At 42.7% G+C, this 144,179-nt stretch overlaps 1 protein-coding gene across 3 annotated transcripts; it reads right to left on the bottom strand.

Annotated features, from left to right (window-relative positions):
• Positions 1 to 30,611: 30,611 nt before the first annotated feature.
• Positions 30,612 to 88,651, bottom strand: epha4l (eph receptor A4, like). 3 transcript variants are annotated; one of them, XM_030743700.1, is made up of 17 exons: positions 88,340 to 88,651; positions 86,594 to 86,661; positions 83,304 to 83,967; positions 60,138 to 60,293; positions 51,864 to 52,199; positions 46,576 to 46,700; positions 46,314 to 46,473; positions 44,500 to 44,611; positions 42,060 to 42,115; positions 41,465 to 41,578; positions 40,738 to 40,923; positions 37,349 to 37,410; positions 36,386 to 36,595; positions 36,126 to 36,275; positions 35,550 to 35,746; positions 32,904 to 33,062; positions 30,612 to 31,613 (listed from the first exon to the last, which is right to left on the bottom strand). In XM_030743700.1, exons 1-17 carry the CDS (start codon positions 88,434 to 88,436, stop codon positions 31,499 to 31,501), a joined length of 2,967 nt encoding a protein of 988 aa, XP_030599560.1. In that variant the 5' UTR covers positions 88,437 to 88,651; the 3' UTR covers positions 30,612 to 31,498. The 3 variants fall into 3 exon arrangements, with proteins under 3 accessions (XP_030599560.1, XP_030599559.1, XP_030599561.1); XM_030743699.1 differs by having other exon boundaries at positions 42,060 to 42,118; XM_030743701.1 differs by lacking the exons at positions 86,594 to 86,661; positions 88,340 to 88,651 and adding an exon at positions 84,110 to 84,202 and having other exon boundaries at positions 42,060 to 42,118.
• Positions 88,652 to 144,179: the final 55,528 nt, after the last annotated feature.

The following is a 144,179-nucleotide window of genomic DNA, read 5'->3' on the forward strand; positions in this document are numbered from 1 at the left end:
ATTACTAACATAAATACACAAAATTTAATTTTAAGGTTTTAGAAAACTGATAAAAGATGGAAAGGTTAGACATTCTTGACTTAAAGAAATCCATATTTTACTCCGAAGAAAATGTTGGAAAAAAGAGACCATCTGTTTCTGTGTAAATAAGGAGAAATACAGGAGCTGAATCGGCAGATTTCTCTCTCAAAAAAAAATGAAGTGAAAGACCCACAAGGACCCAGCAAGGCTGAGACTAAAAAGGGAGTGAGAGTGGTGTATTTCACAGCACTAGGTGCAATGGAAATTTACAGCGTGTGGTCTCTTGCTCTAAATGCAGATATTAAAATCATTACTGCAGTGTGTTAGCATAAGCTTTCCTCTGGTAGAGCCAAAGGGCTGTATTTTATGGCTCTTTTATTTAGTAATCCACAGCGGTTTCGATGAGGCACAGTTTCCCCTCCCAGTCTCCTGCTCTGACTGTGTTTCCTTTATCAAAGACAGCCATTGTGTACTTAATATTGAGCCTATAATCCAGTTATCAATCCTGGCACTGGGAGAAAAGTACATACAGTTAGTTCTGAAGGTCGGCTCACAGACAAATAGATTTTGAGACAGTAAAGATAGAGGCTGAAAGAAATATTTCCACAGTAGGAACCAAATACAGAGGCAAATACAGTGCAAAAAGCACCCACATATGTAGACACACACACACACACACGCCCAGACACCTTGTCCTCATTTTAACAGCGCTGTAAAAATCACAAATAAAAATGTGATGAATTTAAAACTCTTATAGGTGTGCGTGCCGGTGTGAGATGGCGGTCAACCGATCCACGCGGCCTCGGGGAGAGAGCGGCTCTGTGTATCTGGCATTCCACTGCAGGGTAAACACGAAGTCAGCGCTATGTTTTATGTCAAGCCAGAGAAATTCATTACGTCTTATCACACATTCAGGTTTCGGGGTCAGCGGCAGAGCCCAAACCCACACATGTACTCACTGTTTATTATTACGCACTTACATATTATTACACTCCAACATTTTCATAACTCACATACAGGGCAAAAGGGCCGGCTTGAAATTCAGTGTTTATTAAATGGGTTGCTACGCAGGAGAATGAATGGAAAACTCATTGCCGCCATTCTCGGCGCATAAACAGAAGTAAAGGAACACGGCAGACGGAGAAAAGAAAGAAAAGTCGCGGTAAAAATCCAAAAGATCTCTGAAACCCAATGACCAAAATAAAGTGCATTTTGTCTTTCGGTAAGTGGGTATCCAGCCAAGCCGAGCTAGATATTTCTTAAGTGTTCCTGAACTACAGTAATACAAAAAAAAGCGAAAGAAAATAACTCCTATAAAAACAAAAAAATGGTGACAGATTATTCTGAGGATCATAATGACTGCCTCTGAAAATCTGAGTGGTTCTCATCCAAATTAAACAAAGAAGTATGCAGACATCCTTTGTCTGTGTGTTTCATTAAGTATAAAAAATTAACCGCTGAGGTTAAGGGTTTGTTTAGGCAAAAGGAAAGAAAAAGATTTTGGAAACGATCGTTGTTTGGGTGAAAATGACTGCTTGGCTAACACAGAACAACTGTTGATGTTCAAAGAGCTAAAAAAAAAAAAAATACCTGCCTTCCATGATTGTTCCCTGGTCTCTTATTCTAAACAGAGTGTGTTTACATACACACTGCTGTTCCTATTTGAATCCTGGTATTGATTATAACTGTTTATAATACGTGAGGAACCTGTGTGCAAACAGACCTTCATTTCTCACTGTCTCAGCCTCTTGAGTTTTCAGAGCCCTTGATGAGAGCTCACTGTTTCACAGGCTGGTTTGTACTTTTTAGTTACAGTCATCAAACCTGAGACTTGAGGAAGACTATTCTTCTTCATTGATGATGCCACAGTCAAAGGAAACCAACATCAACTGCGCACAGAAAGGAAGTGAACAATGGGAGTTACCACTGCAAGTTTGATATTTTGTTGACCCTTCAGCGACCCCAGCCTCCTACATTTCCTGACTTCCTGACTTGATAACAATTTTACAGTTTCCACTCTTGCTCATCGCTGACATGACTCATTATTCATGGCCGTTTGTCTCTTGAAAGTAAACATATGTTGTTGTAGGGCATTTGTTCAAATGACTGGTTACAACAATCTCCCTGTTCCTGCCAAATCTGAGAAAGAAACCCAGACCGAGACCGGAGGCCATGTTTTCGGTTTACTTCATCACGACTGACTGTTACCATGCCAGGCTCATGCAACACATTTGCCATGCTCTGTCCTGACTTCTTACTCCCCACTGGGCATTGTAGATCGACTTACAACACATGACAAACATGAAGGCAGAAAGGAGAAATATCTTAATAAATGACATATAAAGGAAAATAAGCAGAACCGTACCCGGCTGGAACCGAGAAGCTTTACGCAACAGAATGGCATGAAGCCAAGGTAAGGCTCAGTAGTTGGTCAGGACCTGTTGGATCTTTCAGTGCTTTGAGCACCACATATGAAATTCAGCATTATTGACTTCAGATGCATTGTGTTGAAGGCCACTTGTCTTAGAAACGAGATCTAAACCAGAGCAAATAATGCCAAAGATAAGCCTTAGGCGTGGATTGCATAAAGTGCTAGGTGAGAATTTGTTTTTTGTAATTTGTGTTCAGTAACCCCCTCAGAGAACCTAAAAGAGCAACTCTGAATGTGAGCTGTTGAGAATGAAGGACAACCAGTTGTTTTAAAGAGATTTGATTTAGATTCTGGCGTTCCTCACGTACCTGTCTGGTACCTTTCACTTTGCTTCAGTTTTCGCTGCCCACACGTTTTTGATAAAGAGCAGTTTAGGGGGGAAAAAATGCTTTTCTCCTTTCTTTTAAGCTATAGCATTGTATAATTTACCTTAACGATCAAAGGATGATTCAGCGCTCGTTGACCATTAGCTCTAGCACAGCTTGTCTTTTCTCAGCTGAGGTTTTCTGCATTGATGTATTATATCCAAGCCTTGGTGTTTGAAGGCCAAAGAGAAGTACTGCACATTCTTATATACATTATTTGTTTTGACTGGCTGTTGCATGAGCTAATTAGACCTAAAACCACACATTAAGCTCTTCCAGCCTTGCACAAACACGCACTTTATTGATTTAAAATCCTGTGTAACTCCTCATTACTGAATGGCTCCGTGCTTGCACGCTAAAGCTTTCTCCGTCTCAGTTTCCCTCACATACAACTTTCTTGGCCTAGAAATGAGCGCGCCCTTCTGTGGATAGAGGCTCCCTTGTGTACAGGATGGCTTTTCATCTGACTGTAGCAGATACCCTTGGCCCAGTTCATCCGCAGCTCATCACATGCACGTCAATATGGCAGCCGTGCAGGCCCGTTTCACGTGCTGTTGAGCATTAATGGCTGCATCATTCACCGGGTAGCGCGCAAAAAGCCCCACAAATCACACTGTGAAGTCACACTGTAGTAGTGTTCCAAACAAAGAGGATTAGAGCTTGTAACGTGTAGTGTGCACTGCAGGTGACTTCTTTGATGCATTTGGTTGCTACTAATTAAGCCGTGTGTGTTTCACTCTGCACTGCATCGGTTACTGGAAGAGCTGAGTGTTAGGGGGAGTAAAACTGGCAGAGATCTGACGCTACAAAGGAAGAAAGACGAATGGGAGTATTTGTGTTACCGTGCAGAACGGTGTGTTTGTGTGTTCAAGCTTCTCGATGTGTGTAACTTTGGAAGTGGTGCTCTGCATTCTGCGGTTTGCAGCTCCGGTGACTGATGTCCCGTCCTTCCTGTCTTGCCTGTGTGGATTGATGTGCTCGACTGCACTGCTCTCAAGGCCGACTCTGCCCCTCCCTGAACCTTCCTTAGCCCTGGCTCAGCTCCCATTAGCTCAACCTGACCCTCCCCAGGATTTGTTGACCCTCACCAGCCTGGCTCGGCTCTCCTCATTCAAACCGGGCCCAGCGTGCCTCAGCCCGGCAGCTCTTACCAAGGGGAGGATGGGAAGGCTGAACCTTGGGGCCAGCAGATATATGAGCTCTAACTGCTATTTCATTAAGCTGACTGTCATTATTAAAAAGCTCTTGCTTTTACCTTGTTTTCCTTCTCTGGCTTTCTCTCTCTCCTCCTCCTCCTCCTCTTCCTCCTCTGCCTCCTCCACCTTGTCTGTCTCTCTAATACTTTTACGTTCAAGGACGGAGCAGTCGTTCGATGCTTTACGGTGGAGAGGAGCTGAAACGATGGTTTGTTCTACTTTGTGTTTGTGGGGGGAAAAAAAAATGCACTCCAGGGGAGGGAACTGGGAGGTTATGAGGGGCTCACAAAGCCTGAGAAGATGGATGACGAGAGAGGGATGGCCATTGTAAGGTGATGACCTCAGTAGTGTGGAGATTTAGTGCAGGGCAGCGCGCTCTTTTGAGAAATGGACCAGTGTGTATATCAGGTGATTAGACAGCACTCGTTCCACTGCCACAGAGGCAAACAAAGTGTGTACTGTGTTGAAAAGGGGAGCTCTCATAGACCTACAAGTTGGGGAGGAGGAGGGGTGGATGGGTCATCTTACACCCCGATTTCTTGCGTCTCGCCCGGGGTAGGGGTCGGGTGGTTCCTTGGGGACCGGGCTGGTGGCGTCCTGGGGTCGCTGTTGGCCCTGGGGTGGTTTCCACTTGCCCCGCCTTCAGAGGGTGGGTAGCTATGGATGAATGTGTGTCTTTGTGTATTTGTCACCGTCTCCGTGAGTATGGGTGGGTGAGTGAATGTGTATGTATGGCATATCTGTGTGTGGGTAAGTATGTATGGGCATGTATGAGTATCTGTGTATAAATGTGTACACGGGTGTCTGGGTGTGTTTGTATGTATGGCTGGACCTGGGTCTGGGCCTTGTGCCTTGCCTCCTGGCCGCTCCTTGCTGGTTGCCTCCTCCCCCCTACCCCCCTGGGATGGGGGTGCCTCGGGGTTCCTGGGTGGGGCTGGGTGTTCTGGCGTGGGTACTGGCCTGCCCCCCTTGGGGGTGCGGTGCGGGGCTGCGTTGGCTTCTTCGGCGTGGGGGGGGGCTCTGTGGAGGGTCGGGCGGTCCTTGGGTGCCGTGGGCCCGGGAGCCCTGCCGCCGGCCAGTGCAGGGGGCTGGCCGCTGGGGGGGGGCTGGCTTCTCATCGCCTTGGGTTCCCTGGAGCCCTCGCTCCTCGACTGGGGGGGCTCCGTCTGAGACCACCCTCTCCCGTCTGCTGGGGTAGGTGTGCGGTTGTCTTTGGACTGAGTGGCCGGGGGTCTTCCTGGCCCTTGGTGGGCTGCTGGTGGCCTGGGGTTCTGGGGGCTTTCCGTACCTGCCTCTGGCTTCTGATGGGTGGAGCTGCAGCGTTTTGCCCTCATTGGTAAGTACGTTCCATGACACAGACACAAACATGACACAGACACAAACGCCCACTCAATCACAACTCAACAAAATTGTTGGTGTGCGTAACATGCTTTGTTAGTTTTGTTTTTCACACACAAATTTATTTTTGCAAGTATTGATAGTATTTTTTTTATATGTTAAAGTGATGAAGTATCTGATTAATAGACTTGTGCTCTTTCCCCTTTTTTTTTTTTTGCTCCCTTTCTCTCTCCCTTTTTCTTCTCTTTATTTTCCTCTTCTTCAGCCTGTCAGCTCTGGCTGTTACATAGTATGTGGAAAAATAACTCAGATAAATAAAATAAAGGGTTAAAACAACAACAAGAAGAGCCTATTGAGAACCTATAGAGCTCATCTTGAAATAGCAAATATGTTTGGCACAACAACGCATTCAGATCACAGTTCTGCTTGCAAGATCTACCAGACATGACAGGCTAAAAAAAAAAAAAAAAAAAAAAAAAAAAAAAAAAAAAAGAAAAGGGGAGCTCTAATTTGCCCCTTTTTCTTAGCCTCACTTCAGTTCCAGTAGCTTTGACTTTTGCAGTTACATCTCAAGTAAAACTGAATAACAAATATTATCTGAACTGTGTTGCATTCAGTTGATTTATTTGTCCATTTAATAGGACGTAAGGACAATTTGATGAAAACCACACAAGTGCAACAGCACCAGCAGCAAACATGCACAAGGAGTTATGTGCATGACCCCCCCCCCCCCCAAAAAAAAATTCCCCACACATGTGAAGCAGACAGTCCTCGTTGACATCTCTGACACAGCAGGGCTGTATAGCATTTTTATTTTTCTTCTGTCCCAAACAAAGCCCATAACTCAGCCACCCTTTCCCCTCCAGATTGTAAAGGCGGGGAGGAAGGAATGAAAGGCGAGCGGCTGGGTTTTTTTTTTACGACACAGAGAGGGATGTAAATCCTGCAGGTCGTCAAAGCAGAGGGGCTGAAGAAGGCCCCCCGTGACTCTGGGGTACAACTCCATTCCTCAGGAATCATCAAGGAACCCCCACAGGTACACCTTTGTTAGCAAGTGGCTCACACATGATTCTGCACTGAATGGGAATGTGTGAACGTACAGCAGGTAGCGAGGAGCGAGGACACTGTATCATTAAACCCTGCTTCAAGTACATCCTCTCCTCGTCTTCATCCCCAGCTCTCCCTGACTTCCTCTGCTAACTAGCCGGGTTTGGTGACCATAAGTGCTGAGAGGGGTGCTATGCTGACGAGCAGATCGACTGTATTTATGGCTCTTTCATAGGTCCCGCATGAATTATACATGAGTTCTCATTGTGGCGCATGGAGGAGCTCTGGATGTAAATCGATAGGTGTTCACTTCGACTGACACAAATGATATCTCCCCTAAGCAGCTCCCTCATCTCCCCCCTCTCTCTTTCTCTGAGTCTCGCTGTCATTTTACACCTCGTCCTGGGATAATAATGTTTACCAATCCGACATCACTCACGCTTACAAAAACACATGTGAGCAAAACACGGGATTAGGGTAGCTTTGATGAATGTATTCATGTGTCGCTCGAAACGGATAAACTGATGAATAAGTAAATGCTATTCACTGCCTGAAAGGAGACGGAGGGAACAAGCAGTGATTGGAGCTGCTTTTCCTTTCTTTCTCTCAGAGATTGTGTCTCTTCTGAAAGGGAAGAAACTGATGTAATGGAACGTAATAACAGTGTGATCTCTGGATTACAACACAGGCTAAAATGTGTCATTTAGCCACTAATTACTGTTATCACTCACGTCATTTCTAGAAATATTTCATTTTCTCATATTTGTCAAACTCAATTATTTTTGAGAGGCCCTGCCTTCATTCCCTTTGCATACCTTTATACTTGCTTGCTTCTTGTGTAACACCTAAAGCCTTTTGTCGACTTTAGGGTAGCATGAAAACACGTATAAAAATTATGCATTCTTTGAGGAAATCGTGGCAGTCAAGGTGAAGGAAGAGACAATTGCCGTGCATTGCCGTCTGCTTACACTTTTGTTCTCATCCATCAGTGCGAGTGCTGAGTTCAGTTCCTATAGACCAGTGGTCCCCAACCTTTTTTGAGCCGCGGACCGGTTTAGTGTTAGAAAATATTTCCACGGACCGGCTTTTAAAGTGTGGCGAATAAATACGTCAAAATAAATGATACGACCATAACCAAGTGTGATATTTTCTACGTATAATAATAAAAAACGGGAATCCACTTTGTATTCGTATGCAACTCTATCAGCAGCGTTCTCGTAACATCCCGCCTCAACATGAATAACAGGCTCTCTGCCCACAGCGCTCCCTGGTCAGCTGTTAGAGCCATGGTAAAACATGCCTTCAAAATAAGATACACCGCAAAAACAAATACAGTAGAAATCACCTCAGTCGGATTCAAATGGCCCAGTTTGGGGTCTATTATCGAATTTCGCTGCAATGGCTTCTGCTTCATCTATGAATTTGCTTCTGCAAATTTTATAATCTGAAATTTTACTCGTAAGTGCAAGTTTGTAGCTTACACTTGCCACGATTATCCCCGGTGAAATGAACTGATATAAACACTAAAACAATTTCCAGGCGTTGTTAGTGTGTGTAGTTGTGCACGAACGAGCCGATGCATGGAAGTGGGCGGACAGGAGCTGAGGAGGGTTTTAGCGCTAAACTCATCCAGTTTATGCGATCACATTTAACTGGAAATTTATTACAATGGGACCAGATTTTTCATCCGAGGTAGGTGAATATCCGACGGATTTATGTGATGATTTTATTGGAATTAATGTTAGGAAAAATCAGGACCTGCAGATGCCATCCAACTAGAGCGAAAACCCGATTTATGCGACTTCGACTTAGGTGATTTTTACTGTATAAAGCGCATGAAAAATACAACTCACCATAACACTGAATCAGTGTAAGCCCCCTGAGCTTGTTTCTCTGATACTCATTTTTGCTGGCTTCTGGTTTGACTGGGTTCGGCCGATTTCACATGGAGCGTGGCTGCAGAGCCGCGGTGTCAAGCGCTGGAGAGTCAGTTTGATGGCTGGGTCTACCTCACTGCTATCCCCGGTGTTGATAAATAAAAATGGTAAATGGACTAGTTCTTACATAGCGCTTTTCTACTCTTGTTGAGCACTCAAAAATTTAAAGAAGCGTTATGTAGGTCAACCAACCGATTTCGTTAGACAGGCCTGAAGCTTCTGGGTTTAATTTTAGCGGTGACGTATCATGTGAGCAGAAACGTCTTGACACGTCAAGAGGAAGTCATGGAGGGAAGTAACGGAGCGAATCCGCCCATTTTTCAAAATAAAATATAGTTTAGGCGCAGATAATAAGTAAAACGGAAATAATTTAAGTTATTTATTCTTTATGTGCGGCCCGGTACCAAATGTCCCACGGCCCGGTACCGGTCCACGGCCCGGGGGTTGGGGACCTCTGCTATAGAGGGTTTTTTGGCTTTAAACATTCCACTGAGCAATTGTATTATGGTAGATTTTGCCTAAAGATTATGTGTCTAATGTCAGTTCATATTTGTACAGCATCAGTGTTTTGCATGTAACTTTTTCACTGTTCGTGTGATATTTTATATAGCAGCAGAATTTCTATGCCATTGCTTCTCTCATTTTATATTTTTCCTAACTTTTTTTTTTTTTTCGGTGGAACTACTGCTATCCAGTTCAGTGGTCTGCAGATACAGGAGAGGTTGCAAATCTCTCAGAAGCAACTTTATGATTTAGGACCCAGTCACTCCAACTACATAAAACAGCTACATTTGGGGGGAATCTTTCTTTTCTTTTTTTTTTTTTCCAGTGGAATCTCTAAATCCACGATGAATTCAGCGACATTTGAATCCATTGTATTTAGTGTGCTGACCTTTTAGGGAACAGAGAGCCACAAACTCCAAATTAAAGGTCATTTTATCAGCTTTAACAGTTTGCATGTTGCTATTTAGTGGACAAATGTTGACTGTGAACATTGTTTTATGCACCGCTCTCTTCAGGTCCCACCACAGCATTTCAGTCAGGTTGAGGACTTTAAATAGTTTGACTATTGCAGCACCTTGAATTTTTTTCTTTTTCAACACTCTGTTGTAGATTTGCTGCTGTGCTTGGGATCATTGGTCTGTTGCATGAGCCAATTTGGGCTGAGCTTTAGCTGTCAGACAGATGGCCTCACATTTGACTCTAGAACAGGGATCCTCAAATCCAGGCCTCGAGGTCCGGTGTGTCCTGCAGGTTTTGGATGTGCCCCTGATCCAAAACACCTGAATCAAATCTCTGAATTACCTCCTCAGTATGCAGTCAAGTTCTCCAGAGTCCTGCTAATGACTTCTATATTTGACTCAGGTGTGTTGAAGCAGAGACACATCTAAAACCTGCAGGACCTCGAGGCCTGGATTTGAGAATCCCTGCTCTAGAATATTTGGCATACAGAGGAGTTCATGGTCAACTCGATGGCTGCAAAGTGTCCTGCGTCCTGTGGATGCAAAACAAGCCCATACCACCGTGCTGACAGTTGGCATGAGGTGCTTGTGCTGATATGCTGCATTTGGTTATCACCAAACATGGTGCTGTGCATTATGGCCAAAAATCCCCAGTCTTGTGGTTTGTTCAGATGCAACTTTGCAAACCAAAGCCATGCTGCCATGTTCTTTTGGAGAGAAGAGGCTTTCTACTGGCAACCTTTCCAAACAAGCCATACTTGCTATGTCTTTTTTTAACTGTACTGTCATGAGCTTTAACATTTAACATGCTAACTGAGGCCTGTAGAGTCTGCGATGTAGCTCTTGGGTTTTTTGCAGACTGACCTCAGGGGCAGTTTGCTGGGACATCCACTCCTGGAAAGAATGGCAGCTGTCTGGAATGTTTTCCACTTGTGAATAATATTTCTCATTGTAGAATGATGGACTTCAAATAGTCTGGAAATGACCTTCCCAGATTGATGGGCAGCAACAATTGCTTCTCTGAGATCGTTGCTGATGTCGTACCTCATTGGTAACACACCTGAATGCTCCAGACCTGCAAACTTCCAAAACCCCTGCACTTTGGGGTTTATCTATAACAGACAGAAACTGGTATAGGTAAATATAAATATTCTGAATAAACTGATTTAAGCTATAGTCCTGCTAGCAACCAAATCAGCTAGCCTGCTAGTACATTGCAACTTGGGTAGAAGGCTGTTATGTAAAATAAACAGCAAAACAAAAAAACAATTTTAAAAAAGGCTCTAACTTCTTAAAATTGAAGCCAACACGGATCACCAAGGGGGATATCATCTCAGGTTGTCTCGAGGAAGCGTGATTGTATTGAAGTTTATGAAAAGAATTATGCTAACATGGTCTCAATAACTTCAAGTTTCCTCCAATAAAAATGCTTATGATGATTTCTAGAGTAAATTAGTCTATAAAGCCTATGTAAGGTTGTATGTAGGCCGCGTGTGTTTTAGATTGTGGTTGTTATTGACATCTTGCTAGCTTGCGGGTGTACCGTGTCCTCAGAATCACTCCTAATTCGTGACATCTTAAAACATGATGACAATGGCCAAAAATATGAACTCATTGATGATGAATGAAAGCATCAGTAAATATATCCCTTAAAGACCACAGGAAGACTGATGTTTTGAGCCTTGACTCAATTAGCTTCATTGTTAAACTAATACACTTATTCCTGTTCTAAGCAGGGAAAACAGATGGTTGGTATGCATCAAACAAGTATTATGATCCAAATTACATTTTTTGTTTTTTTTTTACACCATGAAGCCAACAGGTAATGTATGCCACTGATTACAATGAAGTTAACATATTTCAAATACATTTTAATGTGAAAGTAATCCCCCTCGTTTTGTGTGTTTCTTCTTGAATGTTTTTGGGCCAATCCTTCTTCCTCTGAGTTTTGTTCCATTTCACTTCCATTAGTCTCTTGTTCCTGCTTTTGAGATTGAAGCAGTGTTTTTAACGATTGTTTCCAGCACACAAAGAGCCTCTGTGAGGACCCACTGACACACCTGTTTAGGAGGTCAGAAAGGTCATGGCCTACAAGTGAGGAAGTACATATCCCTGAATTCAGAGTCTCAAACCAACTCAGAGCCCACACGACCACATGTATGTTTTCTGGGGAGGTTTACAGTTCACACTTTATTTTTTAAATGTGTTTCATTTTTAATGTAGTGCTGGTGATTTGCCTTCTTTATTTTGCTCTCTTTTGTTTAGAGCGGCATTTTTTATGCCTCTGTTATGCATTTTATTTTCTCTCACACACACACACACACGGACACACACACACACACACACACACACACACACACACACACACACACGGACACACACTTTCAGCGTGCTCGTAGAGGCGAGTTGTCTTAATCCACCTGGCTTTGCCTCTCAACTTCCCAAATGCCGACATGAGAGCTGGTCATAACTCATCACACACATACACACTTTCTCACACACGCATACGCAGTCACACAACAGCCGTTACTCCAGAGCCTTTCTTTGGTGAGCCATCGGCGCCGTATTACATTAAAGGTCAGTTACTGAGTTTCCATTTTAGCTTTGCCTTCCTTCGGTAGCACGCTGTGAGCTAAATAAATTGGAGGATTGTCTGTCAGATCGCCTATTTGATTTTCTTGGATGGCTGAGATGGTTTGGCTTGAAGGTAACCATCTCTCCTTCACCCAATCCTCCCTGCCGCTTCATGCAACTTCATGCTTCACTACATCATAGAAGGAAAATGATTGTACATTAATTTGACAGTTTTAGTAACAAGTTATGCTGTAAATGTAAGATTTTTGAAAGAGAAATGTAAAGAAGCTGATATATATAAAAAGTCGGTATGTTAATAAGTGGTTTGTCATGAAATGAATGAGCAGCTATTATCATAATCATGCGTTATTTATTTATTGCCCCCCGCAAAAAAAATGGCCACAGATTTGATGAGTCCAGTTACTCAACTGTGAGAATTTATTACTTTTTTTAAAAAAATTTGAATTACTTGGAAAGTTTGAATTTATTGTCAAAATTTTGAGGTTTGGACTGTTGGTTTAACGTTACGAGCATAATCCCAGATTTCAAGATGCAGTTATGTTCATGTAAGACATGGATCTACTTATTTGTGTGAGCACATTGTGTTTCCACCCCTGTTTGTGGATTAGACCAACAGAAAGCTGTGAGTGTGTTTTCATTTATTTATTGGAGCTTTCAGCCATGTTGCACGGTCTTCAGTTTTTTCATTCGCCATAGAGACGGCTGTGCTGACATGTGCAAGCATCCAAAGTTTCATCTGTGAAAGTACAAAAGATATACTCAGGCTTTTGCAAACATTTACTTCAAAAACTATTTTAACATTAACATTTGACCAGTTCATTAACAGAAAAGACCTGTGGCACTGTCGTCTGTCATGTAAAAGTGCCAAACACTGCACTGATTTATGGTATTCCAACATTTTAAATATAAGGATGTTACCTTGGCTCGTGGGAATTTTTCACTGCATAATTAACTAATAATTTTTTTTAAATGACTGAATATTTTATGGCTACTTTCAGAAACATTGAGAGTTTCGTTGTTGATTAAGTCTCTGGGGTTAGAAGATTAAACCAGTACAGTTCCTCAAATAGCCACATCTGGCTGCCTCCAAAATGCATGTTAAAATCCCAGCCTTTAAAACAGAATTAAAGATGTTTGCAGCCTGATACAAAAAAAAAATGCTCTGGTCATTGCCTAATGTCCTTCAGAAGAACTATAATGGGAATGGATTTTCATATAATTCATCTGTTTAAAGTGTATGAAGGCTTGAAGTTATGCAGTATCAGGACCATTGTCGCTCGAGTGGGTGCCTTTCCTTAATGTTCAGTGTTAATAACAGAAACTCTACAGCTGGGATCCTCAAAGTGCAGCCCTCTGGAATTTATTTATGTGGCTTGTAAGAGCAACAAAGAAAGAATGCACTACTGTAGACTAAAGCTTCCTAACTGTGACAAGTACAACTGTCAAAAAATGTACTAGCCACCTACCTAATGAATTAAAATCATGTAAGCATCAACCACCATGCATCATCTTTCTTTATAGGCGCATCTTTCTAACCAAGTTCGACACAAGTTTGTGGGTGGAGTCAGGGTGGCTCTGTTAATCCTTTATGTACAGTCTATGGTTAAGATGCAGAACTGCTTCTTAAACCTGAAGCCTTTTTTACCCCTCAAATATAAACTGCAGAGAGAAAAGGCAGAGCTCTGTTTTTAAGCTGAATGCACACAGTGAGCACAGTTTCTGCTTCTTTTTCTTATTCACTATTTGTTCTCCATTAACTATTGTCTGCAGTGGATATGTTAATCTCCTCTGTTTCAGGGGTTGAGTTAGCCCAGCAGAAACTTCATTTAGACGAGCGAGAGAAAGGGAGAGCAAGCAGAGACAGCGGTGCTGAGGAGGAGACTGTTGACAGAAATTCACAGGGTGAAGCAAATCATAAAATTGGTCACATAGGCAGATTTCTGGTATGAGAAATGCTTAAACATCGCATTATTAATAAATTTAGAAAAACATGCTTTAGTTAATCAAATGTATCCAACACTGATTCTGAAAATGTTCAGCACTGTTTGTGACCTGCAGAAAGAAAACACCTACAAACCTGAAAATCAGCAGGATCTGTTACAAGGCTGAGCGCATTTGATCAGACATCAACCGTCGTACTTCGCTGGCGAGTCAGTTTTTAATTTGCCCATTCAGATAAGAGAGCAGCAGGTGGTCACACCAGCTGAACATACGCCTGATCATGATGCACAATAATCCCACGCACCTTTCTGACAAACGGAAGAGAAATACTACTGACTCATATTTAATACTGACTGAGAAATTAAGATCACTTAGGCTGCAATCACCTGGGCTCACAGACTGGTCACTGACCCCCAGCAACTTCTGCTCGCTAAGGAATAATAAATTGGTTACAAAGAGGGTGTTGGACCAAAAACCTCCTTATGATTGTGAATATTCACCGTAAAAGTAAAAGTTTCGCCTTACTGCTGAAACCAACACATTTCAAAAGGCACAACTTTTACCTTTAAGGTGAAAGGTCTTTGTTTCAGGTTTGCATCTCTAGCAACTGGTGGTTGCCTACTCTCTAGACCTGTGTGACTGGGGCCTTACAGCTGACAGTTATGCAAATGCCTTAAGAACACCAATTTTTGTTGTACCAAAGGAATAAACAGCTGCTGCACTGAAAACAAAAGGCTGGAAAGAAACTTGAATGACAATCAGAATGGAAGATAACAGGAGCATGGTTTACAGATGGTCTTAAAAATAATAATTGACATAATGTATGTCACAAAAATCTTTGAGATCAACAGGTAGCAACTGCCTAAAGCTAGCTGCTTTTGGCAGGAACTGACCTGATCTCATTCACCACACCCATGCAGTACATAATATATTCATAAAAATGGTAAATGGACTACTTCTTATATAGCACTTTTCTACTCCGTCTGAGCACTCAAAGTGCTTATACAACACGTTTACATTTACCCCATTCACACAAGCACTTCCATGATTAACCAAGTTAAGTGCTTTTTATTATCACACATTCACACTCCAACGCTTGCGTTGGAGAGCAACTTGGAGTTAAGTATCTTGCCCAAGGATACATTGGAATGCTATCTGGAGTAGCCAGGAATCGAACCGCTGACCTTCCAATCAGTAGGTGACCTGCTCTACCTCCTGAGCTTTCTTAAAATCTTTCAGTCTGTATCATATATAAATATGGTATTGGAGAGTAAAAACATTAAAAAAAGTCAGGGAAAAACTTCCATCTGGGGCACAAACAGACTCTTTTGTTATTCACCTCATATTTTACTGTCCTGCCCTCACAGGAGTTGTTCTCCTGTTGATGTGAGAAACAGTTAGTTAAATATAAGCCGTCCAGTCTGGAGCATTTTTCACTGTGAATTCTGAGAAAAAAACGGCTGAAGAAATTTAAAGTTATTTCATTTCCAGCTCCATATATTTATTCATTGGCTATACTAGAGTTGCTTAGCATGATTCACAATTCAAAACAGCCCTTACTTGTCTCCCTCTGGGCTTTAGTGCACCCCACAGTTAATCCTCTATCTGAAACAAGCCTTTTCTGCTCTCTTCTCCCTTGAAGTAACTTTCTCTGGACTGCCTGCCCCTGGCAAGGAAAATATTTGAATAGTAGGTGGGGTTTCTGTGCCCACAGCCAGAGCTGTGCACCTGAGACAACTATTAGGGATGTCCCCTCTTGCTGACGTCATTATAAACCCAAGAGGAGAAAAATCTGTAAATGTTTAAAGCAGTCTGCAGCCTGAGTTTGTGTCGCACAGGGATTGGCTGCACATATGCTGACCTCATTATTTGAAACTTTGGCCATGTGTAATATGACAGAAGTAAGAAAAGATTTTTTTTTTTAAAAAGTCCACGTTAATCATGCATCTACTTTCTGCTGTTTCCTTCCACCCTTGTACCCATTGAAACGCAAACCTTGGCTTCACGCTTCACTTCAGAGCTGCGGTTGACTGTTCCCCGTTCTTTTAGTAATATCACACGTACTCGTGAGACTGTGAGCCTCTTGGACGAGAAGGAAATTTAAGTCGTTGGACCTCTGTGATTTGTTAAGACAGGTTTCTTGACCCAGTTTAATTGCCAATTAATAAGAGGAAAGAGTTTGGTTTCCATGGTGATGGTCTAGCCATAAGTTCCCTTGATAGCTCCACTGACCTGCAGTAATGATGGTATAGATACGGCAATTATAGTTATTAATAGACACAGGATCCAGAGCTGAGCTGAAAATAAAGGTTACGTCCTGATAACCAAACCTGAACTCTCCAGGGAGCAGTGGCTCTCTTTGTGCTTCATATTGCCGTCACTTGTAATGATTTCTGCCCTCAAACTTCCAGGTAAAGCCCTTCTTCTCTCATCCAGACCATGTCACGTTTACCGTTGGCCCTTTATAGCTACTTAATGGACTGTACGATTAGTGTCATGGGTTCAAAAAAGAACTAGCAGGCTAACCGGTGAACCAAAGCACGAGCCACTTCATTCAATTAGCCTGGCTGTAATCTTATTATGACAAAGCCCTGTCTCCATCAGTACATGCTGTGTGGTCTCACTGAACTGAAGGCAACTCATCAGATTTACAGGCACAAAAAAAAAAGGTTCCACAACAAAGACTTCATGTAATATATGTATACCTTTAGGATTTCAGGGCAATCGCTGAAATATCACCGTTGTGCTAAGTTTTATACAAGTACACGCTCATTAGAAAATACACAAACACACACTCGTCCAATATACACATCTTAACTACCCAAAAGGCTTGCTATCTTAAAGTTTTATACCCACAAGCACATTTTCTCACAAACATACAGAAACACATTCTGGCTCATTGCTGCATATATATTTTTACTGGGTCTCCTGGGCTTATTATACATGCACACACACACACACACTCACACTCACACATGCTGCAACCCACTGGCCAGTCAGCCTTAGTTGTTTTTGGACTCAGGAGTCTAGTTAGCAAAGCCTAGTATCAATCATTTAGGCGGCGTAGAGCAGCTCAGTCGATGGGGTCGTGTATGGGTGAAGAACCCAGACCGGTCCCAGAATCCCTCACTCTGAGGGGGGTGCAGGAGCCAGGACAGCAGGGGCTGGAGATCACAAATTGAGTGATGTCTTCAGTAGGATGTAAGGACACAAGCTGAGTGAGGGTGGGTGAAAGAACTGTAAATAAATATGCCAGCACACTACCAGTGCTGCTTATTACACGACTTTATTAAGTACTCCATTTTCACTGTCCAGAGAACACATGCTGAGCTTTGTTATCTCTGAAAAGTTTACTCCTGCCTCACATCAGATTATATCACTCTGTCGGATCTTAGTTCAGCTGCTTTTGGTGATGTCTCATCATCAGAAAAAAACTTCAGTAAGTCATTAATTTTCAGTAATTTCTTATTCGGGATCACTGAGGGGCTGGAGCCAATCCCAGCATGCATCTGGATTTTTTCCATGTAGAAACATACTGTATCCTCAGGCTGCTAAGATTCTGCTGTTAATCTGACCTGCTAGTTCTGTGACTGGGAAATCCATTGAGCATCCAAACACCAGAAACATGAAGAAGTACCCACACTGTGAGCATCCCATTAAGAGATTTGGTTACAATGATTCAATCAAGACATCACAATCCCTGAGGTAAAACTTTCTGCTTAAGGCCCAATTGCTGTGCATAAGTGTTATTTCACACAGGGAGCCAAAAAAAAAAAAAAATCTATTTAATTGATTTGCCATTGCGCCCTAATTAAAAATGTGGAAAGACTCAACCTAGTATGGACAGGCAAGCTTTTCTTTGGATATAACTGTTTGTACACAATGGCAATAGAAGAGGCAGAGAGAGCCTAAGTTGTAGTCCCTGCTAGGGATCAAACATCACATCCTTTATTAGAACTCCCCAAGCGGGCTGTTAGCAGGCTGCAGTGGATGAGGGGGTAGTGTAATGAAGGAGAATCAGTAATGTGCTGTTGCTCCTAATCATCAGTGAGAAAACAGTTAGTTAGGCTGTCGCATTTTCATTACAACAATATAATTTTTTTTCACAATGTTTAACAAGTCCATTGTGGGGACAGACAGTGTTTTTGGAGTACATTGTTATCTATCTATCTATCTATCTATCTATCTATCTATCTATCTATCTATCTATCTATCTATCTATCTATCTATCTATCTATCTATCTATCTATCTATCTATCTATCTATCTATCTATCTATCTATCTATCTATCTATCTATCTATCTATCTATCTATCTATCTATCTATCTATCTATCTATCTATCTATCTATCTAAAACCATCAGCACGTACCATCAGCAGACAGAAGAAGGGGCTGATGTAAAAAACAATCCTACCAATGGCTGGGCTGAAAGACAGCACAGAGGCACTAATCATGGCGGCACAGGAACAAGCTGTAAACCCAAGATCCATAGAGGCTGAGGTCTACCACACCAGGCAAGACCCCAGGTGCAGGCTGTGTGGAGATTCCCCTGAAACAATCCACCACATATCAGCAGAGTGCAAGATGCTAGCAGGCAGGACATACACAGCCATAACCAAGTGGTTGGCATAGTATACAGGAACATTAGCGAAGAGTATGGCCTGGAAGTCCCGAGGTCAAAATGGGATGCACCCACATAGGAAGAAGGAACATGAGCTCAAGAAATACAGAGGGCTGAGAGAGTAGCCAGAGAGGACAAGGGATGTGAAAGTAACAGTGGTCCCCGTGGTAATCGGAACACTCAGAGCAGTGACCCCAAAACTGGGAGAATGGCTCATGCAGATTCCAGGAACGACATCCGAGATCTCTGTCCAGAAGAGCGCAGTCCTGGGAACAGCTAACATACTGTGCAGGACCCTCAGGCTCCCAGGCCTCTGGTAGAGGATCCAAGCTTGGAGAACAAAAACCGCCCACAGGGTGAGTTCGGAATCTATATTTAAAAAAAAAAAAAAATTATATATATATATATATATATATATATATATATATATATATATATATATATATATATATATATATATATATATATATATATATATATATGTGTGTGTATGTATGTGCGTGTGTGTGTGTTTGTTGTGAATCACACACAAGTCTTGCCCAGTGTTTTGCGTGAGACAATAATAAACTTGCCTTTATAGGTCCATCACTTTGAGACTGGGCCTGAACAAAACAAACATATTAAGGTGTAGCTGCATGTGTCTTTTCAGCTTCATCAAAATAACAACACAAATGATGGATAAACTTGCCTAAGTTTACACTCAGTATTCTACCTCAAATGAAAATATCTTGCTGGAGCTTTAGCTTTGCTTTTTGTTGCATTGTGTTAGCTAGCTTGTTAGGTTTCAGGTGCTCTCTGTTCAGTTTGGTGTGTGTATGTGTGCAGGCCACATCTATGACTGTGCGTGCCAAGAACTCTTGAATTTGACACATAACCTGCCTGTGGTAAAGGACCCAAGCTTGTGGAGTCTGCACATACTACCCCCGGGGGGTGAAAGTGAAATTTTAATGCGGAGATGATTCTTTTTTGCTATCAAAGCTATCTACTGATATAGGCTACCAATGTACATGACATTACTGGGCAGTAAATATTACAGATCTTTTGTTTATTTTTCCATGTCCCATAAAGTTTTTTTTTATTATTATTTTGTAAACACTTTAGCAAGGATGTAATGGGTATATTATTGTAAGCCAAACCATTCCCAGGTTGGCATTTAGCATGACTGCAGAAGTTGTAATACATTTTTAATGTGAAATACTAAACCACTTTATCTTTTATATCACAACACACACACACATATATCCCAAGTTAACAAAAAGCAGCCAGACATGAAAGAAATGCGTACACACAGATGAGCTAAGCTGTTACATACTATATTTCTCATGATCTTATCATAGATGTTGTATCACAATTCCCTGGCATGGGTGCTATTTTAATTCCCATCCCCAACCTGCTGAAAACTGAGGATTAAAATAGTGCAGATCATGTGTCCATATGCTTGTGTGTGTGTGCTGGACTGCATATGTTGTAGACCACATGTGAGCAGTGATAGGAATCTTATTGCTGTCAACAGTCCAAAGGCCAAAGCTGCGCTGAACAGAGAAATTCCCAGAGCCCGACTCTCAGCAGCATTACCGAACTCGCTGTCTCTTTTAATCTAGACTCCTTTTTCTCAGCATGGGGATCAAAACAGCAGATGATGGATGGCTGCTCTGTCACATGGTCCCTTTTCCCCTTCACTCTATCACTTTCTCTCCCTTTATACCTTTTTGTTCCAACTTTTTAAATAAAATAAGGTTAAAAAACTAGTTTGGGGGCAATTGTTGGGAGTTTGAATTGAATCACTCGGCTGTCTCCCAAGTTCTCCTTTCATCAACAGTTCTCTTTTCGCTCTTCTTTTCCAATTTTCCCCCTATGTCTTTCTATATATACATAGCTGTCTGTCCATCTCAGTCTATCAGACAGTTATCAAGGGGATTTTGAACATTGCTTTCACCGTGATAATCAGGTTTCTGCTTGAGCTGATAGCCTGCTGGACCTTCATCAGGCTTCCATCCAGACCCAAAGGGGGAGGATGAAGAGGAGTGCAAGGGGTGACTTGATTATCCACCATCCAGCTTGCATGCTGAGAAGCCCAACACAAGAGACTTGGTGTCTAGAGAAAGTATTTTGCTTTTGAGATTAACACATTTGCGCATTTGACTGTGTTGTGCATTTGTGTGTTCGGTGAGGTCAAAGGTTAACCTATCAGGTGGGGTCAATCTATCCGTGTGGCCAGTGGCTTTGGATAAGAAGCCATTCAATGGTCAAGTAGCTGACCTCGCTTTGGCTTCATTTGGGAACAGGCCAGCCTCCAGCACCCTTTGGCCTGGAGGTGAGATTAGTCTGGTGGGGCTGATAAAGCTTCACGTTCTCCCAAAAGACCAACAATCAGTGAGGATTACGCTCCTGGAGAGAAATGGGTTCCACAAAAAAGCAGGTGGGGAGAAATGAAAAGCCTTCGTACTTAATGGCTCTTCATGTTATTGCTTCACCAGCTGTAGGCTTGTAGGGTTTGCTTTCCCAGAAAAGAAGGTGCAGCTGTTGATTGGTCACCTTTTCAACTTGCAAGTAGTTTGGCTTTGATACAAATGTGTCTTTCAATGCTGACTTCCTCGCCTTTAGAGAGATGTTCAGGGCCGTGACATTTCTGAAAACAGCCATGCTTTATGAGGTGATAAATAGTGAGTTCATAAACCGTGGAGGCTTCTCAAACTCTTCATTCGGGCCTTCCCAAAATCTCCTTTTCATCCCTCCAAGGCCTGCAGGACTAAACTTGTAGTTTGGACTCTCACTACAAAAACAGACTAAAGGGACAGGGAGAGACTTGCAGCACTGAAAATGATGGACTGTCAATGACATTTGGTAACTATAATAATAATATAATAATCATTGCAATGCAGAGGGGGATGATTCCAAAATTAAGACAAGTTAAACTTGAGGTGAGTGACTGAATACAGGTGACTGACATCTGATCAGGTCAGACAGATAGAGCTGGACTACCTATTTACACTGAACAATTTTCTCCTAAAAACCTTCATATCTGTGTGTTCCAAATAGGAGAAAACTGTACAAAAAGGGGTGGACATCAGCCTAATCCTACCCCTAAACCTAAACACCAGTGCCTTGGTGGATGCTAAGAGGTAAAAAGTCTTCAGTTCTATGGTGTCTGTCAGTCTGCGCCAAAACACGGCTCTATTTTGAGTTATTTGGTCATAAACCAAAACACTAAGTAAATTAGATCTGACGATGGAAATAGACCTAGACAAAAGGTCAGGAAGTTTTCAAAGTTTTAAATCATTTCCAGGGACTTTTGATTTGAGTTAAAAAAAAAATCCACAATCCATTCTACAGTCATGATAATATTTCAGTTAAAGAAAAAAAAAAAAAAAAGATTATTGATGTCAAAAGGAAAGTCTGCATGAGTCCATGAAAATCCATTCCCATAACTGTCAAAACTCTACAAGCAAAGGTTCAAGCTTTTGATTTGAGTAGAACTATCAGGAGATCACTAAAGTCACCAGACCTCATCTGGGAAAAGGGAACACTGCCATCATATTTTGTGCCAATACATCTCAGATACATCTCTAGATAATAGATGTATTGGCAATTGCGCGTCTTCAATTGGCACTAAAAGTAAGCGTTGAACCTCTGTGGGATATTTCTCTGAACTAAAGTTGAGGACTGATCCAGCATCCACGACTCTGAAAACACCATCAGAAGAGCCCAGCTAGTTGCCAGTATGGCTAAATATGTAAAGAGAGGGAAGAAATGGAAAATTCTGAACATACAAGTGCCAAAAAATTTAGGGGTGGATTTTTGTTCCTGCCTTTTGTTTCTTTAAGTTTCTCCTACAAAAGAAAACTGAAGTTTCTTTTGTACTGGCCTTGAAAAATCTTCAATGAACATTTAACATCTGTTAGATATTTATTTTTATTGTCTTCAAGAATCCTTAAATCAGTGTTCTGAGATCTGCTGCCAATTATTTGTAAAGTTCTCAACTCAGTGTTTCAGCTTTGTCCTGAAGTTGTCACCAGTAAGTCATCACTCACGTTTCCCTCGCCTTCTTTTTTTTTTCTCCTTTTCTTTGTTACACAGACTCAAAGCTCTGTTTTTCTGTGTTTGTTTTGTTCTCTGATTCTCATTCGTCTCTCATTCATTTCCATTACTCACAGGAGGCTCTGCGGGAGGAAAAAAAAAAAAAACCCTGCCTTTAGGCGGGGTTGCAACGAAAAGATGGTGCTTCTCCCGTAAGTGCTTTTTCATGTTCTCGGGTGTTCGTCTGCGATAGTTTCTGTCTGCTGAACCAAAGCCACGTTTGACGGATACACAGACAACATTTGACTGTGAACTGAGTGATTTCAAACACAGCTAAATTAAGACACACTCTGTCATGCTGCCAGAATTTGCTCATGTTCTGTTCCAGCATAGACATTTTTTGGCCCTTCGCAGGTATTGCTATATATGTGTTGTCCATCAAAAGCCCTAAGATGTAATACCTCGCGGACCAGACACAAGGTCAACTCTGTGCCGGAAGCCTCTCAATCAATATGCTCAGACGTTTGAGAGGCTCTGCCTTGCTATTTTCCCACTGAGGCTTTCAGCTCTTGCTGTTTTCTTCACCCAGCTTTTCTGGGTTTTTTTCCCCTCTTAGATTTTTTCCTGTACGTCATAAAACCATTTGGTTTTCCTCTTCATTCGTCTCTCACCAAAACAAAAATGCCAAACAGTCACTTGGAAGATTAAGAAAAGAAAACTCTTGAGTCAGATGCAGCTGGGGATTAACATTGAAGCATTTGGATTATGGATTATAATATTGTTCAGACCTAAGGATGCACTTAAGAATGACAACACAAAGGACAGAGTAATATTGTCAGTGTGAGGGCTTGCGCCCCATTGTGAGTGGCTTAGAGGACGGGCCAGGAGGGGGTTTCATCTTTTAAATCGGAAAATTGAATTATGAAACAAAGTGACTAATGAAAAGGGTTGCAGTGACAGTGAGGGTTAAGCCTGTTTGAGGGCTGGCACTTTACCTGAGGCTTTCGTAAATAGATTGGCTGACAAAAGCACAGAGGCTTGTTGTATTTTGTGTGTGTGTGTGTCTAAAAGTAGACCTTAAGTGGTAGGCTTGTTGTGTCATGACTTGGTCATCATTTTAGACTCCTTTGTTCAGTTATACGTGTGAGAGGGTTTACTGAAGGGAGGCTTGATGGAGGTGTAGCTAGGGGTACTTAGGCAGGGGTGGAATGGGCGTGGTAAGTTAAAAAATATATATCATAAATAAATACCAAACTACCTGAAAATTTAGTGAGTTCTAATGATTCATATTGTGGACAGACCTCCCGATTCCATAAACATTAGGAGACATATCAAGTTCTTGACTCAGGGACAAGATTCAGCTGGAGCTTAAAGCAAAGAAGAAATAAAGAACAATATCTCCCATAAATTTTGGTTTAAGCACACCTTAAATCACTAAAATAAATAAAGGGGTTAGGGCAGGAATGGGCAACATTTTTTTCCAGGGGGCTGCATTACCTTGTTTCCACACACTGGGTCAGTGAGTTGAAACATTGAGATGGGGTACAATGAAAATGATACTACCATTTAAAAAAAGAAATGTCTAAATGGTGTGTCAAGTTGTCAGATGTACGCCAATGCTGGGGTCACACATAGCATTGGAATCATGTTAAACAATGAAATAACTTGATTTGACTCATTTGACCATTAAAGCTATAGCACAGTGTTGCCTCTTATTCATTTTTGGAGGGCAATTTTCCTTTTCTGATGGTTTCAGGGCTCAAGTGTTTTTGCATGCACAGTTTGGACGTTGCCACTGTCACATTAGGGCTCAGTCCCACAGGCCTAGATACCAGTCGGTGACCCCCTGGCAACCTCCAGTCATGAGGGAAAATAAAGTATTTAAAAGTATTCCACCAACTGGTTGGTGAGTGGTTGCTGGAGGTTGCCGATTGTCACTAGGTGAAATCAGTCTCTAAGAGAGTGCTGCACCAAAAACCTCCTTGTGATTGATTTGGTATTGAGCAGATTACCATGGTTCCTTGTAGTTTGCATGGTAGATGCCAACTTGCCTGCAAACACTTCCCATTTAGTCTTCAAGTTGTAGCATCAAACACAGAACGTTGTGATAGTGATAACCACTGCACCACCACACCAAGTATTTTCACCAGGGGACCTTCTTATGCCACGCCCCTGAATGTTACCCCTGAGACAGTATTAGATATTATCTTCTTAATTCTTTGGAATAATATTGGATGGATGGATGGATGGATGGATGGATATATTTTGAATTCTTGTTACCATTAAAAAAAAAAAACTCACACTGAAAGTAAAACATTAAAATTCAAACTATGCTAGCCCCATGTAACTCCCATTATAAGTCGTTTTTGGAGATTTGTTGGAAAGCTTCTCATAATTGGTAGAAAAAGTCAACAGTGACCCAAAAATTGTGTTGTCTTTTTTCCCCCCCAACATCTGTGTTTTATTTCTATCCATAAAAAGGGTTACAGGCTCGAGTACCTGGGAGACCTTTTTTCAGTATCTCCCTGAGAAACTGGCCCTAGAAGAGAATCTTTACTGACAGAGGTGTTGGATTGCACTGATTTTGTTAAGAGGAAGGCAGCAGTCCAGCTGAATAATGGCCACTACCTGAACTTTTAACAGACTTTGGTTAGCCAAGTCCAGCATTGAGCCAAGTATTTCTGCACTCTCAGTGTCTCAGTTACTTCTTCTTCTGCTCTGTTCTCCTTTTTCCTTTCAATCAGGGCTGCATTAAAAACTTTTCTTAGGTTTACTTCCTCCCTTTAGTTTTGTTGAGCTTCACACTTTCTTGATAGTTGATTCACCACTCCGGACTGAAATTTCCAAACACTCCCACTCCCACTCCCACCCACATACACACGCACACACACACACTGTGTAGTATCTGTTACAATGCTGGATACTAATATTAAATATGGCCAAAGTTTTGTACATAAAGACAATCTTTGTGGGGTAAAAGCGCAGGTAAAAAGTTTTGTTTTCTCTACTCGTCGATCTCACTGACGTCAACGAGAAGGAATATCCTAATATGGTCATCTCAGGCACATACCTCTGGCTTTGCGCTCAGAAGCCTGACAACTGTTTTATGGCTTGCCATGAAATTTGCTACAGATATTCAAGTTCCCTTGAGGATGACTCAAAATGACTTTCAGTGAAACAGTTTGACATCTCTATGGAGCCACTGGCCTAGAATTCTGTACAGGTCTCTGAGTTTCCCAGAAAAGAATATACTGTCAATTCCCATGATGTAGATAGACCTGCCATTCTCTTGACATGCACAAAATATTCCCAGTGCTTAAATGCATGCTTTACGCATACAAAATCAAAAAGAAAAAAAAAAAATCTGAGCTTAAGGCGAAATGTATCAACCTAAGTCTGACTAATCTTCTTTCGTGTTCCCCTTTAAGCTTGCCAACAATCTCCAAAGGACGCATACTTTCCCCTGTGAGGCCGATAACCATCTCCCACTGCAAACTTCAGAGCTTTAATGTACGCATGCCTTGTGCTGCTGATGGCTCAGGGAACGTGTAAAATGCCATTTGGCTCACACACAAGCTCCATTTCTAAAACTGCCCCAGCACCACCACCACCACCACCACCACCACCACCGCCTCCCTCAACCCCTCGGCCCTTATCAAAGACTGAGGACAATCAGTGGTTTATCGCTGCTGGAAATGAGTGCAGGAAGCAGATGTTGTTCTGATTAAACACACACTCACACACACACACACACATATATATTAACAGACACACTCTGCGCCAAGTGAGCGGCCCTCGCGGCTGCCTCCAGGCCTGAGAGGAGTTGTCCAGAGTCATATCTGCTGAGCATGTGCTGAAAAGCAGACAAACTGCCAACAGACGGGCCGTAGTTAAGAATCTGCTTGATGTGCTACCTTGGCCGGCTCCTTCTGTTACATAAGCCATCTATTACAGGCAATCATGTAATGTTGTGTTCAATGTGTGATAGCTAGGTTATCAACTCTCCTTTATGGGCATAATGGCTTTAACAACAGATCAAAGCACTTTCATGTACGCGCACGCATGAATGAGAGGCACAGAGATCATCATGTACTTTCTACTTTAATAAGAATGCACTTTGGCACCCCATTATTTTCTTCACTTTAGGCTATTATTTTACAAACTAGATATAAAAGGACATAAATAAATGACATAAGTTACATGTACCTAGAGCTCCTCGACCAAAACAAAAACAAGGCAAAAAAAAAAATTAAAATTAAAAAATCATGACCATACAACCCCCCCCCCCCCCTCCCCCCCCAAAAAAAGTACAAAAAAAGATTGAATGTTGAATGTTAGATCTACATGGCTAGATCATATGGCATCGGAAGGCATACAATGACAAACATTAATTCTTGTTTTTTGTTGTTGTTTTTTTTGTAATTTTTCAAATCATTTGACATTTAAGTAAAGGAAAAAAGTATTTTACAGTACATTCTAGTTTCCTTCTCTTTCCCAGCATGTCTTGCATATTTCCAAACAGGTCCTTTTGCCCACAGATAACCCCTCCCTCCAAAAAAAAAAAAAAAAAGAACGCATTGCCAAAAAAAGAGCAGTAGAGCTGTATTAAGGACGGAGGTGTTTTTGTATTATATGAAGCGTCACTTACGAGTCCAAAACATTCACATAAGTATAGTTTAAAGAGATAAATGAACAAAACATTGTCCCATTGAGTTAAACCTGTAGCTGTATGGTGCGTTCTGGGAAAAAAAAAAAAATTTATAAAAATAACCACCAATGGTTTTCCCTCCTTAGACACCATTTCTCACTTTTCAGATCCTTTGCTTCTTTAAAGGTGTGTCATTTCAATCTGCCCCCGCATCCACGTCGAGAAGACCGTGCCAACATTTTCTCCTTGACTTGTCACGGGAGTCGGAGAGTCCAAACTCCAGATTGATGCGTCTGTATGCACGGGAGACCGTTAGTCACAAGTAGCCGCGTCTCCGTGTGTCCATTTGCAAGCCGTTGTCACTGCCAGAGCAGAAATGGGTTGCATTCCAGAAAAGCTGTTTGATAAATGCTGTTGCTGAGTAGAGTTTGCACAACATGAGCAACACACCTTACAATGTTTTTCTGTTTTTTTTTTTTTTTTTAAGATGACACAAAAAAAGCAAAAAAAAAAAAAAAAAAAAAAGTCCATGATTTTTTTTTTTTTTAATATCAAAAACTATACAACTCTGTTATCTCCTCTTCCGCAGTGGCATGAAAACAGACACAATTACTGATAGTACTTCAAAGACACTGCCACTCATGGAGATGCACACACCCACGTGCACACTCATCATCGCATTCGCACGCTCAAATAAAACTCTTGTTACTTTACATGCAAACAGAACAAAGCAATAATTAAAAAAAAAAATCAAAATAAAACAAAACTTTCAGGAAAAAAAAAAAGTACATCGGCTGGAGCGGGGCGATTATTTTACATTCTTCCTCTGTTCTCTATTTGATGCTGCTAAATTCATTCATAGTAATTCCAGCGCATGGCTGGATGGCCACAACTTTGTCAAGTTGACGCATTGTGATGGGTGTCTCAGACGTTTGGCAGGGGGGGGGGGGGGATACATTTGTCATCTCAGTGTCGGTGAGGAGTGGAAGGGTAACCAGGAGGAGGAAGACAAAGAGGAATAGCGGGAAGAAATCCAGTCGCGGCGAGCGAGCAAGGCCGGGATCCTGTTTATGATGGACGGCAGCAGCTGGGGAGAAGAAAAAAAAAAAAAAAAGAGGAGGGGGAATGAGAGGCTGCATCAGTCATGGTGGTTTAGAACATAAACAATTTCTGCTTGGCATCCAGTTCTGACCAACAACGCTGCTCTCCGGCTCCGGCTCGATGGAACATTCGACTCATCTGCTAAACAAAACCGAGCGCCAAAGCCAGAGGGTCCGGGGTTTGCGAGCTGCTGGCCTGAGGGGGGCAAAATATGGATTTCGAGGCAAGACGTGTATAAACTTCTGTGTGCCACATGCTGTTCTCTGTACATAATATTTGAAACATGCTCTCGACCTATTGGCGCACATCAAAAGCTCAACAATAGCCGTACAGTGAATGCTAACACACCCGGACTGTTTGCAGGCTGGTATTAATCCTTGGTGAAGGTCTCAGCATTTGCTGGGCAACAAGTTATTTATCATTTAACAGGCTTTGTTACAGGGCCAAAAAGATTTCAAAAAAAAAGATTTTGTGTACATCTTTTTGTACGTGATTTAATAACAAAAAAAATACACATCGAGTAATAATTTGAAACAGCTCCCAGTGTAACAAAATACAGTTTAAGTGTAGAGCTAAACTAAACAGCTGATTATTCATCTGACCAATCAACTTCAAGCTAGTTCAAAATGTCATATATGATTTTTGTGTTCAGACTAAAGCATTGTAATTGCAGCCACTTTTCTAACAGAATTCATCACAACTGTAAAGACAAAAATTCAAAGATTAACTGCAGATGAAATTTGATGACAACCAAATATTCAAACCCTCTGCTTTTTATTGCAGAGTTGTTGGAAGGTTCCTGGTAACCATTGATAGTTGATTTAAAGCTTCTTTCAGCTACTCCCTTATTTGCAAGGGGTCGCCACAGCAGATGAATCAGATGGGGAGGGTTGCATTAGATTCCTGATGCAACCCTCCCTGGGATTCGTGTCTCCTCCCAGTCTCCAACCACGGATCTTTTCTGTGTCTAACTACTGAGACTACCCATTCTCTATTAATATATTGCATGCCCACTGAGTGGAAATAACACTTAAAACGTATTTTAAATGCCACAGGAAAGTGTAGCATTTGTCTTTTTTCCAGGTTAAGATCTTTTTCAGAAAGTGGGTACTCTTTACTCCACTATACTCCAGCTATATGCCACTTTATACTGACACACCCTACATGCAAACATTCAGAATCTAGATCCAGGCTGCACAGTTGTCATCTCTCTAACTTTCCACCTTCTTGTCTAAAACTTCCCATCACAGAACAACACAGCAGTTTAACATCTTTGTAATCACCACAACATCTTAGAACCAACAGTTAACTGTACATAAATAAATTATCAATAATTACATTTGACTAGTTTATCTGTTGCCGATGAGGATGAGCGACTTGATATCCATATGCTTTACACCGTATTAGTATGAGCTAGTTCCCCTGTACCTGACTGGTATCTGTGTCCAGTAAATCAGCATTGCACAAGTTAAACTTCTTATGTGAGGGGAGGAAAGGCTTGAATTTGCTGCGTAAGCTTAACCCTCGCTTTATGATCTTGTGGGCAAGTGTTCGTTTTTCTGCATAAATTACGATCTTCAAATTATTTGAAAAAAGTCAAATAAATCTGGCCAGGGGTTAGCCAACACGAGAGAACAGTATGTAGTATCTGATATGCCAAAATTAATTAAGACCCTGCGTTAAGACCCTCTGGTACCATGACAACGTGCTGGTGTGTGAGCTCAGAAGGAAGTTAACACCCATGAGCACCTTCTCTTCATTCTTGGAAAGTGCCTCGGAGCTCTGCTGGGCTCCGTTAGGCTCAGTGGGAGTCAGCCGCTGATAAATTTTTCTCATTAATATGCCAGAGGCATCAGGCCCGCAGACTGATCACAGACCAGTGGCTATTGATCTGCTCTGGCTGCCTGAGGTGGCGCAACCTGCTTGTTAATTAACACAGCTTTTAGAGCCGAGGGGCCAGTGATGGGGGGGGTTTAATGACTCTTATAGGCACTCTGTGTTTATATTAGAAGCACACTTCAATAATAAAGGGAGGTTCAATCCAATGTCTGTATATTTTTTCTGTCATAGAGTTGTTTCTTTGCTTAGTCTTGGTAACACTCACCTTGATGACGGTTTGAATAATCCTCCGCGTATTTTTAAATTTTTTTTTAATTTATTTTCTGACGCTGATGCTGATGGCTCCTTTTGCATCCCCGATGCAACGTGTCCAATTGCATCTTGGTAAATTCCTTCATCTTGCATTCTGTTTATAAAGCCAAATCATCTGGTCCAAACAGGTGTCCGTCAAATGTGGCGTGGAAGAGTTGGTTGGTCCTGCAGTAGTGATGGGGGGGTTGGAGCTTCGATTCACATAGGGAGATGGATGGGAGAATCCAAACTATGTGTTTATCGAAGGTGTAGGAGGGCTTTTTTTTTTTTTTTTGTTTGTTTTTTTTTTGTTGTTGTTTTTTTGGGAAGACAGGGGAGTGGGAAAGCTCCTCTGGAAGATCAAAGACATTCTCAGAAATGTCCTGAGGGCAACATATTACAGCGTTCTGGGAAAAAAAAACAAGGCCAGAACATAGCACAAAAAAAAAAAAAAACGCAAATAGCTTCTTAAGATAAGCGCCCCCCCTCCCCCCAAGAATCCAATCCCAAACCTGTCGGAGATTCCCTGTTTATATCTGACGGTCAGGACTGTCCATTTTGCCTGGAAGATATCAAACTGTTCCAGCTGAGAGAGAGAACAATGGTGGCCGGGGCAGCCTCTGAGTCCCACAGAAACAATTCATATACAATAAACACAGTCACAGAAAAGCAAAAAAAATCTGCTCTGCGGGTTATTCCAGAGAGAAAGTTCCAGAAACAACACTCTCTGCAAAAGGAGGACGAAAAGGTAGGATTCCAACCCCCCCCCCTCCGTCCCTCCCTCACTTTTCATTCCAGACCATTAAAGGCACTCCAGATTGGCCTCTCGGAAGCACTTTTCCAGCCGTCCCTCCACCTATCCATAAATGCTGCAGACAGAAGTGTCCCATTCTCCAAAACAACTAAAAGGGCAAGGTAAAGGTATGATTTTTGAAAAAAAAGGTGCCATTTTCAACACTTTTTTTCTTCTTCATCAATGTCTTCTTTTCTTTTAGATCCAATTTAAAGTGCATGGATGAGGTAAACTATTTCTTCATAGTTGATTTGTCTCTTTTTTTTTATATTTAATCTTTTTTGTTATTTATGATTTTTTTTTTTTTCATAAGAAACAAAAGTCACTTTGCTTCCTTTTTCTTTGTTTTAATCTCTCAGACGGGAACCATTCTGCCTTGAATCTGTTGCATTTGGGACAGCATTCCCTGGACGCTGGTCAGGATCTTGTTCTGGTGCGCTGCGGAGGAGATGCCTATGCGTGCCATGTCCCTGAAAAGGATGGGGAAAAGAGGCCTTTTAGGACCGAGGACAACAATAACAAACACACGGAGGCCTGATCCACATGATGAATTTTACAGCCTTCCAGTGGAAACTGGCCTGACCATTTAACGGCTGTATGAGGAATTTCACTCGCCAAGACGGCAACTCTAATCATGTAATCTTAGCAGAAGAAAAATGAGGATATTATGAAGAAGTGACAAATTTAACTCATGTATTCCTTGCTAAGTATGTCACAGAATACTAAGGGGATCAAATGAAGCAGTTTTCCTGCGTTTCCACATCTTATGCTCAGCTGGCTCATCTGCCAATAGAGTTTTATATTTATGAAAGTGGTACCAAAGTGGTAATTCATCTCTCTTTAAAAAGGTTTAACTCTGTTTCATCAGAAAATTATAGATTTCACATTAACGTGTTCAAAAATGATCTTTTTAAAGTATATAAAATATTAGGTAAACACAGGCGTTACTAATCCTGTCTGCTACTTAAAAACCCAGTCACACAGACCTGGAGACCAGTTGGCAACCACCGGTATTCCCTGTCCGGTTGTAAGTGGTTGCTGCAGGTTGCTGGCAGTCTGTGAAACTGATTGCTAAGCTCCGGTCACGCAGGTCCAGTGACCTGTCAGTGACCCCTGGTAACCACCTGTTGCTAAGGAAAAATGTGTTTGCCCTGACCGGCTGGCAAGTGGTTGCAGAAGGTTGTTGGTGTTGCTAGCTGATATTGGTCACAAATAGGTTCACGGTTCAGCCCCAAAAACCTCCTCGTGATTGCTTCGGTTGCAAACAGATTGCCACAGTCACTGATGGTTTGCATGGAAGATGCCGACTTGTCTGCAAACACTCACCAACTACTCGCTAAGCGCTTGTGAAACTCGGAACAGTCCAACGCAAACCGGAAAGAGACACTGTGTGCTTTCAAAGTAGCACTTTCTGGATCAACTTCCTGTGTTTCCGGTTTGCATCAGACTTTTTCAAGTTTCTCTACCGCTCTGTGGTTAGAGTCACCGCCTTCCATGCAAACTAAGAGCGACCAAAGCAATCACAAGGAGGTGTTTTGGTGCAGCACCCTCTTAGCAAACAGCTGTGTTTACCTATTATTAGATGTTTTGAAGTAGGCCTATTATAAACTGAATAGCATGAGTGTGAAGTTATCAATAAAGTAACAAAAGCATTCATGGATTGACCTACTTTAAAAAAAAAAGTTTCCTATTTCGCCATGATGCTAGGTACTTCTTTTAGTTTTTGATTTAAGTGTCCCCCTTCTCCCTTGCTCACTCACTCTTGTGTCATGTGGACCACTGCCTCTGGAGTTGTGTAGCCGGCAGCTGTGAAGTTGTCACAGTATCTCTCCATGCCGATGGCCTGCAGCCAGTCCTCCACTGTGCCCACAGCCGCGGACACCTCGGGGCTCCCTGGCTCAAGTAGGGTGGTGGCGGGCCTGAAATGGGTGGAGAAAGTGAAGAGTTTTATTTATTTTTTTCCATTAAATTAAACTTCTTGGTGTGTTTGAAGCTGCTGCACTTCAATCCAACTCATAGCCAAAGCCATGATGTATGCAACTGTTTGCACGTGGACAATAAAAGTCACATTTAGATGCTTTTGACCTGGAACATAATCATCTGCATCTTTGAATACCTCTGATTCACCTCAGCTGAAGCAGCGGCACGCACTGCGGGAATTAGTTCCCTCATTCTTAACTATGCTTCTGTGCCGTAGTGTCAAAAACGTGTGACAATTACACCTTGTGCGATGACAGAGAGCTACCCACAAGCTGTAAAAAGCACTAAGCTACATTTCTCTCTAGCTTGTCCTCCTTGATTGAATCAGCAAATGTGTCAGCTTCACAGGTTCTTTTTTTTTGTGTCCCTGTTGTGTTGGTTGCACCCAAAACTGAGCCAAGTCAAACACAGTTCCCCCTCGGTGTGACCGATACAGTTAGTTAATCCTTATTTCACGGAAAACACACAACCTGGGCACACGTCGGTGAATTTTACAGCGTGCTGGAGTCCCTCTTCACATTCAGATATTCATCAGCATTTTTCTCTCCCTCTTTTTTTCGCTGCCGTTTCTACTGCAGCAGCCGTGAAACATTTACACGGGGCCGGTGAGTCTGAGTCAGGCTCGTCCCGCTCTGGTGACTCTTCTGCTCTCAGTCGCTCTTTATCGGTCTCTCCTTTTTAAAAAGGATGTCGAGCTGAGCTGTGAGAACAGGATGTTAGACTCTTTATTAAGTCATCACTACTAAGTAGGTGGAAAAGATTATGTGCAAGGATACCTTCCCAAAAACACTTTCTCTCTCTCTCTGTCTCTCCTTTTTGCTACTGTGGAGTGCATTTAATTTATAGGATTCAGCTCTGCTAATTACTCTACACAGACTCCACTCTCGCTCTCGCTGTGTCCTGTAGGTGTGCGTCTGCGTAATCACACAACCCACTCGCGTGCGCTCACACACTCGTTAAACTCAAACAGACTCCCGCTGGCCTGCGTCGAGTCTGTAAACACACAAAGGTCATTCTTAACACATTTAGCCGCTCAAGAGTAATGGTGTCGGCGATGTAGGGTCGTGTTTGTTTTTAACTCGGTGTAACATTGTAATTCCTCCCCCCTCCCCGTTAGAGCGCCTACATTCCTGAGTGTGAAGCACCATTAAAGCTAGTTTGCAGAGAAATCCATTATGGAGGTTGTTTGTGTTGCGAAGAGCCGCACGGTGCTGGCAGATAATGTTTAATGGTGAATGTAAATACCGGTGAGAGAGTAGGATGCTCTGTGTGTGCATGTGTGTGTGTGTGTGTGTTGGTGTGACCAATCAAATACTATGTGTTATGGAAATTTTCATGCTCTCATACACAACTGTTGAGGAGATGCGGATGAAAAGTATAAAATATGAAAGGTGAACTTGATATGAAGGAGGAGGACAGGTGAACATTTATGTTTCATCTCATTCTCAGAGTCTGCTCTCACGCAGAGCTTCACATGTTGCCTCAGACCCACTCGCCAGATATCTCTCTGCATCTTCAACCGGCAGCTCGACCCGCGGCCCATCACACAGCCATAACAGAAGACGAGTCACCGTGCTGATTCAACCTCACCAAATACGGAGGTTAACTTCAAAATAATCCATTGCACTACCCAAATAATATTGATGTTATGCGCATAGTACACTTTGCTTTACTTTGCAAATGTAGCAGTTAATGTGAGTAACACATTTGCAGCTGTGATTAAATTTAATGGGACATCCCTGCAACACGTTTGCTAATTAGTTCTAAATTAAGTGTAATAAACTTATAATTGTCATATTCCCTGATAATATACATTACCTTATCCACAGCTGCCAAAGCGATCTTATCTTAACAGGCATGAAGCAGTGAACTGATTATTAATTATCTATTTCCATTATGCAATCAGAGGTCTTAGAAGTCTAAATAAGGAAACATAATTTTACTTCTCTTTTAATCACTTTGTGATGCCTCGTATTTCTGTTCATTTGGGGGGGGGGGGGGGGGGTGATTTCTAAAATGATTATTATTTTTGCTTATATGCACATGGACTGATACTGTTTACACCAGAGGCTCTGTGTGAGAACTATTAGAACTGCTCACTGCAAAGACTGAAATATCTTCTGGAAAGAACTGACACCTTTCTCTCTCTCACACACACACACACACACACACACACACACACACAGCCAGCACGAAAGACTGTGTGCCAAGTATTGATTTGATCTAGTGTAATTTAGGATGAGCACAGACACTATGAAACACAGACCTGCTAATCTGTTCTGTTTGCATATGTAAAGCGGCCCATCACATTATGATATTTCCTATCATAACTAATTTCCCAAAGGATAAAAGGCACTTATATGCCTTCCTCTTTTCAGCGTTGCACTTGATCCATAAACCACCTGTGTCTTTATCCTCCCTCTCACCTGACGGTGGTCTCTCCCCCAGTCCTCTTCAGGGTGTTGGGGTTGCGGATCAGTTTGTCCAGCATGTTGACTATCTGCCCAAACTTTGGCCGGTCGGCCCTCTCTCTCTGCCAGCAGTCCAGCATGAGTTGGTGGAGGGCCACGGGGCAGTCCATGGGCGGGGGCAGCCGATAGCCCTCATCGATGGCCTTGATCACCTGGATGGCAGATAAGTGCGGCTGTAAGATGCTTTGTGCCTGAGCTGAATTGTTCTAAAATCTGTAGTTTGATAACTTTGCCATTTTTATAACTTCGCTCTTAATTACTGTACTTTAGGCACCTACACAAGATACTGATTTTGCATATTTTTTTTCCATTTTCATAATTAGTGAAACTACAAATGTGAGCTCACTGTGCCATAAGGAAGAGGAGTACACTGCTGGTGTTTCATCACTGCTGCAGGTAATTTGATTGTATAACTAAGTTAAAATGATGAAGCATTCTTATAAAACTGTTTGACATTACACAGCCTCAATATCACACACTAATTCAGCCTGTGCATTATTCATGCATATGATTACATTAATTCAGACTTACGTCTTGGTTACTCATGTCCCAGTATGGCCGCTCGCCGTATGACATCACCTCCCACATGACGATGCCGTAGCTCCACACGTCGCTGGCCGAGGTGAACTTCCTATAAGCGATGGCCTCCGGGGCCGTCCAGCGGATGGGGATCTTCCCTCCCTGTAATTGAAAGTTGGGCTGATTAATGAAAGCCGACAAGCAAGGTGACAGACGGACCACTGACTCAGCTGGACACATGCTCACTAATACACAAGCACACTCACACTCACCCTGGTGGTGTACGCAGCCTCGGGGTCGTCCTCCAGAACTCGGGACATGCCGAAGTCGGACACCTTGCACACCAGGTTGCTGTTAACCAGGATGTTGCGTGCGGCCAGGTCACGGTGGACGTAGCTCATGTCTGACAGGTACTTCATGCCTGAAGCAATGCCGCGCAGGATGCCGACTAGCTGGATGACTGTGAAGCGGCCGTCATTCTTCTGCAGGGAAAAAGTGAAAAGTTCATCTTTACTGTATCTTTTTGGAATGCGTTCATTCGCTACACAGTGACAATAACTGCTGTTAGGTCAATACAGGAGCACTTGTAAACCTGACACTGTAAACCTAATTTAAGACACACAAGAACAATTAATAGGTTAAAGTTTGCAGAGTATAGTAATAATTTATAGAATACAGTAGTAGTTTGTAGGATATAGTAATTGCTCATAGCGTAGAGCAAGGTACAATATGGACTATGGTTCGAACCCTGGCTTTCTGTGTGATGTTTGCATGTTCTCCGTGTGTGTGCACCAATTTTAATTGGTGGTTCTAAAGTGGGCATTGATGTGATACGTGCTCAAGTGTTTTGAGCAGTCAGTAGGATTAGAAAAGTGCTTTAGAAATGCTAGTTCACCACATTCAATATCTGCCTTTAACTAGTATTGTGCAACTGGTTAATTTTTTATTTTTATTTTTTTTTGCAACACAGCAAGATTATGTACCGCATAAACTTGCTAAGCATCACTAAGATGTGTAGTGGACGTGTAGTGCTGGGAACCCGAGAAACACAAAGTTCCATCCTCCTTGTCAGAAGAAAAGCGAATCGATAAAGGGGAGGACAAAGATTAGTGCGAATGTTTGTGAATCCACGCTTGTAATTTTGGCGGATGACATTACAGAGATAAGATGGGATCAGAATTAGCGCGCAAACACACACATGCACACGTGTGCGCAGACAGAAACGCATGACTGACCCTCAGGAATGCATCCAGCGATCCATTTTCCATGTACTCTGTGATAATCATCACTGGTTTACCTAGAGAGAGAGAGAGAGAGTGGGAATAAGAGTGAGAGAATGAAAGGCAGATGATTATAGATGTAAACGATGCACATCACAGCTTAACGCAGCTGAGGGAGTTCTCGAGGGAAAATGCGTGTGTGTGTGTGTGTGTGTGAGTGAGTGTGTGAGGCCATCCATCTCCGTCCCGTAGTGATTTAATTAGCTGAGTGTTACGGTTGCCCTGACGTCCCCCTTCTTTCCCTGTACATGCAAAGGCATCTCCACTGAAACAAAACACCACACACACACACACACACACACACACACCATCTTGTGTTTATGCAAATATGATCTGACTCTGGGCGCATTATCCAAAGTCTCATCACAGTCACCCACCCAGAATCCCTCTAACTTGCTATTTCTGTCACTCACTGTCCCTTTGCCCTCTTTCTCCTCTGCCAACTTTCGACGCATCTGTCACTCTCCTGCTAGCTCATCTCTGTTGCTCTCTTTTCCCCCCCTCCCCTGCTCATTCTCTCTCTCTCGCTTTTCCTCCCCGAACCCCGCCACTCCTCTCTGGCCTTTTCCACCCCATCCCTCTGTCGTCCCCTCTCCGTCTCTCTTGGGGGAGCGTCTGTGTCTTTATCTGAGCCAGGGCAGGCGGCGGGGAGGGTGGACATTCCCTGGTGAGTCTCTGTCTGTCTTTGTCTCTTAGGATGGGATGGGGGGGGTAGCAGCAGAGGAGAAGAGAGATGAAAAAGGGAAAAGAAGGGCGGCCCACTTGTTTTTGTCCCAAAACGGCAGCAAGCCGGTGCCTAACCAGCCATGGCAACAACACATGCTGAAAAGTGCTGCCACACATTCCTCCTAGAACAGCGTTGTTCTTTGTTTTCCATCTCGAGTGGCACAGTTAACGTGGACTTAAAAGCTTATTGCTTTATAGAAAACTGCTGACTTAAAGCCTCTGCCTTGAGGGGAGGTTGTATGAAGCCTCTCGTGTGCTCCAGCAGAATGCCGAGAGCTGCAGACAGCCAGCTGAGAAGGTGAAGTTCCTCCACTCTACTGCAAGCCTCTGGTCGTGCCAAGAGGCCGTCAGTCACCGCCTTACCCGCCGCGTGATTGGCACGCCATTAATTACGGGGCACTCCGGCGATGCCCTAAAAAGAGGAAGTGCAGCTAAAGTTGGGGGAGAGCGGGGGCCTTCTTTTTTCAGCCATCTTTGTTCCCTTTGTTGCGTGCCTCTGCCCCAGGGCCGCCAGTGATTGACAGCTCTGCAATCAAGTCTGAGGAGCGTCTGACCTGCGACCTTAAACTCTCGCCTTCCCAGCCCCGCCCTCTTCCTTCCAGTCCATTTGCATGCTAATTCCTTGTTTACTGAATACGCCCTGCCGCCTTTGGCAATGAACTCTGGCCAAGGACCCCACCAGTGGGCCGATTATCACCTGCCAACAAAACGGGGAGATGGTGAGGGGGAAAAAAAACGCAACAGGGGGACAATATTGGGGGAACGTTGAGCAAATGTCCTCTGGAGGCCCGGGCGTTTGCAGCGAACAAAGATCTGGGTTTTTAAAAGGAGACCCTTTTTTTTTTTTTAAATTAGCATGCTCTTACTTTATGTAAATCACCCATTAAGCATATCACATCTGATTTCAAGCTTTAATGGATTCTGGATTTTAATTACACACTAACATGATAGAAACATTAAAATATAGCCTTCAAGATGGTGGACTGCAGCCAACAGTCTTCAGTGAGAGATTTTTGCACATTTATGTATTTTAGTGCCTATTTGGAGTTCCTCCATAATTAATAAGCCTTAATTGGCTCTGTTGGACATGCCAGCAAACTGAGGCCAGATTGAGAATTCCTTTTAACTTGATTGTAATGGAGAGTGGGGTGCAATTCAAATAATGGATTTTTAATAGATTCCACTGACACACTCAAGTGTGAAGGACTAATTTGCCCAAACCTTGTGTCAAGCTCTCAAAAGTAAGAGTGGAAGGAGGTGGAGTGGGAGTTATCGGACGCCCTTCTTGCTTTGGCTCACCATCCTTTCGTGCCAGCTCTCGTCGCTGCTGCGTCGCTCATCTGCTTCTCCCTCATCTCTCCCTGTCGCTTTTTTGTTTCCAGCCTCCGGTTCAGTAGTTCTAGCACCCTCTGCTTTCTCTCTCTGTCGTTCTGTCTTTCCTCTCATCCATCAGCTCCTAACTGTCTCCCTGTCTTTTCCTCTCCGGTATCTCTATTTGCACCTTTCCCTGGCAGCCACTTGTCTGTGGTTTCTCTTCCTTCCTCCATCTGTCCGCCTTTTTTCTCTGTCTTTCTCGCTCCGTCGCGGTGAGGTCTGAGAGGTCATTCCCCACGGTGTGAGGTGTGATAGGTGATAAGCAATTCTGCCTGTGCTGCTGTTCACTTTCAGCTCCGGCTGGGCCAAGTGTTTGTGTGTATAGATATATATATGAGTGAGTGTGTGTGTGTAAAAGCAGCGTATACAACAGTGAGAATGGCAGTTTTATCTAGCACAGATAGGGTTGAGCTGTATCACGACACATTAAGGCACTTCATTCATCCAAACCCAGCCAAGACTATATGGTAACACTCAGGCACACATGCATGCAATCAAAGGTACCGGATGTCAGCATGTGCTGACAAGACACCCACACACATACTTATAACCGAACAAATAACATCAGGGGAAGGTGTAAAAGAGGGGGAGAAACGGAGAGCGCCAAGGGCAGGAGAAGGGAGATTTGGCCGGTGTTTTCTGGCCATGCAGCAGCAGATAGAGGAGGGATAGGGTATCACTCCCTAACCCCAAACACATTTACAGCTGACACCATGATTAATGAGTCTGGTGCCGTGCTACAGGGCCTGTTCCTGGACCCATTAGACCCCCTCCCTCCCAACTGCCCAGCTACCTCTAAAACCGCCTCCCCCTCCCCAGCAGTGCTGGACCCCTTCCATCTGGACAGAAACCCACCTGGGGATAGCCAGGATGGGACGCCCGGGCAGTGCTCAAAAATGCAAGCGTTTATCCAAGAATATTGCAAATGTCTGGGTAATGTGTGTACAGAAGCATTAAGATGCACACTTGCACAGAGACGGAGATTTTTAGCGAGTAAAAACTGTTTTTTCCCCATGCTCACCTTTCTCCAAAGTCACCCTGAACTGCAGTTTGTAATGATTTATTGTTATATTTTTTGAGGGAGACAGCAGAAATGACTGCCCTTTAGAATATAATAGTAATTATGTATGTGAGCTGAGCATTATTGCAATTTCCTGGAGCAATTTCACCTCCTCAAAACACTTTCTGTCCCTCATTTGAAACACCTCTCTGTAAAATTAACCCAAATTCCATGCTTGACATACATTTGGTGACCACACCCTCCAGGTGAATGATATTGGGATGATCAAACTGGCCCATGATGCTAGCTTCAGACAGGAAGTCCCTCCTCTGTTTGTCAGTATAGCCAGCCTTCAGAGTCTTTATGGCCACGCAGATCTCCCTCTTGCCCGGCATCTTTAGGCGCCCACTGCAGACCTCTCCAAACTCCCCTGAAACAAACAAACAAAAGAACACACTGTTGAAAATGTGGAGCACTGATACACAAGCACTCTGAGCCACAGACTATAAATCAAATCAAAAAGAAGGAGTGTGTACCTGTGTTTGTGTGTGTTTGTGTGTGTGTGTAGGTTAGAAAGGCTCCACTTTAAACATTGATCAGGGTCTCTAATCCTTTACTCCCCCTCCTCCCTTCACCCACTGGAGCAGAGAGAGGGGGAAATGGATATTGATTCTTTCTCTTTATTATTTTGTCATTGGATGACTTTTCTCTGGCCCAAGGAATAGCATGGACAACATATTTAGCCGCTGTTGATTTTTTTTTTAACTTGTTGACCTCTCTAGAGCCAGACTACATGTTACTGTCTGGAAAAACAATGGGTTTTATTCTCAAAGAGGCCGCGAATGACAGAGAAAGGTATCCTGGCAGGCACAGCATTTGCATGAAACAAATGCAAAATATAATTTTATTCCACTAGGTACACTTTTAACAGAATGGATTGTGTGAGTGGAGAAAAAAAAAACACTTCTCACCAATACCAATCACTTTCTCAATCTTGATACAGGAGGCGTCGATCTCTTTGGCGAACTCACGGACTGCTTGGTTGGGGTCTTCATAGGTAAAGGGATCAACATATATTCTCACTCCTGGGAAACGAAGATTGCAAAAAAGGAAGAAAAGAAAGAAGGAAGGAAGTTAAAACAGCAAAAAAAAAGCAAAGGTTAATTCATTCCGGCTACTACTCTCCATCTGTTCTTTATTTCCATCGTGCTGCAGGCTACACTGCCTTCCTCTATGGATCCTGTCCTCCTCCTCCTCTCTTCTCTCCATACCTCACTTCACACACTGACTCCAGTGCTTTTCATGTCACTGTTGTTGACTCCGATGAAGATGGAGCTCATTAACTTGAAATTTTTGTGGTGCACAAATAACAATGCCGATGACTTGATAATGAGGCGTTTGGAGCATGTTGGGTTGCAAGTACATTAACTTCAAAACTGTTTGTTTTTCCTCCCATTTTATGGGCTTCATTTGTGGTTTAGAGTACACGATGCACACGAGCACACCTGACAGCGCTAATGTTTTACAATTATAGAGTCTGTAGGTGGAGTGTTAACTATGAGTTACCTTGATGTAAGTGCTTCTCTTCATCAGAGTCCTGCTTGGCCTTACTGTACTTACTCCTTCTGGGGGCAAAAAAAGGCAGGACAGTCAGTCACAGTATGTAATCACACATAGGCTTCAAACATACATATATACATATATATACATATATATATATATATATATATATATATATATATATATATATATATATATATATATATATATATATATATATATATATATATATATATATATATATATATATATACATATATATATATATATATATAAAGTTGATCTGTTTATGCTGCCTGCTCTTCTGTAATGCTTTTGAAAACTGCTCATTTGCTTGGGGGGGGGGACTAGCCTGCTAGCTAGGTGTTAGCCTGCCAGCCAGTATGTTCAGGTATTCCCAATGCTGAGCTATTAGCATGGCAGCTCCACATTTTTATCCTGAGACTCTACTAAAGTCCCTTTGTATGAATCACAGTTTTAAAACAATCCTTGTTACATAGTGGCTCTGCAGCCTATCAGTTTATTCTGAAAATATTCTACTTTAGTTTCTGTTTTTTTTCTTCTATTTCCTTTGATTGGCTGCTGCTCACCTGGCTTCCTCAAACAGGAAAAATAAATCTTATCTCTGCCTCCATGTTTCAGGCAAATCCAGATCCACAGCTCTCAGAATAAAACTATGGAGCTAACATGAGCATATGTTCCCATTAAAGAAACGGTTCAAGATGACTAAAGAAATCCTCGTGAGGTGACATGGTGACAACAGCTCGAAACAAGACTGGGGAAAATAAAAGCAAAAAAAAAAAAAAAAAGGAACCCACAGCTGAGCTTTTGGTTCACATTACACACATGCCTTAGATTTGCTGACCTTGTTATTTGAGATTTTGGCCACGTTTAAACATGATCATTCACAATTGTAATATTATATATAGCAAAAATACTGATACCCTTTAAGATTGTGTACACAGTTCTGAGGTGGTTTTACACAAAAACTATATTACTTTTTAAAATACAATGCATTTTTATGGATTAAATAAACAAACTGTATACCAGCTCCAATATGCTGTTGTTAATGCAACAGTAAAAATTTACAGAAATTATGTAATTATGTATTAGTTCAGAGTTTGTCGATAATAGTTTTACTTTTGTATCAAAGTCAATTGAGATATCGGCCAGTATTGAAGGTTTCTGAAGGGCACTGAGCATATAACAACAACATGGAGAAGAGAAGCTAGACGAGTATAAAAGCTATAAATCAATTCTGGAGAAGATGCACTTAAATCCCTGCGAATCCCTCTGGCTGCCTGACACCTGTGCTTATATTGACGTGTTGGGTCAGTGGTGGAAATGACCAGATGTGCGAGACATTGTCCTCTTCTACGGCTGTGTAATGATGGTAAACGGCTACGTGATTACAGTCCCTCCCCACAATCACAGGATGAACGCAGCAGCACAATGACAGTGGCCGTCACATGCATATAAAAAAGGCTGAGACAACCACCTGCTTGGCTGCAGAGAGAGGCAATCACATGGAAAAGAGAGCACACACACACACACACACACACACAGAAACGCACACACAATCAACAACCCCCCCCCCCCCCCCCCCCCCTCCTCACTCCCTATCATTCACAGCACCAATACACACATGCAAACAGTGATTTGGTTGATTCAGGAATCAACACAAGCCATTAACACCCCCCCTTCCCCCACTGCCACATCACACATACAAACCTTTTTTTTTTTTCCCCCCACAGGATATATGCACTTGCACCCCTAACACATACACACAGAAACACACAGTGTGTGTGTGTGTGTGTGTGGTTAACACCCTGAGGTGAGGCAGCCCCATCTGCATGTAATCCCATCTGTGTGACGGTGCTTTGTCCTGCTCGCTGGTTAACACCCTGAGATTGGGTCACTGCAAATCCACCTGATGCCTCTCTGTCTCACCCTCCCTGTATTCTATCTCCTACTTTTCCCGCTTATCTCATTGTCCACCCTCCTGTCGCTCTCCCTCTCTCTCATTCTCTTCGCGGCGGTCAGCAAGGTGCAGCAGGAGAAAATAACTAGCGGGCAGGATTACAGCCACTAGCTGAGAGATAGTGGGAGAGGGACGGGGGTGGGGTGGGGGAGTATGTGAGGAGCAGGATGGAGGCAGAGGACAGGGAGCGAGGGGTCGCTGATTGCATCTCTTCAGCTGTCGGAGCTGTCAATCACGTCTCCGGTGTGGCGAGTCATCACTCATCCGACGTGAGCGAGTTGCGCTAGCTGTCTGGCTGTGCGTGTGTGTTTGTGTGTGTTCTTTTGAGTGACTTCCATTTCCTGACAGCTACTTTTCCTGGCACTAAGTAAGACATCCCTCATCTATGTGCCAAGAGAGAGAGACAGAAAGCAGAAGGGACAGAGAGGTGGGAGGACGGGGTGGGGGGCTGGGGGTGAAGCTCACCGTCGACTGATGACGAAAGCACTGATGAGGATGAGGAGGAGGACCACGCTGCCCACCACTGACACCAGCAACACCGTGGAGTTGGCCCCGTCGCCGATAATGGGAGCTGGGACTATTGGACAGAAAAGAGAAAGGGTTGGAGAGAGAAAAAAAAGCAAAGTCAGAGTAACTGATATCCCTCCTGCCTCCCTTCCTTTGTTTGTTCCCTCTCCCTCCATTTTACAGTTCTGATCATCAAGTCCACTGTTTGGCATGCTTCATTGGGAGACAATGATAACCCATTAGGATGTGTGCTTGACCGTGTCATTATCATGCGCTGCTGTCTCTATCTGCATTACAAAAGGGACACCTGGGCTTCTAGTGGATCTCTGTAACCCTCTGTGTCATAGCTGACAGGAAACATTATGTGAAAATATATTTCCTGGACAAAAGCTGAACACTAAGAAAATGCAGACAGCTGAGATTAGATTCGATAGATTACATATTATTATTGGAGTGATGGCGAGTAAAGTCTATGAGTGTTTACCGCTCATAGACTTTACTTAGGGGCCACTCAGCTAATTTCCATTTTTCTTCTATGGACCACTCTTATTTTGAATGTTCAATCGAAAGCGCTGCCTTCCTTACTGGGTGGTCAGATTGCTGTTATAGGGGGTTGATGTCGTTCAGCTTCTCTCTAAGGAGTCGCTCACCCCCTGGGTGGACAGACCACCTTGCACTTGGAGGCCAAGTCAAAAATGGCCACCATAAACAGAAGCTGCAGCAGCTGGACAACCAGGACTACCGTCACCAGCTGCAGTTCAAGACAACGGAGGTAGTATCCGATCAATGAGGATCTGCCTGGAGAGGCAGCTTATTACAGAGTATGTATGATTAAGCTTTAATTTATTTAGGAAAGCCTGGATGCACCTCCTTTGTTGTGCAAGCATATACACATGCATGTACGTGGCCAAAATGCATCTAAAGCTCTAGGAATCACTGGATGGACTGAAGGGTTTATTGTTTTGTTTTGTTCTTCCTGAAAAAAACAGATTTCCATTTACATGACACACAGTTTTCCCCATTAATTTCCCCTCACAGGAGCTGTAAGATCATGTTATTCCACTCTGTCTTACAGCATTTGATTTATTTTGTAACAGCTTGTCCCAAGGCTTTTTTTTTTTTTTGCTACTCAGTATCAAATGGAAATCTTGGGAACCAGTGGGATCTCCACTAGAATTTCAAATAAACTTCTTGGGGTCTGAACAAGTTTTGGCTGCACTCTGTATCACTGTAGTAAGTGACCCACTAGTGGGTTAGTGGGGTTTGGGAGGCCAATCTGAAATTGTGATCAGAGTCCACCTACACAGTCGCTGTTGCTGCGGTGCAGGGTTTTTGTGCCTTAGACTCTGGCAGAGGAATGAATATATTTATTTTGGCTTTAAACTGATTTAATTAAAGAGTTCTGGCGAGCATCAAATTAGTATCTATCAGCAGCTTCTAACTAGAAACACCACAAATGGGCACATTCTTCAAAGTTTCATGCAGTTTAAACATCAGCTGGCACGCCTACTGAGACTGATACTCAGACTTAAATAATGGAAGCTACTTGAGTTGCCAGTCAGGTGCCAGAGGACAATATCTTTTATCCTTTATAGACGACAGCATATTTCGATTAATGACTCTCCAATGAGAGAGACAAACTCGCCGGAGATGCTATCGTTGCAGGATTTTTCGGAAGCAGCCGCGGCAGAGCTGGCATGGAGCCTCTTTGGCTCTGCGGTGCGCTCGCATCCCCAGGCTCAGCTGGGAAGAGGCGGCGTGACTTAACTCACCCGAGTTGGTCATGAACTCAAACGGGCCACTGAATTCTCCATATCCGGCTGCTGTGCGAGCCCGCACATGGAAAACATAGGAGGTGAGGGGGGTGAGGCCCTTGATGTCGGTGCTCCTTGATGAGGTTTTTATGATGCGATAGCTTCTTTCATTCTGGTCCTAAGCAGAGGACAGAAAAAAACAAAACAAATAGTACTTATTCAAAGGTTGCTTTTGCTTTTGCAGTTCAAGAGAAGCTAAATCTCCCACGGCACCGCTCACCTTCTCATAGTACTTGACCTCATACTCCAGGATGACTCCGTTGGCTTTTTCTGGTGGCTGCCAGGCCAGTGAGATGGTGTGTCTTGTGATATCCTTGGCCTGGATGGAAGTCACTGGAGAGGGAGCTGGTGAGATGATCAAAGAAAGAAGGAAAGAAGGGAAAAAAAGTTTAGTCGGCTCCTTTCTCCAAGTCGTCCATGTTGTTTTCACCCTTGGAGACAATGGGTCTGTTCTGTGCTGCTTTCCTAAATCCCACACTCTCTGCTCCTGCTGAGAAAGTCAAACAAGCCACAAGGCAATCACTTCCATTTGTCTTTGAACTCGGCTTACGTTCCAAATCAGGAGTGTTACGAAACTGTGCGGCCACACAGCTGATCTGACAGAACGAGCGCGAGCTAAATGTTGCCAACTGATACAAGCTCTCCCCTGGCACTAGCATCGCACACGTATATGAATAAAATGAAATGAGCCCAACACCTTTGCATTTTTTTTTTTTTTGTCTTTAAGAGAGTAAATCAATTGGTTTTCATTAAAGCTCCAGAGAGCGATCTTATCTCAAAGCCTTTTCTGCGGCGGCTGATAATGAGGCCATATTTCAAGCAGCCGCGCTATCTGTGTTCAGACGCCTTTAACACGTGAAGGTTAAAGCACAGATAATGGCTTACACTCGCCCCCTCCCACCAGTGTGTCGCCGCTGCACAAATCAAACCTCTATCTCCAGGGAGTGTGACAACACGTAAATTGGGTCATACACACTCTCGACTTTACAAAGAGAAATCCATAGGTGCAGGAGAGATAGAGTTGTAAACAGAGGAAAAACTCATGTAAGGACTGAGTTTTAGGAGATATGGCAGTGGAGTCATAAGCTGATAGAATAAAAGGTACATAGATAAACATACAAGCCCAGACAAAAAAAGAATGGCTGTACCATCAGTGAAGTTACTGTAAACTAGAGAGAAATAAACAATCAAGAAAAGTAGAGAGAAACAAAGAAATGTTATTTTCTGGTAAAATGCAAATACTTTTTGATATATGCCAGTTAAAATGTTTGATTTCTTTTTTTTTTTTCTTTGTCTCCTGATTGCTCAGATTTGAAATAACAAATTACAAAAGCCAAAAATCACATATTCTGATAGCACAGGGTTAGGGTTAGGATAAAGGGCACAGAGGGTTAAAAACACTGATACTCCCAACAACCTCACTCACAGAGCCAGAACGAAACACAACAGAGAAAAACACTCCCACTAACGCCCAGGTAACCGTTCTTTATGGCATCTGCTCTTACGACTCCGCGAGGAACCGATCTTTGACCTCTGCCCCTCGCTGATTACTGTAACCTTACTCGTTCCAGACCATCTGCCTTTTAAAAAATTACAGTGGGGATGATTAATGAGGGGTTCACAGTCCACCGATTATGATTGGATTATCTATGACATTATATACATTCTCATCACTTTGACTGGGGGCTCCAGGGAGCCTAGCCCTCAAGCTAATGCTAACAAAACCCTGCTTTTAGCTGGGGATTGAGTTCAAACGGGCCTGGAATTCAAGCACCAGCCAGGGATTGAGTTTCAACGGGGTGAAGAAGAGGCAGGAGGGGGGGGGGGGGGGGGGGGGGCTTGCGGCTGGTGGGGGTCAACTGAGATGGAGAGGGATGGGATTGCAGACATCTCTTAGTAAATAGATTAACCCAAGGTTGTGTCATCCTGTTGGCCTAATGTGTTGCGTCTCCGTTAAACAATTACATGGCGGCCATTTGTATCCTCCGATCAATCTTAGCCGGCAGCAAGAGCCAATTTGAAGGCCCTCCTGGGGCCGACTGAGGATGCTCCGACTCCGAAAGGAAAACCCCTGAAGGGTCACAGGCCTTCATTCCCCAGAGGTAATCCACATATCCATCTTCCCCTGCGAAGATGACAGATATGGCGATTTAATCGCGTTCTGCTGCTCCTGTTGCATTTTTATTTTTCCCTTGACTAATGTGAGGATAAAGATGACAGATACCTTCTAATGGACATGACCAGGCAGCTCAGACACAAAAGAAGTGATCCATTAAGGTCTTTTTTTTTTTTTAAATTGGTAAAATAAAAAAAAAATGTGAACAAATTGTGCACAGCTAAACTTGAGATCCTAAACTGAGAAACATTCACCCGAGACAGGCCACACTAGACTCGCTGCCACCTCTGTAGATGAATTTAAATATGTGGGGCAGATCTGTAATTTATTACCACCCCCCCTGAACGCGTGGGCTAAACATGCCGGTGGAATAATAAGTGTTAGACGCAATGAATATTCAGATCTTATTTCAGAATTGTGCTCTCTCAGAAAAAAAAAAAAACTCCTTTACAACCTGCAACACACACACACACACACACACACACACACACACACACACACACACACACACACACACACACACACATCCTGGCAACACAAAGGAACTCATTATACAAACAGAAAGATAGAAATTCACATAGAAAAACATACACCTAGCCCCATTATCTCACACAGCTCAGACAGCAAAAAACTCAATCACTGCACCCATGCATAAATTATAATAGGTAAAAACCTGGCAGAGGCACACAGAGTTCAGGGTTTGGTTTGAAAAATAACCTTCCCAGCACAACAGTGGAGGTGGTGCCGCATTTTTTTTTTTTTTTTTTTTTCAGCTCGTTGAGCGAGCGAATTTGTCTTTGCGAGCGTGTTCATCACAAAGCATTTGTGCAGCGAAGAGCATCTGTGGTGGAGCATTTGGGCGAATATGCGGCCGATTACAGTTTGACATTAAAACAGACAGGGGCCAGGGGGGGGGCTGCACATGTGGTTGCCAGATTGGAGCCTGGTTGCCAGATTTGAGTCACTCATTTTTTTTTTGCCGCCGCCAAGGAAAAATAGTCGAGGAGGGAGCCGTTTTTCAGGGTGTTCGAGAAAATGGCTCCTGCTTACAAGATTCCCCGCTCACCCCCTTCCACCTATCTAGAGTCTGCCTCCACCTCCGAGAACACATTTCCACATGGGCCCTTTTTAGCCAGAGTGATGGAAACACACACATGCGCTGATGGAAGTGCCCACACACACACACACAAAATCCTTATGCACAAATTCACTTTTAGCCACCTGAAGTATGAAGCCCCACCACCACCACCACCACCACCACCACCACACACACACACACACACACACACACACACACACACACACACACACACACACAGAGCTCATGAAAGGGGAAGAAAACATCCATTTACAGCCAGGGGTCATTTCAAAGCTTGGACCCCCCCACCCACACACACACACACACAGCCCTGTTTCCAGCTTCGTGCAGTCCGGGTGAAAGGGTTACACCCCGGCTGATTTACGACAGTGGAATTGTTCGTGGCGACACATGGAATCTGACCTTCTTGTACACACATAACTACATGCCTGGTCTCAGATGCATGCGCATGCATTCAACAGCACTGCTCATTTCTATCTGCTGGCATTAATTTTTCTCCACTGCCCCTTCCTACATTTTCCTGTCACGCCAAAAAAAAAAAAAAAAAAAAAAGAATCTCAATCCTTTCCAACCTGCCTACCTCACTTCTTCCTCCCTAGCCGAAATTTGAACTTTTATGGGACGGGAGGTGGCGGGGGTGTCTTTTCCACAGCACTTATAAATCCTAATAAATCTATCATAATAAATGTGTAATCCTCGGTGTCTGGATGAGGGGAGGCGATACAGAGAGAGGGACAGCCACAGATGACTGGCTGGATTACCAGCGGCTGAAACCAGAGCTTCTAAAGCCCCTACCGAGCATTAGCAGGAAGAAATCCAATCAGTCTGGAGCTATTCTCTTTAACACGCACACACACAAATTGTGAGAGACACACGCACGTGCACGCAGACACACAGAGGACATTGTTTGAGAGGCAAATGTAGATCATCTCCATGCATACAAGCATCTCTGCAACACGTTTTCTTGCTTCTGGCCACGCATGCAGTCAGTGCTGCACATGTGCAGATACACACGCGCGCTCGCTCTAATAGAGCTTCCAGCTGCAGCTTCATATAACTAATCCTGGCGAACATTTGTGAAACATGCACCAGTGACGAGCCAAAGGCAACATCATCTATATCTTACAACTTCAAGTCAGCAGATTAGCCTCGAGCAGCCTCAGGGGGCCTTTGCAGTATGTGCGCGTGTGTGTACATGTGCGTGTCTTATTGCATTTTTGTAAGAATCTGTGTCTGAAAAATATGCACTTTTTTTTTTTTTTTGCACAACTGTGCATCAGTATGGTCAGGCTGACATGCTATTATGAGCCTTCAGCCTGGACTCCGGGGTGTGCTGCATTACGGCCCCCACACAGGCCTTTCTGGCAGTACTCGCAGCTCTCCCACAGGCAGCACATCCATTCATCTCTATCTTCCTGACCCCGGCTGATAAATCAAGCCACTGTGTCCTTAAATTGCCAGTCCAAGCCCTATTCAAGATATTCGCTTTTCCCAGCGATGGAAATTAGGGATAAAAGAAGACACAAAAAGGCACTTAGCTTGCCACCCAAGAGTAGCGCAGTAAAGCAGACCAAGGTAATGATCGTCTATAAGTGGAGGATAGAAGGGAAGGATGAAGAGAAAGGACCAGGGTCATAAAATCCATTTGCGCAACAACTGGTCACAAAATGGCCAAATGACAAAACAACAGGAGGCTTTGAACGCAGCCTTTGGCTAGAGGGCTCTTCTGCTCTGAAGGGGAGGCTATGGTTGTATTCTGCGACAACAATTATACACACATGCACAGACACACATAATCTAGCAACATTTGAAATGAATCCTCCACAGATCAATACAACTCATCTAATTCATTAGCTTGGGTGCTAAATATAGCACGGTGCCCCCATCGTCAGCCTAGGCTTCTCGTGCCTAATTATGCAAAACTCCAGTGAAATATTGCAGAAAATTATTTTCCTCTACTGAGAATCCATCATCATCCTCCTCAGTAATCACCCAGCCTTCCCCCAAATTATTCACAACTTTAATAAACATGTTTTCACATGCAGATTGCCCCCCAAAAAAAGTACTTCAAGCATTCAGCCAGCACATACAATTACTCTTTGGTAACATACACGCTCACACAGTCAACAAACTAGTCTGGGTTTTGTGATCTGTGAGAAATTGGGAGAAAACCAAAGACCCCCCCTGAACTAAAGTAAGCCAACATGAGGAATATATGTTAATAAGTGATTAAGCAGTCCTTTAATGACTGCGTGGTTGTTAGAATCACTTGAATCATCTCCAGTCATCTTACCGGCCTGGTTGGTGGTGACTGTCACTGACGTGGCCTGCTCAGGTCCTGGGCTCTGAGGTGAGACTCCGTTCACCGCCCACACCTCGAAGGTGTAGTTGGTGTGGGCCTGCAGCTCGTTGATGGACACCCTGGTTCCTTTAAGGCTCAGCTGCTGGGGGCTGAAGTGGATTCCGTTACCGCACGGTTGACAGCGCCGCCCGTCAGAACCGCAGCGTTTACACACAACATTGTATGTCAAGTCCTGGCGACCCCCAGAGCTCCGGGGTGGGCTCCACTCCAGGTTTACAGAGGTCTCGTTCACATTGGAGATGAGATGCACAGGCGCCGATGGAGGGCCTGCAGAGGGACAGGAGAGAGCTGGTGTAAAAAAACAGCATGCCAAATGCTAAGAAAGTACAGAGTTACAGTAATGTTTACTTGTGGTTACTGCTGGATGTAATGTGCCTGAAACTGAGAGCAAATCCATAATAGAAGCAGCTACATTTTCATATCATGATTCCATCTTACAACTTTTAAGCTGTTAGCTACTCATATGTTAGCCTTGCTTCGTGGTGAAATACACAGTTTAATTAAACTTCTGTTTAGACAGTTTTTATTCAGAACATATTTTTGCAGTGATTTAAACAGCAATCTGTAGGTTCAGAAATAGCTTCAGTAATGTAATAAATTATAAGCTAATTAGCTGTGTGCTCATGTTGCTTATGCTAATAAGCCACGTGAAGCTGTGGTGATTGGTGGTTCACAATCCATCCATTTATGTTCACTACACTGAAAAAAGAAAAGTGTTGGAACAACTTGATTATATTATGCCAGCTGGTAACACGTGATTTAATTGGTTACATTAGGTTAACAAGTCAGATCAACTCAATAGATTTAAGTTACACACAATGCACAGTATGTGAAACTTAACCTGCGCGCTTTCACTTAAATAAGTATAGTCAGAGAACAGGCTGTAATTACAAGTTGATAGAAACTGAAAAAATATACCACTGTCAGTAAAGCAGAAAGATGAGTGGGAATCATTTAAAACATTGCATTTAATACATCAACTACAGCTCAAACACCCTTTTTACAGTGTAGTAGACTAAATCATTCATTTACAAGGTCATTTAGTCAAGAGGTTTGCTTTTCAGTGGGTGGGCAGCGATACATAAGTCGTGTAAGATGATTTCTTGGTGGAAACCCTTTAATAACGGCCATCCGGTAAAAGTTGACGTTAATGTTTAAAGATCCTTCGGGTAAAGAGTGGCCTATAAATATATCAGAATAAAAATAATGAGTATATTTTTAGTTCACGATACGATCATGATGAAAAGCAACATTTTCCAGATTTCGGAACCGAACTTCAGATTTGGAAAAACTGTCTCACCACTATTAACAATAGTGCCACCTTTTCATAACCACTTCAAAAGGCTGTGAGTCTTGGGTGGTTGTAGCAATTAATTCTTTCCATACATAAGATGTGAACATGTAATTGACTTGGCTCTCCCTTTATTGTGAGCTGAGGCTTCTCGAGTTTCCTTTTAATGTCCTGTCCATTACAGAAAGGGAGGATCCCGTTTCACCTCAGTTAATTCAGAATGCTAACAGAAATCCAATAGGCCAACAGACTTCGTTCTGATTCCTGTAGAATCAGCTGGAAGGTGGCGGGGTGCCTGAGCCCGCTGCTAAGAGTGGGACTTTATGGCAGCCACTGAATAACTTTAGACGAAGTTAGCTTTGGACCCTGTCATTTAGTCCCTGCTTTGATATAAAAGCCACACGCTATAGTTTTATACGGAGCAGCTCCGCAGCTATGTGACAAACTTCCCGGCACATCAATCCCAATTTACATGTCAGCTCCGTTGTAATTAATGTGTTTTTTTGCGTTGCTTTCAAACATAAGCGGCAGTAATTGACTTAACTCTCCCTTTCTCTCTCCCCGTGTCTCTCTCTCTCCCTCTCTCTCTCTCTGACTAATGAAGCGCACGCGAGCTGGCTGGGGGGATCGATGCAGGGTGAAATATGAAAGCTAGTCAGTCCGCAGACGAATCATTTCACAACGGAAATTAATTATCAGTGTTATTTTTGGAGGAGCACAATGGCAATGAGTGATTTCACAGAGACACGGAGAGCAGCAGAGGGGACCGTGTGCAGGACTGCGCACGCACGGTCGCCCGAGGAGGAAGAAGCGCGCTTCGAGTGTTGGCGTATTAATGGAGACGGGGAAGTGTGCGCTCAGAAGGCGCTCGGCCGCGTGTGTACGGACAGGACTCCAGCGTTAGTCTGGCAGATAGCGGTGAATTTGCAAATGCTGAGGGGAAGCAGAGGCTGAGAGGACGGAGATGGAGGACAGAAGGAGAAGGCAAACACCGTCTGTTCACCCAGAAAGCAAAAAAAAAGAAGAAAAAGAAAAACTGATTTGTATGAAAGGAGCAGGTTTGGATGGTTGGATACAAGGAGGGAGGGAGGGCAAATAATGAACGTGGCTGGTGAGGAGAGGTATCTGCTTAAACTGCACAGCACACGAGCTTTGAGATGAAAGGATGCAGAATGGACTGTGTTAATAGTACCAGCACTCAACCTCCCCTTACCAACTGTAGCCCTCCATGAAAATCTATTAATAAATTCCCATTAAAAATCATGATAAAGCACTTACGCACCCTCCTTCTCCTCTGCTTTTTCATCTCCTCACCCACTTTTCCTCGTTATGGTCTTTCACCTCATTCCCCACGTCTGCTTCTCAGACAATGGGAACAAGTTACAGATGGGATTTCTAATTTAAGGTGCCTACCCAAACCATCATTATAATAGTGCCTTTGTCAGTGAGCTAGGTTTAACTAAGCCCTACACCAATTCCTGACACGCTATTAGAGATACTGGGCTGTAATCTGGACTTTGTCCAGATAACATAAATTTAAGTTAAAGGTAACATATTTACATAGTAGGGCTGGGGGAATTAAACTAATTGAAATTCTGGGAAATATAGATGTAATTCTGTTATGTAAACACTAAAGAAAATGCATCTTTAGCTTAGCTTGGCTTAGCTTACCAGACTAAAAGCAGCAGAAGAAAAAAAAACCGTTTTTGCTTTTGTATGTATTAAAATATATATATATATATATCTAATCCAGCAAACATGACTGAAACGCTCATCTCCCTGGTTAAACCTGATTGTGGTACGGTTGCAAAAAGTAGGTGGATGAATGATGATGCTGTTCGCAGAATACAAGTCTAGCCAGACCGTCTCTTGCAAAGTGAGAAATATACATCATATTATTGCAATGAAGGAATTAATGCACAAGGAAAAAAAACATCACAGCTAATCTGGTTAGTATTTGGTTTTGAACAGAAGGTCCCAGAACCTGTTCTCCATGTATACAGACTTGTATTAGTGTTTTTAAACTATTTCCGTTTATTTGCATGTAGAATTCTGTCTTATTTGTTTGCATGGTGAACCTAACGTGTCAGACAGTTATAAATATCACTTCTCTGTCCCCGATGTCAGCATCATAAATCCGGGGCCGGGACGTGCTGAGTGTGAGACCAGTTAGCTCAGCAGGAAAAGAAAAGGGGCTTGAAAGTGTCCTATCTCCATTTGAGGTCCCCTTAAGCTTGAACTGTTTAAGGGGACTTTTTTCTTTGCATTCTTTCTGTCAAGTGTTTTGATTGCTAACGTGGTTCATTTTCATTTTGGAACTATTTTTCAACCATGACGGTTATTCAAAAGCAAAATGTTTGCTGGGAAGCGACCAGTTCCCTCTACTTTCAGTCTTTAGGCTTTGCTAAGCTAACCGTATCCTGGCTCAAGCTTCATACTTCATATACAGACAACAAAGTGGTATCAATTTTCTCATCTCGCTCTTGCTAACAAACAGATAGCAAGAGTTGGGCGGCAGCACGTCCAGTGACAGGTGTGTGTCTAATCACCCCACAAAGGATTTTTTTTTGTTTGTTTCCTGCTAATACAAACCTAGCAACTGCACTATATAACTTTATGGCTGTATAAAATCTACATCACCATGTCAGTATTCCTCCCTGCATTCCACACAAACTACATTTGCCTGTACCTGTCGCTCTCCCAGAAGGCACCGCTGGGAACAAGGGAGCGTGGGAGAGCCGTCGGCTGTGACTGACACCCGGTAATTAATCCTGGGAGAAAGAACGGCAGGGGGAGACGGAAGCGCAATGCTCGCACAACCTTCATACAACGTTAGCTCAACATGGCCTCAAAATTCACACTCCTTATGGGAGGAATCCAGGGGGACACTTGGAAAGTTTCTCCTGAAGAAAGTTGGTGATTTCTTTTCCCACCTCTTCTTTTCTCTTCGTTTATGGCCTAGCAATTTGCTCAGAGCCTTATTTCTTTCTTTCCCGCCGCTCCTTCACTTCCATACCCCACCACCACCACCACCACCCCCTCCCCGCCTTAATCTGTCTTTCTCATTTTTACTCCATTCCCATTCTCCATCTTTCCCCACAGCAAGCTCCCACCCTCCCCACCCCTATCTCTGTCTGTCTCTTTCTATCAGTAATTGTTAGCCTAGTGTTGCGCAGGGCCGAGTTAGAGAGCCGGCTAAATTGGCCAGAGCAACGACCCCACCATTACCATCCGGCTGGGATTCATTCAATGCCCCCCTCGAGTCCTCCACAGTCTGGGCTCATTCCTCGCTCCGTCCCTCCTTCTTCCTCCACAAAACCACCGCTAAGAAAACTGGGGGAAAAATCTGAAAAACACATCAAGGGCCAACAGAAACCCCAAAATAGAGAACAACCCCTCCTTATAACCTGAACACAAGCAGAGCAAGCAGCTCCCACGGGTGTCTGACGCTGGTCCTCATTACTGCTTTGTGTGTGGGTGTATTTATACCCACACACATGGGTATTTTACCTAGGTTTTAATATTGTACACTAAATTGTGTTTGTGTTCAGTGATATTTTCTACTTGATGACTTTATTAAAAAAATAATGAAGCGTCTGTGTAGATGGATCTCAGAGCTCCAGTTGCAGAGCAAGATAATTTCTATAGGGGAGGCCGAGCTGAGACTCTTAGACACCATTACTTAGATTGCGGTGGCGCAGAAACTGATGTCTCACTTTTATTTTTCTACCTTGCAATTCACATGTAGTCCACGTAGTCAATTTTTTGGTCGTACACTCTTATCATTTGTTTATGTAGGCATGACTGCCACAAAAATACACCATGAGGAGCAAATATGCATATATAAATTATATAATTTGTTGTTACATAATTATTCTTGTTTAATTACAATTAATTAATTATTAATTAATTACAACAGCTAAAATCTGTACTTCACAAACTAATATAAAAGCAAGCTAGAGCCTGAGTACAATGGAATACAAAAAAAAGAACATGAACATGAAACATTAATCCCCAAAATGCTCAAAAAAATTGCGAAACTCTCCAAAGATGAAAAGATGGGAGGTAAATCATTTGATTAGTAAGCAGCTTTCACATTCACCTGTGGCATGCCCGACCAAAAGAAGAGTCAGATGAAAAAGGTGCAGGCACCGAGAGCGCGAACACAGCAGGACTTGTACAATGATGAAACTACACAACATCCAGTTTTAATCATGCTGCATTGCTCGACTGCAAACTAAGAGAGAGGAAAAGTGTTTTCAATAACCCATACAGGCGCGCGCGCACACACACACACACACACACACACACAGACACAGACACAGACATGCTCCCCAATTACCAGCGATGCTGGCTCGTTCCTAGCCTGACCTTCAGCAAAGCAAACTGGGAAATGAATTTAAGAGGCTTTTTTTTTTTTTTCTTCATCTGCTCTGTTCGTGACTCTGAGTGGGTTTTGAGAGAAACAGAGAGAGGGAGAGAGTGAAAACAAAATGTGGATGAGTAGGGATGTATGAGTGACAGCTATAATTACAGAGCTCTAACATGTGGGTGAGATGTAAAAAAAAAAAAAAAAATGTACAGGGAAGGAAAACAGCAGTCGACAGACGGGGTGAGAGTTCAAAGATCAAATGTTGACCGGCTGACGAGGCGGGGCAAAGGTCGGTAAGAGAGTCGGGCTAATGTTCAGTTCCTAACCGCCAAGTTAGGAATGTAGCTGGAATGACAAAGCAGGGTCCTATAAAATCAGTCGAGTAATGAGCTTCGACAGCTGTTACTTGCAGCAGCCGCTGTGAAATGCCGTACTGACTAACAAGACAATGGGGATGACCTCCCAGCTCATCCATTAAAAGAGGGCTAGTAATGCAGTTTATATGAGATGTGGCCAAACAGTGAGAGGATGGTAGATTAGCAGTTAATTATTTTCATTTATGAATACTTGGGATTTATCAATATTCAGCACTGCAACTTAACAGCAATTAAAATCAGGTGTAATTGTATTAAAGAATAAACAATACTCAATCAGATTTTTTTTTTTTTTTACAAAATGTTTTCCAGCACAGATTCTTTGTTGTCGAGCCATATTGTTTTCTTCAGTAATTCATAATCAGCAGCGTTGCATTTTTTTTTTCTTCTTGTTTTCCACTTTAATTTCTATCACAGGAAGCTGGACGCCCAGGTGGAGCTCGTTTGCCAAAAACAATATTACATGTCCTCTCGCAGCATGAAAAACAGCTTCAGAATATGTTTGTAACTCAAATCCAAGCAGAAATCCTTTTCGAAAGGCTGGTCCCTTATTAAAAAGGGTTAATAAATCAAACAAAAATTAGCACAACATGTGGGCGGAGCTTCTGTGCTCACAACCAGAGCCGTGTGCCTGGATTGACCATATTAGGGATATCTGCTCTTCCTGACATCATACAGAGCCAAGAGTAGAAACAGACCATTTAGAGCAGTCTGAAACCCGAGCTTTTGGCTTGTGGGGTTTATGTGTTTATACTCTGGCCAGATTATTTAAAACCTTGGCCATGTTTAATATGAGCATCCATCATTGTAACAGTACACGCATTTCAGAAAAAGAGGAAAAGCATAATAGGTCCCCTTTAATGGAGTTTTTGTTACAGCTCTACATTGTTGTCTGTCCTTCAAACAAAATACCCATTTCACTCCTTTCTATCGCCACTTTAAATGACGCGTCCAGTGACTGCATAAAAGCTTTTGTGCTCGCTCGTCTGAGTAAATACTTTCAGTGTTTAATGACAGTTGGAAAATCTGTGTAAACTCCATAGCACTTTGCAGCAAAGATGCAGTCAAAGTTGAAAATTTCCCAATATTAAAAATTCCCCACAGCGGACTATCGCTTTGGATCCTGTATAGATACCATGCTAGAGGGAAATAATTAGTTTAGGCACAGGGGGACTTCATCTGCTCTGATTCAGTGTGCTGTTTTGCTGAGTGATGAATCTACGGGAACTTGACAGAAAGGCGAGCCAACTATGAGCTAAGCACCTTAACAGATGTTTTGGTTGTTAAAATTGCTTTATGACACATACTCATTCATATACAAACGTCTCTCATATGAAAGTATGAATCTTATTATTTTCCCGTGAAATGGGAGCATAGGGATTTGGGCGTTATGTGTCTCTTTCTGTTCACTCCCTGTTTGTGTGTATTTCTACTAGTTTGAACTCCCAGTTCCATGACTCAGAGAGGGAACAAGGTATCATTAGGCAGCAGGATTGCTGGCAATATTTGTTATCGCAGACGTGGTGAGTCAGGGGGGTAGGCTTGGAAGGACCAAATTCACCAGCAGTTAACTCATAGGAGGACGGAGGAAAGTGAATACACACACAGAGAAATCTAACACTGAACACCTTCCTCTAGCTTGAGATGCATTTTTGCCTTCTCTTTTTCTCCCTGGTCCCCTTCGCTTTATTTTGCGTACATCTGCCCTTGTTTTCCTTTTTCGTTAGCAGCTTCTCACTGTTCACAGTCTGGTAGACTGAATCTGGGATGCAGTGGTTTTTACCCTCATTAGTACTATGTCACTGTTACCGATGACTAAGTACCACCTGAATTCAAAAGATACTTACTAAACCGGCACACACCTTTTTGATGCTTGCACAGAATGATTGTCTGTGTGGGTGTGTGTGTATGTGTGTGTGCGTGTGTGTGTGTGTGTGTGTGCATGATGGTGAGGCCGTGGCAATGCAAGCCTTAGCGCGCAACAGACTCAATACCCGTGTTTTGGTGAAGGCAGTCGTTCTGTGTGTGTGTGTTGGGGTTCTTTTCCATAACAGTGTTCGGTTGCGGCTATCTTTGGCTGTTCAGAAAAATCACTGCAAACCACAGCTTGTCATGGCCTACTGGTAATATAACTGTGTGTCATGAAGGCTACATGCGGGTGTACTTACGGGTGCAGGGCATGGATGCCGGGTCCGTTTCAGAGCGGAAGTATCCCTTGTCACAGGCACAGGAGGTGGAGCCTTCCCTGACAGAGTAACTGTGGAGAGGACACTTGGAACAGGCGCCGTCGGTGGCCAGAGCACGGTAGTAACCAATCTTACAAGCTGAAAAGATAAAGACACAGAGGAAATGAGGTGTGGTTAGATGGGATATTGGTCACCATGCATGGTCAACATGAAATACACGTATATCACTTACTAGTTCTAGAAGTTAGACTTAGAACCTGGAAGGCTCTGTATAATAAAATGATTTTAGCTGTATGCCGCTGTCCTCATAGAAAAATTGCAGCTAAAACTCATTGAAAGGATTTTTGGATGGTTTTGCTCATAAATCAAAGTATGGAACAAAAAATTTTGATTTGATAACTGTGCTAGATTGAAAGTCAGAGGAACACCAAAGTTTTTACAGTTCACAACATCTCTACCCACAGTATGGACTGCAGTATATCAAATACATCCAGTTCCAGCTAAGACATTTCACTTATGCAAACTTCTTGGGATTACAGGAAAATATCAACATCAGCCAGGAACGTCTCTGGAGCTTGAAAAAGGCGACTGGACTTCTTTTTGTTTCTTGAAGACGTTTCACCTCTCATCCGAAAGGCTTCTTCAGTTCTCAACCAAACGGTGGAGAGACCCAGGTATTTAAACCCCTGTGGGCGTAGTCCCCTGGAGGTCTCTGCCTCTGCCTTACCACAACATATTTTAAATACAATGATGGATTCTACAGACAGAAGCATGGATGTGCCATGGGCTCCCCAGTGTCTCCCATTGTAGCCAACCTTTACATGGAGGAAGTGGAAAGTAAAGCTCTTGGTTCTTTCAAAGGGATGGCACCTAGCCACTGGTACAGATATGTAGATGACACCTGGGTCAAAATCAAAACCCAAGAAGTAGAAGCCTTCACTCGTCACATCAACTCAGTGGATAAATACATACGTTTTACCAGGGAGGACACCAGAGATAACAAGTTACCATTCCTGGACTGTGCGGTGCTTATCGAGGAAGATGGAAGCCTCAACATTGAAGTTTACCGGAAGCCCACACACACAGACCAGTATCTCCTCTTTGACTCCCACCACCCTCTGGAACACAAACTTGGGGTGATCAGGACCCTACAACACCGTGCGGAAAGTGTTCCCTCTAAGGCAGAAGGGAAGCATAAGGAACACACACACATTAAGAAAGCCCTCAAAACATGCGGTTACCCCAACTGGGCCTTCATCAAATCAGCTAAGATGCACAGGAATGAAGGCCAAACACAAACTACAGAGAATAGGAAGGACAAGAGGAACGACATTGTCATCCCATATGTGTCAGGCTTGTCAGAGAAACTCAGAAGAATTTTCTCCAAGCATGACATCTCAGTATACTTCAAACCAAGTCACACCCTAAGACAAAAACTGGTTCATCCCAAGGACAAACCCGCCAAACACAAGATCAGCGATGTAGTGTATGCTGTTCAGTGCAGTGAAGAGTGCTCGGACCTCTACATTGGTGAAACCAAACAGCCTCTTCACAAACGAATGGCACAACATAGAAGAGCCACCTCGACAGGACAAGATTCAGCAGTACATCTGCATCTGAAGGAAAAAGGGCACTCTTTTGAGGATGCCAATGTTCACATTTTGGACAGGGAAAACAGATGGTTTGAAAGAGGAGTGAAAGAAGCCATCTATGTCCACTGTGAACAACCATCATTGAACAGAGGAGGTGGATTACGTCACCAACTTTCCCCCGCTTACAGTGCTGTCCTGAGCTCCCTTCCCAGACGTCTCAACCCCCATTCACACCTTTGTTCCAGTGACCTCAATAGGCCACAGGAAACAATGGAGCGGAGTCCTAAATTGGTTTCAACTGAGGTGCCGTTTACACGAAGCCGTTTTCACTGGAAACGGTGTCGTTTGATGCGTTTCAGCCTTTCGTTTACACGATGGCGTTTCAGAAACGATCCGCGTTTACACGAGGACATGTGAAACGATGAAAACGATGTAGTTCCCATGCCAGGCCACAAGTTGGCGTTGGTTTTCTCTTTGCAAAGTTTGTTTACGCAAGACGCGCATGCGTGGAGTGACACAGTAGGTAGTGCGGCAAATTGGTCATTACTTACAAAACGGCCAATGTGAGAGGTTTTGTGTGGACCGATGATGAGGTTGGATCACTGCTGCACACAACGCTGAATTACAAAACGGTAAAAACACAGGAAAAGCATAAGAAGCACTCGTGAATCCGCGAGTACTGTTTATCAGTTTGCGCGTGCACGAAAAACTGGCCGTCGCAACCATAGTGCGCATGTGCGAGTCGAGCGTTTTCAAATCACCCCGGTTTCAAGTGTTTACACGAAAACGCAAGCCGGTGCGTTTCTGAAACGCTCCACTCTGGACCCCGTTTCTGAAACACATCGTTTTCACTCTGTTGTCGTGTAAACAGAAGGGCGAAACGCATCAAAACGACACCGTTGTCGTGTAAACGCAAGGCCGAAACGCATCAAAACGACACCGTTTCAAAATGAGAACGGTCTCGTGTAAACGGCACCTGAAACCACTGATTAAATATGACCCACGCCCCCTTCACACCTGGGCACATGTGTTTCACGCACATGATCAATAGAGGGTCATAACCACCTCCAGGGGACTACGCCCACAGGGGTTTAAATACCTGGGTCTCTCCACCATTTGGTTGAGAACTGAAGAAGCCTTTCGGATGAGAGGTGAAACGTCTTCAAGAAACAAAAAGAAGTCCAGTCGCCTTTTTCAAGCTCCAGAGACTACTATGACCTGGATGACTGAGTATCTACACAGACATCAGCCAGGAACTATGAATGAATGCGATATAAAAGATATTTCACTAGAGGAAAAGAAATGCCTGGAAAGGCTTCCAATAGTTACTGAGATATTTTAGCCCAAACCGAAGTGGTTGAATACAACAGAAACACCAACAGTTAACACATGCAGCTGCCTAGGGTTTTGTACTCTCTATACACAGCAAATAAATGCGGACAATCTGAAGCCAGTGATCGTGATTTTTACCACTGAAAGGCTTCTGATTTTGTAGTTATTGAGCAGAGAGAAGACTTTGGTTGCATGCAAGTAAATGGCCTGCGTGCCAAAGAGCGACTGAATTTGCTGAAATGCAGTCTTGAAACCGCGTCTCTCTCTATATAGACTTTTTTCATTTCCAATTTATCTGTATTCATAAACAATGACTGGCACACAGAACAGGAACTATCAGATATCCCTTAGCTACATACATCAAAAACCACTAAAAATTGTTTAGTTTTTTTGTCCCCAGAGGCTAAATCAGTAGACTTGGCAGTAGGTTCCTAGATAGAAGTTCTACACATTGAACTCAAAATTTATCTGTATTTTATCCAACTGAAGAGAAAAAGCAAATGCTGTGAGCTCGACCAATTCCCCCCAATTAGCAACAGAGAACAACATGTTGCCTAGAGGCCCCTACTCCTTTCACCAATCCCTCCTCCCTTTGTCTTCATCTATCTACTTCAGTGCTTTCTCGCTCTTCACCTTTCTCACAAGTCTGCGTTCCATTACCAGAAACAACAGAAGAGGAGGAAAGGGTGCTATTTCCTCTAACAAAAAAAAGAGAAGATCAAATAACCAGTCTCTCTCTCACAAATTTAGGCTATGCTCTACTGGCAAGACGGGGAGCTGCAATGAAACCAGAGCCGGTGGCATTTCAGACCATTTAACAAACAAATGCCACCACACTTGGCACACCAGGAGCTCTGTCACTCTCACAAGGCTGTTTTCACACTGCCCGGGCCTAACATAGACACACACACACACACACACACACACACACCTCGGCCTGAGATGGTAACCTAAGTGACACTTTTCCTACTTTTGGCGACAGTGTTCACCTTCCTCTTGAGTGACAGTTTGATTGGAGAGCTCGCCTTTCAAGGAGTTTCTCCTTCCTCTATCCGTTTCTGTAATGGTTGGGGAAACGTAGCAGGGTTATATTTCACCCCCTGAGCGCTGAACCAGAAAGACGAGGACAAAAGAACAATTCTCCAAGAGGCGCGGCGCAGACAGTCGCAACACCGATTGGACCAAATAACCTGTCAGTCAGCGAGGCAGCCGTGTGCTTGGCAGTGGGCAACGAATGGTATGGAGGCCAGAGGGTTGTGGTTTGGGTTTTGTTAGAATGGAATACGTGAGTGTCTGTCTATCTTGTTATGGTGTAAAAAATAACCCCAATGAAGACAGATGGGCAAACTCATACCCAATATAAGTCAGATAATTACACACTCACAGTCTGCAGGGGTAAAGCAATCTCCCCTCGTCTTCGCAAGCTCACGCACAGCCCAGATCTCAAAGTACATTTGAAAGGCATCTGGACTTTAACGCCACAGTCATAAATATATCGAGGAAACCTGCATATAGTCACATAAACAAACCTGAATGTTTTCACCACACCAGAAATCAAATCAGTATCTATCCACATACACCACAGCAAGAAGGAAGCTGGTCTTCCAACGAAAACACACATTCCACCACCGACAGCCGACATGCTCGCACATACAAACAGCAGAGGAAATCCACAAACCCCCTAAAATATTGGGAAATCCCTCTCTTGGAGGGGTAATAAAGTCAGGCTCTTGAGCCGGCAGACTCTCCTCCCTGGCTGCTGGATTAGCATAGCTTGGCGTTAACAGAGCCAGGCTAGCTGCTACCTGCTGAGCCATTCTTTGCCCAGTCCCATTCACTCAATCAGGCCTAAATCCCTGTCACTTTGCTTGCTAGCACTAAGCTAAGGACCTCATTGACTGTAGCCTGCAGGGGGTGCGTGAAGCCTCCGTTTCTTATCTTCACACTAGTAAAAAGAAATTGAGGAGATTAGTTGGGAGGTGCTTTGTCTTATCACTCTATCTCTAAAGAAATCCTTCAACACCGAGCCTCATCATTAGAAACAGGAGGACACTGGGATATGTGGGTTTTGTTCAAGAGGTTGTGACCGCTTCAGGTGACAAAACACAAAGTCAGGGTTTGTACATGTGCGCTGACCAGGAAAGTGTCCGGAGTTGAGAGCGGGGTCAAGCAGCTGTTTGAGATGGTGCCCCCATGCTAAAAGCTGGAGGGAGAGTTAATTGAGTCCCATGCTTCACAGCCTTTGGGTCTGAGCCTCTTTAAAAGTCTAAAGACACAGTCTAAGAGCAGCCTACCTCAAACTGTGCACGGTTGATGATTTTTTTTTTTTTTTGCCCGTCAATTATTAAGCTGTCCCAAGCTGACCCTCACAGGCTGTCCCAGAAGTCTTTGCACAACTCCAAATCCCTGTTTTGCCGTAGACGTGCTCTGGCATCTTCATCTGTGGTTTGAAAGTCGGGATTTCAGAACTTGTGTTTGAAAATGTGATGTCAACATATCAGGGCTTGTTTATAGCAGTAACTGCCCTGCAGAAGGAATGGCTGGAAGAAAAGAGAGGCTGATATCCAAGTAAAGCTGGGGAATTTGCTTCCTATTAGGAGTGCGAGTTTGTGTGTGTGTGTGTGTGTGTGAGGAAAGAGACCACAATAGTGGGTGGTCCAAGAGACCGTGGCTTCAGAGAGGAATCTCCCTTAAGACTTGCTGGATTTATCACTGTCCGGGCCAGCCGTGGCAAACTTATACAGACGCAAATAGAGGCGCGCACGAACACATGTGTATTTAGTTTTAATGGGATCTGAGCTGAGAAGCCCTCATCATATCCTCTCACACAGCCCTCGAAAGTCTAACCCAATTTTTCCACACTATCTTTTTTTTTTATACGTGTCCTTTATCGCTCCTGTTCCTCTCTAATTCTGCTTCTTTTTTTTTTTCTTTTAATTTTTACATATTTTTTTTTACTTTCTCTGCCCTCCTTCTCTCTCTCTCTCCCCTGCTCTCGGAGGCTTCCTCTCAGCAAGCCTCCTTTCAGACAGAGAGGGGTTTGTCAGGTGCCAAATCCCTGAGCTGAGAGATCAAAGGCAGACAAAGAGACTGGTGACTTACTGTTCTATTCTGGAAAGGCAAAAAATGGAATCCCTCATAGACCGGGACATCACATTCTTCCTCTTTTCTACCCCAGCAGCTCTTTCACTCATTCAATCCTCCTCTCTAGCTTAGTCTTTTTCCCTTTTGTCATTCTTTCCCCTGCCCCATCCCTGTTGTCTCTGAGCTAAAGCACGTTTGGAGGAAAGGGGACAAGAGGGTGGAGGGAGTGAGTTGTGAGAGTTAATGAGTAGTTTTGTCTGTGCAGTAGGGGATTCTACTGGCTGATTTAGTTTAGCGGAGGGGGAAAAGGGGACCATCGATGCGGCCATCTGTAAAAAATAGGAGTGTACAAAAGCTAACGATACAATGATAGCTACCCACAGGCGAGCCAACTAAAACCCAGCTAAGTTTTCCTCTGAGTGGCAGCAACCCACACACCAGGCTTTGAACAGCAATAGATGCCGCCAAATAAATCCACATCTACCCACACACCCACCTACTGCAGCCCACCTTGAGTGACCCGCATGCTAAGCCTGATAGGCAAGCTATTCTGCAGCCTACACAACAAAGTAACCAATACACTGGGGAATGAAAGCATGAGAGCAAACTTGCACTACAATAAGCATCCAAAACCCCGGGAATGTAACACCCAGCGCACGGCGCACAATAACCAGGCCTGCCCAGGCAGAACAATTGCCTCTCTTGTAATCAAAAAAAGGGAGAATTAAGTTCAAACTACTGCCTTTCCCCTGCTTTCAAAGCTGCGCTTTATCTTCTATGGGTGATGAAAACTCAGTCACTCTTTTTAGTCATAACAGACAGTGAGCGCTCTTCAGAGGAGCAGTCGGAGGCATCCTCACAAAGCCACTCTTTCAAAAAACGAAGCGATCAGCTTTCAGGACCTGAGGGCAAGGAGAGTCTCGCCTTCTCCTGCACCTTGAGGAGCCAACGATCTCTATTCAACCTGCCTTTTTGCCTTTTCCCCCTGCCTTTGTGTGTTTTCGATCTCTTTTTTTCCTCCCTGTGGAAGGCAAGTTGCTCAGGTGAGACTCCTGATAAAAAAGATTATGATTCCAGTAGTGCTTTTCTTTAGGCCCCCAGCTACGCTCACAAGCTGGACATATATATACTCCCCAAACTAACATGAAGGTATACAATAAAAGAGCCTCCATATCAGCACACCTGAGCCAGTGGCATATTAGCAGGGCTAACTAGCTGCTGATCGTTGGCATCTGTCGCTGGAACAGCAGGAGAGTGGAGCAGGTTAACTCATTAATTCCGTCACTCTGGGTTATTAATTACCTCCGGCCGTGACAGCGACGCAGAGTCACACGGCCAGCGAAACACATCAGCGTGATGGATGAGGGACACACGGCCACCGAAACTGATCACCATGATTGATGACATACACTCGACACACATCTTGACCTTGACCTGGCAGGGGGAAAAGGGGTCCTATATTAGCTGTACTATCCTTTAAAATGCACAACCGAAAAAGTCGGGGAGCGACATCTGGGTCGACATCCTCACTAGTGTTAATGAAGGCTTCAAACAAAAGCCATCAAGGCTAACAACGTTAATAAGACTCAAGCCAACCTTGCTGACAATCACTGCAGCTTTGCTAACGGTGGCCAGTGCCAGCGAGTGCGAGGGTTGCCAGCAGTTTGCCTGTCAAAGGCCAGATGATTTATAACTGTATTTTCAGCCGCACCAATCCATCACACGGGAGCCACCCAAGACGCTGCCCTAATTAAAATGTCTATACCTGACATATAGGAGCACCAGTCAAAGAACCAGATGAGCAAAACACGTTGTAAAACGGAGAACGATAGCAAAAGAAGACCACGAGCACAGCAGTTATACCTGTAGAACAAACTGTTCCCTCGTGCTGATTTCTTGGCCTTTTGTCCAAATTCAACACCAAACCAAATTTTTTTAATCTGCAGCATTTCCACAAATCAGTACTGATTTTTTTGCAGACACTGTGCAAGACCGCTGACAGGCCAGCTATGGACAATACCGCAGACTGCATATAAAATATGATCGCAGCCAAAGTGACGCCTCCCTTTGGTTTTGGAGTCCGTTGTGTTTTTGGAGGCAAAAGTTTTGAAATTTGGACAAGAGGATGGGGTGCTAGGTTATTGATTCCTCCTAGCAAGTTTGGTTAAGCTGCATCTATAAAGTGTATGGGTTCAACACACATATCTGCTAATTGGTGCCAAGTAACAGACTAGTAAAATACTAGAACTACACAAACTACTTGGATGGTCTGTACCGCAAAGCAAGTCATATCATTTGTTATTAAAAATGCTCCAAAAGACACGAACACCACAAACACAGTTGAGACGTCCAGTTAGTGAAGGTGAGGCCTAGCAACCAACAACAGCTCACCGTGTACACCTGTCAAACAGGGGCATGTGCCTTTAAGTCTTAACAGTATTCAAATGGATCAGTTATAAAAAAAAAGAAACTGAACCTGATTTTGAATGACGAAACTAAATCTGGCTGTAAATATGCTTTTTGAACATGGCTATCCGCTGGGACCGACTCACTTCTGGAACCAACCTCAAACGGTGACACGTTGGCTTCATTTTTCATCCCCAGAGGTTGCTGCTTGGATAATACAAAAGACTAATGGAACAAGTTCCTGCTTCATTATAGAGCAAAGAGTTCAATGTGGTGCCACCTATACTGTATTTAAAAAAAAAAAAGCAATATTGTTCTGAAGACTTCCTGTACACCAAAGGCTCAGCGTTCTTATTGACACGTAGGCCTCAACTTCCTCCCTAATTCCTGTAGGTTCGCCTTAAGAAGGAATATTAGTACAATGGTTATATCGCAAAAATCTAAAGTATTCCACCCAGTCACTTCAGAAGGCACAATACCCCCCTTTAAGAATGAGACACAAAGTCCTGAAGGTAAATGTAAGGAAAAGAATGAGGCACAAAAAAAAAACAAAACGTACAAGGGGAAAGGGTGCAAATCAAAATGTACATAAAGCAGAAATTGTTGGAACTTTGAAATGAATGGAGAAAAGCTACGAATGGACAGAAGAGGAAAAGAGGTGCAGGCAAACAGATCCATCTTGTCTGCTGAAACACTATTTGACTTGGCTGCATTGGGTGGGGGCCACTCAGATTCCACTTTTGCGCCCATGCCAGGTCCACAAGGATGGCACCACCCAAAGCCGGGCATCGTGCCAACTGACTAAGGACCTTTTGTGACCTAAGATTTACACAGCAGGTGGCCAATGGGCTATAATTCAAGGCAAACAAGACAAGTGGTACATGCACAAACTGAGGCGTGCAAACTTCTGCGCACCTGCAAACCCTCAGGTATGAACACAAAAGCCCTTCAAACGCCCTCTGGAGTATGCAGATTCACTTCGCAATGCCATGCACGCATGCAAATACACACAAAGATGCACATATCAACCCAACAGGCTTTGTGTAAGCAGGTTAAGCATGGGCACAGCAGCACAGCAGGGACCAGGGGAGGTAAACAAACACAGTCATGGCATTGTCTTGGTCCAATTCCTCAAGGTCTCCAGGGGGCTAGTGTCTCATGTTGGATGTGTGTGCCCGCATGTGTGTGTTTAGCATACTTTCCTGACATTGTTTACAATGAAAAGAGAGCCGCATTTCAATTCAGTTATGAAAAAAATAATAGGTAGATGGGTGGGAGGTGGGAGGAGTATGCTAATGTTGTTGATGTGTGAGGGGACACTCGCAGGGGCGCACACACCGCTAAACAATTGGGAGAGTTTAACTATTCTGCTCGCGGTGAGTCAAGGAGAATGAGGCAGGATGTGTGAGGAGAACACACACTAAGAATAGGTGAAGAGGAAGCGATAGGGAAGTGGTCTCAATGGGGCCTCACAGCCAATTCTGTAAACAAGCGTAAGCCACGTTGACACTGTCGTACAAACACACAACAAATCACCGCGCAGGCCGCACAGTGACACATGCTCAATGCGCAGTTTGTTCACTCGCATATTCCATTTTTCTTGCACAGTGCACAATACGTCATACACATTCTAAAGCCGGGAAATATATTAACATCACGAGCTTTCTGTGCAAAATGAGAAAAAATATCACGACAGCTAAACAAAGGACAATCTACTTATGTCAGCTAAAATACATCACACACCGAGAAGCTTGCAAAGACTTTTGAGCGGCCCGAATCAGTAGGAAGGAAAATGTAGGGATGGATAATAAATACTCAAGTCAGTAAGATTAATGCAATAACTAACCTAAAATGTGCCATTATCTTTAACTCATGTGTATGACGTTGATACGGGTTTAAAATCAGACAGGAGTTGTTGCTCTTGCATAGTAACACTTTGTTTGCGGCTGATTAACACTGAGTTTGGGACGCAAAGGGTATTTGGGAGAGCCTTAATAATTATTAACAGGTATCGCAAGACTGAGATACGAGTACTTTTGATTTACATAATAATGTCATAGCTATTGCTCACAGTGCAACTCTAAATGTTCCCTCTATGTGCTAACTCTGTTTGGAACCAGCTGCAACATCAGCTAAATCTCAGCAGCTGGTCTCACTTAATGAATTAAGGTGATTTGGATGTGGATGAAGTAACATCTGGCAGTAATGTTATGCCTTTATGGCTTCATTCTTTACTTTTGTGTATATGTGTAAGAATAATGTGTATATCTTCTTGTAGGTATTGTTCTGTAACCACGGCCATGGCACGTTTGCTAAGAAACTCAAGCATCTTATCTCCTGGTTAAATAAAGCTTAAATTAAATTTTTTAAAAAGCCCATCAGTCCACCCTCTCTGGCCTGCTTACCACAGGTGTGTAACCTCAGGTGCATACATTGCAACTGGAAAATAGAGTATGATGTAATTACCACATTTTGCAAATAGCTCAAAGGAAAAATAAACCTTAATCTTCATCATATGTATTCTGATATCCAGATAAATATGAAAGCAGAATGTCTTTTCACACAAAACAGATGCTTTGTTTAATCTTCAGTTACTGCAGAAGAAAAGAAAAAACTACACTTGGATCATTAAAATGGCTCCATAATGACAAATAATTAAAACAAATGGTTTACACCAAGCTTAAATGTAAGTTTAGATGACTCTACTGCAATCCTGTAGTAAATCAGATACACTCCACCACATACACATGTGACATACAGTTTGTCAAATGAAAGTGCGCACACATCTGTCAACGCTTAGCTTGCACATGCAAAACTTAAATTGCGTCGTTGTCTGCGGTCTCGGGGGCAAGTTTAACATCAACCTTGACGGTTTCTCAGAAGCAGCTCGGTGGAGAGGCTGGAAAGGGTCGACTTGCGGGTGAAAAAGGGAGGTATTTTTAGGTTGTTTGTTTAGGTAATCTACTTGTAGCTCCCAGACGACAGCCTGTCTGGGGCCTCAAAACACCTTCTATTGTGCATGTGTGTGCGCGTGAGGGTGTGTGTCCCTGGGAATGCTGCGCTGCCATTGTGTCTCTGCGCCGGGGGACACGTTGTAGGTGCAGTTTTATGCTCTAGGTGTGTGTGTATTTCTGAGCGTGCACGCGCACACAGGTTACATAAAAAACTTTCCTGGGTCACTAGCTCTTCAACAGCTCATGTCAGCCCAGTGACGGCCTGCTGGTCTCCACTGCGGCTGTCACTGCCCTTGCCCTTTGACCTCGCCTGGTGTCACTCAGGCCCTCACTCCCTCCAGACCACTTTCCCCTCTCTCTCGAAACAGATTCGAGGTCATTGCCATCATAGAAAAATACACCCCCTCATCCTCCACTCCCCCCCAAGTTTTGAAACTGTCCTGTTCAGGTAGTGTGTACATCCTAAGCTGGTAGTGTATGTGTGGTCAGTAGCTGGATGCATACATTGCCCTGCCTAACCCCAGGCTAGTTAAACCTCTCTGTCCTTGCGGGCAGAGTGGAACGGTGATGGGGGGCGGTAGGGTACAGGGTCTGTAACAGGAGCCTCTCGGTTAATTGGCTGCTGCTCAGACAAGGTTACTCTGCTAATGTGTTTTAGCCTTTAGCTTTGATGTGACAACAGACACGCAGGCCCAGTGACGATGTGGGAAAGGCAAACAAAGGGATGTGAGGGTGAAATGCACAGCGAGCTTTGAAGTAAGTGTGTGGGCACCGCTGGAAGAGGGCCACGGTCGAGCCTCTGAGTCATGTTTTGCATTCCTCTGACTCTTTGCCTTCTTTTACTGGAAGCGTATCTACAGCTTTTTCTACCTTTCCTTATCTCTTCTCATCGTTACGATTTGTCATCACTTAAGTTGATGTTCCACACTTGGCAGCTTTGCTGATTATGAAAGCAGCACCACTGCCTCACAAAGCTGCCAAAAATGTGTTCATAACCTCCTTTATTCTCTTGCTAATGCTGTCAATACTGTATCTCAACCAAGCTGCAACCTCCGGGGCTGAAGACTACAGCCAAGAAGTGAAGCGCCAAAACCTGCAATTCCTGATGTGGCCATTGAGGCTGGTTCCAAAACGGAGCCAATCCCCATAGACTCCATGCTAGAAAGCTCCAAAAAAATCCCAACATGATGGCAGCCAAAATGCTTAAGTTGAGGTTTGAAAATACAGAGTCCAGAAATGAATGGGTAATGCCATGGTGGCTGCATCGTCTGTTACTATATACAGTTTATGATCTCAACACACTAAAAACCAGTGCTAACATAACACACCAAATCAGGATGTGCGTGTGTGTGTGTGTGTGTGTGTGTGTTACCACAGTAGAAGCTAGTTTTCTTTGACAAGGAGAATAGCTCTGCTGTCTTGACCTCTATCTGCACTCTTTAAAGGGTCACTTCACTCATGCTCCCTGCAGTCCCAATGAAAACAGTTCAAAGTCAGGTGAGCCCAGCTCTGACACGCACAGGTGATAGTGACTGTAATATCTACCGCAGCTGCCAGAGGTCATGACACGACTACACCATGCTTGTTCAAAGAGCGATCACCGTCTGTACCCTTAACACCCCCCACCCCACCCCACCCATTTCCACCTTTCACATCTCCAGCCATTTATCAGGGCCACTAGACAGGAATCAATTCATCTTCCTTTCCCCTTTATTCTCTTACAACACACACTCCTTCTGTCAAACAATGCACTTTTCTGGTGCCCTTGTTTGATTTCAATCGCTTCCTTTCTCTTAATCTTGATCCTATCTGTCCGTCTCGATTTTCTCTCGCTCCTCTTTTTTTCTTCCCCACTCATACCTCCATGATATGAGTCTTCAAGGGACTGCGCTGCCCCCCCCTTTCCCTTCTAGCAACTTGCTGCATATCAGGAAGGATCAAGGCTTCTAATCCCAGAGATGTGCCCTGCCACGGACACACCTCTGCCTCTGGCTGGAGATCAGCAACTTTGGGTCCGCCAGCGCAGTGAGAGCTCTGCGTCCCCAAATTACATTTCAGCTCTCCCGCACGGAGGTTACACCTCAGAGGAAACCCAATGGTGTGTTTGATACACATGTAAGTTGACATTTTTGTGTGCATACACATAAACGCACCTGTTCTCAACCTTCTGGGGTGAGATGAAAAATATAGGTGCATGTATGCTATAGAGTTTTATGTAAAACGGCAATAGGTGTGTTACGAGTTACATGAGAGGGAAAGTGTCACACACCATCTATATGACTATAAAGCTGCAGCTAGCAGACAGTAAGCTTAGCAGAACCTGAGCATAGACTACATGTGTTATGTGGTGGGCTGTTTTTTTCATGAGCAGCATTGACTGTACAAAAATAGTGAACACAGACATGATCCACTGGGGGTGTGGACTACCAATCAGAAAGTTTGGTATTTTATCATTGCTTGAAGTGACCATATTTGGATGAAAGGGACGAATACTACCTTATTACATAATTGAATTACATTTTATTTACATAGTGGCAAATATAATGCCAATTCCCCCAAACAGTCACCTCAAGGCACTTTATACTGTAAGGTAAAGACCCTACAATAATACAGAGCAAACCCCAAAAATCAAATAATCCCCTATGAGCAAGCATTTGGTGATAGCAGGAAAGAAAAACTCCCTTTAACAGGAAGAAACCTCTGGCAACCAGACTCAGGGAGGGGACCTGTTGGGGGTGAGGGGGGAAAGAAGACAGCAATGATAGCTATCTCTGTGGGGGTGCACTGCTAACATAAAACTAAAAATTCCAGAATTTCTCACAAAAACAGATTTCTTGGACAGAAGACCAGGTTACTGGCCCCATAAATGTGACACACATGCACCAAAAGGCTCCAGCAGCACAAAAATGTTCAAAACATCCTGTTCAGTTATTCAGATTAGCAGAGGTGAAGGCTAGCAGAAAGCTCGCGGCTATAGCTGCCTGTGTCACCACCGTTAATCTGACATAACTTTAAGCATTAATACAATCTGAACAGACAAGTTTTAAAAATAAGTCAGGCTTAGTAAGGTTGTTATGAAGGGATAAATTAGCTATATAAACCTATAACCTGTTTTTTTTGTACAGACTTGGAAACATGCATATTTCTGTTGTAAAGCTGAGCATTCTCACATGGCAGTCTGGGGATTCAACAACGACTCACTTTTGGAGTCAGCCTCAAGTGACCTTTATAAGAACTGCAGCTTTTGGCACTTGTACAGCTACACAAGCTGCTACATTCATTTCTTTATCAAGAAACCAAACTATATTCTAATGCAGCAATTCATCTGTTGAGGTGCTGATTCAAACAGGCGAGTCTAATGTCAATTTAAGCTTTTTGGAGTCTCCAAACTCATCTTCCATTGTCTAAGATGAAGAGGGCTTTGGATGCCCAGAATACTTCCTCCCACTTCACATCTTTAATCTGTTTTCCTTGCAACAATCTGCATGTAGTCTTTTATTCAAATCACACATTCTAAGTGTGTGTGTGTGTGTGTGTGTGTGTGGTGTGTGTTGTGTGTGTGTGTGTGTGTGTGTTTTTCCAGGGAGAATGAAGCACTGTGCCACTTCCTCCTACACTGTGATTAGAAAAGGGGGATCTCAGCTCATTAGAATGGGCACTGCATCCAGTCTCAGGGCCCATCAGATTACACAGCGGTCCTTTATTGCAAGGCTTTTTGTCATAACCCCTAACTGATTGCTACGGAGCTGCCTTTGATTTGGCCACTGAACTCTGCACCCTCTGAGAAAAAAAGGATGATGACGAAAGAGAAGAAAAAGACCACCTAGATACTGCTGGCCGGCGCTGGATGAGAGGATCTTAAGATTGAAATCAGCAGGAGAAAGAGAGAGGGAGAGATAAAACATTTCAAGGTGTTTGCAATCAGCCTCCCATTGTCAGATGCTAAAGGAGAGCCGGCTGTCCATCTAAGGAGCTGCTGAGCTGCTTTGTCTGCAGGCAGAGATCGCGCACTGCGATTGGGACATTAATAGAAGTTTATGATACAGCATGTGATATGCCTGCTGAGACAGGTGCACTGAATAAATACAGGACTGATAATGGTTCAGATCCACACATATACTCTGCGTCTGTCTGCGCTGGTGATCAGTAACATATTGCCCCAGATCAAAGGGATTTCTGTGCAATGGTGAACCGACAGATGAAGTGCAAAAAAAGCAAGGTTGCCAGACTGGAACTAAATCTCTTTCCACTTCACTCCCTCCCATGCTTTTTGTCTCCTTTTCTCCCTCCCTGTCTCCTCATCTCGGATCTCCTCTGCTGTTCTTGGCGAGAGAGGTTCGTTCTGCCTCTCTTTCAGCACAAAGAAGGTGGCAGGGGCCCTCTTTCTCTTTCATAACCTCTCTCTCTCGCTCTCTCTCTCTCTCTCTCTCTCCAAAACAGTCCACCCATGCCCACTTGATGGCTGTCCACTTCTCCCTCTCCATCCGCCTTTCTCTGCCTATGCATCTGTCCATCTCCCTTTACAAACACTGCCTCTTCTCTCCATCCATCTGCCAGCTCGTGGAGAAAACAGGCGGTTTTGGGTGGAAGAGTGGGGAAGAAGAAAAATTTTAAAGTGAGCGAAGGAGAAAGAAAAGGCAAAGGAGCAAGAGGGAGAGTGTGCAGGAGAAAATGGAGGGAGAAGAAGGGAAACAGCCTGAGGAATGGGAATGGCAGAGATGCATAGAAGGGGGGAAGGAGGGGTGAAAGGACTGCACGGTTGTGTTGGTAGAGAGCTGGGGTATTGATTCAGGGCCTTTTGACATGCTAATTTGCTTGCTGACTGCTTTAATCGCTCCCTCTTCCCATCGCGGGCTTCAAAGAGAGGATGCTTTTCAAAGAGGAGAGGAGAGGAGTGGAGAGGGAAATGTTATCATCCTCATGGCCCATATGTTGCTAATGCCAGTGGACAACCATGTAAGCCGCACTGTAAAAACATAGTGTACGCAGTTAGGAAAGTACTGTGTTCTCACTATGTCCAATATATTTAAATTAAATTAAAGTGAGCTGAAAGTTTAAGGTCGAAAAAGCAGGCAGATCATCAAAAAATGCATCTTTACAAAGTTTAAACCAGGTCCATTAACAGCTGATGTACAGTATTAGAGATCCGTGGTGTTAATGGGACAGTGACGGTATTGGGAATGAATGTATTTTCTGTACTATCTAGATCATTCAATACTACTGTATCCAAAAACAATGAGAAGTCCCCAGATTTGCCAAACTAATTTACCAAAAACACCACCACTTGTCATTTTTCCAGTATGGCTCAACGACATGATGAAAAACCTAAATAAAGCACTGAATGGAACTCATATGACACTTGTTGCTACTGCAGTTAGACCACACTTTAGTCAAAAGAAGATTTCCATCTGTGGTAATTTATCTTTGGTGGCATTGCTCTGCCATTGTGGAGCAGCAGCAAGACAAAACACGGAGCAGAGCGGCAGGTAGCATCGGCGGTACGAGATCTGACACTGATTGAAGCAGCACGATAGGAGGACTTGGAGAGGAAGTGGAATGCAGATGTGCAGCAACAGGCTAAAAGGCCAAAGAAATGCACACAAGGGTGTGAACTGAGCCATCGGTTGATGTGGGCTGGCACTGAGATCAGCTGATGTGCCCCACTGGGGCTACTTGAACCAATGCTATGCCTGATTTAAGTCCATTCAACACAATTATATTGATCTGATTCCACTGACAGTTTTTCCACGCTGTATTTGCTCAACAAAACTTTCATGCACCTTGACATAACATTTAGTACCTCTTTAAATCTGATTTTCCAGAAAGCTGATTTTAAATGCAGTTTCTAGTTTTCTTCTTCTTCAGCCGCTGCTAGAAACAGAAACGGGGCACACCAGTAAATTCTGACAGAGGAACTCGATTTTCATCCTTAAAAAAAAAAAAAAAGAGGAAAAACTCACTCAGCAGGAGATAAATGACTTAAAGATGGATTGTTGTAGCAATATAGTCATACACCCTGAGGTGTAGCTGGCACTGTGGGAGTGCTGCGGCTATCAGTCTGGGTCATGCTCGATCACCGTGGCTTCCTGCCCTAAATAGGGCACCGCGAGAAGAAATAGAGAGGGGTGATGAGTGTCGAGCCGCGAAGGGAACAAACACAGAGGCAGGACAGCCCCTGAGCAGGAAAAGCATTTCAGCACCTCGGCTAATGATGGCTGAATTACCACCAGCGTCCCCCTCCCCCCACCAACCCACTCCCTCTTCTCCTTCCCATTCAGTCAAGGGAAGATGTATGTGTGCTGAGGGCACTTTTTTTTTTCCTATTATTTTAATCAGAGACAAACAAGACAGAATATTTAAGAATCCTTTAAGCAATTACTCAGCACAACGGGGAGGGAGGAGGTGGAGGATTCCTCGTGAGACATTTTGTCCTCTCTTTCTGTATCTGTTGTTCTTTCCTGCTCTCCGTTGGTAATAGATTCCTCGTCTCTATTCAGCGGCACAAAATGAGCCTCCTGGTGGCAGGCAGAGTGATGAGTACATTCACCTCCATTCTGCTGCACTCTGCTCAGAGTGTGGGTCTGTGTGTGCTAAAGCAAAACTAGTGTGCATGTAGACGTGTGTCACTGCTTCATCTTTTCCATGCATGTGCCTACATATATGAGTTTGTTGTATAATCACGTATGGCATATGTTTATACCAAGATATACATTACGGGTTTGTGCGCCCGCTCTCGTGTGTCACTTGTGCATGTGTGTTTGCTGGGAGAGTGACGGGCGATGATGTTTGGTGTGCTGCCTCCCTCCCCACAGTGAAGGTATCTCATTATTCAGCCCACTTCCTGCTGCTGCCACCAGAGACAGGCTGACAAACACTAACCGCCTCGACGGCCGGAGCAGAGAGAAGGAGGAAAAAAGACGGTGTGAATGGGTGAAATTGCTCACAGAAACTCGGCAGTAAAACGGAGGGCTATGAAAAGAGAAAAGACATATGAAAAGAAAAGGAACGCCTGTGAATAGCGTTGAAGCAACAGGAAATCTGAAGAGACAGAAGACATTGGACAAAAAAAGGCGGCCTAAAGGAAGATGCAATTCTTAATTGTGGTATATGCAGAAGAGGAGAAAGACGAGGAGCCAAGCGGGAGGGGGGGGGGGGGGGGGGGGGGGGGGGGGGGGGGGGGGGGGGGGGGGGGGGGGGGGGGGGACAAGGGACTGAGTTTGTGTATTTAAAGTCATCGGGGACCAGCGGCTAATAGAATTACTGGTGAATTTAGAATGATGCTCCCAAGCGCATATTTAACACTGTCACAGAGGGAGGCAGAGAATGGGAGACCTAGATACGCACACACAGAATGAATGGGGCACAGGAGAGAAACTTCATCCCGTAAAACCTCTTAATCCAATACCAATGAGAGTTTCCAGCTCAGCAAAGACTGCTGAGGCAAAAATGCTCTGATCACACACTGACATCACAATCGGGTCCTGAACACACACCCCACATTCAAACAGGATTTAAAGAGAACACACACACACACACACACACACACACACCACACACACACACACACACACACGCATACACACACAGATGATTGAAGTTAAAGGGGACCTTACTGTGCATTTCCTTATTTTCTGTCGTACATATATTGTTCCAGTGGTGGATGCTCATATTAAACATGGCCCAAGTTTCAAATAATGTCAGTGTGTACAAGTAATCCTCATGAGGAAAAAGCTCAGACTCCAGACTGCTTGATACTCTGTTTTGGTTTTTTTCTACTCTTGGCTCTGTATGATGTTACACAGAGTGGATATCCTAATATGTCACCTCAGGCACACGGGTCTGACTGTGAACAAGACACCCCCCCCCCCCCCCCCCTCCCCCCCCCCCCCCGAAGTTCAAACCTTCTGTTTTGCAGCCAATTAGGGGTTTGGGGCTGCACCAGGCCCAGTATGAGATAATTAAGGATTATTTTGAACTGTAAATCATGCAGAGTACAGGTAAAAAGATATGTATCTCAAAATGAGCATAATCAATACAACTAGAGAATATAAAGGCATGTGTTTACTGTCTGTGTGTGCGTCCTTGTATTACTCATGTTGTGGGATATATATATATATATATATATATATTATATATATAGGAAGATAATGTCCCAGTGGAAAGTAGGGGCATTAGGAGCTGCAACCCTGAAACTGGAAGAGTGGCTGCAGCAGATTCCAGGCACAACATCCGAGGTCTCTTTCCAGAAGAGAGCAGTCCTTGGAACAGCTAGATACTGTGCAGATTCCTCAAACTCCCAGGCCCTGGAAGAGGACCTGAGCTAAGGAACCACACATACCACCCCCAAGAGGTTGAGAGGGAGATTTGTTTTTTTTTAATATAATCTGTTTATATAGTCATCTTCTGGGCACCCACCTATCTGGGAACAACAAAATTATTAAATTATATATGCAAACCTGGTTTAAAATAAAGGCTTAGGTTCTTTGGCCAGTAAATGGTTATGGTTGGAGCAAGTCTCAGCTGATGTAATGTTGTCTTACATTATGGCATTTTAAACCATGCATGTGAGTGCATTCTGCCTGGTGTTTGGGACAGAACAAACAGCTGACTGATCGGGAATCATGTTAAAAGTGGTTTAGGGTAGAAATAGGCTAAGGGTTGGGCATTTCCTTTTGATAGTTAAGATTAGGATAAGGGTGCTAGAGAATGCATTAGTAGGGTGCTCAAACTTGTACAAACTTGTTTGCGTTTTGATTACAGGGGGTTATGGGGGACCGCTTCACAGCTCAACTATGTGCAGCATTCTGCGGTGTCAGAAGCATCTGTCAACTTCACACCTCAACCAAGCTATTTATCCCCAGCAAACACACACACGCCAACAATGCAATTTCAAGGGAAACAACTTACTATGTACGTCATCGCTCTAGGTATAGAAAACTGCTGCCACAGCATCATTGCAGTCAGAAAGTTTATTTTGGTCGAGTAATTAAAGCGGGAAATTATCATTTCCCCTCATTAATCTCTTCCTTGTATTACCTCAAGAGACACTCCTGCACCTCCAGCAGAAGGGACCCCCTCACCAGATGAGGAGCGAGACAACATCCTGACCCCCCCACCCTCCCCATAGAGTATGCGGGAGTGGGGTGGTTAACAGGGAAAGGGATCCCAAACACAAACAGACAGTCCCCTCTCCTTAGATCAGGGGGCCTTTGGCCCTCAGTGCCCTGGTTGTCCCTCTTGCCTTGGCCCTGGCTGTACACCCTAGCCACCCTAGTCCACCTCAAGCACAGACACCCCATGCACACTCCCCCCCACAGCTGTCAAAACCCTGGACATCTTAATCAATCCTGGATCCCCCAACCCTGTCAAACACTGCAGAAGATGGATGCAGAAGGGGATGACCCTGACCTCTGCCAGGGGTAGAGAATACAACTCCTACATCCCCTGTCAGCTCCCCCCCCTCTAAAATCCTTCTCCCCCTCAAACTCAACCAGTCTCAAACACCTCTGCTGCTGCCCCAACAATAATGGAGGGGAGGCCATTCATCCTGGGCTGGGAACCAGGGGCCAGGGTGCCCTTGTAACCTCTCACGTACACAGGACAAGCACATACACACAAGCATGCGAGCACACACACACAATCACACAAACTGCACCAAAGAAACCCTTTTAAATAAAAGGGTTTGAACTTCATTAAGCCACACAGGCTGATGCACTCATATACTTTTCAAATATGGTAAAAGAATACTGAAAACACACCAAAACTCACAACTTTTCCCTCATGTCCACTGTCCCCCAAAACATAAACTTCTGCCTGTTTGTCAACATGGGAATAGAAAAGTGGAGCCCCTCTCCCACAGAGCCTGTCACAGGGGGGAATATTAACCAGCTCATCAATGCACTTGAGGACCAGCACTGGCCAGCACCTTTTAACCCTCGAGTCACTGACCCACACTCAGAATAAACCCAATGTGTATCATCCAACTGAAAGTGAAATTTAGAAAGAGAGTAATTGCAGCTAAAAGTGAATGGAGTGGGTGTACTGGCACTGTAAACTTAAACAAACTCAAGCAGATGCAGCGATATGGGAACTAAATGGATATATTGGCTTGAGCAACAGTGCCAGTGCCAGGCTGGCAAACATTACAATCCTGCATTAGTCATATAAAATCAAAGCTTCCAAGTCCTTTATTGCCTTCTATGGTGAGTAACAGCTATTTATCTCAACGAAAATTAAAGGGCAGAGATAAGAAGTTACTGCCAATGATGCAAGCAAATAAAAATTATGGTATACAATATGAAATCAGCCTTCTCATATTGAAATATAAGAGGCTGTTGTAGTAAAATGCATGACGGAAATCCAGAGAAAATTTGTATAAAGTCTGTAACTGCCCCCCCACCCCACGCCTTTTTCTGCTTCTTCCAAACTGACTCCTGGTACAGAAACCTGGCCATTGAGCCCAGAGGAGACGGTCATACTCTTACTGGTCATACAATGCTTTAATTTTTGAACAAAAATAAACACTGAAACTACACACACACACAAACTCCATCTGTGACTACTTGAACCCCTTTGCCTTTCCCACCCCCAAGCAGCCAGTGGTAGCCCTAAATCACCAGACCTGTTTGTCATGCAATTAGTCCTCCGAGATAAAGGCTGCCTCGTAAATTAGGAGAGGTGTAGTAGTCCGTCCCCCTGTTAATCACCCGTGCCCAGCCTCTGACCCCTCACTGCTGCGGCCCACTGCTTTGTGTGTGATGTTAGTGGGTGGTGGTGACTGGGATTTACCAGTAAACCTTCATGGCAGAACTGGCACCCGCTCATCTGGCCAGCTTACAAGTGCGCCCCAGCTTGGCAAAAGGCTGATCAACAAAACAGCTGCTGAAGACTACTAGATGCTATTAGCATTACAGTGCCGTATACCACAAGCTACAGTCCACTGGGTGCAATGAAACAAGCGAGTTAAAGTGGGTCAGAGGCGATCAAATATGCCATTTATCAAGAGCTTGAAAATGGCAGAAATTTGGTGGGTTTTTGATAGGCATTCCTAGGAAATGTTTTGAATTCACCAACAGGCTTAAAGCTCTATCATGATTGTGATTTTAAAAAAATCTGAAGGGGGCACTCTGCACTGACCTTAAAACCTCATCAAACAGCCTGGTATAGGATCACAGCAAGCCAAGACTAGAATAATTGCTCACAAAGGGCTATTCCCCTCCTACCAAATAGCACTATTTCAGCCCCATCTTCCAGCTGTGTATTTTCAATCCTCTCATACCTGCTTGGAATTATAACCCTTCCTCTTTCTTTCTCGTCGTCTAAAGCTGTCTATCTCTTTTCCACAGCTTGTGGTTCTGTTGGGAATAGGGAAAGAACAGGTTGGGGGTGAAAGACACAGCGGTAGTGGAAACCAGTTGGGGTACTAGCCTCCTCTCTCCGTGTCACCAATTCTCCTGGGATGCATCCCATTGCAAAACACCTCCCAGCGGGTCCACTAATTACTCCATTTACAGTCATCTCTGCTTCTATCACCCAACCACACACTGGAAAGAAGGCTGCAGAGAGTGGGAGAGCAAGGAGATAAAACATCCAACAGAGTGCAAGGGGTGGGTGAACCAAGGGAGGGAGGAAAGGAAAGGACAAAGAGAACAAAACACGAGATAAAGACAAAGAAACAGAGACAGGATATTGTGGCCACGACTGAAGAACAGGGAAGACAGTGGTCTATAAATCAAGAAAGGAGCCAAAACAAAAGTCAGAGACAAATGTCAGTTGCTTACCTTGACATTCTGAACTGCGCTCCTCATATCCAGGGTTGCACAGACAGTTCCCAATGGGCACCAACCACTCACCGTCAGCCCCGCAATACATCTTAGGCACCTCCTTTTCCTCTGAATTATCCACGCATGAACCACGAACTTCCACAAGAGAAGAAGTATCGGCTCCAGTGATGGTATCTGGAAACTGAGCCAAATTGCGCACAGCTAAAGGACATTTCTTGTAGAAGACCCTGACAGAAACAAGCGCAATGCACGCCCCAACATCCTGGAAGGCCAAATAGAAACCCTTCCGGGTCAGGGCTCCCACATCCCGGACCTCTGTGTTCAGCTTCATGATACGATCGCCGATGTCCACCTGAGTGAAGCTCTCATCTGCAGCGATGGTATCTATCTTGCCGAACTGGTTCTCGCGGATGTAGCGCTCTTTGTCGTTGTTGGACTCGTAGTAGTAAAGATTGAAGGTTTCCTTGCAGGTTCCCATGACACCCGGGAGGCTGTTGCAGTCTCGGAGGGTGAACTTAATCTCAATGTAGACACGCTGGGCCCCTCCTCTGGGGATCCAGTCAGTGCGGAGCCAGTTGTTTTGATTGGGCTCCATGACATTGCACACCTGGTACGTCCGAATGGGGATGTTCTTTTCATCCATAATACTCACTTCCTCCCACTGGGGAAAAGAAACAAATAAAAAAAAAAAAAATGTTACAAAGACATTCTTAAACTTTATTAATCCCCACCAGGCCACCACTGGTTTTAAGATTAGGTTCACATCTACCCCTATATATGGAATCTTCGTCCGTATAGCTTACCCAAATGAAAAGCCTTCAACAGAAGGCCAAAAGCATCAAGGAGCTGATTTGAAAGGTTATGTCTTCCAGTTCATGAAACCATGCTTGTTTAGCAACCTAATGCTAAGTGGTTCCCTGGTGACGTAGTTCCCGGCGTTTTGTTAGTTTTGCCAGGCAGAGCAGTTCATTGACGGCTTAAGTTAATGCATATTTTATGAATGACACCTAATAGAATTGTCCAAAGATATTAATATTTATTGCTTCTCCTCAACTATGAAGGAAATGTGTGATTAAGTCTCTGGCTCAGTAATGCCTACAGTTCAATTATTTGATGAGCTGTACACAAAATCCTCATCTCTCTCTCTCTCACACACACACACACACACACACACACACACTTAGGCACTAGAAGATTGCTAATGATCTAATGTGCGCCTGCTTTATAAACGCATACATGATTGGAAGTGGAAGACGGAGGCACACACGCTCACTTGTGTTAGTATGAACTTGCACATGGGGTGCGTGGATTATCCAGCGCGGCTCGCCTTATTTTTGCAGAGGGAGAATGTTTGTTTAACTCATGCTAAAGTTCCTCTCTCGACAGAGCACCGTTGAGGAAACACGAGCATTTCTCGAGAGCTCAAAGCAGCGCGCTCCCTCCAGTTTTTTCACCGTGTGTTTTAAATAGAGCCTTTGACTGAGCTGGCCTGTAAACAAGAGCAGACAAGCCTTTGGCTGCTGTTGTTTCAACCATTTAGAAAACTGTGCAAAAAAAAAAAAAAAGACCAAAAAAAACCACCCAAACATAATGGTGAAAGATGCGAGATTTTACTAGGTGCCTTATCATAAACAATCAGGATTAAAGCCATATTCCCCGGAGTGGAGTGGTGGGATAATGCTAAACATAGCTGTGGCTGTAGGATTTAAGAAAATGTCTATCATTTCCCTGCTGCTCTCTTCCTTCAGCCCCCCTTTTGTTGTGGAAATCAAGCACCGCTGAGATAACGCCGCACCTTTCCCCGATAGCACGAAAGAGGGAGAATAAGGCCAATTGGTCATAATGAGAGGGTGAATGCAGGCTTTGCAGGGCTGCCGGGACCCTGTCAATCACTTGTTTGTGATAAAATGCTGAGGGGAGGACCTGAGCGCAGCGCCGATCAAGTTCATTTAGAAAGGCTGACAACAGAGCCTGCAACAGCTGCACAAGGTGAGATCCTGCTCCCCCGGGTTCACATTCATTAGCTGACATGGCGGTTGCTAATTTGTATTAATTTTCATAAAACATTAAAAGGCTTAATTGTGGTCTTCATCACATTTGTGCAAGAAGAACAAATGAAGGAGTCCCTTCTGACTGACGATCATTAACCCTGTAAGGTCTGAGGAATCCTGAGCTTTGATGATGTGATTTTTGGCCTTTGAAAATGGTTCTTCCAGGTCTGGATAATCAGAGGACAAAATACTGTACCAAACACATCAAAACCTATTTATTCATTTTGAAAGACCTTTTTGTTTTTCTCTAAAGTGTAGGGTGAGGGTGAGGGTTAGTTCTCAACATGCATCTAAATACACGTTTACCTATTTCTATTTGATCAAATTCAGACTTAGCTGAGGCATTTCACGTGCCTTACCTTTGACTTAAATCTAATGCTTGTGGCCACCTTGGGCCCACTGCAGCCCCTATTCTTTCTCTCACCAGAGCCACTGTAGCCCAATTAGAACGAGAGATCACACATTTTGTCGATCCTAGTCCCCGTTGCTTTGTAGCTGGTCATACTGCAGGCAAGAGCTGAACCCCACTGCACTTTCCCCCCTTATTCATCCATTCCAGAGGACCCTCTCTCAGCTGCCAAGTTCCTCTCTCGCTCCCTCTCTTTCTCTCGCTCTCTCTTCGACTCAATGGTGGAAAGGGATATAAAGTTTCTCCACAAAGGCCGATTCAATCCACCATCTATTCAGGAAACCCGACGCCCGCTGGAGTATCGGTCCCTGCATCTGACCATTACAGAGTGGTTCAAGAGAAGGGGAGCAGAGGAGAAAGAGGAACAGGGGTTGGGAGGTTATTGGGGTGCTTACACACCCATGGTTCTCAGTGTGGCTTCCTGGACCCAATGGGGTCTCAGCGGTGTCCCCAGATTTGCTCTATATAAGATCAAAATTTGAATGTATCCATATTTTTGTGTGCCATAAAAGAAATGATCTTATCCAGAGCCCAATAGCCGACCGCTGCATGCACGCACGCACACACACACACACACACACACACACACACACACACACACACACACACACACACACACAAAAAAAAAAAAAAAAACCCCCAAAAAAACACACCAACAAAGATATTCCCATAAAATGCTCTCCAGGACAGAATCTTATCAAAGAGGGCTGTGTATCTATTTGGCGGCTCACTCCACAGCTCTTGCCAACAATGGATATCATCTCTCTATTTTTGCTCAATAGGGGACCATGCGTTCTAACAAGGGGACACTTCTTTGCAGCACTTACCCCTCCTTCTGTCGGTTGGGAGACCCATCCCAACTCCCCCTGTACAGCTCTGGAGTCCAATAACGTGACTGGAAAACAAGAATGGGAAAAGTGAGCATGCAGTCTTAGACCGTCCACACAACATCAGCAATGGTATATAATCCAATTAGGCCTTACACTCTGAGGAAGAGAGATGGCTTCCTAATTTTTTTTTTAATGAATAGGAAAAAAAAAGGCTTTAAAGCGATTTATGCAGTGGAAGAAAAATATTCTCCTGATGCATATCAGGACAGGGAGAGAGTAAAAATTGTGGGCCAGCGAGTGTCACAAAAGATCATGTGAAGGTTTTACTCTGTGTGATTCCCTGCTGCGCCTTAGGGACGGTCGTTTGATTGATTTTCATTAAGAAAGCGGATTTCTATAAATGACAAACGCATTTCCGCAGAGCATTTAAGATACTGATTTTATCGCTTGCTCACCGTCGACTTTACGCGTGTTGATTGAATCCATGCGCGTAAACTTGGTCGTTGAAACAAAAGCGTTTAAAACCCGTGAGAACAGAAAATTAAGATATTTTCTCGAAAAAAAGTTAAACCTCACACACAAGAAGAATATTTATTTATTTATTTAAAGATATCAAAATAAAATTAAATTTATAGTTTTCAATTCGATGCCACTGAGGGGAAAATGTTAATCAGCTGCATCCACTATAAATAAATAAATAAATAAATAAACCCAACATGTAAGTACATAAATTTATTATTACCAACACTTATATTTGAATTACTTGTTTCCCACGTAACGAAACGGCGCCCGTGGTTTCTTATTGTGAACTTGTGTCAGACAGCTTTGCTCTGCCGAGCAGGACAGACACACAAAACACAGCCCTGCGGGGGACAGACATGCAACTAATGGGGTTGTCTTTAATAAAATAAAGTATTGATTTTATTGGTACTTGCAACAGAAAGTGGGTTAGAGCCTAATCTGTAGTGGACCTAACATACCGAAATTGGATACGCTGCGCTCCGGGACCCGAGCAGGCGACTCCAGCCCGGAAACCTTCCGAGCTCATGTTTTGCAGAAGATATACCATACTGCATTTAGACTTTTTTTTCTTTCATTTTTAAGTAAACGTATATCTAACACAACATCGGCATGATTCATGTATTTGTCGATGTTAAATGTTTTGTTAGTCGGTGTGTATCTGATGCGCCAGGCAGCAAAATTTAAGTTTTAGAATTTATTAGGATTTTCCACCTAATCGCAAAGTGACAGCAGGAGATATCACTGTGAATGCTTCTGAAATTGATGGATTAAGAGCTGCTTAGTCAGTCGGATGTGTGGCGGATTTGCGAGTCTCCAGCTGACTCCTATACTCATTTCTCTTCTTCAAGACGCGTCTGTTTAAAGTGCTTTTTTGTGCAGATATCGCCTTTACGCTTTCCTACAGAAAACAGCATGTATGGGGGGGAAAGTATTAGTATTCCCAGGCTTTCGGCAGCTGGCACGATCCAAGTCCGAGTCCAAAACAACCGATGCGCATTTGGTCAGCCACTTCTCATTCCAGTTTCGTTCAGATATAACCTCCGCAGAAGTCGCTGCATGCGTAAAGGTAACCAACAGTGCTTTCCTTTATTAAACTCATCGCGGCTCCACGGACTCGCAACTAAAGGGGGCCAACGAAGTGAGAATCCGCGGCGCAAAGCCGCACAGACGCGGAGCGGGGATGAAGTCCGCGGCAGGTCATTTTCCTCCCAGCAACCTTACCTTCATTTGGGGGATATATCCGTGTCGAAGAAACTGCTGTAGAAATCCCAGAAATAAGAAGGGTAGCCGTGAACAAAATCCCTGCCATGAGTGCCATTTGTGTCGTTGTTGCGTTTTTCCTCTCCTCTTTTTCTTTACGTGCTCTTCTCCCAGGTCCTGCTCTCTCTCTCTCTCTCTCTCACTCTCTCACACACACTCTCACTCACTCACCTCCCTCTCTCTTCTCTCTCTCTCTCTCCTTCCCAGTGGAATATGGGTCTGAAGCGGACAGAGGGGAAGAGAAACGCACGGAGCTCTCCACAGCGAGGAGGCGGGTCCACTCCGTGCGCTCTGACGCGGACTCCGTCAATCCATATAGGAAACGAAAGGGACTGGGGTGGAGAGAGAGGGGGCAAATAATCATTAACAACCCCCTACCCCCACCACCCACACAAACACATCTCTGCACACACCAAGCGACCCAGTCTTTCGGGGTCACTATAGTTAGGCGCACGACGAGATCCTGACTAGGTGCATTTTTTCCAAGACGTTTGCAGTGCAGCTATAAGCGAAAATTCACAATGATTGAGCCACAAGAAAAATCTGCCTGGGAGGGGGGGTCACTTTTGTCACTGGTGAAATCCAATTGAAAATATGTGTGCGCGCGGAAATTATTGCCGTATACATGCACACTGCTTAGAAAAACCACCACCTTAATTAACTGTAAAGGAGCAACAGAAAGTCCTCCTAAACTCTTCAGTGTATGAGTGAAATGCAATGCGTCAGTTTTCGTCCTCTGTGCTCCTCAGCAGTCACACACTGTACTGATCCTGCTTGTAGTCTGGCTACAGGCAAGCGCGGCGCTGTCCGAGGTGAGCCGCACCGGACCAAGGTCGCCACCTAGCGGACATCTCGACGCCTGTTCTGCTCCAAAAATTGGATTAAAGAACAAGCATGAGCATGACCTCCCCTAACATTACACGGAATTGCACTTTGAGAAATTGACAATGCCCGTTTCAGGATTGGTGGCGAGCTTGTATTGGATTATTGTCACTTGCTATTATTCTAATATTATCAAGGCTTTATGGGTATTTATGATGAAACCTAGGCACGGTGCAGCCTATGAGCTATACCTGGTGTTGGTTGAGCTGCTACAAAAGCAAAACGGTTGTTACCTTTGCAGCTTTTCTTCAAACAAAGGCTGCATTGCTCACATCTGAGAAAAGCCAGCTGTGTCCAGGTTTAAGATTTTGCCCAGGGTGCTCTCACTCATCTCTGTCCTCCTACACAGGTCTTCTATTGCTCCCGTGAGATGTGCCCATTGCTGTGGCTGACAGGCGGCCTCTCAATGATCTGCAGAGGAGACTGTCACTGTGTGGGCAGATTAGGGTTTTCTGCATCGCTGCACACTGCGGCCACTGACCACAGCCAGGCTTTCACAACCACAACTGGCACCCTTTGAATATTGTGTCTCCTTTGGAGTGAAATGTGGCCTTTCACAGATTATGGAGACAGTGATTCAGCTGGGAAACATGCCCTCTGCCTTAATTGTCCTTGGGCTTGTCATTGTATCCATATCAGCTGTACGGCTGCCTGTTCCTTCTGGGGGTGGAAAGTCAAAACAGAATTTTCACGCAGATCAGAAAAATATTCCAGCACTGTGTGTAATCTGCTGTTTTTACATTTTAAATGCAGCTGCATGCATTTTGGATTTAGGCAGCTTCATTTGGATTCACACCCCAGTTTTTGATGGCGAGCCGGCAACGACTAAAGCTATAAGAAGTTTTCCTTACTCTCAGCAGGTGTCTGAATGCATTTTTGCTCATGTCATACATATATGAATGTGTCTGTGTGTGGAAATGTTGTCATCACATGCCAAGCACAGCAGCTCTCATGTACGTTTGTAGCTGTCACACCAAACTCAAGCTTCCAAGCCTTGGCTATGATATGTTCATATCTGCCCATACAAGGAAACATCCAGGAGTTCTTTCGCAGTGGTGAGCTCACAGTGAATAGACTTGCCTTTGTCTCAAATGATTCAACAGACATAGCATGGCTTTGTTTTCCCCTCGCAGATGCCAATATAAAAAGGAGAGTAGAGTGTTTTTGCATCTCATGTGCTCTGAAAGGACAGCTCTTCAGTCCTGATCTTGGATTGCAAAAATGAGCCTGATTTAAGTAAAAGACAGAGAGGTGAGTGTGGGGCCTGAACATTGTCCCTTTGTGGTCTCTCTGGTGTGTCCATGATGCAGATAAAGTGTTTAGTGTTCTACCAAAATTGGCCAAACAACCTAAAATATAGATTGTCCGAAAAGCCACTTTTCCCTGCTGTTCCCCTGATAGCGCCCTTAAAAACATCAATTGGAAACTTGGAGCGATACTTTTGATCTTTTCAGACCAACGGTGGCAAAGTTTCAAGTGATGATGAAGGACCGCAGTGGTGGTCGGGACAGGCTGCCAGTGGGCGGGTGGTGTCTCTTGTCTCCCTTTATTTGAGTCGCTGTGTTTTTGATTGATTACACTCCCATCGTTTCCTTTATGCTCCTGTCAGACTGGCGGCTTTTCTTTTCTGGTGCTGGGGGATGGGGGGGGGGGTAACTCCCCACCACAACCCCACCCCCTCCGTTTCCTTCCCTCCACCAGCCCACTGTGCTTTCTCCAGATGGCATCTGCTGCCCACACATCTGTATTGTGTGCCAATCACGCAGACCGACTCCAAATCCTTTGCTTGAGTTTGCACGCACACATACGCACACACACACACACACACACACACACACACACACACACACACACACACGCTATCTAATCTATGTCACAGATTTGCTCATATACTATATGTCCAGCTTTAACATACATTCTAACATAGTGGACAATTAAACTTCTAAAGTCCAGGTGTACAGAATTCATAGCACAAATTGTGTTTGCTTGTATAATAGTAATTAAATAAATTGAAGATCATATGTTATGCAGTAACTACAAACCACCTGACCATATTTCATGATTTAAGTTGATGCATTTCCACAGGCTCACTGTGTTGTATTTAGGTCTGTTACAGCTGGAGGAAAATCTTCCAGTAGGAGCTATATCACTGCAGTCTCGTCCTGATGTGGCACGTACGGCAGCTTTGTCCGATGCCCTTCTGTTTATTCATTATACACAAGGCCTCGAGGCACCACCGTATTGGTCACATGTCAGTTAACAGTCCTAAAAGTCTGTGATAGGAGGTAAGAGGAGGGTGGCAGTAAAATGAGCCGCATGTTTTGAAGCCTCAAAGTTGAAGCTAATGCTAGCATGGCTGGTTAACAAGCTACACCCATAAACTGTACTGCAATCCACAGAGGCAGATAGCTGCTAATTACTAACAGACTAATAAAATACTGGAATTTCACTCAGCAAAATTGAATCACAAACGCAGCAGAGAGGTCCAATTCAGTCATTCCAATCAAAGGAGACGAAGCCTAGCAGAAGCTACAGCTGCCAGAACACCAGGTTTTGTCGCTTCGCTTTTAGCTTCATTTTTCAGCCTTTGATTGGTTGAAAAGATTACGAAACCACTGCATAACTGCAGTCCATTTGCCATTAACAATATACCCTGTTATTTCGGTTTTTCTGACATTGAAAGTGATATCAGGAGTGGCTGAAGTCAACAGAGCCCTGAAAAGCATATGGAGAAGAAAACAATCAGATGTGCATGTAGGAACAGTATGGAATTCAATAAAACATAATGCTGCTAAATTGCATCAAAGCTGAAGCAGAATTTAAAACTGAATTGACCTGTGCTGTAGATTACTGAATCTTCGTTTCCCCACTGTTGCTAGTAGCTTAGTGTTTGGATGCTTCTCGCAAAAGTGCACCTTCTAAGTCCTGGCCAACTTCTCCTTTCAAAATTGTATGTCCACCAGTTTGTACCTTCAACTTTATTTTCAGATTAGAGAAGCAGATATTTCATGACACAGCTCATGTTTTGGGCTGAGTCTTAAGACTTGAGTTCACTATATCAGGAAATAGTTCAATAAAAATTAACAAAGTTAGCCTTCAGAAAGTCCCCAAACAACCCTGTCGCACACTGAGCCAACAACTGCCCAATCTTCCATCTTTACAGGAGGTTCACCACATATTTATTGGCCCCCTTCCCTTTCCTTTTGTCATCTTCTCCCACTCTCCTTACTAGACTTTGGTTCATTGTTCCATCTAAAGTCCCTCCTGCTGGCCTGGGACACCCCCCCCCCCCCAGGCCACAGGCCCAGCCCACCACCTTCGGATACCCAGCTTCATGCCGTGTTCCTCAAGACCACAGTCAGAAAGACAGTCCCCAGAGGTCAGAGAGAGTGGGAGTCAGAGAAGTCAAGAAGAGAAAAAGGGGAGAGGAGATCAAAGCAGCAGCAGGAGAGAAGCTCTGAACCAGAATGTCAAAGACGAGATAAAATCCACTGGACTGGAAATATTGCTCACACAAACACAGGGATACACACTTACAAGCTATATACTCTCTAAGCACACTTGTTTTGGCTTCAGTTCAACACATCTTTGCCTGCGATCACCCAAATATCCTAAGGCAATTACTCTCAAAACTCCATTAATTGTAGGCTTATGTCTATATGATTTACTCTTCAAGACATTCCTTATATTAACCATTTTCACATCCAGCATTTCTTTTCGTTGAACACTCATAATGCCCATCAAACGCTTGCTCCGTATCTCCTCAGGACAACCTTTAGAAACACTGTCACATACTGTACGTCGCACTTTGTGTCCACAGGTGCTTAACCAGTCACTTTCCTGTTCATTTTACTTGCATTCAAATGTAATCTGGAGCTAGAATAAAACAGTAAGTTGAGTGTTTGGAACTGAATAATTTAAACCAGACTGCCTTAAATATGGAATCCAGCAACTAAATAAAAAAATATCACATAAAATAGCATTCACACCTCAAGAACTGAAAGATTAAGCCAGCATCAAAGGGCCACACATTGCAGTTCCTGTAATAGCCACCTATAGAGTCCATCCACAGAATTTTACACCAGATGCCCTTCCTGATGCAACCCCAGAAGAGATTTGTGTCTCCTCCTGGGATCAAACCGGGGCTCTTTCACTACACTGTGGAGCCAGAATAAGCAGAAATGTCAATATACAGATGAAATTATATGTTTCAAATGTCACCTGTAACCTGCAGCCTATCAGTTAATGGCAGGCCTTTGCCTTTGGAAAAACACTGCCTTACCACTGCAGGCAGCAGGATATGCTAACAGTTGCAGCATTAGCATTAAGAGAGATGGTTGGATGGTTGAAAGGTCAATGAGGGAGTTAAGCTTTTACAGGTAGAGTCCATACAGGTAACAGGTTCTGTTAGTGTCACAACTGAGTAAACAGCTCACAAAGAAAGGCGCTTTTCTGCCTTGCCACATTAATTCTGGAAATCTTCCACAAGCGCTCCACCATGCAGCATCCATCCGTGTGCTCCACAAAACATTGCTGGCTGTTCTCTGACCTATTCGTGCCCCTGCCACCCAGCTCTTTACCCCCTGACGGCAGTGTGTCAATCAATAAGCATCACGGCAGGTTTGGCAGTCGAGCCCAGCAGGCGTGAGCTCTCTCTGCTGTTGTGGAAAAGCAAGCGACCGGTTAGAGATCCTTTGTGTGGTTTTAGATTTACCTGGGGGTTTTCAGAGTTGGGCCGTTATTGTGTCTACCCTGTTGTTTACCACCCTTCATGTTGCAGTCCTGAGTTGTTGTTGTGGGAAATGCCACTGGTTTGAGACTTAACAGTAGGCGGTATGCACTCACACAGAGCGTTTCTCCACGCTGTAACATAACTTCTCTGATCAAGACATATCGAAGTTGCATGGCATTTTCTGGAAGGTCTGATATAAATAAATACAAAATATGACAGATTTTTTTTTTTATGGGAACCTTTATTCTGAAGCTGTGACTAAAACGTGTGATTTACAAGTTGCTGTGTCTTGTTTTATGAGGCGTAAAGCCAGTGAAGTCATGTCAAAGTCACAAATTATTCTTTGCAACCCCATGAAAACCTACTTATGCTACTTTTTTGTTGTACAGGCATCATTTTTGGTTGTTAGGGGGCTGGGTAACGATCCAGCAAACACTCCACTCCCCGCCAGATTAAAATGCTGCCGTTAGATACATTTAGATGTCTGCTGCAGTGCAATCGCTCAGTGCTTAAAGCGTCAACACAAACTACAAATCACCTCCGATTCTAGGCAGCTTTCGAATTTGTATGTGAAAGATTACACATGAAATACATTTGGCAGCAGCGAAGGGGAATAAGCACTGAAGGGGAGATGATTTAAGGTGTCTCCAAGTTATTTTATGGCATGGTGTCAGCTGCTTGGGAGCACCAAAGACAAGGAGGTGGATGGGTGATGGTGAGTTTATGTATGTGGAAGATATGGAGCCTCCGTTTGGAACTTCAGCTATTGCACAAATGCACACGCATCTTAACACGGATTTCTTTTCAGGCACACATTTCAGTCACATTGCATTAATAAAAGCCATGTACAGACTTTCCCTCAGTCTGATATATCGTTTTAATTGTGTGGTTAACAATTCACAGATGCGCAGATGTAGACACAAGCATCACAGTAACAAATGAAGTGACACTTGGCTGACCGTCGGAGCTGGTGGTGTGATTTGGTGACGGAGTTTGCGTTCCATCTCGTGTCGTCTCCCAACTTAGTGAGAATCAAGAGCAGGCACAGAAGGCGGTGGGAGTTTATGAGCACACAATGAGCATTTGGCCCTTCAGCTGTTACGCTCAGACAAACTGGGACAAATGAAAGGTGCTATGTGAAGAACTGTGTCTTCATAACAAGAACTGTAAACAAAGATACCCGTGGTCAGTTACCATCCTTTCAGGCGTGCCAGTGGTGGTACTGATGTTACAAGAAGTGGTTTACAAAATTAACACCATATTTTCCAGTGGTTCCCAGCCGCAGTGGTTGTTGCTAACCAAACAAAGCCTCAGATCCTTATGTGGTGCAATGACCGCCCCTTCTTCCTGTTTCCAGCCATAAAGCAATCACATTTTACTGCCAAATGCACCTCAGCCTCAAGACAAAGAAGCTGCAAAAGCAGCAAAACAGGCCAGTAAATGGAACCAGTGATTTACTAATGTTAATGGTGACACATACTCCACTGTATTTAACTGACCAAATTAATAATCTGCATATTCATTACATAGATTGGTACCACTGATGGTATTAAAAAATAAATCACATATTTACGATGAGCAGTGCTTTCATCAGTTACAGTAAATGCAATATACACATAGACTTTTAACAGGAAGTCCAACTGAGATCAAAACCTCTTTTAGAAGAGCCAAGGTTACAGAAATACAGACTCACAACATATTAAAATGTACAACATAAAGTGCAGCATATACAACACCGTATACACAATGTCCACAACAAAAACAGCAATGGCCTCTCAGGAAAAACAAATGCATGGCTTCTTCACTGCGTTCTTCCTGACTGCTTTAAATGCAACAACCGATAAAACCACTTCAAAGCAGTTTTATTTATATAGCATCAATTCAAAAGTCAGTCACCTAACGAAGCTTTATGTGGTAAATTAAAGGCCCTGCAATATTAGAGGGAAAACCCCAACGATACATTGAAAAGCAACCATATTATTTTGAATTGAATTTTCTAAACCCAGTAGTTTTTAATGCCAAACCTTAATCAAGCCATTGTTGATATGTTAAAAATAAATGATTAAATAACATATTTATATTTAATAAATATAATATTAATAAATAAATTAATAAATTTAATAATGCACATGGACACAAATCAGTACCTATGAGGGCAGCCTGATGGAAAGTGGTGTTTGGGGACACAAAAATAATGTTGGTAAATTACTGCAGAGGAAGACAGAAAACCTGTAAATTTCTTGTCCACAAACAGAAATCAATGGACTACAGGTCATGAGTATTTCACGATCTGCAGAGACTACATTAGATTTTGTATTTGGGAACTCTTCAAGTTTCTATCCTCTAAATGTCTTTATTGTACCTGGTAGTGTTTACGTTTCAGTTTTGTGTTAAAACAGGCCAGGTAATTCCTTTAAAATAAAACTGATTTTAATTCTCAACACAAATTTACAATGTTCACTTTTAGTTATATAGACTTCTTGATTTAATCATTTTGTTTCGAGGGCTCTATGACATGTTATTCCTCATCATTTTAGCAGCCTGGCATCAATATATAGTGCATGAATAACACAATAAGTCATTTGTGCATTACCAGTAAGCATTTTTTACTTTCCGTGTGTTATTTTATGCCATGCACAATAAATACAAAACCTTCAGTTCCTAAATCCTGACCAATCATTCCCATCTTCAGACCTTGAAACCTGTCATAACTGTAGTTCAGCCAAGACCAATATAGTCAAAAGAAGATTGATAATTCCATCTGTAGTAATTTATATTTGATGATGAGGCTCTGTTTTTGGAGGGCTGCAGCGAGGACCCAACATGGGACAGAGTAGGCATCACTACCAAAAGATATGGGGTTAAATTAACCAGTTAGGCTTGAGGTTAGTTGCAAAGCGGTTTGCAGATGTGCAGTAAGTGTGTGCAGGTTTAAACAGCTTAAACAGTGTGGCCTTCACAAGACAGCCAGTTACATGTCTAAACAGCTTGTAGCTAAGCCATTAGTTTACATTACATACATACAGTTTATATGCTGGGGCTGAGCTTGAGCTTGTTGCCCTGAGTCAACTAATACTATGTTTGATTTTTTTTTTTTTTTTATTACCAAAACTAAAAGTAGGTGTGAAAAAAAGCAAAAATAAAACTAACTGAAACCGTTTTGTCAAGTTGGAAAACCTACTAAACTATAATAAAAATATAAAGGGAATAGCTTTAGTTTTAGTTAATTTGGTAAAATCAGTTATCACAACTTGCCTGATGGACGTGTTTATTGATAATCTGGAGTCAGCTGCTTTCAAAAAGTTATGTTTTTATTAAATGTTATGCGTTTGATTTGCGTACCTGATTTCTCTAAATCTTGCCTCTGGCACATGTCCTCCATACAATAATACCAGAAAAACCTAACATAAACACTGAAACAAACAAACAAACAAAAAAAAAACTAAACTAAAATTAAACATTTTTGAACAATAAAATCTAAACACAAAAGAGCAAACCCACTCTGGAAACAAACTGAAATGACCTTGAGTTAAAAACAGAAAGTGAAAATAAAATAAAAAGAATTAGAAAACAGAAAACTATGATAACCATGGCCTGCCTCTATGTTTTAGCCCTGCAAAATCTGGCGAGCTTTTCAGTGTGTACCCCACTTCTGATCTTATGACAACTGGGACAGGCTCCAGCCTATGGATGGATGGATGGATGGCTTCAGTGTGCTGCTGAATAACCATGTAGGTGTTCATATACTCAATATACCTCAGATCCTTGCATACAAAGCCTTGTTAGTAGACTAATTATTGCCAGTTTTTGATCTTTTCACTGCAAATGCTGAGAACGACAAAAAACAAATATCTTAATATCTTGTACAGAGATGGGAAGCTGCTGAGGTAAAACATTTTGTTCAGACCAGCTATTCTTTTCCTTTCCTGCTATTCCCACCCCCCACCTCCTCCTCTTCCTTCTCCTCCTGGGGGTGGGATGTATTTGCACCATGGGTGTTGATGGAGGAGGTGGTTGAGGTTGGGTTGAGCATGGTAATCACCTAAAGGTGGGCTGGTTGCTATGGCGTCCCGCCACTGCTCAGTGACAGCAGTGAGAGCTTATTGAGTTGCACAGAGGAGGGAGAAGTGTCGAGAGCACCGAGGACTACACACAGCACAGTTTGGCTTGCTATACCTGTGAAGACCCTCTATTAGTATCATTAATTCTCCCACATAACTTTTACCTCTAAATCCAGCCTAAGACTAATCTTGCCTGAATACTGGATTAGCTCCCTGGAGAATAAAATGTGCATGTTTTCTTGAAATATACCTGTTAGTGTGCAAGTGAAGAGGGTACGGACCGAACACACATATGCACACACACACACACACACACACACACATGCGGCAAAACAGACACACGCAGCGCACAGTCCTATCTCAAAACCACATCCTAACACAAAAACAAACTCATTCAAAACACACAGAAACACGGTCGTCCAGAGCAACTGACAGCTGCCCACATATTTGCTTGAAAAAAAGCATATTCAGACACACACACACACACACACACACACAAAGAGAGGGAGGGAGGGAGGCAGTGAGATCCAGTCACACCAACCATCTAAAACACACAGCAGCACACTTGCAGAATGGGACAATATGTGCTGATAACACATACGCCAGCCCAACACTAAATATCAAGCGGAGGAGCTGTGTAGCTGTGGGCTACAGAGGCAGCCTGCTGTCTCCCACTGGACCCAAACTAACACAAACAGTCATCTAGACATGTGCTGCAAATAAAAAAAGAGGAGAAGAAGAGGAGCGCGTTTATTCTGTCAGAAGCCCAATATGCAAATATGCATACACACAAGTCCCTTACTCTTACTTTGATTCTTATTCAGATGCTGCACCTTACACACACACATACACACACACACACACACACACACACACAGTCTTGCTTAAGCGCACACACAGGTAGCACCTCCATGCCAAAATAGCAATTACCCATCCTGTGCTGTGAGATAGGAGCCTCTGGCCCCCGGAGCAGCCGCTGTTATTACTTATGTAAATATCGCATGGCTGTGTCTCTATCCAATTTGAAAAAGAATGACAGTGTGTGAATGTGTGTGTGTGTGCCAGGATGGTTTATCTGCATAGGGATGAGGGTAAGAGCGGAGTGTGTGCTTCGGCGTTCACTGCACGCAGTCGTGAAAACAGAGGAGATTTCGAGTCGTTTCAGTCTAGTAGAATTGGAAAAAGAGATCCATATATTTAGAATAGTGATGACTTTATTACTGAGTAAATAACACATTCTGAAAAAGTTCATCTTGCAATTTAAAGCTTAAAAAGAGAAAGTGAATGGAGATTTCATTTGAAGATATATAAACTAACCAAAAACACAAAAAATCTCAAACTAATCATTGCTTTATGGTTTTTTTCAAACCTCAGACCTTCAGTGGGTACACTGGAGAAACAACACAGGTAAAAAAGCTTTCTGTATATAAAAACAAGAGGCATCAAGTCATAAGCTCTTCAACAACAACAACTGTATATACACACTTGGTCATTATGTGTGCCATACTAGTACAGAGTTGGACTCCTGTCGCCTTCAGAACTGCCTTCATTCTTCAAGGTGCTGCATCGTGCATCTGCAGCAGATTTGTTGGCTGTGCATCCATGATGTGAAATCTCCTGTTCCACCACATCCCAAAGATGCTCTATTGGATTGAGATCTGGTGACTGTGGAGGTCATCTGAGTACAGCGAACTCGTTGTTGTGTTCAAGAAACCAGTTTGAGATTATCTGAGTTTTGTGACAGCGTATTATCCTGCTCAAAGCAGCCATTAGAAGATGAGTACACTATGGTCATAAAAGGATGATTATGGTCACCAACAGTACTCGTGCTGCTTTCATATTGTTTACACCACACTGTGACCCTACCATGTTGCAGACCCACCGAGCCAGGCAACATTTTTCCAGTCTTCTATTGTCCAGCTTTGGCGAGTCTGTGTGAATTGTAGCCTCAGTTTGCTGTTCTTAGCTGACAGGGGTGGCACCTGGTGTGGTCTTCTGCTGCTGTAGCCCATCTGCTTCAAGGTTAGATGATCTGTGCACTCAGAGATGCTCTTCTGCATACCTTGGTTGTAATGAGGAGTTATTTGAGTTACAGTTGCCTTCCTATCAGCTCAAAGCAGTCCAGCCATTCTCCTCTAACCTCTGGCATCAAGAAGACATTTTCACCCAGAGAACTGTCTCATTTTCTGACCATTCTCTGTAAATCCTAGAAATGGTTATGTGGGAAAATCCCAGTAGATCATCAGTTTCATCAGCAGATCATCTTGACCCTGTCCACATGCTTAAATGCATAAAGTTGCTGTCATGTGATTTACTGCTTAGATATTTCCATTAACAAGCAGTTGAACAATAACTGCTCTAATGAAGCTGTATGTTCCAAATAATATAAATAACTGAACACTGGACTTTCCAGTTTAAAGGTATTAAATGTAATAGAAATTCACGTAAGTTTTAAGGCAGGTGTTGTAATACACCACCAGTATTCTTTACCTACTGGGGACCTGTTAGCCTAGAGAGATACCTAATAAAAAATACTTTGCAATACTGTGCCCACTGATAGCAACATTTTAGGAAGATAAAGCAGGACTTCCATGTTTTAAGCTTGTTCTAAACGGGCACAGTTTCACAATCACAAAGCATTGTGAAGACATGTTTGAATTAACCATTGAAATGTATTTCCACATACTTTGCATCTACAGTGAACTCAATTTATCTGCTATTCCCTTTAGTTAAAACGTACCTGGATAACCTATCAACACATGTTGCTGTCACAATGGGTGTGCAGACCCAAATGCAGAATGCAAAAAAACAAGCCTTTTATTAGGCCCAAAGCAAGCTCAATAATTCAACCCCAAAAGGGAATAAACAGAAACCCTAACACAGCCAGGGACAACATAAGTACATAGAAGCTTTGACAAGTGGATGACAGGACTATATATACACTCAAGGCTAATTGGGAACTAGACACACATAGGGAACGAGACACAGGTGCACGTAATTAACAAAAGTGAGGACAATCAAGCCAGGAGGCTGCAAAACACAGGAGAACTATAAAATTAAAAAAGAACACGAATGACCAACCAATACTGCAACAAGAAGACACTGAAACATCCTAAAAAAATAAACATGAATTAGTTGATTCAGGGGGACGCAGAAGGGCATCATTATAGACAGAAAAAATAAAGGGGACAGAAATAACACTAACACAAGACATGAAAAAAAAAAACTAATCTTTAAAATAAAGCGGGAAGTAAAAGAAAACTGTCACTGGAGCCTAACATGAGCATGATAACATACCGTGAAACACAAAAGACACCAAAAACCTCTCTGTGATTGCTTTGCTGGCTTTGGTGGCTTTTTGGCTAGCATCTGCCTTGTCCATGAATACGCAACACACTAAACACACTACAATGCACACTAACTATACACTCGCTATCAATATAGCTGTCTTTCTTTTGCCACCGTCACTTCCACAACTTTTTTGTTTGCTCAAAAGAACTTTCTGCTACCGAATATCCTGTTTTTACTGTTTTCTTCCGGCATCAAATGCGCATCACACGTGAGGACAATATACAGAAAATACAGAAAAAAGCATGGCATCAATTATTTATGTGAACTATCAACACAATTTAAAAACTGGTACTGTACATAGTTTGACGTGCTCAGTTTTGACAGAAGTTGAAATGGGGACTCACTGAAGACGCGTACGCTGCTTCGTCATCTTAAATCAACGATGTCATTTGGCACATCCATCGAGTCCAGAGGGCTTTTATTCAATTTTTAAAAATTTCTGGATTTTTAAAACATATTTTACTTAAATTTAATCAGGTGATCTAGGGGTCACTGGCCATCTTTCATGCAAATTTGGTATGAATTGGACTGATAGATTTTCTGTGATATTGTTAAGAAATAGACAAAATAAACATACTGTACCAAAAACAATACCCTGGTCCCCCCTCCAGGGGCGAGGTAAAGATGCAGTTTTTACTTTGAAAGGTTTTGAAGGTAAATGGTCTCAGTTTCTGAGTAGGTGCAGTGGTTTGCAAACAAGTTGTCTTTTGTGTAAACTATGGCTGATCACGGCAATCTGCTAGCAATCGCGAGGTGGTTTTCAGTACAGTACCGTATACGTCTTTACGACCGATTTCATCTAGAGACTGCCAGCAACCATTTGCCAATCAGTCGGGGAATGCACATTTTTCCCTCCTAACCGGTGGTTGCCAGGGGGTCACTGAGGTCACTGGCAGGTCTCTTTGCCTGCATGAAAGGGCCTTACTGACCTAGCTCTGTCTCTGCTTCAACACACCTGAGTCAAATATAGAAGTCATTAGCAGGAATCTGGAGAACTTCACTGCATACTGAGGAGGTAATTCAGCCATTTGATTAAGGTGTGTTGGATCAGGGACACATCTAAAACCTGCAGGACACTGGCTCTCGAGGCCTGGATTTGAGGATCCTTGCTCTACAGCATCACATGTCCAAAATGGGGGATGTTAGTGTGACTGCAAAACCTGAACTGGCAGCACTGAACAACTGCTCTCACTTGGTGTGCTAACGAAAACTGTTGACTTTTAAAGGAATAAAAAAAATTTCACATTAGTAACATTCAGGTAGTATTTAAACTGACAATATTTTCTTACACTAGCTCATCTTGGGCATCTCTTTTGAGCAAGTCTCATTTCCAGCATTTTGCATACTTATTGTCAAATGATAACAAGTAAACAGTAGCTGGTTAATCACTGACCAACTCCTGTTTGTCTAAGACGGGGAGATGATAAAGTGTTATAACCCACCTCCTTTTTCCCCAGCCTTGACCCAGCAACAACCACAGTTGACATCACTGAGTAAGCTAACACACTTATAAAATGACATTTTATGCATCAATTAGCTGCTTTAATTCTTCAAGAAATGTAAATTTTACTCACTGAACAGTATCTGCGAGTGGTATAATTAAATCATATTCTAATGTCATAATTCTTCAAAAAACTGTATGTACAATGGTGACAGCTAGCCCAATAATTAACAGCTATATAAATCAGAAAGATTATAGTATGTGAAAATCATGACTCATGTCAACTTTCATGCAGAAACTACTATAAATTACACACAGAAATACAATTTGAAGTAGTGATATTGGTAGCACATTAAAAGGTAAACAAAGGTAACTCTCAAATGTTGGTGGCAAGTCTCAAGTCATAAGCAATTAGTGCAAGCAAAAATCATTATGTATCATTATGTAAATCATTAAATTTATAAATGTGTCTAGTAGATGGAATAGTTAATTTACAACAACGATGAGAGCAAAAACACTGACGTTTAAATACAATCAATGACATTAATGAAAAGATTAATTCTCAGTTGTCATCCTTCATCATATGAATAGTTAACACATCTGTTTTTGAGACTGATGTTTTTTCATGTTGCCATCGATTTCTTTTGTTGAACACAGAAGAGTTTTTACATCTGAAAGTTCAAATACGAGAGATCGCCTGGATCTGATGACTGGTCTGTCAGGGGAGCCCTCCAGTCTTCAGATCACGAGTCTCTGCTGGCAGATAAATGATCTATTGTAAAAAAATAAACAAATTCTCTGCACATGCTTCTATTACATAATCTTTATCACAAGTAAATTACAAGTCACTGGGAGTGGAGATATTTTTATTTTATTCATATTTCGTATGGTTAGTTTGGGGGCAGAACAGTGGCGTGGTTAGCACTGCTGACTCACAGTTAGAAGGACATCTAGAAGGTCTGGGTTTCGTCCTCCTTGGCCCGGACCTCTCTCTGTGTGGAGTTTGCATGTTCTTCCCGTGTCTGTGTGGGTTTCCTCCGGGTACTCCGGTTTCCTCCCACAGTCCAAAGACATGCAGTTAGTGGGGTTAGGTTAGTTGGTCACTCTAAATTGCCCATAGGTGTGAAAGGTTGTCTGTCTCTCTGTGTTAGCCCTGCGACAGGCTGGCGAACTGTACAGGGTGTACCCTGCCTCTCGCCCTGTGACAGCTGGGATAGGCTCCAGCCCCCCCGTGACCCTGAAAAGGATAAGCGGAAGAGGAGGGTGGAAGACTGGCAAATTAAATGTATTTTCATTGAATCATGGCTTTCAGTGTAAACTAAATCCTTTTCCAAAACAGATTTTTTTCTATTGTTATAAAAGCTTTCAGAAGACTTTATGCAGTCCTGTACAAAATTAATTTCTTTACTCACACTGAAGCAGGAAGGGTGTACTCACTGCTTCCACAGGAATTAAGAAGGTAAGCAGCAGCCAGGTGCTGCTAATGCGTGCTCTTGATTAACTGATCATCACCAAATGTGAGCCCCCCCGAAAATGATCAGCAATAATCTTGCTGCTCATCAGTCTGGGAAGGGCTATAACATCATTTCCAAACTATCTGAAGTCCATCATTCCACAGTGAGAAAGATTATTCACAAGTGGAAAACATTCAGGACGGTTATCAGTCTTCCCAGGAGTGAATGTCCCACAAATTCTCCCCGCGGTCAGACTGTGCAATGCTCAGAGAATCTGCAAAAAACCTACATTTATGGGCTGTTTGGAAGGGTTGCCAGGAAGAAGCCTCTTCTCTCTAAAAAAAAAAAGGAACATGGCAGCACAGGTTAGCTTTGCAAACTTGCATCTGAATAAACCACATAACTTGTGTAACAATGTCCTTTGGAGTGAAGATGCTTGGGCATAATACACAGCACCGCATTCAGAGAAAACCAAACACAGAATATCAGCACAAACACCTCATACCAACGATCAAGCACGGTGGTGGAGGGCTGATGATTTGGGCTTGTTTTACAGCTTTAGGACCCGGACACCTTGCAGTCATTGAGACAGCCACGAACTCCTCTGTATAACAAAGTATTCTAGAGTCAAATGTGAGGACATCTGTCCAACAGCTAAAGCTTGGCCATAAGAGAGTTGTGCATAAATGAACTGAAGAAACTTTGTATAGAAGAGTGGCCAAAATTCTTCTACAATGATGTGAGGGGCTGATAAAGTCACACCAAAAACAGTCATTTCAACTTATTGCTGCTAAAAGGGATTTTATAAGCTACTATAGGGTGAACTGATTACATATTTTTAGATATGTATGGTTTCAGAAAAGAAAGCACGAGCCCAAGGAGAGATTTACATATAAAAGAAGAATCTGAAGACACACAGGGGTTGACCGCTCACCGACAGCACACAGAGAACAGTCGTGCGCACTGGCGCAATATTCAAAAATCTAAAAGAGCAGCTCGCCACAGTCCAGTTTAAAAAGACATCAAGTGCTTCCTCAGCCAGAAGGGGCTTTTTGATCTTAGGAAGATTAGATATTAACTCCTTGCAATTTGAAAATAGCCTGGAATTTGTAACATTTGGAGCATTTGTAACATTATCCAGACGTAGCCAGGCACACATTATTTGGCACCTGACACATGACACTAGACAGTGTAGTCCATTCTGTACAAAGTATGACCTTTTTTTTCTTGCTCCGAGCATAAAGGAGAATCGGACCATCCATTTTTGCTTTTGTTGTTATTCTTCCAAGAAATCCACAATTCTTTGTAGTCAAACCTGCAATTTCCTCACCTCTGAGGCTGTTGTGATTAGTAGGTACACGATACATAAAATGTCCTACCTCAGTAAGTTGTAATTTTGTGCATTTCTGACCATCAGTCCCATTTCCCCTGTTCAGACTTGTTCTCAGTTGAAAGTGGAAATGTTATCGGTGACTTTTACGTAAAGGTGACCGGGGTGTTTATGCAAACATGAAACTCTGTTTTTAGCATCTTTGTGCACATATATCCTGCTGCACAGCCCCACAAGGTGCAACAGTAAGTAAGCCCTGCATTAAAACACTTCAGCTGCACTGAATCCACTTACAGCTAAAAGCAGGTGGGCTTCCATCCATCCCACCACTATATGTACGGATATACCTTTGGAGTGGAGTCCCCTGTGTCCCCCCTAGCAACCTAACCTCCGCAATAAAACTCAGTCCTCCTCTCCAGTTCCCTCTCATAGGTTGCAGGTAAATGGGGTAATCTCCTGCCCCATCGCCCCCTCTCTCTGGATGGATGAAACTCAAGCCCCCCTCCCATCACAGCATTTAGACCCCCACCCTGCCAGCTCCCAGCAAGGTCCACCTATTTCTCTCTTCTCTCTGTCCGTCCCTCTCTCTCTTTCCCTCTACTCCTATCTAATCACAGTCCATTAGCCGCCCCATTAAAATTCTTTTGTCCAATTTGGGAGGAATGCTACCCTCGTGGAAAAACAGAATGAAGCCACAATAGGGCCTTTTCAAATCGCGCTCGACTTTTATTACTGAGAGTCGCTGAGGAGTGCCACCCACCTCCAAGCACCACTATGTCTTCCAGTATACTGTTTGCACTGTGTGTGTGTGTGTGTGTGTGTGTCTAATGTAATACAATGTAATAACCCCGGGGTAAGGTTAGCGTGAGAGTTGTCTGGTTTGTCTGTTTAGCCACTGACCTAACTTGAAGCGCTTAAACACAGTATATTTCATACTGCATATTACAACATCTAATTCCCAGTTTAGTGTATGAAGATTTCTGTATAGACAACAGTTTGTTAAAAACTGCTGCTTGGGATGGACAATAGTAAGTGGAAGCCATATCATGCAGGAATGTGCAAGTCATCTTTGCAGCTGACCCCCCCCCATATGTGCAATTCATGTTTACACCACTGTTGCAAATACAAATCATGCTTTGACCACCACACCCGTCGTCCACGCGGACAGCTGAATACATGCATGTGTTGGCACTGTCAAAGATTTGCAACAGGCAAAGATGATGTTTGACTACCAGTAACAAAGTCCAAGGGTGTGATATTGTAAGGCTGCTAAAATCATCTCAAGACATAAGTAGCATGATTTAGTTTATGATCAAAAGATAGCAAGTTGACAATTTTGCAAGTTCAACAATGTTATTGCGTGTTAATAAAGCGCTCGCCAACAACTAAAGCCTGCCAGAGATTTAAAGAAACTAAGGTTTGTTCAGCCTTTCTTGATCCTACTGCTAAACCAGAGTCATAGTTGATGGTGTGTGACGTGCAGTGTTACAAACAGCTCTATGACATAGTTTGTGCTCGCTGAATGCATGTTATGTAACTAAGGGTTTTCAAATGTCACCTCCAGACAATGTCAGGAAAATCTGCCCTTTCTTAGATTTAGGAAACAGCTTCACTGGAAATACTTTGTGCTAGGGTGCTGCCTGGGTGGAATGTGTAAGGGGGCGGGACCCAGGACAGCCACTTGTTTGCTGCGAATTCTCTGGACCAGTCATACAGACTTTGTATTTAAGGTGCGGGCAAGTCAAACACCACTTAATGTCGAATCTGGTGTTTGCATTCTCACACAGAGCTTCACAAAGTTATGATTAAAAAAAAATTCTGAGCCGCAGTGCACGTGAAAATGTGAAAATATCTATTGTGCAAGAACAGGTGTTTGAGGAGGGGAGTGAAAAAGACAGGCCTGTTGCCTGCGAGGCCTCCATCAAATTTGCAGCTGTAAAATGTGCATAATGTTGCAATTTGTTCATTATTGACCTCCTAACATTCACCAGTTCACTGACGACCCATCTTGGGCTAGGCTTAGGTTAGGTTAGGATTAGTCCACCCTTTTTTATAGTTTGGGACACTCAAACATAAGCCTTTAATTGAAAAAACTTCTAGTTTCTGAAAACTGGCTTGTTTAGCTAAACTAATACCCAGCCCTGACCCTAGATGGGCCATCAGTGACCTAGTGGATGCTACAGCGCTAATGCAAAGAATATGAAGACTGCTTACTGGTCAAAGTACTACAGCCTTTTTTTCAGACTGTAAGCACTGACTGAATTTGGATTAGCCAAACAGCACCAGGCCGAAAAAGAGTAGCCCACTGAGAGACAAAACTAAAACAAAACGTTATTTGTTCTGATGTGATTTTAAATCACACTAAGACAAGAAAACTGGAGAAAAGAAAAGAAGAAAACTCCCCTTCTTATCTTCAGTCTCATGCTCCACCGCTGCCCTTTGTTTTTTCAGTGTATAAAGGCTCTGGAGTTGTGGCCTGTTGAGCTTGTGTGGTTGAAAAAGGCCATGTTCCCAGTGGGTATCAGCACATGGCTTGTTTTCTCTGTACAACTCGTGCCTTATAACAAGTATCTGTTTAAATTGCCGGGCTTTATTTCATGCTTAGTTATGCCATCAAACATAGCGCTAAACTGATGTCATGGTTTAGTGAGCGCCTTGTCTCGCTGCTACGACTGTGTCTGCAGTGCGACATGATACAGTGGGTCCACTGGTTTGTATTCATAAGAGTGTGGTTGCGTTCACATCCGTACAGTAGCGTGGATGTCTATGTGGGTTTAAAAACGTGTTATTTGTGTAAAGTTGGCCGTTTCAATCAGGCCTACAGGGACTAAGATTAACCCTGCAGGACGTGGGAAACTCTTAAAAGTAGACGAGTGTGGGACGCAAGACACTAGCACACACGCACACGCAAATGCAGGCTTATCTGTCAGCATTCTGAGACACAGGCTGCAGACGACAGGCAGGTATGACAGGCCAAGACATGCTGATAACAGATAAGACTGGCCATTTGACAGATGGCACATATGTGTGTGTGTATTTTTATGATAGGCAGACTGGCTAGAGGAAGAACTCATGCTGTGTGTGAGTAGCAGTGAGGATGAACCGGGGGAAAGTAGAGAACACACTTACATGTGGCTCTATACTCTGATAAGTGTTTGAATGTGTGCGCTTTTCTGCATTTGTGTGTTGCTTAAGGGGGTATAGGCTTCCATTACACCTTCCACACGGTAATTACTAAAATGAGGCCAGCATTTACAGAAGGGGCTTTCCATCAGGGTGCACGTGCTGTGTGTGTGCACGCGCGCGCATGTGTGTGTTTGTGCATGTGTGAAAACCGATCATGGCTGTTCTGAATGGTGTGTTTTATGTTGCTAATGCTCAGTGCTTTGGGTGTTTTGCTGGTTGTCCATTAACAACACTTACAAACAGATTATAACAAGTAGGTATTAAGTGGGATGGGAAATAGCTTGGATGTCATTGCTTATGTGAGCATGAGTAGGCGCAATCCAGTAGTTTCGGTAACCCCAGAATGAATGCGAGTGGGTGGGAAAGGTGGAGAAAAGAAAAAAAATCAGGGTAAAGAGAGGCCAACACTGAGACAAAGTCTCAGCATCTATGTGTGCGTGTCCTAAGCCTTGATGTAATCCAGAGCAGGAAGCAGTACAGGGCGTTACAGTAGGTGTTAAAGCTCCACTGCTTCCCTGAAACACTGCTGTTGACTGTTTCACTCAGTGCCTGCTAATATGGAGCCCCTATTGGGTTTCAGCACCGCAGCCCACAGAGCTCCTCCAACCATCATCACCGCTGCAGAAACCAACCAACCGTAAATTCAAGGTCGCTCTGCGCTGAGACACGGCGAATAAACGAGTCAGCTCATTTATAAAAATGTGAGATTGTGTGTAGCACTGCAGAAATGGCTAAACGGTAGGGTAATGTTTCTGCAAAGTGGCATAATTCTTGAAGAAATAATCTTATTAAAACGTATGTTAGGACATATGCACTTGAGGTTTTAGCATCTACACTAATTCTAATATTAAAACTTGTCACTTCACTGACTCGAGTTATTACAACATAAAAGGTCTTACAGCAGATGTTTGGAGCCTGCATCAGAGATCAGAGTTTGAGTTCCATATGGTAACATTTTCCTATGACATTTATCCCAGTTTCGTCCACTTTTGACAACTGGGAAATTACATGACATGCTATTTTCCCAACTCTGAGCCCAGTATTGCTGAGTCAGTCAAAAGAAGACAATGTTATACATCACAACATGTCAAGAACTTCCTGTAACACACTGTGGCAGCGGACGAGATGCTCATTTACTTCCTACACCAATGACCAGGACAGAGAGACACCCAGCTGTCTCTTCAAAGAACAGGACACGTCAACACTGCTTCTCTGGCAGGCCTGTCAGCCTCAGTCTGGCCCATGGAGCAGCTACCTGTCAACAAGACTTCAGTGCTTTATCACCTTCTCCTCCCTTTCCTAGACCACCCATCCTCTCTTCATTTGAAGATAACGACAGCAGGGCAGTATATTCGTGAAGTGGTGTGTAGGTGAGAGTGCGCCTGTTGGCCTGTTTCATTGTCTCCCTGTGCTACACGTGGGCTCCCATTAACATCTTCAAGGGTTGACTAATTGATGGATGCTTTCAGTGGAATCAGGTTATTAAACTGACCTGAGAGCAGCTTTTCCTTCTCAACTTTGCCAAAGCACTGAGTGATTCATCAGTTTGACAGTTAATTCTAATCTTTACTGGCTTTTGTTCATTCTGGCAGGATGGCATCATGGAAGAATTCACTGAATTTCCCTGAAAATTTGACTTTATTGATACCCTGAACATTTCTGCTGTGCCATCGCTAGACTTGCTGTTAAATGTCTCAACATTTACCTGCCGGCATAGATAATCAAACCTCACAGACACTGTTTTAATGACTCTGTGAAGGTGACATTTAGATCTGGATTTGATCAGCAATTGAATGCAGTTTAGTGCATATGTTGCCATTATTCTCAGGCTAATAACAATATCTTTGGCAGTCTCTTAATGTTTTATCTATCACTAGCATAGCCACAACCTCAGTTTTGTATAAGAGTCGATTAGCACATGCCAACATGCTAAACTGAGATGGCTGCATATGAGTATGCTAACATTAACATTCAGCTAATCTGCTGTAATATAGTGGCTGTATAATGTAGTGATTTACACTAACTTGCGAAAGATCTCTAGTTTGAGCCCAGGGGGGGACACAAATCCTTTGGGGGGGGGGGGTTCGGGAAGGGTATCTGTCAAATCAAATATCCAGAGCTATCTGCTGTGGTGACCACTTGTGATTAAAGGCATAACTGAAGCTTAATCTGCTCTAACGTGAGGATTTGTTGTGTGTAGTCTTAGATAACAGAAGCAGAAGGATGACATTCTTAAGCAGCACTTTCAATCTTACCACACTTCATCAGCTCTACCACACAGCTTCCTTCTTCAGACTCACATGTCAGCTAACTTAGCAGCTAGAAGGTCTTATAGGGGAAACGTGGTTTAGTGGTCCTACCCACAGACAGACTACAGACAACTTTGCAGTCTGAGTTGCAGCTGTTCACCATCACCAGGAGTCAGTGGCACAAACAATCGGTTTTGTGGGCCACGCTTCCTTGTGCTGTTGTTGGTCCTTTAGCCAGTGCAGTCAAGAGCAAAGTTCTGCAAAGAGTTGAAATGAAACACAAATGTCCTCTGCAGCCACTGTCTGCCTTTTCATTTTATTTTTCCATCTTTGATGTTTTTTGTACTGTTGTGATGAATTCTGCTCTGGCTCCTCTTCCTGCTCCGCCCCACTTTCTGAGGCACTGACCTACGCACAGCATCACCCACATCAAGCTGCACGGTTTTGGGTTTTTGAAGGACTGCACACAAGTAAGTTTACGTAGGTTGCAAACCCCTCTCCATAGGCTCTGTGTAGGCAAATCCCTTTGCAAACTGACACACAGTACAATAAATGAAGCATTAGCCTGAGGTAAAACCACAGAGGTCAGCGAATTATTATTACCACTATGAAAGGTGCATAGGTAAACATTTTAACCTACGAATATGTAAATAATAAATACAAATGTTTAGCTCTGTAAACACTGTCATTGTAAATAAACTCTAAAACAAATTCACTTCTAAACTTTACACTACCACAGAATAAGCTATGAATAAAATATTGATGATAAACCTTAATTGTTTCTAATGGCAAGCAGGGGGCAACTCCCTAAAAAACAACCTAAAAAAAAAATCACCTAAAAAGACAAACAGAAATTAAAGCATAGCTGAGCTGATCCTAGCTCAGACTGCCAGTAGCCATCACAAGATGTTTATTGGGAGTGGATGGAGTCAGGGGTTGGTTTACACAGAAGCTCCTGAAGATTAGCGAGGACTAACGACTTGATAACAAGTCAAGCAGTGGAGCTGGTGTGAAAGCAAAGGTAGGGAGCACTGAGTCATTTAGGGCCCAGCTGATGACAGGCTGTTTCTGGGGTAAGGCTGGCCTAATACCACTTACCCCAAGGCAGTCCACCATACACAATAGTAAGAACAGAATCAGCACTTCTCTGGAAACACAATAGTGTATGTACTCATCTTAGAATTTCATTTAATGACTGTTAAATCCAACCAAAGTGTTGTAGCAAGCATTTATTTGTTCTCCTTTCTCAGACAGTATAACCTTCTCTTTCTTCTGCAATGACCCAGTTTACCCAGAGGTATCATTAAAGTTTTATCTTATCTTAACTGTTAGAAAAGTTGCTTTAAAAGCATAATATATTGCTCATTAATTTTCAAAGAAAATCCATGATTTCTGTAGAGGCTAGTGTATGAAAGCCATTTTTATTCAGACTTTTGTGGAGCCAGCTGACTGTTAGAGGAGAGCATGTTGGTCATTTATGTTTCACTTTCCACCATGAAAATATTAAGCAGCATGACATCATAGGTATTTGTCGGTCCCCTGGAATGAGTACAGACAAATGGGGGGGAAATACTTAAAGCATAAGCTTTAAATTCTACTTGAGCACTACACTGAAAATCTCATTAACCCTTTGAGATCGAACCCATCACAGGGTTACAATTAAGTCCATAAGTATTTAGACAAAGACGATTTTTGCAGCATTGCTCTGCAAACCATCGCAGTGGATTTTAAATGAATAATGGCCTCCTTCACCTGCATCAACACCTCTTTGGACTCATTGACAGGTCTGGTGAATAGCTGGAAGTCTTTAATCACTGATTTAAAATACAGAGGTAACACTACAAAAATTATGTCAATGTCCAAAAACTTATGGACCTAAGTGTAGGTCTACCCTAACCCTAAACCTATAAGACAGGGAGTAAGAAAAATAATTGTGTTTTCATGTGTCAGTAAGAATGAATATTTTTAAGAACTGGGAGAACAATTAGACCTCACAGAGTTAATAATCACCTTTTGATTAAAGACTTAGAGACCTCCTGAGGGGCTCCCTCAAGAGCTGCCATATTTGAAACACCAACAGGAACCTTAATGCGACAAGCACCAGCTGGTTGGTTGGCACAGCCACAACAACAAAACGGAGGCCAGCGCGATTGGAGCTGTGGATTTTTTTGTATGTCATGGGTTTCGCAATGATTAAGGAGTTGGAAAGTGTATGAAAAGTGTATGAAAGCCATTCCAAAGAGCCAAAAAAAAAAAAAGTTTTCCAAAAGAAAAGCTGTTAAGCCCAGTGGCTGCAATTTCATGTGTGGTGCTGCCCACCCAGTCTAAAGATAATACACTATTTGTGGCACAGACGGACTGACGGAGCAGTGTGAGAGTAACTCACACACTCACGACGCGGCCTTTAATTTCCTCCTATTCTGTTTAATTCCCTTCATTGCTTTGCTGTGTGGTAGAAGCTGAATGTGATATGAAATCCAAGGGAATATTTTTAGATTTAGCTTTGACATGTCAAAATTGCATTTTATATAGCAGTTAAATGTAGGTTTAATATAAATCCTGGATGCCAGTATTAATTTATTCATTGCTGTTAATTTATTGTTTTTTTTTAATTTTTTTATTTTAGAGCTATTTTGTTTTTTGGGAGTTCCACAAATTACCTGTATTCTAAATTTTGTTAAATTTGTTGATTTTGTTTGGTCTCTCACTTCACTCGCTTCCTTTTTTGATTGGCCTTCCATTTACTCAAGCGTGTGTCAGGTCAGAGACGAGCATTTGAAAATAGTCTCCCCACTTTGGTGTCAATTCAACACATGTAGACTGGCTGGGAGGTTGTAGGAGGAGGTGGATCTCAGACACACGCAGAGAAAGCACATAGATGCTCATGAAGCGCTGTCTCTTGCCATCATCATTTGACTCTGTGGCCTCAGTGAAACAGCAGATGCAAATGCTGAAGATATGCATGAAACATGAGTTCCCTTTGTTTGGTCTGCGTCTGTGCATGACATCCTGCTTTAAATATGCAGAAATCTGTCGCAAAACAAACGAGACAGAGACAAAACCAGAATGTAGCCAATTATTGTTCACTTTATTCCTATTTAAAGACTCAAAGGACATTCCTTGGAATATGATAGCTTAAAGAGCGTGATTAGAATTTTTTTGACAGTGTATTTGTAGATGTATGGAAAGGTTATGGCTGCCACTTTCTTCCTCAACAGCTCCTACATGAACTGAAGTTGGAAAGCTTCTTTTCCAGCTCTCTTTGTTATAGTAATAATTACTACCAGGAAATGGATTTTTCAGGATTGTTTTGAAGTGCTGCACAAACAGTAAGAAATACCAGTTCAATAGTTCATTCTTTACTTTAGAAACAGCAGCTGATGAAACAATCGCCGCACCTCAAGGCACATTTAGTGGCTATCGAGGAGCTTTCAGTCATCTGAGAATCATCTTCATCAACTCACGGACATGAAATCCTTAAAGTGCGCAGAAAAAAGAAGTTCTGTAACTAAGTAAACTGAATGAAAGCTCCAGAGCGTCCTATCAAATGGACCTTGAAGTGAGTTTTGTTTTGTCAACTGACTCGAAAAAGAGTTTTACATTTTTTTTTTTTTTTCCCACAGCGACCTGTTACACAAATCTTTTAGATAAACACACACCAAAAAAGAAAAAAAAGAGCTGGAGCTGGGATTATTTTCTCAATGTAGCGTCTAGAAAGCTTAATTTCCCCACATTCGTCACTGACGTGTTGAAATTTTCAACAAGCACTTGAAGCATTTACAGGGTATAGGGCTCCGGCCCATATAGCTACATATGAAGCATGAACCGCAGCCTCAGGCGGAGGATTTTCAAATCAGGCTTTGTTATTGCAAGAGGCCAGGAAGGAGAGCAGATGCGTCGCTCATTCAATCATGCATGTCACGAGGCGGTCGCAGAGCTCAGCCTCTCTGTTGCCGCTGCTCTTTACTTAGTGTGTGTTGCAGAAAAGATACATCTGGCATAAGGTGCTAGTCTAAGCCAGGTGGCGGAAGACCCCATCACTGTTGTCATGAATGTGACAACAAACTGCCAGCAACCTCACACCCCACACTGACCTCACAATGAGGAGGAAATGTGTGTGTTATCTTTTCTTCTGTGCATGAACCTTAGTTTGCTTTCCTTTCTTTTCTTTTCTTAACAGAAGTACAAATAAAGAAAAATAGCATTGGTTATCCTTGTGTTTGAGTGTACAGTATGGGAGCGTGTGTGTGTGTCTGTGTCTGTGTGTCCTTCATTTAACTATCCACAGAAGCCCACCCGTGACTTGGCACATCGGGGCGATCGGGGTCCTGGTGAAGTGTCAGCGGGTGTCAGAGGGCTGTTTACTACCATGACGGATGGGAGTGGGGTCGCCAGAGAGGCAAGTATTCCATCTAACACCACCTTTGACCAGTACAGAGCGCACACACACACACACACACACACACACACATACATACACAGTGCTCCTGCTCGGTCTCCTTCTGTTCAGGTTTTACTCAAACCAAAGCCAACATAATTCATTTGTCCTTTTCTTCCCCACTCATTTACCCTATCTCTCTGTTTAACTCAGGCTTGAATGGGTTTATTATGAAGAAAATCGTGTTTACTTTTCTCATCGCTTACCTTAAAGTCATATCCAGTGATGGCTGGTGATTTTTCACCACATGGAGTTGGAATCAGATGGAGTAAGTGTGTGTGGAATGACTAGAGGGCATCCATTAGAAAAGAAAATACCAAATAAACTAATTTTGTGGTTCATTTCCTAATTAACTTTAATTAAAATACATAAAAAATACAAACTATTCACCCATTTAAAAAACTTTATTTTAACCATATAGTGAGTTTGCTGACTATAAATTACTCCTGGTAGCTAATTTGTGGCCCCATTAACCAACCACCCCTAATTATATTATTTCAAAAGTAATTATATTGCTCATTCCCGCCTGTTTTTGCATAAGATATTATTTTTTCTTGCAAATAAATGATCATTTCCTGTTGTTTTTTCTACATTTTTTATAGATTATAGAACATTTTCCAAGGGATGTTGATGTCTCATAAAGACCTTTTCACATGTCGTGTGGGACCACTGATGAGGAAAGCAATTTTAAGGTGTAATAGTTACATTACAGTCAATTTATTGTTTTCTAGAGATAATTTATTAGTTATTCTTATGCAGCATTTGTGTTACATCACTCACACTGAATGGAACAGAATGCCTAAAAGTACTTTTAAGGATGATAATGTCACCATTTCAATTTGCCTGCTAGGCAAAACTAAACAGTCCTCTTTACTTGGCACAGTTTTGAGGAGAGCAGTGAGACTCAGCAGTTAATAATTAACCCCTCAAAATTAGCTAGTCAACTTTAGAAACTGTGTATAGCTGTAGGGACTTGATTTAAAATGATCTGTGGGTTGTTACTCCAGTCAGGCCTTTTATAAAACAGGCAAATTTTATAGTTTTAATTGTGCAGGCTCCACTTGGCATTTTCACACAATCACATATGAGAAACCAGACCGGATGTGCTAATTTAACCAGAATTATTTTTCTTTAATCTTTTCAAGTCCTGTGTAGGTTTTTACAGTTCCACGTATCACACAGTGCTGACGGCTCTGATTTACTGTGTGCTCTGTGTTTTTAGTCTGCTCCAGTTTGTTTGGCAGAGGTGTGACAATTTGATATTTGAACAGGTATTTGCCTCAGTAACACGAAACACCAATCACTGATCACTGTGCTGGTTCACTCACAAGCAGTCGCAGTCATTAATTGCAGTCTTCGCCATCCCAGCTGGGTCCAGAGAAGTTATACTGGGAGATAAATTTGAGGCTATTTGAGCATCTGGCCTTTGTGAGAATAGAGTAATTAAAAGGGACCCTAAACCCCATCAGCTGCAGGGTTACAGTCACTTACAGCAGAACCAGCATTAGTTTTATTACCTGGTCAGTTTAATCATATATTGACTTCCTCTAAGCCACACGGGGACATGTAAAAAAGAAAATAGATTTACAAGACAAATTATAGTTTTGAAGTAACATATTGATGAAAACATAATGTAAAGGAAGTTCATTTTGTGGCAGAAATATAAAAAGTCTACTTTCCAACATTAAAAGAAACGAGAAGAGGAGAGAAACAACTTCTGCATATAACCTCAGGCTCAGAGCCATTAAAGCTACTTTTGTAGCAAATTAGGTGGATGTCTCTATGGATAGTTTATATATATAATACCTATAATCACTTCAGTGGCCTCATCAGTACTGAAAGAAAGTTCCCCAGCCTGTAGTGCTTAATCTTATTATTGAAAAAGAAACAGATTAGAGTAAAATTATACACTGTAGATTCTTTTATTTTCTCTGAGTGTGTTTTCTTCTGAACGCCTGTGTTTCACTTCCTCTGTGACTGTCAGATCTGGTTTATGATTCAGACCCACTGCGGCTAAACAAAAGGAAAATGATTCATAACTTTCTGCTGCTGATAATTGGTTAAGTGCTTATGATTTTAGGAAAGTGAATGAATGAATGAATGAATGAATGAGGGAGCAATTTGAGGCATAGTAAGAGCATTATTATATTATCATTAGGTTACATAAGTCACTCTTCCTGTTGGCTGAGGTTGTTCCTTTATCAGTGAACAAAACAGCTTCAATTCCATTTCTGTGGCACACACAGGTTTCTGTGCACCGGCGTCAGTAACAGTATCCAAGAAAAACAGTCCACTGTGAAACTCCCTGCAGCACAATGACTCCGTTTTGGTTGGCATGGTGGGCAGGGAAAGCACAAACAGTCCAGGCTCCCTGTCTGCAACATCCCAGCTAACAGGGCTGCTGCTGTGGCAGCTAGCCAGGCAGCAGCACACTGAGACCCTGCTTGTGTCTTAGTCTGTGTCACTTCAGCTCTGATAACAAGCTGTGGGTAAATATTGTGTGATTGCTGGCTTCTGTTTGACGGCTGGATGATAGAAATGCAGTTCGTAGCTTTTCTGAGTCTTTTGTGAACCTGAGGATGACAACTTTGCTTTTATGTCCCTTTATCATTTCTTGTTTTTAAAATGTTTATTCTTAGCTAAATAAAGTCCTTATCATTAAAAATGCCTTAGCCAGGCAAGACAAATGACATGAAGACTTTCATGCTTCCAAATATAAGCAATCTATTCAAACAGTGGAGTTAGAACAGTACCCACCAGAAGCTGATTCATAACGTTGTACAAGCACCTATTGTATGCTTCCATCTTATCCTTCAGCATTGAGCCTGTCCTGAGAGAACCTGGCGGTAACCAAACTTCCCCCTGAAAGGACAACAATCTGAGCCTACAGGTGGAAACCGATTTAAATGCCAAGTGAGGAGCAGCAAAGGTGGGTGTTAAGATGACTGAAGTGAACAAGAAGCAGCAGTAAGGTAGCAAAAATGACCACCTAATTGCAAAAAAGCATGTCAGAGCAAATCACTGTACCCTGTCCATAGTTGTTCTAGTTAGAGGTCACAGCAGTCTGACCAAAACCCAAAACCAACAGTCTGTGTTTGCATTATTTGCTGGCTAGAAGCCCTCATTTCCCAGAGAAAGTTTAAATGTGTCCTTTCTAATAGCCCAGGTGGAGTGACTGTTGACCCAAACCATCTATACTGCATACAGCAAAAAGCAAACGAAACACTACTTCACCATGAAAAATTTGAAGTTCAATATTCGACCCACCATCATGTAAACCTTTAGCTTTTTGTTGAAAGAAAGAAAGAAAGAAAGAAAGAAAGAAAGAAAGAAAGAAAGAAAGAAAGAAAGAAAGAAAGAAAGAAAGAAAGAAAGAAAGAAAGAAAGAAAGAAAGAAAGAAAGAAAGAAAGTGAACTCATCTTCGACAATTCTCTAATGTGTTCATTATAAAGAAATCATCACTTCATTTGCAGCAAGACTGTCAAATCTATCATCTGCTAATAAGAGCTTTGGAGCTGATGGCCAAACAGAGATGACAGCGTCTTTGTGTCTCTAAACTGCCTCCCAAACAAATCCGACCAACTCTCCATGAAATCTATTCATGGAGCCATTAACGCAATTGTGTCGTATGACATGTATGAAATCAACAACAATGCTGCACTGGCTCAGCCTATTTAGAAAGTGACGGACTGACAAACTGATTAGGCAACAGGACAGAGACATGGGGATGGGAGGAAAAGGAAGACAGCTGGGATGACAGAGGTTTGTGTGGAATAAAGACAGGTGGGTTAGACAAAGATAAAGGAAGGAGGGTTTTTAGTGCTTCTTTGATCAAGACAGAGGTTCTATAACAATGCAACACTGGAAAGCAATTTATTATTTTCAGCTAGACTAGCCTTAGTCTACAGTCTGATGAAGCTAAAATACTAATGTTTACAGAGAATCGTATCCATCTTAATTTTGTGTTAGCTAATCTGCACTAAATTTGATAATATTAGGCTCTATAAGAAAAGTAAAGCTGGTGCTGACTGTCATTGCCACATCAGGAAAAGTAAAGATCAGTAGCTGTGAAGGCATCTCATTGACCACAGATCTCAAATACAATACAGCCTCAAAGGTCAGGAGATCCTTCACAGTTTAACCCTGGTGAAGATCCAAACCATGGCTCACATATTTGAGCCCATTCTTGTTCTCAGGGCATCATATCCATTTATTAAAGCCAGTCAGAGATACTGTGAGGCCTTGTTTGGGGTGAGTGCCTTGATGCATTGGTCATGGTAATAGTGTTTACTCCAAGTACATCACTAAAGCATGCTTGCTCACGAACCTTTGATGTTACCTTTGAATGCACTGGGTACATCATTTTTTAGAGTGCAGGGTTAACTGCATTTTTTTTTTCTTATCAATGTGGTAAAAAGTTTGGTGCCAAAACGGAGCCAAAGAGCAGGAGAAGTGCAAAATGTAAAGCTCTTAAACAGGACACAAACTGCAGTCTGGTGTGTCAAAGGTCACCTTGTTCATGTCTGAGAATACAGCAGCTTTGAGACAACAACAGTATGTGATGACCCCGGAAGGAGTACAGGTTTCGGGAAATAATAATATAGTAGTATTAGACCTACAAGGAAACATTTTCCAATGGCTTTTCATGGCATCAGATAAAGTGTATGATTTGATGAATGTCTATAGACCGTTTCTTTTTTCCTTCTTTTTTTATCCATGCATTTGTTAAAGGATAGCTATCTAAAAATAGGGGTGGAATACAACCCGAGTCAACTCAAACTGACAAAGAGCCTTTGTGAAATCGTGTGTGTTTGCGTGCATGTGTGTCAGCATGTTTTCTTGGACTCACGGACATACTTGGTGCATAAATCTAAGCAGCACAAAAATAAGAAAACCAGCCAACCAAACAGCTGAGCTGCCAAACACAGCCTCACTAAAGTAACACAAGGTCAAATCTGTAGAGATGTGTCTCATGTCCTTGTCATGTCTATGTCACGGGTTAGAGCTCTGACAGCAGCGCTACGGAGTTGCGCCTCTGTTAATGATAACCTAACTCTCTCCCAGGGTTAAAGTCATTTACTAGGCCAGTTCTCCTGCCTCATTCCTCAGTAACAAAACACAGCCTCCATCCCTCAATGGCACATAACCCAGAGTAGCAGAGACAGGTCATATTTATCACACTAAGCCAATGGTAAATGACTCAGACCAGAACATACAGTACGGGCTCAGTTTTTCAGTAAATAATCAGTGCAGGAATAGTGCTTGTAAGATGTAAGGCAGGAAATGGCTCACAGTGTATGCTGCCTTTTTAACAGAGATTTTTTTTTCTCCAGAGCTGTTGCAATAAATTGGCCCCATTAAAGCTAATTTAGCTTTTGAAATACCAACCTGGACCAGAAGAATGTCAGTGCACTGCGACCAGATCTGAAAAATGTATCATCCCACTCAAGAAAAAAATAAAGGGTTTTTTTTTTTTGTCTTGTAACTGTTTAAATTACAACCATCAATATTAACCATAGTATCTCTTATCTCGGGCTTGTTGAGAACATGGAGCCTAATCTTTTGTTCACTTTTTCTTTGTTAATTTTACAGTCTCGTTTGCTGTCTTTCTCAGAGTCACATAAAATGGGTTTATTTGGATATATCTGTGCATGCAGTGTAGTGGCTGGTGTTTAGGTAAGGACAAAGACTGGAAGGGTGGGATGATTATTGTAGCTCAGTCAAAACTGAAACAACTCTGTAAAAATTTCTAACAATAATAGTAGCTCTGCTCCAATTCGGTGTGTCATTTACACATGTCAGTCAGCTATCACAATACTGGCACTGAGACACCTAAACTAAATATAGCCAATGCCAGCAAAATACAGTATTTGATATATGCTCATTTAGTTTTACAACTAATGCCACTCGGGTCGGTTGTACTCTTTGGCATGGTGAATGTTAGCATGCTAACACATTACAACTAAACTAATGAACATTGTTAATATGTTATGTATACATATGTTACATCAGCATGTTGCAATTAAAACTATGGCCTTGTTAACATGCTAACATTAGCATTTAGTGTAGCACTTCCTAAAATTCTTCAGCCATCTGAAGTCTACTTTGTGTAAGCTAACGGCTAATCTGTGCTGCCACATCTCACACAAAATATCAAGGCAACCTGATTCAGTGGCTTTCTGAGTTTTCTCAGCTTTTGACCGCTGTTGTTGATTCTAAGATTTTCGCATTTAGATAACAATTCTGGCAGTTTGAACTTTGTTGTTCTGCTAATTACCATATTCCTGTGAGTTTAACAATAAAATGTTTTCGTTTGACACAGATTTTTGGGCCAGACACCCTTCCTGACACAAATGCTAGTTTGAGACCACCCCGCACTAGGTTGGTGTTTCTTACCAGTTTCAAACTGTAAGCCTTTGGTGTGTTAGACAAACATGACAAACATGCTAACCCCTACACTATCGAAATACATCAAAGGTTCAAGGATATTTATGCTGCTATTATTGTATCTAATCAATCCGAAACCTGGGTTGCATGGTGTAAAAATATGTGTCAAATCAAATATGACAATCCATCTGTTTTTTTAAATAAATGCTACTATAGGTAGAATTTTCTTGTTCACTTCACAGGAATATTAGAATTAGGTGAAATTCATGTTGTCCTAACTCTTGTTTTTAGTACAGTCAACAGCAGCAGTCACAAGTTGAGAACATTTTAAAAACATGTATAGTCATATTTTTTTTTTGGGGGGGGGGGGGGGGGGGGGGTAATTTGTGTTTTCACTTATTAGACATATGTGACAGGGGGCATTTTAATTAATTTACTTCATTCAGGTTTCATCAATTTGCCATAATTATTAGAAGAGAGAGTATGATACCATGAACATTTTGTTTCCTGGTATCAGAGAATAATTACAGCTGTGTGTATTATGCCTCATTGAGGATTTTTAAATTTAAAAAAAATTTTTTTTTTGGTCTTTAATCAAAAATGGTTTGATTTTCCCGGTCCTTTCCTGTGCTCATCAACCACATCTGACCACACTCCAGTCTAATTTCAAATGTTTTATCAGAATATTTTAAATCCACACTGGCCTTATTCTAATTCACGAGGGTTTCATCTCGACAAATCAGAGCCACTCTTCTAATCATCTAATCTAATGCAGATAGTGATATCTCTCAAAGCCAATCTGCTGCTGTGTGTTTGCTCTTGCTCCCTTTCACACACAACAGACACATTACACCGTTTCCACACGAACTGTCACTGACTTCCCATGAGGCTGTGTTACAGTCCTATATGTCAGTGTTAACTGTGGCCATATGGCACTTCTTAGAGACTTGCCGTGGGTGTCGGATTCAAACCAGCCGTTGGGGACAGGGCCCACAGGCCACTGACAGATGACAATTACACGCCATTAAAAACCCATTGATAGAAGCAGAAAGAGAGAGACAGAGGCAGTAACAGAATGAATCTTTAATTTTCTTGTGAAAAATATGGAGAAATGTGTGCATTGTGTTTACTAGAAAAGTATGCAAGTGAGTTCAGTGGGAGTTCATACATAAAAAGGAGAGTACGTCTTTTATTTTTTCATAAGCGTGAAGAACTTGTATTAACAAAGAAGTATATGAGTGCATCTGTGTATTGATACCTCCCTGTGGTCCAGCCTTAGGATATCAGAGAAACAAAGCAGCATTCCTTATTGACAACTTCTGTGTCTTCCTCTGTACTGTCACCCCTCCCCTCCCTCCTACGCTGCATCTCCCAGCCTTATTTAACATCAGAAAGGACCCCGCGTCTTCAGTGCGTACCTTTAAATCTCGCGAGTCCTTCTCAGTCACTTACCAAACACTTAATCACGTTTTGGGATGTCGACCCTCTCCACCCGTATTACTAATCCTACCCAAGCCACCTAGCTTTTGTCTTCAGCTAAGACTGGGACTTAAAGGGGCTTAGAGTCATCCTGAGAGGCGGAGGTCTCGTCTCTTGGAGTCAGACTGAGCCCCTGTGAGGAGGAACGCTTTCCCAATTACTGCTCCCCTATTTACTGGAGCATGGAATTGGCTTTTTTAGGACAAAACCCAGCTGTGTGTGTGTATGTACTATATTGAGGGCTGTACATAAATATTCACATATCAGCACAATCCTATAAACAGGCGTATGTGTGTGTGTGAGAGAGAGAGAGAGCAGAGCAGTGTGTAGCACCCAACATCATGCAGAAGGTAATCAGTCTTAATTGGCTCGGTCTGATTATTATTTATTATTATTTCCTCTAAAGCCTTTATTCAGCAAGCCTCTGGATACACACTCAGGAAACAGCTCCTAATTACTAATGGATGATGATTAAACACCAGGGTCAGCCAGGCTGTGTGTGTGTGTGTGTGTGTGTGTGTGTGTGTGTGTGTGTGTGTGTGTGTGTGTGTGTGTGTGTGTGTGTGTGTGTGTGTGTGTGTGGGTGAGTGGGTTGGTGTATATATAAGTGTGATAGAGGGTAAAAAGAAAGTAAGAAAGAAGAAAGTGTCTCTTTTTCTATTTATCAACTAATTTCCTCCACGTTATAGTTTCTGCTCCATGTAAGAAAAAACAACAAATCTGAAATATGTTCTGTTCAAATGTCAGAGTTAAACAAGCCAGATCTAAGAAATGAGATGCTCTGCTGTACTTCTTACCACACTGCTCTGACTTCTGCTGACCTAATTCCAATAAATGTAATTTTCCAGCTCAGACATTTGTTTTGTAAAACCACAAAACCTTTTTTTTTTTTTTGATGAATAAAAGAACGTGATGCTCAAGAAATATTTGGACTTTGAAATCTGGCCTCTTAGATGCTGTAAACTAAAACATTAATGATCCTCAATAGGGAAGCTGGCTTTTTACAGCTTATAAAAAAGGAATAAGAAAGCAACAGTGAAAAACGACATTTGAAAACAAAAATGCAGTATACAGAAATACAAAAATGATGAAATACTAAATAAACAGTGTAACTGAATCTGCAGGTCTCTTTGCAGTGGTAAAAATACTGCAATTCAGTCAAGACCAAGAATTAATTGTAAAAATATTTTACTTATTTCAGCTCTCTATCTGTCTATGAGACTATTTAACTGGGCATTAAAGCAGTGACTCACTTATGCTTGAGGCTTATCTTAGCTTGTTTCATAAGTCTCTGTATGACATGCATCTCATGTCTGACTGAGCTCGTATGCCACTTTAATGCAATCTGCAAGGTCACATCAATTAACATTTTCATTTGCACTTTAAACACAGCTGTGTAAAGTGCAAACGTGGTCTTTTAAAGTTTAAAGGACCTTGTTTGCACCTTTCAAGAGTAGTGTAATAAAAAATGTCACTCAGTTATGCAAATATATATATATATGTTAAAAAATCCCCCACTCGCCCTGCGGGCAGTCTTAGTTTGTCGTTCAAGCTCAGATCCTAGAACTGTTCCTAGGACTGCGCCTTTCTGGACAGAGATCTCGGATGTCATTACTGGAATCTGCTGGAGCCATTCTCTCAGTTTGGGGGCACTGCCCCGAGTGTTTCGATTACCACAGGGTGCTTGTGCTTACAGCTTGTTCCTGTGCTGGCATGATTCGTGCCTCTGTGCTGTCTTTCAGTCCAACCATTAGTAGGATTTTTCCATATCAGCCACTTCTTCTATCTGCCGGTGGTACATGCCGTGCAGAGGATTGTCCTTTCATGATGGTTCCTGTTCTTGCTCCTCTTTTTTCTTGGGTTTCTGCTGTTTGAGGATTCACTAAGCATGTGATTATTTGTGGCCAGCTTCCTGATGTACTCATGGATTTTTGTTGTTTCATTCATTGTAGTGGTTCTGACACTCCTTTCTTCCACTGGTGGATTTGGGGTGAAACCCTCCATGCATGATAAGGTACTTTCTTGCCTTGATGTCAGTGGCTTCTATCTCCTCCTTTGGCCAGCTTATCATCCCAGCAGGGTATCTGCTGCCTGTAGGTGTTGATTGTTTGAATCTTGTTCTTCCCATTCAGCTGACTCTTCAGGACTTACTCTCAGCAGGTATTTGGTGGTTGCAGCTTTCCTAGCGGCCTCTTCATGGTTCCCATTTGCCTGTGGGATTCCAAGGTACTTGTAGCTGTCCTCAGTGTCTGCAATTTTGCCTTCTGGTAGTGCAATCCCCTAAGTTCTGTGTACCTTCCCTTTCTTGGTTACCATCCGACTACACTTCTTCAGTCCGAATGACATTCCGATTTTGTCGCTGTGGATCCTAGTGGTGTGGATCAGTAAATCGATGTCTCGTTCATTCCTGGCATACAGTTTGATGTTATCCATGAACAGGAGGTGGCTGATTTTTTTGCTTCATTCCATAGTCAGTATCTGTCAGTATCCAGTCTTTTTAATGATCTGGCTGAGGGGGTTCAGGCCTATGCAGAACAGCAGAGCATCTCCTCAGTAAATTGCACATTTGGCAACTTGGCCTCTAGTGTTGTTCTCCACATTCCTACTGAATTCCTGATGAAGGCTCTTAGGATCCTGTTTATCTTGTATAGTTCTAGACATTCCATATCAGGACTGTCCGGCCTTCAGTGCATCTCATCTATTAGCAGCTTGTTCATTTGTGCTGCCAGGCGCTCATGGAGTGCTGTTAGCTTTTTTAGCCAGTAAGTGTGGATTATGTCAGGGCCTGGTTGTGTCCAATTCTTCATATTTGATACTCTTTCTTGGATATCTGCCACTGAGATAGTTGCTGGCTCCTGTTCAGGGAGGTTCCTGTGCTCCACTCTTAGCTCCTCTAGCCACTGAGCATTGTTGTTATGTCTTGCGTCCTTCTCCCATCTGCTCTTCCAGTATTGCTCTATCTCCAGCCTCAGTGAAGGGGCTGTTCTGATATTGTTCCCCTGCCACTGAGTGTACACCTTGACTGTGGAGTTAAGACTGTTTAGTGGAGAACATCCAATTTATTCTCCTGGTTTCTATATTTCTGGTATTCCTCTTCATGTAGTTAGCCAAGGCTCTGAGTCTTTGTTCGGCAGTTTCTGAGACCTCAGGTACAGACAGTTTGTTGTACTTCTTAGGCACCTCTCTCTTCATCACACCTTTCTGCAGCTCTCATAGTTGGCTATCTTCCTTCCGTGCTGCCTCGATCTTGGCCTCAAGCCTTCTTCTCCATGGAGGATATTGCTCCTTGTGGCTGTCGTTCATCTTATAGCCAAGCATCTCAAGGTGATCCTTGAAAAAGGGTCTCCATTTAACACAATGAATAAATCAAATTTTCCTGACATAGGTCAAATATTTCTGTAACTAAAAAAAAATCGGTGTTCAGAATTATCTTAAATAAAGGCTTCAGAGGTAAAGTCTAACATCAGATCTTAACCTTACAACTCTAATACGATGATCAATATGGTGATATGGAGGGAAGAAAATTAAAGACCCACTATTTAACCAAAAACACCAACAGAGACATTTCATTTACACTCCAAAAATGTTGGCTCAACATGGCAGGAAACTAAAGTATTTGTGGTTCTCTGTTTATGGTCACAAAAGGTTAATGCATTATATTGCATTAAATGTTCAAACTCAAAAATATCATATAACAGAAGCAAGAGAACACACTTTATGAGGCAAAATACTTTGCAGCATGGGCTGCAGTAGACCCTTTATAATGTCACAGCAAGTTCAGTCTAATTAAGCAGAATAAATAAAAGTTTTCATTTTATGCTATATTTCAGTTGTAATTTGTTTTTATTTTGTGTGTATCCACAGACTGTATATAAAAGATGGATGCAACCACTGTGACAGTAGTCATTGGTTTGTAAATTCCTGCTACAGAGCCTTTACCATTTTTGGTAGCCACTTGTCAGTCACAAGGTAGCCTTGCTCTAAATCACTCCCTGCTTTATCATCTATTTTTAAATAAACTATTGCATAAGCTCAGGTGTTCCTCCAGAAGTTCATCTTAGTAGAAACAGAAGAACAAGAAAAGTCTCCTGTTGTTGAAAAACAAAAACTACCTGATAAGAATGTTTTTAACAGACAAATAAAATTTGTGAGAGAAAAAAAGGTATACCATTGTAAGGCCACACTGAAAGGCCAGAATCCTTCTCCCCTTAGCTCCCTGAAACAAAGACAAACCCTCATTCAGGGGGTTGGTGATCTTTCAGGTACACCCACGTGGGGCTTAAGGACACCCTGCCGCTCAGCCATTAAACACCCCCTACACACTCTTTTCACTCCACTAAAATCCGTTCCGGGCAGTTGGGCGGACAAGCCTGCTGGGGTGGGGTGTTCTAGTGGTGGAAGGATGAGGGAGTCATGATTGAGCACATGTGTGGGTGTATGTTCACACCCAATTTCCCCCCTGCAGCTAGAATACATAGGAGTCCCCCACATCCACATGTACACAAAGTGCCTCATGAAAGCAGACAGTCGGGAGCTGGTGTCTTACCCTAAAGGTATCCCTGCATCCCTTAGACCATGGGTGTTAAACTGCTCATCTATTTGTTCACGCTTCTCCTCCAGTGCACATCTTAATTTTCTGTGTGTGTGTGTGTGTGTGTGTATGTGTGTGTGTGTGCATTCCTTTCATTGAAAGAGATAAGAGTGGCCTCGAGACATTCTTAATGCCCCCCTGCCTCGCTCTTCTTCAACTCAAGTTAAAATCCATCCATCCCTTTATTTCTGCTTCACACTCAGCTTCTTTGTCCTTTCTCTGCAGCACCCAACACGCAATGTTGACTTCATCATTTTTTTTCCACTCTCTTTTGTTGTGCCTCTCTTTGTTTCCTCATCAATTTATACTACATTACAGTCGCCTTGATCCTTTGGCCCTGGATAAACACCATTTATCACCGCAGACTGATGTTTGCACCTCTAATTCAAACAGGAAAGTCAGACTCAGGCTGAAAAATGGCATTCCTTATAGGAGGGAGAGGAGTGTTTGTGTGTGTATGTGTGTGTTGGGGGATGTGTTGTGGTTGTTATGTCATGATCACATCAACCTTCCAGTGTCTTCCAGTTCTGACCTGTGACATAAAAACAATCACAGAGGTGCTCTAAGGAAGTCACGCTTGGGCATTCACACATAATTCTGTTAAACAAATCAAAGTTTGCACTCTGTAATAGGGGAAAAAAACACACACATTTTCCCTCACTTGTGAACTGATCCTAACCCATGCACACCTAAGCACACAAATGTCCAGAGTCCAGGTGCAGAGTCTCCCACTGATAAAGGCCCAGCAGGTCAGAGGGAGTCTATAGACCCACTGGCTCTGTCTAATGGATGTGCAACTTAACATGGGAAGGAACATGGCTATACATCTAAACATTTACACTTGTGACCACAGAGGAGAGATTGATCGCTGCTCCTCTGTCTGCACTCTGCGCTTCTTATCACAGAGACTTAATTAGAGGCTGACAAGCTGAATGTGAGATGTGACATTACAGCTCAGGTTGGGATAAATCATTGAAATGGTATAGAAATGCATCACATCAAAAAGATGAACGACATTCCAGTCAATCCATCAAACGACATCCGCACAGATATAAAATAACAGGAAACGTTAAATTCAAGTAAATTGTGGCCCCTTTTAATTGGATTAGATCTGAATGAATTAAATGCTCCACGTTTCTAGCAGCAACGGACGGAAAGATAATCAGCTGTCGTGATCGTCCCTGAAATCAAATAAAAAGTTAGTAACAAGCTAAGATAATCTATATTTCATCTAGTGTGTATCTGTCATTTTGAACAGGTCGATTCTAAAGGTTAATTTGATGTAACTGCTGATTTTTACCTATTTAGAGGTGCAGTTTAGACATTTTCTTATCTGTTAGTGAAGCTGTATCAACCAATCAGAAAATTTTATGGCAACACATGGCATTTGGTTGCTGGGGAACAGGTGAAAAGATGGTGAAAGACAGCAATATTGATGACAGGTTTTGCCTGTGATGTGCCCCCCCCCCCCACCACCACCACCCCACCCCAGGAACTGTTTTTTTTGGAGTGACACAAATCATTTGTGTAGCATCTTATTGTGACACCTGATTGTTTTGCCTGCGGCGTTTCCTGCATTTTAATGTAAAAAAGTTTTATGTAACTTTGTTATTTGCTATATTTGCACATACGTTTTTCAAATTTATGACTGAAAGGCTTTTTTCTAGTTGAACCTTGGTCTGCTTCATCACATTACTGGAGATAAAGACACTCTAACTTCCATTTTATTGCAACTTTAAGTCAATGAGCAATAACGTCAGAACAGCACATTATGCATTTAATAGTATCTTATATAATATACAACAATGGACACTGATTCAAAGAATCGAGATTGCTGAGCCAGGTGTGTGTGCCAGGCTGCTGCAAGGACATTTGAAGTTCCAGGCAATATTATTTATTTATTCATACAAGCGCTGGCTTTGAGTCTTCATTGGAATTAATTCCAAAAGAAAGGTTTCATAGTGAATCCTCACTTTGCATTTCTTTTTTTTTTTTTTTAATTGTTTTTATCTTTTATAAAGACTAATCTCCAACTGCTGGATGGCAGCTTGTTTTCTACTAACAATGAAAACTTAAAGGCATTCGAGCTTTTTATGCTGACAGCTGTTTAACTGTTTTTCAGCAGTAGGGCCACATAGATTAAATTTTATTTATAGAAGAACTTTATGAATAAGATGATAAAATGTTACAACAAACCTGCAGAGGGAGATTGATAACAATGTAATTTTAGTAACAAGTTCTGCTAAATTTTGGTATCTAACAAACTTTGGTAATAGATACATTTTGTACTTGCAGTATCTATTTTAAAACTGATATTATTTTGCTTCTGAGACTTTTACATGAATAAAGACTTTGAAAGGGGAAAGCAAGAAACTTGGCATCCATGCCTGCTGTGCCTCTTAACTGTATAAATTTTGTGAATAAACAACACTTTGAAAAAGCATTTAAATAAACCAAATCTTCTAACAGCTTTGTGTGACAGATGACTAACAAAGCTTGATGACAGTTAGCTTTTCCTAAGCTTCTGGGGTCGGAGTAGCATATGTAAGCAGCCATACATCGTTTTGGCACTGTTTTGTATGCTAGTGGTTTGGTGACGCAGTCCCATTACGACAGCACTGAGTGATCAGGGGTCCCCTGGTGAAGAAAGGGGATACCTGAAGGATTGGGTGAAGAAGTAAGCTGTGGCTGAGAGGAGAGGGCAGCTGTCGCTAGCTAAATCCATGAGCCCACAGCTTTATCAGGTACATTTGTCTCAGTGTTGTGGTGTGGAAGGAGAAATATCAAACCACACTCTCTCACCAGACCTCATTTCCTGACTTACCACCAAGCATCACATACCGGCCCAGTGGGTGCGCATGTGATGGGAAAACAAGAAAACGTGTGTTGTTCTGTTTCCAGTCCGTGCTAGAGTTGTTTTTCAAGAGTGAGACAGAGAAATATGTAAAACACTTGCAATTATAGACCCTTTCTTCGATTCGCCAGTGCCAAATACTGAAAACATGCCGCGCTTAAACATTCTTTTAATATTACCCACACATATTCACACACATACCTCAAGCAGAAAGTGAGAAATAAATAAAGAATGAAAGTGAGATTGTAACCTTGCCTTAAGTCATTGATTTTGTGTCCTTACCCTGAGTCCATCCCCTGCCAAGCTGCACCTGTGATCCTGCGGCTGCTCGCTGATGAGCTGACAGATAAGTAAATCTTTTCTTGCATCTTATCCCTTCTTCCTTACAAAGACCAACTGTGTATCACTGCGCCTTTAGGCCCTCAATCCCCAGCTCTATCACCCTTTCACCCCAACCTCCCACGGGACACCAGCACACTTTAACCAACTGGAACAGGCTGAATCTGAGGCCAAGATGGCTATTTAATTGACCCCTGTGTGAATAAATAGGGAAGCAGAGGTAAGCATTGCTTTAGTCGTCAATAATCAGGGAGGCCTCTTTAATATCAGCCATTGATTATGTGCGAGTCATCATCTGTTCCACTTGCGTTAGCCCATTGCTCCTGGATTGAATGATGAATTTCGGATCAATAAAAGCAGCTTGAAAAACCTCTAAATCAGGACGGCACAGAAAGCAGATTTTTCCGTTGATTCTCCTTAATGTCGTGGTAAATCTAACTTTTTAAAGACTGCCCCCCCCCCCCCCCCCCCCCCCCCCCTTCAGTCTTGGCAAGACTGGGTATGAACCGCTGTTAAAAAGCTAAAAACTGTAAAGCACTCCTTCAGCTGTAATGCTGATAAATAAATAATTCATCAGTAAGGCAGAAACGGCTGTAATATTTATGATGCTGGTAAAAACATGTGAAATATCACTGTGACGGCGTGTGAGCAGTCACTTCATTTGGTTAAGTGATCAGCTGGAGATGAAATAGTGTGGCATGGGCGTGGGAGTCAGATCTTGCCAGGCGCCCTTGCTGCCTGCTGGTTTACCTTCCATTGCATTTAAGGTGCCCCTCACTTCTTTATGACATAAACTCATGAACTAAAGGGCCAATTACAAAGATTAAAAATCATAAAAGTGCCTGCAAACATCCCTCTTCCTAAGGTTTGAGCAAAATTATGTTGACCGTGGTTGCAAAGGCCCTCATTAAAGCATGATAAGCTCCCGGATCCCTTCGAAGCAGTTCAGGTGGCACCACTGTTCCCTCCATGCCCTCTCTTCCTCAAGGAGAGCCTTGGCCCCAAGCATGTAAATGTAATTATCCAAATGACTGAGGTAACCTTTAACACTTGCATAATCACGTTGCCGGCGTCCCATTTGTACAATTTGTCCCTGGTAATTACATATTTAAATTCTGCATGCCCTTTGGATGCACGAAGCAACAGATACAGCCGTTAAGTCCAAGCATTTGTTTTTCACAAGGAAACAGGGAATGGTAAAAGCTTCATCCAAAGGATCCAGCCCTGCAGGCACGGTTTCAAACCAGTCCTTTCTCCTGTGGGTAAACTCCAAAGAGAATAATTTCAATCTTTTATTCATGCTGTTTAATGTAACCCTTTAATCTGGGTGGAAGCCCAGGGGGCCTCTAATCCAGGAGTGCCAGCCGCCATGTGTGTGTGTATGTGTGTGTGTGCTGTATACCACTTTGAGTACATGAGCCCCTATTGTGGTGCCAATCAATCACACACTCATTACACCAGTGCTATAAATGCCAAGGCATGCCAACAGTCATGCCCGAGGCCCCAGACAGCAGCTTTTCTTCTTCATGTTCCTGCCAGGCCTACCAGTGGGCATGATTGCCTCCTCGCCAACCTGGCTATACTGCTGTGTGTATATATGTCCTGAATGTGCCAATGCTGTATCATTTTGAAGCATGTCATATGATGCTGTCATACAGCAGTGCTTTCAGGCTGCAGGAGCCTGCTGGGAATAGCAGTGACTGTTCCAACCACTCACCATTATTCACTCTCATCCTGGTGCCAGTGAGAAGCTTGCGTGAAAGAAGAAATGCACGATGTCAGATGTGTTTGATTGACATTTTAACCGACAAAGGTTTGTTCCTGTAAATCAAAGGTAAAGGAAGGCCTCCAACATCTACCTGCCAACACTTCCGTCTTAGCTGCACAGTTTTCACAGCTGGGATTTTCAAAGGGACATTTGCTTCACGGGCAAATTCCAAAACACTAAAACATTCTTTGCTCTTCACTGGTTCTTCTTTATTACAGTTGTTTCCAGGCCCTCAGCAAAGGGCCAGGCACACATCACTGTAATTAACCTCCTCTGTCCAAGGTAGTATAAAGCTGCAAGAGGCTGTTAGACAAGAGGGGGGGTGCAGGAAAGAGATGGGAAGGAGAAAGGGACAAAAGGCCAAATCGCAGAAAAATCGTCTGTATTGATGCAGTGCACACTGGTTAGTGATGGCCATTATCTCCTCTTCCTGTTAGATAACAGTCAGTATACTGTACACATAGATGATTTTAAGAAATAAGCCAGAGCACTTTCAGGTAAAAAATTGATTAATTTGGGGGGGGGGGGGGGGGGGGGGGATTTAGAGGCCAAGGCTGAAGTTCCCCTCTGATAGGCTGTTGTACAAATAGTACGGGCATGATTAGCCTTGTAGTAATGAGACTAACCAGGCCATGAGTAAAAAAGTAAGATCAGAATGCTTTGTTTAAAAACTCACTGAAAGCTGGACAGCAAACAGAGATCTGTGTGCATTTTGAATGTTTATGGGAAAAAAAGAAAGGGTTCAAGAATGAAAACTGATTAATATTATACTTATTATTATACTGGGACATTTTCTAATGATTCATCCAACAAATGAAAAAGCACAGTACTGTAAGTCATTGATGTACAGTATATACCTCATGGGCTGCAGCTGTTAATGCAGTTGTTATATTGCTATGGTGAAGCTGTGCCTAAAAATGTATGTCAATCAGGACTTTATGTCTACCCACAGTTACAATAATCACTACTCGCTGAACTGATTCACTTGATTTTTAAGTGTTTGGGGGTTTTTTTATTTTCATTTTTTTATATATACTAAAAATGTAGCAATCATGCAAGATAAAATAGTAAAATTTCTATAACAGAATATCAAACATGTTGGTGCACTCAAAAACATGAAGCAATAATTTTGAGTAAAATGCAACTGAAATATATAAAATCAAATGTTTATTTATTCAGAAAATTAATCATTATGGAAAATATGCTTGGTATAAACTGAATGTACCAATAAAGTAAATTTCATTTGACTACATTCTATCAATTGTAATGTTTTACATTGTACTTATGTAACAGAATTACATGGAAAATTGACATGTAATCACATAACTTAAACTAAGCATTCTAGAAATATTACTTTCTACATGATTTAGGTTGTAGGAATAGTATTAATTATAGTACTGCTCCACTTACGTACCATTTCCAGAAGGTTTGCTGTGTCTCCCAGCACATTTTCGAGAGCAGGGAGGAGATTCCAGGAGACAGGCAATTACTCTAGGAGAGCTGGAGGGGGCTGTAGAAGGTCCTTAACCCATTAGCAGGACCTGTGTCTGCTCCTTTGAGCAAGGAGGAACAGGATGAGCACTGCCAGAGCTACAAAATGACCTCCAGCAGGACACTGGTGTGAATGTCTCTGATCAAACAATCAGAAAGAAACTTCATGAGGGTGGCTTGAGGGCCCAACATCCTCTAGTGGGCCCTGTGCTCCCTGCCTGGCAGTGTAGAGCTCAATTGGTATTTGCCATAGAGTACCAGAATTGGCAGGTCCACCACTGGTGCCCTGTGCTTTTCACAGCAGGTTTCACCCTGAGCACATGTGACAGACATGAAAGGACCTGGAGAAGCTGAACATTATGCTGCCTGTAACATTGTTCGGCATGACCAGTTTGGTGATGGGTCAGTGATGGTCTGGAGAGGCATATCCACGGAGGGATGCAGAGACCCCTACAGGCTAGACAATGGCACCCTCACTGCCATTTGGTATCATGATGAAATCCTTGGACTCAATGTCAAACCCTACGCTGGTGCAGTGGGTCCTGGGTTCCTCCTGGTGCACGACAATGCCCGCTCTCATGTGTCAAGAGTATGCAGTCAGTTCCTGGAGGATGAAGGAAGTGATACCACTGACTGGACCCCACGCTCGCCTGACCTAAATCTTACTGAGCACATCTGGGACATCATGTTTAGGTCCATTTGATGCCGTCAGGTTGCACCTCAGACTGTCCAGGAGCTCAGTGACGCCCCGATCCAGATCTGGGAGGAGATCATTCGGGACAGCATCTGTTGTCTCATTAGGAGCATGCTCTGACATTGTCAGCCATACATGCAAGTACATGGAGCCATACAAACTACTGAGGAGCATTTTGAGTTGCTACAATGAAATTTTGGCAAAATGGACTAGCCTGCTGCATCATTTTTCACTTTGATTTTTGGGGCGTGTTTGAATTCAGCCCTCTGCAGGTTGATAATTGTCATTTCCATAAGATGATGTGGCATCCTTTCACTCCTAACACATTACCCAGTCCATATCAGGGTAGATATCCAGCATGATTTTCCCCCACTGAGATCTGACGTGCTTTCAAAGTGTTTCTTAAATTTTTTGGAGTAGTGTACAAAGTTAGACGAGTACTCACATTTTTTTCAGATTGTTTTAGCAACCAGACTGAGATAGTTAGCATTAGCAGTGACAGATGACACAGGTAAAGTTGTCTCCATCTGCAGCCCACATAAATAGAAAAGATGTATGTAAAGATTCATGTTTTTGTCCACTAATGGTCACTTATTTTCATAGACTCATAGGCAGTGTCATTGACTGCAATAAAAAAAATCATTATCAGTGATGTATAGTTTGTGATATGTGAAAATGGAATCACATTTCATTTCCTTCTAAATTTCAGTGTAAAAAAATCAGCAGGTTTAATAGTGTTTAAAACCATAAACCTCTCACTGTATATATCATTAAATAATTTTATCTGCTGAGGCATGAAATTGTATCACTGAGCCACTGAGTCTTTGTGCAATTTATCTGGCTGAACAGTGCATTTCGGAAACGACTGCCTCAGTTTGTTTGCTGTTAATTGGACCTTCACAGCTTAAAGTAGAAAATGGAAAGTTAGAGAATATGTAGGTTAGTAATGCATAAAGGCTTAATAGCTTTTACCTTGAATGTTCAGTTATAGCAGAGTAAATGGTGTACCTCAATGACCGCGATTTAAATGAAATAGGAAGGAGTCCAACAATGCATTTGGGAGATAAGATCAATGTTAGAAACGGAAAAAGACTGACAAAAACTCCCTTTAAAGCTACAATCAATATATACAAGCCCATTAACACAATTTCCCTTTTTCCCCCATTACAGTGTTACTTCTTTCCTTTTTCGCCTCCAACCATGGAAAATGAGGTCAAGTCTGACTCACATTCTGCTGTTTTCTCTAAAGTTTATCCTCTTCCAGCTCTCCAAACCCAGCGGCAGCTGTTCAATTATTCTTTATTTCCTTCCTTGTTCTGGTGACCTGTAGCTTGCCACCCCCTGGAGGCCACATTGGTCACCTCATGCACTGAGTGGTCAACTGTAAATCCACCCCTTAGGAGTGGAAACACAATAAATTTAAGAGGATTATTCTAACACTTTTGTCTTAAACTAAGTGTAAGGCCTTACAGCTGCTAATAGAGCCTTGATTAAAAAGCCAACTCTTTCTCCTGTTCTGGTAAGAACAGTACTCGGGCCTCAGTTTCAGTGCTCTTCTTGAAGAGTCATGATAGAGTCTTCAGGATTGTGGAACAGAATATGACCAAATGATAATTATGCATTTAGTGTACTTATGATGACAGCAGAGTGCTGTCTGAGCATGTCACTCTTAAGTCTGAGGAAGGGCTTCGGCTGGGATCCGGTAACTGTAAAGGATATTCATTACTGAACTCATTTCAAAACACATCATTTAAAAGGGAGCTGCTCTGATTTTAGACATGAAAATGTCTTCAGAGTGGTTGTGAAGTACTAGTCAATGGCATATATTTAAAACAAAGGTATGAAGCTTTTTGCCTTAAGTAAGGTTACTTGAGTTAACTTTGATTAAGGGTGACAACTAAAGTACTTGATAGTGATAAAATAAATCAAGGCTACATTTGGGCCTTTGTTACGTAGCGCATCTGTATGTGACTGCACTGTAGTCGAGTGGCACTGTGCTTAATTTAGGCACCAGTTTTTGAAAAGAAGAAACAATTTCTGGAAGGAAAGCCTGAATATCTTTCAGATGAATCAATATTAATGGACTGGAATATTTATTTGTATTGCATTTTGCAAACATACTTGGTAAAGAGCAGTAAAAAGAAATTAAGCAAAAATTACCATTATTCCAGCCCTGTTTCTACAAATTGGGATGCAGTGTTAATTTAACCCTTTATAGAGCAAGCGCCTATTTTTGGTCATTTCCACCCACTTTATATATGACGCCCATCCTGCGCCTCAGTGAGGAGCATGTGGTCATGAAGCTGTGGTCATGCAGAAATGGCCTAAAATTGTATAAAGTTATAATATGTGTGTTGTAATGTTCTAAAAAGTCATGTAATGAAATTTTGAATTTCAAAATCTTTCAATGGTATGTCATTGAGGGTTGCAAATTATACACAGTCTACAGAAGTATGTTGGTAAATACATTTAAACATTCATATGCATATATCCAAACATCCAGCTTTATAAGAATGCTATCCTAAAATTTATGTTTAAATGTTTCATTATACATTAACCTCTAACCTCTGAGGACACTGTAGTTGGAGCTCAGAGGAGAAAGCACAAGTCTCTTAGACCATGTTCAGACTTATACACTGTCGCATATCATGGCTGAGTTGCAGTTCTGTTTTAAAAGTCAGCTAAATATTGCAATTCAAACATCGCTTCTAAAATGTGTAGAAAGGCAGCCTGATGTGATGTGGTATTCGTTTATTATATGCCCATTAAAGAAAAAGTCTACAGAGGAATTCTGAACCAGCTGGAGGACGGAAAGTGGCAGGAATATAGAAAGTTTCCATAATCGATTGGCTAAGACATCAAAGCATATATGACCTTTTCCTTACCGCTGAAAGGCAGGAAGGACTTTATTTTGGAAATGGCTGAAACCTCCGCTTATAATCACTCAGTGACCCCTCATGTCTTATACAGAAACATCTGCATTTGTCCTGTTTCTCCACATTTTCCAAACTCCCCTTCAATCCATGTCCTATTAGTTTGTTCATAATCATCAATTAAAATCTAATTTTATTTGAATATCTTCTTAAATTATTAACTGTGGAGGATTTTTCTGCTTCTTTTATCAGCACCTCTTTTGCTATTTTATATAAGCAAACCAGGGAAGTATAAAGAAGACCATTTCACTGGCTGACAGTGGACCACTGGCACCAATGATTAGTGTATTTGTGTTGGTGACCAGCCCAGCATGGGCGAGAATGAAGCACAGTGTTTGCATTTGGGTTGGAACAGAGATTAGCCAAAGAGCATGTGACTCAACTAACTGTTAAAATGAAGCAGCTGTTCAAGAATGAGACTGTGGTTGTGAATAAAGCACTAATGAACGACAGCACACGCAGTCCTGCCTCAAAAACACGAGGACCAGGTGATCCTCCCAGGAGTGTTTGTCATTCTGACCTTCCAACAGTCACAGAGATTATTAGGTAAGCATGACTGCAGCGCTTAAAGGGCTGTGAGGCCATTTCGCTGTTGTGTTCTACCCAGCACCCAGACATAGAGGGACATTGTGCAAGAATTCAATGACATTACTCTTTCCCCATTCAAGCCTTTAGGACTCTTCCTGATTGACATTATTGTCTCTAAGAACACCAGCTGTAAGTGTTTTATCATTTCAATTTAGCCGTTTCACCTCTTGTATTGTGTTTAACTGCAGCTGGGAAAGTGTCTCAGCGTTGCCAGGGGGGAAATTTAGTTGAATTCCAATATTTCTATCATTCAACATGAGACCGGCAAAACGGCTGAGGTATCAAGGGTACAGACAATGTCAGCGAAGTTGTATTGGCGGCATCCTGCAAGCTTGCCAAGTCTTAGCCCAGCTTTAATGGCTTTTCGCTCAATAACAATGAAGAGACAGAGTGTGCCATAAAGACAGAATCAGCCAATCCTTTCTGAATCTTAATAAGGATGGGCACGTTTTAATACAACCATAGGCCTGCTTTCCATGACGAGCTCTCACGCGCTGCCAATCAAACAAGTTTCAAATCATTTACAGCCTGGAAAGAGTTTGGGGGGAAAATAGCCCAGAGGAGTTCTAGTTACAGTACGCGTTTGCTGAATGAGCGAGGGAGCAGAAAGGCTTTTCTAATTACAGTCGCTGAGCAGGAAAACGTGTCCCAAACAAGTCCCTGCTGTAATCGAACCCAGAGCCGCCACACCCAGCTACACCACGCAAGAACAATCAAAACATTCATGTGATTTTTCATGCTTTAGATGACATATCAGGCCGTGGACAATCAATCACTCCTGTGTATCAGTGGAAGTTGGTGTTTACAGAAGGGAGGGTGCGTGTGGCCCTTGTTACTCAAGTTAACCTATTCATACATTATTAGAACCGTTGGATATTAGAAACAGCTTGTGTGCAAACTTCAGCGATCCCTCTTGTGCTTTAGTAGACGCGAGATACATACATACATATACATATATATATAGTATAGAAAGAGTGTTCAAATATAGGCAAGCAGGTGCTGTGAGCAGAACAGCAGATGCCGCATTGCATGGCTCAGCCATGGGCCATTGGTATGGTATAAAGTGGGTTAGTGGGTCGGAGACTCACGCTGATAGGAACCATATACTTTTTACACACGCTAGCTGTCTGTATAGATTTATTTATTATCAGCCCTTAGAAGTTGAGTAAGCTTCAACATCCAAGGGGTAATAAAACATTCCCGCACAATGATGGGAGAGCGTTCAAGCCAGAGAGCTAGATTCCAGCTCTTGTTTTTGTGCGTTCCTTTGGGTAATATATAACGCTGTGACAAAGTAAAATCTTGAGAGAGGCATAAATTATCAGACACGTACTGTATCCCCTCGGCAAACGCCTCATTTGTCTGGGGGTTTGAATCTTTATTGAAAGTTTGCTTTCCTTGATGTGCTTGTGGTTTCGAAGGGAAGAAATTACTGCTGACTCACTCGCAAATGATCTGACGCTGTGTGGAAGCATCATTACAAAGAAATGAGCTGCCGCTTCCTTTCCACAGTTATGGATGAGGCAACATAAGCAGTAGGCAAAGTGTGATGGAAGGTTTTGATGCCTCCAGCATGATCAGGTTTCTGCTAAAAATGGAACGCTGGCGGAGTGATGAAACACACAGTTCATTGTATAGTAAACAAATACAGTTTACCTCTGAGGACGGTTTTCAATCTCCTTCTACTCTACTCTCAGATTCCTGGTTCTCAGAAGCAGGCGCACCTCCCATTCATCTTTGACTGCCCTGCAATCTGGACTATAAAGGCCCTGCTGTTGGAAAAACTGATACCTCTTCTTCCTCTACAATGGATTGTGTGTGGATTGTGTAACTGCTGTCCATTTTTGCCAAGTTTTGAGTTAAGGGGGGAAGGGAGGGGGTGCCCCCGCTTTTCAGCACTAGATATTGATATTTATTAGTGATATCTGAACCAGGTTTACTTTTTTGCTGTCCAACAAGACCTAATTTCTAATGAACTTATTGCATATTTCCTTTTACATTATCAGCATTATCAAAAACTACACAAGTAAGTAAACTTAAAAAGTATAAATTAAGTTAGACACTAATATAAATTAAGAAAGGACAGTGTTTGCATTTACATGAAGCACTTGTGTCACTAAATAATCAATAATCCCTCCTAACTGCTGTGTGGGAGTAAAACTGAAGTGCACAGCAAATCGTGGTCCCCTAGAAAGCATTAATTAGCAGCAACTGATGGTCTAAAAAATGCCTTAATTTGGCCATTTACAAATTCATAAACACACAGTCAAGGAGCCAGATCTTGCTTATTTAAAGATCACAAGCAAGAGACCAAGTGGGGTGAGAAAGTGATTTAAAACATTGCTCCCTGCTCCTGTGTCCCACTCTCTTTCTGTTTTAAAATCTCCTCCAGCTTGTCCCTCTAAGTTGAATGCAGAGGGCAACAAATTGAGGGGAGACACATTTCCCCAGTGTTTGTGTTTCTGCAGCGAATTGCCTCATCTGTTAAAAATGGGTGGGTGATGCATCAAGAGGGATGAAACATTTATCGGAGGACGATTTTTCATTACGGCAAGGGGAGAGCTTCCATCAATATTTCAATGGGCCTGCCCACAAGTGTGTGCAAGCGCTATTGTGTGTGTTCCTGCATGTTCTATAATGCACAAACACCCTCACAAGGATAGACCAAATTTGTATTTTTTTTAAGAAAACTACTACCATTAGAACAAAAACACATTATTTTCAGATACACACTTATATTTCCCCTTTCTTCCTTCTGTATTTACTAATAATAGAAATGTCAGTGTCTGTACAGAGTACACTTTTAGTGACTCAACCCTGCCATGCTACTACACACTCACGTGCTCCCTTCTTCCTCCCTCTCTAAGTAGCAGCTCTCCCTTCATTTTGCTTCTAGATGGCTGTTGTGAGCTGCTCTCCTCCGAGTATTTTCAGCTGTCACACTTTTTCAGAGTTCACAATGCTGGTTTTAGTCCTTTGCATCAAATATTCATAGAGGGAGAGACAGGAGAGGCAGGTTTGCCACGTGCTTTTCTGTCCACCACCCATCTGAATTACATCCCTCTCTTCAGATGCCCCTTAAATCTTCCTGACTCCTTTTCTCTCTCTCTCCTTCTTGCCATCCCCTGTTGATTTGAATCTCTAGACACTCCTGAAGGTACAAATCTGGAAGGCAAAGAAAAGGACAAAGACAAATTGCTAAACTATTGAATTTAGGGACATATAATTTATCTATGTTAGATCCGAATTCCTACTGTATGGTACTACCAGTAATGCAAATGCTCAAAAAACTTAAATTAACACTTTGAAAACACATCAGATCTCAGTGGGGGGAAAAAGTCATGCTGGATATCTACACTGATATGGACTGGGTAATGTGTTAGGAGTGAAATGATGCCACATCATTCGATGGAAATGAAAATGATAAGGGCTGAATTCAAAAGATTTAAGAGAAAAAGTGCTGCAACAGGCTAGTTCCTTTTGCTGAAATTTCATTGCAGCAACTCAAAATGCTCCTCAGTAGTTTGCATGACCCCCACATGCTTGTATGCATGCCTAACAACACTGGGACATGCTCCTAATGAGATGACGGATGGTGTCCTGGGGGATCTCCCAGATCAGGACCAGGGCATCACTGAGCTCTGCAACCTGTCCATTTTTGCCAGGTGCAACCTGACGCCGTTGGATGGACTGAAACATAATGTCCCAGAGGCGTTCTATCTGATTTAGGTCAAGCAAGCATGGAGGCCAGTCAGTGGTATCAATTCCTTCATCCTCCAGAAACTGACTGCATACTCTCACCACATGATATTTTCATGCACCAGGAGGAACCCAGGCCAGGACCCACTGCACCAGCGTAGGGCCTGACAATGAGTCCAAGGATTTCATCCTGATACCTAATGCCAGTCAGGGTGCTGTTATCTAGCATGTGCATCCCTCCATGAATATGCCTCCCAGACCACCACCACCAAACTGAACGATGGTACAGGCAGCATAACGTTCTCCAGACCCTCTCACATCTGTCACATATGCTCAGGTTGAATCTGCTATCATCTGTGTAAAGCACAGATGATAGCAGTGGTGGACCTGCCACTTCTGGTATTCTATGGCAAATGCCAGTCAGGCTCCCTGGTACTGGGCAGTGAGCACAGGGCTCACTAGAGGACGTGGGGCCCTCAGGCCTCCCTCATGGAGTCTGTGTCTGATTGTTTGATTGAAGACATTCGCATCAGTGTCCTGCTGGAGATCATTCTGTAGGGCACTGGCAGTGTTCATCCTGTTCCTCCTTCCACAAAGGAGCAGATACTGGTCCTGCTAATGGGTTAAGGACCTTCTCCAGGACCCAGTCCAGCCCTCCTAGTGTAACTGCCTGTCTCCTGAAATCTCCTCCATGCTCTTGAGACTGTGCTGGGACACACAGCAAACCTTCTGGCAATGGAACATGTTTATGCTTTACTCATAGTAAAGTATTATTAACTATTATTAGCCTCTTGTACTGTAGGCAGCAGCACAAACTGTAAACATTTATTACTGCATTAACCTGATATTGTAAATGCCTCAAACACCCAGCAAATACAGCACCAATTCCTAAAAATTTGGTACACTGTGTAAACTGTAAATAAAGGCAGAATACAATAATTTGGAAATCTCCTAAATCCATATTTCATTCGCAGTTGAACAAGAAAACATATAAAATGTTAGCACTTTTAGATTGATGGCTGCAACGCATCTAAAAAAGCTGGAATGGGGCCATGTTTACCACCATGTAGCATCCCCTAGACACTTGTAAACATCTGGGAACAGTTGCTGGGTTTTGGGAGAGGAATGTTGTCCCATTTTTGTCTGATACAGAATTCTAGCTGCACAGTCCTGTGTCTTCTTTATCAGATTTTTTTTCATTTCATGATGTACCAAATGTTTTCAACAGGTGAAAGGCCAGTCCAGCACCTGTCTATTACGCTGCTGTAATAGATAGGTTTAGAATTGTCATGCTGAAATATGGAAGGTCTTCCTTGAAAAAGATGTCTCGATGGGATCCTATGTTACTCTAAAACCCATCCTTTTTGCTATTTTATTTTATTTTATTCTATTCTGTTTTAGTTTTAGTTTAGTTATTTGTTCTTACTCATCCTTTTCATTTTTTCTCTGTACTGAGCTGCTGTAATGCGCAAATTTCCCCGTCGTGGGATCATTAAAGTTTTATCTTATCTTATCTTATCTTATGTATACCTTCAAGCACCGATGGTGCCTTCACTCATGTTCACACTGCCATTTCCATAGGCACTAATGCATCTCCATACCATGAAAGATGAAAGCCTTTGAGCTGAGCACTGATAACAAGCTGGATGGCCCTCCTCCTCTTTAGTTCAGGGAATGCAGCATGGATGTTTGTCAAAAGGAATTTTAAATTTCAATTCGTCTGACCACAGAACAGTTTTCCACTTTGCCTCAGTCAATTTTAAACAAGCTTTGCCCCCCACCCCATCCACTACCTCTTTCTTTCAGTATATTGTTACAGCAAACTTTATTTTACTCGGGGAACGGGAAACAGG

The sequence above is a fragment of the Archocentrus centrarchus genome, chromosome 13 (assembly GCF_007364275.1).
Source record: "Archocentrus centrarchus isolate MPI-CPG fArcCen1 chromosome 13, fArcCen1, whole genome shotgun sequence".
In the NCBI taxonomy this organism is placed as follows: domain Eukaryota; kingdom Metazoa; phylum Chordata; class Actinopteri; order Cichliformes; family Cichlidae; genus Archocentrus; species Archocentrus centrarchus.

What these genes read in the sequence shown, in the direction of transcription:
- epha4l (XM_030743699.1), bottom strand. Translation starts at nt 88,436, where the DNA reads ATGGCACTCATGGCAGGGATTTTGTTCACGGCTACCCTTCTTATTTCT. An exon ending in GATATATCCCCCAAATGAAG is followed by an intron (nt 86,662 to 88,339) that starts GTAAGGTTGCTG and finishes CTTGTTTTCCAG; the next exon opens with TCACGTTATTGGACTCCAGA. An exon ending in GCTTTCGTCATCAGTCGACG is followed by an intron (nt 42,119 to 44,499) that starts GTGAGCTTCACC and finishes TTTTGCCCCCAG; the next exon opens with AAGGAGTAAGTACAGTAAGG.